General features: G+C 31.2%; 14 protein-coding genes and 2 pseudogenes across 22 annotated transcripts; 10 read left to right on the top strand and 6 right to left on the bottom strand.

Annotated features, from left to right (window-relative positions):
* Positions 1-459: 459 nt before the first annotated feature.
* Positions 460-2,091, bottom strand: LOC107908197 (GDSL esterase/lipase At5g22810). Its single transcript, XM_016835440.2, has 5 exons — positions 1,766-2,091; positions 1,538-1,668; positions 1,225-1,458; positions 889-1,144; positions 460-769 (listed from the first exon to the last, which is right to left on the bottom strand). The coding sequence occupies exons 1-5, from the start codon at positions 1,989-1,991 to the stop codon at positions 573-575; spliced, it is 1,044 nt and encodes a 347-aa protein (XP_016690929.1). The 5' UTR covers positions 1,992-2,091; the 3' UTR covers positions 460-572.
* A 7,307-nt stretch (positions 2,092-9,398) lies between these two features.
* LOC107907746 (GDSL esterase/lipase At5g22810-like) lies at positions 9,399-10,948 on the bottom strand (annotated as a pseudogene).
* A 9,343-nt stretch (positions 10,949-20,291) lies between these two features.
* LOC107909036 (dual specificity protein kinase YAK1 homolog) lies at positions 20,292-30,059 on the top strand (annotated as a pseudogene).
* A 1,037-nt stretch (positions 30,060-31,096) lies between these two features.
* Positions 31,097-35,036, top strand: LOC107909034 (RNA polymerase sigma factor sigA). Its single transcript, XM_016836399.2, has 10 exons — positions 31,097-31,422; positions 31,921-32,726; positions 32,810-33,008; positions 33,105-33,197; positions 33,371-33,499; positions 33,671-33,724; positions 33,809-33,886; positions 33,988-34,050; positions 34,459-34,571; positions 34,739-35,036. The coding sequence occupies exons 2-10, from the start codon at positions 32,065-32,067 to the stop codon at positions 34,845-34,847; spliced, it is 1,500 nt and encodes a 499-aa protein (XP_016691888.2). The 5' UTR covers positions 31,097-31,422; positions 31,921-32,064; the 3' UTR covers positions 34,848-35,036.
* Positions 35,037-37,069: 2,033 nt separating this feature from the next.
* LOC107909037 (maltose excess protein 1, chloroplastic) lies at positions 37,070-40,711 on the top strand. The gene is made up of 9 exons (XM_016836400.2): positions 37,070-37,550; positions 38,031-38,204; positions 38,768-39,058; positions 39,307-39,396; positions 39,593-39,694; positions 39,791-39,909; positions 40,088-40,150; positions 40,240-40,301; positions 40,442-40,711. The coding sequence occupies exons 1-9, from the start codon at positions 37,317-37,319 to the stop codon at positions 40,522-40,524; spliced, it is 1,218 nt and encodes a 405-aa protein (XP_016691889.2). The 5' UTR covers positions 37,070-37,316; the 3' UTR covers positions 40,525-40,711.
* Positions 40,712-42,029: 1,318 nt separating this feature from the next.
* Positions 42,030-43,795, top strand: LOC107909038 (cytochrome P450 89A2). The gene has a single exon (XM_016836401.2). The coding sequence runs from the start codon at positions 42,041-42,043 to the stop codon at positions 43,583-43,585; it is 1,545 nt and encodes a 514-aa protein (XP_016691890.1). The 5' UTR covers positions 42,030-42,040; the 3' UTR covers positions 43,586-43,795.
* Positions 43,796-51,929: 8,134 nt separating this feature from the next.
* LOC107909039 (50S ribosomal protein L17, chloroplastic) lies at positions 51,930-54,197 on the top strand. Its single transcript, XM_016836403.2, has 2 exons — positions 51,930-52,420; positions 53,653-54,197. The coding sequence occupies exons 1-2, from the start codon at positions 52,207-52,209 to the stop codon at positions 54,060-54,062; spliced, it is 624 nt and encodes a 207-aa protein (XP_016691892.1). The 5' UTR covers positions 51,930-52,206; the 3' UTR covers positions 54,063-54,197.
* A 1,181-nt stretch (positions 54,198-55,378) lies between these two features.
* LOC107909040 (uncharacterized) lies at positions 55,379-60,955 on the top strand. Of its 2 annotated transcripts, none has more exons than XM_016836404.2 (5): positions 55,379-55,642; positions 57,240-57,628; positions 57,751-57,788; positions 57,896-57,962; positions 60,365-60,955. In XM_016836404.2, exons 2-5 carry the CDS (start codon positions 57,326-57,328, stop codon positions 60,764-60,766), a joined length of 810 nt encoding a protein of 269 aa, XP_016691893.1. In that variant the 5' UTR covers positions 55,379-55,642; positions 57,240-57,325; the 3' UTR covers positions 60,767-60,955. The 2 variants fall into 2 exon arrangements, with proteins under 2 accessions (XP_016691893.1, XP_040954834.1); XM_041098900.1 differs by lacking the exon at positions 55,379-55,642 and adding an exon at positions 55,751-55,824.
* Positions 60,956-63,899: 2,944 nt separating this feature from the next.
* Positions 63,900-67,488, top strand: LOC107909041 (uncharacterized). The gene is made up of 6 exons (XM_016836405.2): positions 63,900-64,075; positions 64,387-64,768; positions 65,426-65,736; positions 65,823-65,885; positions 66,287-66,711; positions 67,010-67,488. The coding sequence occupies exons 2-6, from the start codon at positions 64,443-64,445 to the stop codon at positions 67,280-67,282; spliced, it is 1,398 nt and encodes a 465-aa protein (XP_016691894.1). The 5' UTR covers positions 63,900-64,075; positions 64,387-64,442; the 3' UTR covers positions 67,283-67,488.
* Positions 67,489-69,371: 1,883 nt separating this feature from the next.
* LOC107909042 (uncharacterized) lies at positions 69,372-72,606 on the bottom strand. Of its 2 annotated transcripts, none has more exons than XM_016836406.2 (4): positions 72,263-72,606; positions 71,126-71,359; positions 70,953-71,054; positions 69,372-70,298 (listed from the first exon to the last, which is right to left on the bottom strand). In XM_016836406.2, the coding sequence occupies exons 2-4, from the start codon at positions 71,307-71,309 to the stop codon at positions 69,562-69,564; spliced, it is 1,023 nt and encodes a 340-aa protein (XP_016691895.1). In that variant the 5' UTR covers positions 71,310-71,359; positions 72,263-72,606; the 3' UTR covers positions 69,372-69,561. The 2 variants fall into 2 exon arrangements, with proteins under 2 accessions (XP_016691895.1, XP_016691896.1); XM_016836407.2 differs by having other exon boundaries at positions 72,088-72,592.
* Positions 72,607-74,050: 1,444 nt separating this feature from the next.
* Positions 74,051-75,943, bottom strand: LOC107909043 (protein CDI). Its single transcript, XM_016836408.2, has 2 exons — positions 75,635-75,943; positions 74,051-75,132 (listed from the first exon to the last, which is right to left on the bottom strand). Exon 2 carries the CDS (start codon positions 75,096-75,098, stop codon positions 74,334-74,336), a length of 765 nt encoding a protein of 254 aa, XP_016691897.1. The 5' UTR covers positions 75,099-75,132; positions 75,635-75,943; the 3' UTR covers positions 74,051-74,333.
* A 3,668-nt stretch (positions 75,944-79,611) lies between these two features.
* LOC107907747 (F-box/kelch-repeat protein At5g60570) lies at positions 79,612-83,386 on the bottom strand. 3 transcript variants are annotated; one of them, XM_041098901.1, is made up of 2 exons: positions 82,906-83,386; positions 79,612-81,246 (listed from the first exon to the last, which is right to left on the bottom strand). In XM_041098901.1, exon 2 carries the CDS (start codon positions 81,222-81,224, stop codon positions 79,857-79,859), a length of 1,368 nt encoding a protein of 455 aa, XP_040954835.1. In that variant the 5' UTR covers positions 81,225-81,246; positions 82,906-83,386; the 3' UTR covers positions 79,612-79,856. The 3 variants fall into 3 exon arrangements, with proteins under 3 accessions (XP_040954835.1, XP_040954836.1, XP_040954837.1); XM_041098902.1 differs by having other exon boundaries at positions 79,612-81,236; positions 82,906-83,308; XM_041098903.1 differs by having other exon boundaries at positions 79,612-81,252; positions 82,906-83,292.
* Positions 83,387-89,125: 5,739 nt separating this feature from the next.
* On the top strand, positions 89,126-92,121 carry LOC107909044 (chaperone protein DnaJ 1). Of its 3 annotated transcripts, none has more exons than XM_016836411.2 (7): positions 89,126-89,538; positions 90,339-90,416; positions 90,515-90,590; positions 90,685-90,758; positions 90,835-90,905; positions 91,091-91,137; positions 91,683-92,121. In XM_016836411.2, exons 1-7 carry the CDS (start codon positions 89,509-89,511, stop codon positions 91,802-91,804), a joined length of 498 nt encoding a protein of 165 aa, XP_016691900.1. In that variant the 5' UTR covers positions 89,126-89,508; the 3' UTR covers positions 91,805-92,121. The 3 variants fall into 3 exon arrangements, with proteins under 3 accessions (XP_016691900.1, XP_016691901.1, XP_016691898.1); XM_016836412.2 differs by lacking the exon at positions 91,683-92,121 and adding an exon at positions 91,203-91,558; XM_016836409.2 differs by lacking the exon at positions 91,683-92,121 and adding an exon at positions 91,247-91,558.
* A 5,936-nt stretch (positions 92,122-98,057) lies between these two features.
* LOC107909045 (putative gamma-glutamylcyclotransferase At3g02910) lies at positions 98,058-99,062 on the bottom strand. Its single transcript, XM_016836413.2, has one exon. It carries the CDS (start codon positions 98,747-98,749, stop codon positions 98,159-98,161), a length of 591 nt encoding a protein of 196 aa, XP_016691902.2. The 5' UTR covers positions 98,750-99,062; the 3' UTR covers positions 98,058-98,158.
* A 7,227-nt stretch (positions 99,063-106,289) lies between these two features.
* LOC107909046 (F-box/LRR-repeat protein 14) lies at positions 106,290-108,595 on the top strand. Its single transcript, XM_016836414.2, has 2 exons — positions 106,290-106,486; positions 106,973-108,595. The coding sequence occupies exon 2, from the start codon at positions 107,019-107,021 to the stop codon at positions 108,420-108,422; it is 1,404 nt and encodes a 467-aa protein (XP_016691903.1). The 5' UTR covers positions 106,290-106,486; positions 106,973-107,018; the 3' UTR covers positions 108,423-108,595.
* A 1,474-nt stretch (positions 108,596-110,069) lies between these two features.
* On the top strand, positions 110,070-115,732 carry LOC107909047 (V-type proton ATPase subunit H). 3 transcript variants are annotated; one of them, XM_016836416.2, is made up of 12 exons: positions 110,070-110,291; positions 110,621-110,693; positions 111,285-111,410; positions 111,607-111,709; positions 111,796-111,868; positions 112,817-112,882; positions 112,981-113,092; positions 113,287-113,448; positions 113,561-113,686; positions 114,000-114,125; positions 114,266-114,445; positions 115,194-115,732. In XM_016836416.2, exons 2-12 carry the CDS (start codon positions 110,664-110,666, stop codon positions 115,440-115,442), a joined length of 1,353 nt encoding a protein of 450 aa, XP_016691905.1. In that variant the 5' UTR covers positions 110,070-110,291; positions 110,621-110,663; the 3' UTR covers positions 115,443-115,732. The 3 variants fall into 3 exon arrangements, with proteins under 3 accessions (XP_016691905.1, XP_016691906.1, XP_016691907.1); XM_016836417.2 differs by lacking the exon at positions 110,070-110,291 and adding an exon at positions 110,352-110,525; XM_016836418.2 differs by lacking the exon at positions 110,070-110,291 and adding an exon at positions 110,380-110,398.
* The last annotated feature ends 4,045 nt before the right edge of the window (positions 115,733-119,777 follow it).

Genomic DNA, 119,777 nt, shown 5'->3' on the forward strand with positions numbered 1-119,777 from the left:
GTAAAAAAGTTGAATTTATATAATTGTATAGGAAGTGAGGAAAATGAGTTCATTATCTGAGATCTTATGTCAATTATTGACAAGTATAAAAGTAATGGGAGGTTGTGAATTCTAAGTTTTAAACAAAATGCATCTAATTACTTAGAATATCCGTGAGACAAAGAAACCGGTGAAGAGAAAGCTTGAACAGAGATGACCTAGAAAGTTAAGTGTGATATGATCATATTTCAAGAATTGAAATTTGAAGAGCTGCCAAGTAATTCGGCTTACAAGGTATGGATGGCCAAATGACTTTGTTGACTTTTTTTTTCTCTCCTTTTGTTAGTTGTTCAGGAGAGATAATTGTTATCTTGTATAAATATTTAATCTTATACTCATTTAGAATAAATCGAGATAAATGGTTATTCGAATACAAATAAATCTGAATATTGTCCAAATTAATTCTAGATATGTATTTTATTATTTATAATTATAATTTTTATTGACTGCAATAAAATTATATAAAGGACATGCATGATAAAATAATACATTTTTTCTTTCAACCTAAGCTAAACTATAAATTATAAAATTTGCTAGGGTTGAATAAGAGAGCTTCCACTTTTAAATAGTTTATCGGCTAAAATCTGGTTTGCCGCCTCTGTCGGATGAAAGCTATCCCAGAAAACATATTGAGATGCATTGGAGCATGTTCCAATGGAGTGTTGATTACATAGTATTGACGTTTCAAGCAATCCAGTCCCACAACAAGCTCTTCTTACCTCTGCGAAACCTGTTTCCACATGCTTAAATTATTAGTGCTTTCTTGCTTAGAAGTGAAGCTTTACTCATGCTACCAGATTTTTGAAATAATATAGAGTAAGTATTTAAGATATATAATAATATCTTTACCATTCTCAGCAGGCTCTGTGATAAGGGTGTAAAGAGGATTGTAGATGTCTAAGACAACCAACTTAAGCTTAGAAAGCCTTCTTGTTAACCTTTGAGACCTGTGCCTGAGCTTGTTGTTAAATGAAATCGCATTGTTATTTAACCTAGCCACACAATGATTGTTGCCATGTCCAAAAGCTGTGATTGCTGCTGGTAAGCACCCAAGAGGTGGCAAAGTCGCGACTCCAATTCTCCTTGCTCCAAGCTCGTACAGATTCTGTGACAAACTTCATCTATTAATAGAAAACCATGAAATTGTATTGTTTTTTTATTTAAGAAAAAGATGCTAGGGAAAACCTGAATGAAATGATCATATGAGTTAAGGAGAATATCTGAGAATGTGTCTGGAGTATTGGTGGCAAATAATAAAGGATTAATGTAATAGTTTTGAAGAAAGTCACTGCTCCCAGCACTAATAAGATGGATTCCACGAGATATTCTGGAAGAAGCATTGGATTTTCCCGTAATATCCACCAACTTATTTTTGTACTCTCTGTAGTTCTCCAACTGTTGACTCAGAGAGATGGTATTCTGTAACAAGAAATAAATTTTTAAAAGCCTGTAGGGAAATAGAGAAATAAAGACAAGTTTTTGTTTCATTTTTACTTACATATAAAATTGCTGTAGCATTATAATAACCGGAAGCAGCTGATGCAAAATTGGCTCCAATCAACAACATTTCCCCGTTAGCCTTGTCACTCATGTAAGCGGGCTGATGGTTAGTGAAGCCAAGTTTCTCAGCTGTGTTTTTAAAAGCAAAAGGAAAAAGAAAAACTATTAGTTAAATAAATAAATATATATAAACAATATAAATAAATGAAAAGTTTATTGAATTAACCAATGATATCTAAAGCTAATTTCCCGTTGCTGAATCGCCCTGTTGGTTCATGGTCAACAAAATCCCTCCCATAGGGAGGGAAGTTAGCTTTTATTAGGGTGACAAGATCATTGTTGTTTCCTACGTCAACAATGGAGTCTCCAAATATGAATAAAGCAGGAACAATTTGACCCTTAGCCTCAAATAGCAGAAAGGTAAGAGAAATAAACGGAGCTAGAAACTTCATTTTTGAGGATAAGTGAGAGAGAACTAGGTTGGCTTAGAATAGCTTGGAAATGGCTCACAAACAGTAAGTGAGATATAGTTTGAATGCTTAGAAGAGTGTTTGTTTGTTGGTGGCATCTACTTTGATTTATAAATTTCTTTCACACTTATTATATTTTTCACCTACTTAAAACCATTATTTTACATGTTTCACCTAACCCAAACATGTAAATTATAATTGACATTTTGAATACTTATAATTTTAACTATAATTTATCTATAATAAAATAGATTAATTTTTTTTTAAAATATATTAATAAAATTTTATTTATAAATTGACAAGTTTTCCCCTAATTGAATAGATTTTTTTAACATCAAAATAATTTGCAACCATAATAAATTCTTAAATTTACTATAATGCTCCATTCTATATCTATAACAACGAGGTTTTAGATAGGATCAAGGTCAAAATGATTTTGTGATGTATAGATAGATGTAAAAGTTTAAGTATGTATATATTAAAAAAATTTCAATTACCTTTTGATAAAAGATAATGAAAGATATAATTATCTAATTTTGTATACTAGTAATAAATTTTATTATTAAAAAAAGAAAAAAGAAATAGCATTTTAATTGGCTAAAAATTTTTACTTCTTTTCAATAATTCAACCCCTTTTTTTCTTATCTACTGTATACCATTATTAATTTATAATTATATGAGTTGTGTAATTTATCATTTCATATTTATGGCAATATACCTTGTATAAGCTAATGTATCATTAAACACAAGTGAAAATACTTTGATTATGGCCTTCCTTATCATTTATCAACTAAATCATTGTCCATTAACTTTTTTAATTAATTACATTAAGAAGGTTACCAATATGTAATAATGAAACATTAAAGTTTAAATAAATAAAAATTCAAAATTATTAAGAAAAAATAAAATTAATAAATATTTTAATTATAATAAAAATCATTAACTAATCAGTTACAAAGGACATTATGGATGATGATAATCACCGAAATCATTTGTTAAAAAAAATTAGCATAAATCTACCGAAAATATTACAAATTAGCCGATCGTTGAGCAATCAGTAGGCTTAATCGACACCGTACGCTTCTCAGTATCATATCCAATCAAGAAATTAATCTGCGCCAAGTTTCCATAAATTGCAAAATCTTCAACAGAAGAGAAGCTGAAGCACCTAACAGTGTCTGAAAGCTTAACAAAGGCGTTCAATGGCTTCAACTTAACATGCACTGTAACATCGGGAATTTCCAAGTCGTTTCGAGAATCATAGCATAACTCCTTAAACTCAAATTAGCTAGCAGCCCCTAAATCCACTCAATCTGGTGTGTTTTTGGTACATTTTTTATAATTCAATCTTTACACTTTAAACCATTACTCCAATAATGTATCTCTAATTAAATGCACTTCATTACACTTTTAAGTTACAATTTTTTAATAATTTGATTCATCTTTTCCATATCTCAATTGGATAAGAATAAGGAAATTTAATTTGATCAATAAATTTGACAAGTCGCACTATGCATCAATCTAAATTACATCTTTCTCTCTATATTTCGAGAAAGACCTTTTCTAACAACATTTTACTCCAACAAATGATTTATTAATAAGAGAAGAATGTAAAATATAATAAAAACAATGTTTATCCATGAGCAAGTAATGCATGCATTTCTTGGGTCTATAGCCAATTGGATGAGGGTGGAAAAACTTTATGCCCTTGGTAATGGAAACTTTGGGTGAACAACATGGTTGAAATTGATAAAACAAATAATAAAGTTGTCAAAGAATTGTTCATGGTGGTCTAAAAAAAACTAAGAAAAATAAACTCTAATAAAAATTAAACTCTGATTAAAAGCTTTATTTTTTCAGTACATATCTTCAATTAAAACTAATCTCAGAAACTCTCCTTTATTTTATTTTATTTTTCATAAATTTAATTAAAACAAAATAATATGAAAATTTCAATTTAAAGCAAAAATTCATAAATCAATTTTATTAAACAAATACTAATAAGTTTTTTTTTATTCTACAAGCATAACTAAGAGTTCATATAAGATACTTTTATTGAAAATTATACCCTAATTAAAAACTAATAATAACATATAAATAGTAAAATCTAAGTTGATGGTGTTGCAGTTAATTCTTTGGAGCAATACCCCTTGAATTTGGAAGTCACATCACGCCAGGCAACAAATATGACTCCTTTAAAACAATAATCTGGAATTGCCATAAACCCAGAACAACATTTTGTTGGAATTAAAACCTTGTGGAATTTAAAAGATTTTAACATATCCTCAAAACATTTGTCATCAACATATTTATTCAGGTACTGATCGCACTTATCTTCTCTTGAATACCTCGTTGGTGACTCTTCCGACGGCGGCTCTGTATCATCTGAGGGTGGTGAGCTAAAAAATGGTGGAAAATTTAACAATGGCGTTGCAAAATTTGGTCTATTAACCATAGACAAGGGAACCGTGGCGAAAAATTATTAGGTTGTTCAGTTGAATGATAATCATTGATAGAAAACCCTTGTCCCAACAACGTGGCTGAGAAAGACAAAATAAATAACGAAGTTAACAAAACACCATTCATATCGATAAAATTGTGCAAAGATTGACAAAATTGAAAGAAATAAAATATAATATAATTTTGTAATGTATATAACTAATAGAATAAGCAGGTATTTATAGCAGGAAAATTTTATCTTGTTTTTAAAATAATTATACACTAGATATATAACAACCTTATCAATTAATTGTAAACAAAAACTACTTTTTGAAATGAAATAATTTAATGCAAATCATAACCTCTTTTATCTATTAGAAACAAAATTTGAAAAAATTTGAAAAAAATACATTTATAAATTAAATAAGTTTTTTTTTCTTACTAATTGATTAAAATTTACCAACATCAGAGGTGTGAATATAAAGGAAGAATTTGTTTGCAATTGTTTATCCTAGTTGGCTTCCTTATTATTTTCTGATGTCATTGCACTTATAACATTAGTTCCTTTGTGATTGTTAATCTATTTTAAAAATTTTATTTTTTGAAAACAAATAAAAATTTTCAAAAAATTTAAAAGGAAAAGTAAATCAACTAAGTAGATAGATAAAATGATATAATCAGGGTAATGCCAATTTTTGAATTTAATTAAATTGACGAATTTAAAAATAAATATTGTTTTCTAATTTCGAGTTTATTAAATTTAGATAATAACCATTATTAGTTATTCATTAGTATTCAATAATAATTTTGATTAAAAGTAATTTTGTATCTTTACTTCAACAAAAATTTTAAATGATTAACTTAATTTGTTCATAATTGGTGAGGATATTTAGTCAAATAATGATATTTTAAAGAGATATTGCAATCAAAGTAGTTAAAGTGAGAATTATCTCTTTTATTGGAGCAAAATTCAAGTGATTTACAATCCCCTATATATTGAAAACTTGTTTTTTTTCTTTTTAATGTGCAAAAAGGAGTATTTTTATGTAATAAACAATCATTATGAAAAAATTTAATAAAAAAGTTGAATTTAGATAATTGCACAGGAAGTGAGGAAAATGGGTTCATTATCTGAAATCTTATGTCAATTATTGACACTCAACCTTTGAAAAATTAAATAATTTCACAATGCATATAATTAAAATAATAGTCTATATAAATATAAACACAAAGATTATCTTATTTTTAATTGAAAAGTAAATAAAAACTAATTTTTGAAATAAAATAATTTAATGCAAAACATAACCTCTTTTATCTATTATCAACAAAATTTTCAAAATTTTGAAAAAAATATATATTTATAAATTAAATAAGTTTTTTTTACTAATTAAAAAAAATTATTAATATCATGTGTGAATATAAAAGAAGAATTTGTTTACCATTATTTATGCTAGTTGGCTAGTTGTAATGCTTTCTTATCATTTCTTGATGTCATTGTACTTATAATATTAGTTCATCTCATTTTTTTTCCTTAAAAAAATTTTAAAAATCATTAAAAGAGGAAAAGTAAATTTAACTCCATTGACGAATTCAAAAATAAATTTTGTTTTCTAATATTGAGTTTATTAAATTTAGATAACAACCTTTTATCAATTATTCGTTATTATTCAAAAATAATAGTAGAAAATTTATTTTGATTGAAAATAATTTTGTATCTTCACTTTAAAAATTTTAAATGATATATTAACTTATTTAGTTCATAATCGATGAATATATTTAGTCAAATAATAATATTTTAAAGAGTTCTAACATGATTTACTTAACCTCTTTAAAGAGATACATCAATCAAAGTACCACTGGAAATTAGCTCTTTTATTTTATACTATAACAAAGGTTTAATTAGAGCAAAATTCAAGTGATTTACAATCCTCTCAAAACTTGTTTCTAATTTTTAGTGTGCAATTAGAAAGTTCAATTTAGTTCATTGAAAGGAACATTCATAAGTATTTTTATATGGTAAACAATCATTGTAAAAAGACTTTGTAAAAAAGTTGAATCTAGATAATTGTATAGGAAGTGTAGAAAACAGGTTGATTATCCGAGATCTTATGTCGATTATTGATGAGTATGAAAGTAATGGGAGGTTGTGAATTTTTAATTCTAAACAAAATGCGTCTAATTACTTAGAATATTTGTAAAGTGAGGAAACTAGTGAAAAGAAGACTTGTGATAGAGATGATCTAGAAAACTAGGTGTGGTATGATCATGATTCAAGAATTGAAATTCGAATAGCTTCCTAATAATTAGGTTGAGAAGGTATGGGTGGCCAAAAGATGCTTTTGACTTAGGTTTTTTTTCTCCTTTTGTCAGTAATTCAGGAGGCATAATTGTTATCTTGGGCAAGTCAAAGTTTGGGATTACGTGGAGGGAGGGAGGTAGAAATTTTATTCTTCTTCAAGGAAAATGGTGTTGTTGTGATTTCAAGTATATGACGGCATATATTTATACACCGTGTGTCTTTGAAGAATAGAAGTGTTTACAGTGATTACCACTATGATGCATCGATAAACAGGGGCTTGGTGTGGGGGGTGGGGGGTTGTTGCTAGGGACCGAAGAAACAATAAAAACCTTTGAAGAAGAAAACTTAAAGGAAAAAAGAAGTGTAAGAACAAGCTTTGACTGTATTTTCAGTGCCTTGAGTAAAATATCTTACACATATTTATACTAGCCAACCATATTAAACCATATCCTAAGCGCTTGTTAATATCGTTATTTTTATCATTTTTATCCAAAATGTATAGTTTAGAATTGAATTAATTATAGAACAACATTTTGCTCCAACAAATGATTTATTAATCAAAGAAGACTGTAAAAAACATAAAAATAATGTTTATCTATTAAGTTTTTTTATTCCATAAGCATAATTAAGCGTTAACATCTAAGATAATTTTATTGAAAAATGTACCCTACTTAAAAACTAATAATAACATATAAATAGTAAAACTTAATTTAAGTAGATGGTGCTTCAGCTGATTCTTTAGAGCAATACCCCTTGAATTTGGAAGTCACATCACGCCAGGCAACAAATATTACTTCTTTAAAGCAATAATCTGGAACTGCCATAATTCCAGAACAACATTTTGTTGGAAATAAAACCTTGTGGAAATTAAAAGATTTTATCATATCCTCAAAACATTTGTCATCAACATATTTATCAATGTATTGATTGCACTTATCTTCTCTTGGATTCCCCGTTGGTGACTCTTCCGGCGGCGGCTCTGTATCATCTGGGGGTGGTGAGCTAAAAAATGGTGGAAAATTTAACAATGGTTGCAAAATTTGGTCTATTAACCATAGACAAGGGAACCGTGGCGAAAATTTATTAGGTTGTTCAGTTGAATGATAATCATTGATAGAAAAACCTTGTCCCAACAACGTGGCTGGGAAAGACAAAATAAATAACGAAGTTAACAAAACACCATTCATATCGAAGAAATTGTGTAAAGATTGACAAAATTGAAAGAAAGAAAATAAAATATAATTTTGTAATGCATATAACTAATAGAATAAGCAGGTATTTATAGTAAGAAAATTTTATCTTAATTTTAAAATAATTATACAGTAGATGAGATATATAACAACCTTATCAATTAATTGTAAATAAAAACTACTTTTTGAAATGAAATAATTCAATGCAAATCCTAACCTCTTTTATCTATTAGCAACAAAATTAGAAAAAAAATGAAAAAAAATACATTTATAAATTAAATAAGTTTTTTTTCTTACTAATTGAATAAATTTTATCAATATCAGATATGTGAATATAAAGAAAGAATTTGTTTGCAATTGTTTATCCTAGTTGCAACGCTTCCTTATCATTTTCTGATGTCATTGTACTTATAACATTAGTTCCTTTGTGATTGTTCATCTATTTTAACAATTTTCTTTTTTGGAAACAAATAAAAATTTTCAAAAAATTTAAAAGGAAAAGTAAATCAATTAAGTAAGTAGATAGATAAAATGATATAATCAGGGTAATGCTAATTTTTGAATTTAATTAAATTGACGAATTTAAAAATAAATATTTTTTTCTAATTTCGAGTTTATTAAATTTAGATAATAACCATTATTAGTTATTCATTATTATTCAATAATAATTTTGATTTAAAGTAATTTTGTATCTTTACTTCAACAAAAATTTTAAATGATTAACTTAATTTGTTCATAATTGGTGAGGATATTTAGTCAAATAATGATATTTTAAAGAGATATTGCAATCAAAGTAGTTAAAGTGAGAATTATCTCTTTTATTTTGTACTATAACTATAACAACGGTTTAATTGGAGCAAAATTCAAGTGATTTACAATCCCCTATATATTGAAAAACTTGTTTGTTTTTTTAGGGTGCAAATTAGAGATTTCAATTTAGTTAATTGAAAGGAACATTTATGAGGATGTTTATGTGATAAACAATCATTATGAAAAGATTTAATAAAAAAGTTGAATTTAGATAATTGTATAGGAAGTGAGGAAAATGGGTTCATTATCTGAGATCTTATGTTAATTATTGACAAGTATGAAAGTAATGGGAAGTTGTGAATTCTAAGTTTTAAACAAAATGCATCTAATTACTTAGAATATCCGTGAGACAAGAAAACCGGTGAAGAGAAAGCTTGAACGGAGATAACCTAGAAAGTTAAGTGTGGTATGATCATATTTCAAGAATTAAAATTTGAAGAGCTGCCAAGTAATTAGGTTTACAAGGTACGGATGGCCAAATAACTTTGTTGACTTTTTTTTTCTCTCCTTTTTTTAGTATTTCAGGAGAGATAATTGTTATCTTGTATAAATATTTAATCTTATACTCATTTAGAATAAATCGAGATAAATGGTTATTCGAATACAAATAAATTTGAATATTGTCCAAATTAATTCTAGTTATGTATTTTATTATTTATAATTATAATTTTTATTGACTGCAATAAAATTATATAAAGGACATGCATGATAAAATAATACATTTTTTCTTTCAACCTAAGCTAAACTATAAATTATAAAATTTGCTAGGGTTGAATAAGAGAGCTTCCACTTTTAAATAGTTTATCGGCTAAAATCTGGTTTGCCGCCTCTGTCGGATGAAAGCCATCCCAGAAAACATATTGAGATGCATTGGAGCATGTTCCAATGGAGTGTTGATTACATAGTATTGACGTTTCAAGCAATCCAGTCCCACAACAAGCTCTTCTTACCTCTGCAAAACCTGTTTCCACATGCTTAAATTATTAGTGCTTTCTTGCTTAGAAGTGAAGCTTTACTCATGCTACCAGATTTTTGAAATAATATAGAGTAAGTATTTAAGATATATAATAATATCTTTACCATTCTCAGCAGGCTCTGTGATAAGGGTGTAAAGAGGATTGTAGATGTCTAAGACAACCAACTTAAGCTTAGAAAGCCTTCTTGTTAACCTTTGAGACCTGTGCTTGAGCTTGTTGTTAAATGAAATCGCATTGTTATTTAACCTAGCCACACAATGATTGTTGCCATGCCCAAAAGCTGTGATTGCTGCTGGTAAGCACCCAATTGGTGGCAAAGTCGCGACTCCAATTCTCCTTGCTCCAAGCTCGTATAGATTCTGTGACAAACTTCATCGATTAATAGAAAACCATGAAATTGTATTGTTTTTTATTTAAGAAAAAGATGCTAGGGAAAACCTGAATGAAATGATCATATGAGTTAAGGAGAATATCTGAGAATGTGTCTGGAGTATAGGTGGTAAATAATAAAGGATTAATGTAATAGTTTTGAAGAAAGTCACTGCTCCCAGCACTAATAAGATGGATTCCACGAGATATTCTGGAAGAAGCATTGGATTTTCCCGTAATATCCACCAACTTATTTTTGTACTCTCTGTAGTTCTCCAACTGTTGACTCAGAGAGATAGTATTCTGTAACAAGAAATAAATTTTTAAAAGCCTGTAGGAAAATAGAGAAATAAAGACAAGTTTTTGTTTCATTTTTACTTACATATAAAATTGCTGTAGCATTATAATAACCGGAAGCAGCTGATGCAAAATTGGCTCCAATCAACAACATTTCCCCGTTAGCCTTGTCACTCATGTAAGCGGGCTGATGGTCAGTGAAGCCAAGTTTCTCAGCTGTGTTTTTAAAAGCAAAAGGAAAAAGAAAAACTATTAGTTAAATAAATATATATATAAACAATATAAATAAATAAATAAAAAGTTTATTGAATTAACCAATAATATCTAAAGCTAATTCCCCGTTGCTAAATCGTCCTGTTGGTTCATGGTCAACAAAATCCCTCCCATAGGGAGGGAAGTTAGCTTTTATATTAGGGTGACAAGATCATTGTTGTTTCCTACGTCAACAATGGAGTCTCCAAATATGAATAAAGCAGGAACAATTTGACCCTTAACCTCAAATAGCAGAAAGGTAAGAAAAATAAACGGAGCCAGAAACTTCATTTTTGAGGATAAGCGAGAGAGAACTAGGTTGGCTTAGAATAGCTTGGAAATGGCTCACAAACAGTAAGTGAGATATAGTTTGTGTTAGAATTGTGTGACCCAAATTCTAAGAGATTGCTTGCAAGTCAAGTTAAACAAAAATATATTTTCTTTCTAGAAGATTTAGTATTTATTAGTATAATATATTTAGCATTTATTAGTAGAGTTTATTTGACTTACTAATTTAGCCTATAAATAGGCTCCTTTACAATCTTAGAATTAAGAGACACCCATTAGATTAGAACTCATAACACATTCAGAGAATTTTGTGTTTACGTTTGAGGGTTTTTTGTTTTTTCGGGTTTTCGGGGTTTAGTTTTTATCTCCATCTTTTGTACTCTTCATTCTTTTGCCATTATAGTAAATTTATTTTTGCCCGTGGTTTTTTATCCTCTTTTGAGGGGTTTTTCCACGTTAAATTTGTGTGTTCATCTTCTCAATTTCTTCTACTATTTTTACTTGTTCGTTGCTTAATCGGGACGATCCTAACAGTTTGAATGCTTAGAAGAATGTTTGTTTGTTGGTGGCATCTACTTTGATTTATAAATTTCTTTCACACTTATTATATTTTTCACCTACTTAAAAACATTAGTTTACTACCTAACCCAAACATGTAAATTATAATTGACATTTTGAATACTTATAATTTTAACTATAATTTATCTATAATAAAATAGATTAATTTTTTTAAAAATATATTAATAAAATTTTATTTATAAATTGACAAGTTTTCCCCAAATTGAAAAGATTAATTTTCTTTAACATCAAAATAATTTGCAACCATAATAAATTCTTAAATTTACTATAACACTCCATTCTATATCTAACGACAAGGTTTTAGATAGGATCAAGGTCAAAATGAGATTGTGTGATGTATAAATGGATGTAAAAGTTTAAGTATGTATATATTAAAAAAAATTCAATTATCTTTTGATAAAAGATAATGAAAGATATAATTATCTAATTTTGTATACTAGGTGTAGATATAATTATCTAAAATAAAAAAATGCTGAGAAAAAAATACGAACAAATGACCGAAGTAAGAGTTTTTTACTAATTTTTTTAAAAATTCAAAAATAATTAATACAAATATTTCAAACAAAATGCACTGGAATAATATAAAATAATAAAATACAAAAATAAAATATTTTTATTGAAAGTAATAAAAATCGGGAAAATAATACGAGCAAAGGGCAAGGATAAGGGTTTTTTTCTTACACCAAATTAATTTAAAAAACACACTAAATTAATAAATTTCAAACATTATGCACCGAAATGATGTAAAATTATAAAATTAAAATTTATAATATTTTCTAAAATAAAAAAATGCGGAGAAAAAAATACGAACAAATGGCCGAAGTAAGAGTTTTTTACTAACTTTTTTTTTCAACTTGCAGGCATCGCAATGGCTTCATTGATTCGAACCGATAGACACATATCTATGCGGCTAATAACACGGTATGATTTATTATTTGTTAATCACGGGTTCTATTTATTTAAAAAGGATATACGTAGTATATACAAATAAATCATGTTATTGTAATATTTTTTTCTGTAATTTAACACTATCAGGACTCGTACTGATTATTAAGGGTCGTACAAGCGTTTGGAAAACGGCTCCGGATGCACGATTGATGTCGTACTTGGAGCAAGCCGAATTTGGGTCAGCAGCACTGATCCGGTCCTCCGATGTGCGCTATGATTTAATATCTGCGCTAGTGGAGCGGTGGATCCCGAAGACCCACACTTTTCATTTTCCGTGCTGGGAGTGCACGGTGACCTTGGAGGATGTTGCAATGCAGCTTGGGCTCCCAATTGACGGGAGTCCCGTAACGGAGTATCTTTATTTACCAATCCGGCTGCACTTTGTTATGAGCTCCTGGGGGACTCGCCAGGGGACGGTGAAAAAAATTTTACGGGCTTACAATTTACATTGCTGAAAGCCAAATTTGGACAATTATCAGCGACTGCCACTGAATGTGAGTTGATGTACGCTGCTCGAGCGTACATCATGCATATCGTAGGGGGAGTACTCATGCCTGATGCAAACAACGACAAGGTGCATTTGATGTACTTGCCCCTGTTAGCTGATTTGTCCACTGTTAGCTCGTACAGCTGGGGCACCGCCGTTCTAGCAGTGTTGTACCGGGAGCTTTGTCGGGCGACAAACCCGGATGTTGTAGACATGGGCGGATGCCTCCCACTGCTGCAGTCCTGGGCGCTCTATCGGATGCCATTTTTGGCATCCGTTAGTCACCAACCGTTTGTCTATCCACTACTGAACAGGTGATAAAATATAAATTGTCATTATTTGTAGTCATAATATATTGACTAATGTTACCAACCCTAAACCCTATATTTGTTTTTTGTAGGTGGAGTACTCGTCCGGGTATCGGGAGGTCGTACCTTGTCCCGATATACCGCTTCATGATCAAACAGTATGCCCGGGAAGGGGTAAGCTACTATTCTAATAGTCATGACATCTTACTTTCTATATATTACTCACACGTTATGGCTCTAACTCGTTACAATGTTATTAATCATGCAGTTTATATGGATGCCATATCGTAGGCCGGAAATTAAAAATGTGGTACCCTTATCCGTATACGTTGATTCCCACATATGGTGCACTAACGCACCAATTATCAATTTCAACATGGTTGAGTGGTATCACGGAGATCGGGTGCTACGACAGTTTGGCTGTATCCAACCTAACCCGGATCCGTCGTGCGAGGTGGGGGAAGTTCACGGTATGAATAAGAGAGGAAAATCGATGTTGGATTAGGGAATTAAGCACCGAAAATTTGTGGCGCTGTGGAACGATCGATTGCGTCGAAGGCATCAGATGGTTATGGCTACCGACTCGCAACCTCATTAGAGTATATACAATGGTACTATAGTTGCGGGAAGCCATATATACTTGGAGGCCAGTCGACTGTAGTCCCCCCGCACATGCAGCAACCTAGAGGATCGGACGCAGCAGGCCCGATAGATCCGGAACCTGTGGCATATTATTCTCCGCAACCACCAGGGCCCGAGCAGGAGCCCCAGCCAGATCCCGAACAATCACAGTCACATGTGGATTCACATGGCTATCGTCCGGATTTGACGGGCGGTGACTATTTTCCGAGCTTCGTAGGGGGCGAATACGCCTACGAGTTTGAACTCTTTGGATCCTACTCGCCGCAGTACGACATGCCCGGCTCATCCGACCCGTATCTGCAGCATCATGGGACTTATTCTGGTTCAAGTTCGTCAGTGCAGAACGAGCCACAGGATTTTTCCTCTATGTTTGCCACACCCCCACCTGCGCCGAATGATGATGTTGGTCGTCGCCCAGAATGTGATCGTCGACCTCCGAATAGGTATACCCCTAGGACAACACCATCAAACCATCAATTTTAGGGTTTAATGCACTTTTTGTATAAATTTAATATTTCTAATTTAATCTTTGCTTACTTCTGAACTTTTTTGTATAAATTTAATTATTCTATTTTTTCATTATATTAAAGCTGAATCCAATTATAAATGCCTCCATTTTTGATATAATTTTAATAATTCCAAATGCGCACATGGTATTTTATAACTTAGTTTGGATACAATTTAAGCATAAGCACAAGCTGAATAATAAAAATTATTTCAAATGAATTATACTTTTTATAACACTATACATAAAAATTTTACAGCATTAGGTCAATTCCGACCTGATCTGGACGATTGTCCAACATGAAAGTTTCGGTTAGGACATTTATTCCGACTATAACCACTTAACCTGCATATTCTACAATGCTTTCCGTCAGATTTCTCCCTAATGTCCATCTCATTACGGATTCTGCTTGACTGCAGACGACCCCTTAGATTTCTCCGTAGCCCTCTGTCTGGGAGAAGCTCGAAAGTCATCGACGGCACCTCCCACATAGATAGGTCAAGCAGGATGGGGAACTCATTCTCCCAGATTCGCAATGTGCGCTCCAGCGTGTACACATCATCGTCATATTGTTCAACATCAAGGTTGACTTTAGCACATGCTGCCACGACATGCGCACAGGGATAATGAACTGTTTTGAACCTCTTGTACTCGCACCGTCTGTTCCGGAGATCAACTCCGTAAGACCTAGTTGGTATACCAGGTCAACGACTGATGGTCTTAGTAACTCGAAACGTTTCCAGTCATCGTGAATATATTTCTATATTCATTGACCTCGCCAACCGACGGTTTGCGACCATTGCATCCCTGACATGTTCGATAAACACGTGTCCTGCCTGAATCTGGTCGACTTGCTGCTGACCCATCCTTGGCATCAAAGTAGCCAGCCTATAGAAAGTAGCAGAAAATACAGATGCAATCGGAAGATAACGTGCTTTCAACAAGACAGCGTTGATCCCTTCGACTAAGTTTGTGGTCATTTGGCCATAATGAAAGCCCTCGTCAAAACTTTGAGCTCACTGCCACGACTCCATTGTGCCCAACAATTGTGGGAAAGATGTGTTTGTCTGTCCCTCCATGTCACTCTCAAGTCGGATCATTCTTTGCCGAAAAATATGTGGCTCTAACTCGTACGCTGCATACGTATTAAGAAAAAATAAGTTCTAGTAAGTCAATAATATAAAACATTACAACTTATATTGAAAATATAAGGTTATCATTTACCCATTGCCACGACTTGTCTCTTCCAGTCTACATTCTTATAATCTTTGTGGAAGTTAGCCGCAATGTGACGGATGCAGTAAACGGATCTCCACAGCACACCGGAACGCCTAATAGCTGCAATTAAACCCTTCCCTCTATCGGAGATAATACAAATGTTATCATTGCTAATAACATACCTCTGCAGATTTGTGAGGAAAAATTCCCAAGACTCCATGTTCTCTTTATCTACGATAGCAAATACTATCAGGAGCACGTTTCTGTTGCCATATTGAGCAACCGCAAGAAGTAGGATCTGTGTATATTTTCCATACAGCCAGGTCCCATCCACCTGCACAAGTGGCTTACAGTGGGAAAATGCTCGCATACATGGATCGAACGTTTAGAACATTCAATGGAAAATCCTTTTTGCCGACTGTAACTGGTCGTCCGGGCCGTAATATGGTCTTGTCTACAACTCAATCACAGTCCCCGGTACGTACTCCCGCATAGCAGCTATCCAACCTTGAAGCTCGTTATACGACGAATTGTAATCCCCATACAGTTGCTCCATCGCCATCTGTTTAGCTATCCATGCCTTCCGATATGAGACTCGATACTGGAATCGTGCTTGCATTTCGGTAATCAGTACCGAAACTTTAATGGTCAGCATGTCCGTCACTATTGGCATGATACACATACAGATAGTTTTCGAATCAAGTTTTCCATGATCTTCTGTCATACGTGTTGATGTGAATGTATGAGGACCAACAAATTTTCGTATCTCCCACATCTGAGAACTTCTAATGAATGTAGCTCATACCCGCCAATTGCAGCCTTCAGCTGCCTTCCAACACTCCCCAACATATATTGTCGGAGTAGACACTGTGACTTTATAATCCACCGATATGTTTATGATGTACCGTTTAATGGCATATACGCACTCTTCTTTACAGCTGAATCTCTGGCCTATGAATAACTCCTCATCATCAGATGTTACGGCCAGCCCATGAGGATGAACTATTTCAGGGTACTCCGGGAACTCAGCTACATATGCTGCATCGGGTAGGGGTGTGCATAATTCGGGTAAAACTGAAAAAATTTGGTTAACCAACCGAATTCGGTTAATCGGTCGGTTAACCAAATTTTTTCAGTCGGAGGTCGGTTAATTTTTTTTATATTTTTCGGTTAACGGTTAATTCAATTTAAAACCGGTCGGTTAACCGATTTTTTTCGGTTAAACCGAAAAAATTAATAAACCCAATTACCCAACCCAATAAACTAAAGTCTACCCAAACCCAATTACCAATTACCAAGTACCAAGTACCAACCCAATAAACTAAAGTCTACCCAAACCCAATTACCATTTACCAACGCAATAAACTAAAGTCTACCCAAACCCAATTACCATTTACCAATCCAATAAAACTAAAGTCTAAAACTAAAGACTAAATCTCTAATAAATAGCTGAAAATTACTAAAACCCTAAAACTAAAACAGAACCAACTAATAGCCTGCTGCTCTGGTGCTCCCTGCTACTGCTGCCCTGCCATTCGGCAATTTCGGCTGCCATTCCATTCCATATTGTTCTTTTTTTTCTCTAATTTTTCTTGTTCTGGTGCTGCAACTTTGTCAACCCTCAACTCAACTCCTTGCAACTTTCCAAAAAGGTAATAAATCTTCATTTTCATCCTGTAAATTTTCTCTATGAATCTTTAGTTCTCCTCTGTCTTTGCCTTTTCATGTCTTTTTTGTTTCATATCTATGCTTTTACTTGTATTATGTACAGGCTTCTTTACATGTTTTTTTGGTTTTCAAGATTGATTGGTTCCCCTCATCTTGTAATATATATATTATTTCGAAATCTGAAACTACTTTTATGTTTTTTGAACATCATGCTTCAGATTTTTCTGTTTTGTCTAAAGAATCTTGTTTCCTGTACACATTTAAGTTTTGTGCTATCGTTAATATTCCCTAGTCTACTTGGAGAATATGAATTTTGGGGTGCAAATGTTAGACTTATAAAAATAAAACAACATTATATAGCAATGAAAGTCTTGTTAATCAGTTAAATATCATTATATAGCAATAAAATAACATTATATAGCAAATCGGTTAAATCAGTTAAATCGATTAATCAGTTAAATCGATTAAATCGGTTAATTTTTAACCAAAAATAAAAATCATATGATTTTCGGTTAATTCGGTTAACCGACCGGTTTAACCGAAAAATTTTCGGTTCGGTTAATATTTTTTTAAAAATTTGGTTCGGTTAACGGTTAAAAAATTTTGAAGGTCGGTTAATTCGGTTTTAGCTATTTCAGGTCGGTTAATCGGTAGGTTAACCGAAGCACACCCCTAGCGTCGGGGTCTATGAGCGACATGTGTGGCCCAGGATTATTGTGTATCAAAATACGCCGCATCTGCTCCCCGACCGAAGAAGCGTTAATGCCTTCATCGTTGTTGACATATTCACTGTCAATATCATCAGGTACATCGTCCACATCGGGATCATCGTCACTATCAACCTCTTCATCCCAGTGATCGCCACCACCTTCTTCTTCACCACCAACCATATCAAGATCGGGTGTAATATTCAGGTCGATATCGATCCCACCCATAGTCGATTCACTATCAACGTATGATATTGGAGCCACCATCCACGGTTCTTGAGCTCCGTGTTCTTCATCAGATGCATTGACATCTTCATTTTGCTCCATACCGGCTAACTCAGCAAATAAGTGAATCGGTGCATTATTGTCACTCCCATTCCCACAGTAGAGATCAATCATTGTCTCCACGTCTTCGTCGTTTACAAGTTCCATTTCGACGAATTTGACCGGATTTGTCGAAACTGGAAACTTGTAGAAAATTTTTGATATCCTTCTCCCACAACGTCTAAGAATTTTTGCATTAATCATTACCTTCATTTAATCGACCGAGACATTTCTATTAAATCTCATTGCTATTTGTTGCCGACATTCAAATACACATCCAACACTTGTTGTCAAGATGACTCCATCGAAATAAACGCATACAAAAAACTTAACATCCATCTTCAATATTTAATCTGTCAAAAAATAAATAAAATCTCATAAAAAATCTTGAACGGTAAATAAATTACTTAAAAAAATTTAATGTTTCAATATGTAATTTTGTACATGAAAACCGTTTAACCACTAATCATAATAACTAACACAATAATAATATTAATAATTTTATACTCAAAATAATACTAACTAAAATTATTAATTAGGGTTTTACTAAAAATAATAACTAACTAACTATAATAATACTAGCTTTTTACTAACTAGTTTATTTTGGTAAATAAAAATAATAACTAACCCTAATAATAATACTAGTTTTTTACTAACAATAATACTAAGTAACATCTTAATACCTTAATAACATCTTAATACTAATAATAATAATAATAATAATAATAATAATAATAATACTAACTAAAACTATCAATTTGAGTTTTATTAATCTTAATAACTAAACTAAAACAAAAAATAATACAAATTATACAAAACAATAACAACAAGATAATCAATTATTTTTTAAAAAATACCTTTTTTTCTCTTCTCTTTCTCTCTTTTTCTCTTTTTTTTTCTGCAGCACCTATTCTTCCTCTTCTTTTTCTTCTTATTTTTCTCTCTTCAACTGGACAGAGCTCGTGTTTATAACACGAGTAGTCCTGCCAATCAGTATGACACCATTGGTGCCGCCAACCTCATTGGCACCATCGGTGCCGCCACTCAGTATGGCACCTTTGGTGCCGCCAATCACAATTCCTCCACCAGTGTCCTGTAAAATCGGCGTAACTTTTTTTTCTGTTTTTTGTTTTTTTTGTATATTTTGATAAATAAAAATATATATATAATATTTTTGGAATTTTTTAATTTTTTTTATAATAATTTAGTAAAAAACCCATAAATTGGAAATTAAAAAGTAGAAATTGTACTTTTTTTCATTTTGATCATTTTCAATTTACTTTCGAAATAAGGATAATCAATAAAAAAGACGAGCAAGAAGAAAAGCTTTGATTTTCTTTATTCATCGCCAAACGAAGAGAAGAATAGGAACATACGGTGAAAAGTTGTGCAATGGAATAATAGGATTTTTGTCACTTTTTTTAAAAAAAATTAATATTTTTTTGAATAATTGTAATTTTTAAAAATGTTTTTAATAGTTGAAAAAATATTAATTTTTTAGAATTTTTTAGAATATTATGATAATTTTAGAATTTTTTATTTATCATTAAAAATTATAAAAGTATCAAATTAGTATTTTAGTTATATTTTAAGGACGAATTTAATTATTAAGTCTATGAATTAATGTATCATGTCCTCAATCCATTAGTGATTATTTTGTGATTTTTTATAATTACGTAATTAAAAGAAAATAATTGGGTGATTTGCAATATAACTTACCTAAATATATTTGAGGAATAATGACTCAATGACTCACATTGACATCCATCATCTAGTTATCATATGAGTGACTTAAATGGTCAATTTCAAATAATTGAGAGATAAAATTATAACTTTTCTATAATTAAATGATTAAAATATAAATTTATTGATAATTTACTAGTCACGGTTGTAGTTTATACTTATATTATTGTAAATTATATATTTTATTATTTTTAAATAAAATCAATTGTCAGCCGCCAATAAAAATGGAAAAAGAAAACAAATCTAGCCAAAAAAAGAAGGGAAAAAAAAACTCCCATTACCAGGAAGAAACTAGAAAGTAACACTGCCAATTTGAACTCAGACCAAAAAAACCACACTTTCTGGACCAATTAATTTGACTTTCTATCTATTTCTTCGTTTTTCGATCCTTCTTTGTTGCATTTCTTCTCTACTCTCTGAGTTTTGACTTTGGGTCGATTTATTTAAAATCCAATCTGTTTTTCTTTTGGTGGGTTCTTTTTTTGTTTTTGTTTTGTTGCATGTTTTCTGTTTATTTTTCTTTCATCTAGAATTGGGTTTTTTTTTCTCCTGTTTTCTGTTTCTTCTCTTTTCTGGACTGTGAATTTGAGAAAATCCAAAATGAACTAAAGGATTGGATCGGAGTCAGCTGGTGGATACTCTGAAAATCAATGAAGTTTCAATCTTGAATTCAGAACTTCAATTCAATTGCCGATCAGCAGAATTGGGTTATTTTATTTTGGCTTTTTTTTTGTGTTTTGAGTGATTTCTACTGTAATGGAGCTATCGGGAATAGTATTAGTTTTGGGGGCTAGAAAAGGTTGATTCTTATTTATTTATTTATTGAGGGGGGGGGGATAGTTATGGATGAAGTTGGCCCTAGTAATCAAGAAGAGTTTAAGGGGTACTCAGGATTGGGCACAGAGAAAGAATCTGCGTTGCGATGGCGACCGAGGCAACTGGTTTTTCGGCCCTATTCATCTATAAATGGTGCTGATAGAAAGCTGCGTGTTGTTGTTAGGAAGCCTGTAAGTTCGCCTTTCTAATTGATTGCCTATTCATTTTTAGTTCGAAAGTTTTGTCAGCACTTGTTTCTATGCTGAAATGTGTTGCAAATTGAGGAGCTTTTTATTTGGATCGATCTGAATTTGTATGGTTTAAGAGATGTTTAACTGGTTTTACTTTTACATGTGGTTTTATTAGTGATTGTCTTTATCTTACTCAAGGAAAGCATATATAACCCAAGTAAGCATATGAGCTAATATTGCAGAGGTTTCTAAGCTGATTCGTAGGTGGATCTGGTCTTTTTTGGGTTGCAGGTGGTATTGTTCTAAGCTGTTAAGTTGTAACCTATGGTTTGATGTTCAATCCTTTTAATAAAATCTACTTTGCTGAGCCAAAAAAAAAAAAAGGGCAGAAGAGAGAGTCCCTTACTGTCTAAATGTTCACTAGTGGCAAATAGATCATAGAAAGTTCTGAACAAGATGGGAAATGATATGCTTAATTCAGTTACTCTCCACATTACAAGAGCTCGAGAGGAGTTTCGAATATGGGGTATGTGTCTAAGTCTAACACGGGTATGCTCAATTTTTTCTTAGCTTTTTTCTCATATTTTGAGGGTCATTACACCATACCAATGTTTGAATACGTGTTGAATGTAGGTGTTGGGCGCAGGTATTCTAGGGAAAATGAAGAGTCTAGTTGACATAAGTTAGTCTTATATTCATTATTTCAGTAAGCTTAAGCGGATTAGGTGATCAAATTGGTTTCAGGTAGAAGAGCGTGATGTGTCTATACAAATATTATCTAATTGAGATTATGATATTGATTTTAGATCCCGAGTTCTATCTATCCTGATACTATCAATCAATGCAACTCATGCCAGTCTATGATTTCTATAATTTCTCTTTAAATATTTTATCATATTGAAAAATTATGTAATTGGAAATTTTATTTCTCAATACTTTGGTTGGTTAGCAAATTGCGATGTGGTACTTGCACTGAATTGTTTTTCTCATCATGCAAAAAATTTGCAATAATCTCCAGCTTAGATTCATATGAGGCAAATCTTCGTGCTGACATGCAGTTTTCACCATGCAGTTGGTGGCAAGACTGACAAAGGACGTAATAGAAACTTACCAAATATGCAATCCAAAATTTAAATATTCAGAAGAATTGAACCCAAAGTGGTTTTTGACTAGCCCATCTGTTGGTGTCCTCAATGATGGCCACGACAATGTGAACTCAGATCTGATTCTAACTGTGAACTTTGTCTTGATAAATTTAGAAACACGGCGAAGGTTTGATACTGCTTTTTATAATTTTCCTCATGATTTTGAACTATTTTCTGAATCATTTCATGATGATTTCTTTGTGAATTGACTTTACATGGGCAGCTTAGATTTTGTTAATGGTCAAGGACAATTTTCTTTTCCTCTTGCTTAATTTAATGTGTTCTGCTACTGATACATGGTTGATCCTAAACTAAAATGGACTGTTTCTTGACTTTGATGTCTCAGAAATATTAATCATCTTGAAGTGCATTGTTTCTTTTTCGTGTAACCTTTTAGCTTCTCTTAGCCACAATATATACATGTTTTGTTCTGGCTTGTAACTTTGAACCTTGGCATGCTGGAATTACTTGTATGTCAGTGTAAATATGGAGCTTTGTGTTTGCAAGCTTGGTTAAACATTCTTTTCAATTAATATACAAATTCAGGTGGCCATTCCACCATTAATCCTTCTTCTCCTTGAAGAGTTTCTGTTTTAAAGTTCTAATCTTTGTGTCTAGCTAGCAACAAAGAATACATTTTCTATTTGTCTTGTACTGAGCCCCTGCGAAAAAACACCTGGTCTTTTTGTACATAAGGCCCTTATCATTTGGTAGATTCATGGATATGACTATGCAACTCAAAAAAATATTTCTGATGATCTATTATCATCCAAAATGAAGCTTAGTGAAGTAAACGTTTACTCATGTTTCAATGATTTTTGTAGATATATTGTCAAAAATGTTCTTGGTCATGGGACTTTCGGGCAGGTTACTAAGTGCTGGGTTCCAGAAACAAGCAGTTTTGTTGCTGTGAAGATAATTAAAAACCAACCTGCTTACTATCAGCAGGCACTGGTTGAAGTTTCTGTTTTGACAACGGTAATTAAGTTTCCTTATAGCTGTCTATACCTTTTTAGAAATACCAGAAGTTAAGCATCAACCGTGTTATGTTTGCTTAATTGGTTGTCTTTTGCAGTTGAAAAAAAAGTACGATCCGGAAGACGAGCATCACATTGTCCGTATTTATGATTACTTTGTATATCAACACCATTTATGCATTTGTTTTGAACTTCTTGACACAAATCTGTAAGTTTATTGTCTTACGTTGAAGCAATATTCATTGTTTGTAAATTTCTTTTCACCCTTTACATAGACAATCTCTTATAGAATTTTTCTAGCATTTTATTGACATTTTCCCCCTGATTTAGGTATGAGCTTATCAAGATAAATCATTTTAGGGGTCTGTCATTGAGCATTATTCAGCTGTTTTCAAAACAGGTGTTTTGAGTTTTCTTGTAGCTCTATTTGATTGAACTGAATAATGATTGGAATAGCTGTATACATCTCTTTGAAAATGTCTTTAGAATTGCATCTTAACCTTTTTTACTTTATGTAGATTTTACGTGGACTGACTTTGTTAAAAGATGCTGGAATAATTCATTGTGATCTTAAGCCAGAAAATATTCTTCTCTGTACAAGGTGAGTTTCCTTTATGGATTAGTCTGGATTACAAACTTGTAATATAATTTTTTGTAATTTTTTCAGTGAAGTTTGATATGTCTCTACTGGAAATAACAGTGTCAAGCCAGCAGAAATTAAAATAATTGACTTTGGATCAGCTTGCATGGAAGATTGGACTGTTTATTCCTACATTCAGGTTTCTATACACAACTATCACTGCGTACTGTTCACTGTTATCATACTGCGGAGGGTCTTATGGCCCTTTTTCCTATTTTCTTCTGCAGAGCCGGTATTATAGGTCTCCTGAAGTTCTTCTTGGATATCAGCATCCTTTTGACATGAATTTGTAGCCTTCTTTTCTATTTATTGGTTTTGCTTACTGCCTTTGTCTTTTGGTGGATCATGCTGGTATGGACTTGAACTTCAGTGGAATAACTTCAGCAGAACATTGTTTGATCAATTGAATCCTGAGGTTTAAAATGACCTTTGGAGTTTATTCCACAGAAGTTCTAGTCCAGCACTCTATATTAGTCACATCTTCTGTGGATTAAACCTTGAAAGGTTCATCTTTGTATTTCTATATGAAGATCTCTTTGGAGCAATGACGTAGAAGATTCATATTGCTATTCTTTTTAGCATACTGCTACTACCTAAATTAGTCATGTTTCAAGCCTTTGGCAGTAATAATTAGAAAATGCCTATTTAAAATATTCAGTTCTTGTGATCCATTATTGCCTTTGATGATTATATTCCCTAATTCTGATTTTTGTCTTTGGTCTTGATCGTTAGTTCTAGTTTGAACCTTGACCACTTGATTAGATATACAACAGCTATTGACATGTGGTCCTTTGGCTGCATAGTTGCTGAACTCTTTCTTGGGCTGCCATTATTCCCAGGTGCTTCAGAATTTGATCTTCTAAGGCGAATGGTTGAAATTCTTGGGTATGCCTCTTGCTTTGATGGCCATACATATCTCTGGCTAACAATTTGTCAGTATTTCTAGACATCATTTTCTTGCGACTGATTTTAGGTATAGCTTTTCTTTGGTTGATCTTATAACTGAGCAGATCTTTTTGTGTCCAAATAGGAGAATTTCACTTATCATTAAATAAGCGCATGCAATTGTCAAATTGCATACTCACTCTGTCTCTCATTTTTTTGTCTATCTTAGAAATTCCAGGATTCAAGGCAATGTGTATCTAATGCTTTGACAAGTTTGTAGGCATTCATACTAAAAATTTCCCTTATGCTAAACAAAAATGTACAAGGAAAGAGAAACAAGAATTTGCATTGATTTTTCAGATCACTAATATTTTTTCAACATCACAAATTGAAAGTTCAGTCTACCTCTCTCTCTTCAGTTTCTTTTGTTCTACATAAAAGTATCATTATGACAAGTCAGATCCTCTAAGATGACTCCTCTATTGAATTGGCAAGATAGGCATTAATACTTATGAACGAGATCTGTGCCTTATAAGGGGTGAGTTAATGCTGCAGTTTAGGATGAACGTGAACAATTTATTTCTTGTATATAAGAACCTTGAAGGATGTGCTAGAATCTTCAATGTCCTCAAGGCTCTGATTGGTATGGAGGATGGAAAAGAGTGAGGAATGGTTAAGCTACAAAGTAAGAAAATGGTTATGAATCTTAACCATTTGATTTAACAAATTTTCTATCCTCACTCTTTTTCATCCTTCATACCAAGCAAAGGCTAAGCTCTTGGATTGTTTTATTATGGGAAGTCCAAGACCACCTGTGACTGCCACATTAGATCCCTTGGTTCGTATTGAAGTTTCAGTGTGTTTTAACAGTGACAATAGTCAAAAGATGCATGCATATTCTTTTGCACACATAATGGAGGAGCTGTTCATCTGACTGGTCTAGTAGATTAGTCCAAAATAAAATTTTTATGCTTACGAAAACAAGTAAATAGAGAAAATTCCAATGCAATATGCTTTTTACTGAAATTGCATTAGAACTTCCGCTAATATGTACTCATCTAGTTGAGTTAATTCATAAAAGTTCAAAATATCTTTAAGACCCTTCCTACTTGATTTTCTTGAACTATGTTTGATCAGTTGCCGTTTCTTAGTTGTTCTGCTATTTTCTTGCATTCAATATAAATATTATGCTGCTTATTATTTTCTTAATCTTCATGCATACTTCCTTTTGAAGGGTTTTGTACAAACTTTCATTTCCATCTTGTTTTAACTTATCCTAAACCAACCTTGTTACATTTAGATATAATTAAAATTTGTTTTTAGCACTCATTAGTCATTACTCATTCAGTTAGTCATATCTTTGCACTTGTTATGAACAGCCTTTTATATGTGGTTGTCATGTTGTAGAGGGCAGCCCCCTGATTATGTTCTAAAGGAGGCAAAAAACACAAGTAAGTTCTTCAAGTGCGTCGGGAGAATCCACAATATAGGGAATAGTGAAGTTTGTGGCAGAAGTGCTTACCAAGTATTAACAGAAGAAGAATATGAAGCTGTAAGAAATTTCCAGTGACTAGTTCTTGTTCATTTACATGTTGCATCTCTTGTCAAGTTTTTCATCTGATATAATTGTTGCTTGTTTCTGTTCAGAGGGAGTTAAAAAAACCGTTGATTGGAAAAGAGTATTTCAATCATAAGAATCTTGAAGCAATAGTTACATGCTATCCTTACCGGAAAAACTTGCCTAAAGAAGATATCATTAAAGGTTAGCATCTAACTTCAACATTGAATGTACAGCTTGGAATGGTGAGAAAATTTTTGTAGTGTGTAGTCTGTGAATAACTTACTAAAGCTGCTGCATAATAAATCTATAACAGAGAGTCAGATACGATTAGCTTTGATTGATTTCTTGAGGGGACTAGTTGAGTTTGATCCGGCAAAACGGTGGTCACCTTTCCAGGTAGTTGAAATTTCCCATGAGCACTTCTGATCATGCTATTCCAACTAAGTATGAAGAAACATAAGAGCTTTAACATCATTGTGCAGGCTTCCAAACACCCTTTTGTTACTGGGGAACCTTTCACACGCCCATATAGGCCTCCCCCTGAGACCCCTCACTTGGTAAGGGACTTACGCATGCAGCTCTGCAATTGAAGAAGATTGAACCTTATGTCATAAATCCATATTAACTATGTGGCTCTTATCTCAATGCTTGGCACCATCATACAGAAGAATTGCTTAGTCCTCTCCCGACTCCCCTATCAATTGGTTGTCTATTCTTCGTTGGTTGATCAGTAATGTATTCTTCTGAGAACTGGTATAATCTTTTGTTACAGTATAGCCACTATTCTCTTATTTTTTAATGAAGTTGTAATAAAAGTTTAAGGTTGTTGAAAATCATTTGACATATGAAATCATTATCTTAGAGTACCGTACTGGTTTGAAGCATGAAAGTTTTGGTCAATTCTTTTGATGGAACTTCAATTTCCATTTTATTATCTTTCTCTTGAAAGTTGTGTGTCTGAGCAAAAAATTCTTTGGGCCGTTGAGAAGGTTTGGCTTTATTGGTTCTCACTTTTCTCATGGATTGAGCTGTCTTTGACTTACTAATCTGTTCTTGTTGGATCACAAGCTTTATGGAAAATAGCACAAATATGTTATTTTCTGGGCAAGAAATAGCGCAAATGATACTTGCCTGATGTCTGGTGACTTTTTTGTTAGCTGGTTGCTCGAAACATTAAGGTGGACCATCACCCTGGTGGAGGGCATTGGTTTGTAGCTGGTTTTTCCCCTAATGTAAGCTTCTTAATTACACAGTATTTTTATTGCTAGAGAATTAGAGTTACTGCATTATTTTGGTATTAGTCTTATACGAATATATTTTCCAGGTGTAGGTTTCAAAGAGGAACAGAGTTACTTTTCATAACAGCCCACAGTTCCCAATGGTACCGTATGGTCATGCCAATTGCTATAGCAGTATGGGAAGTCTTAGTAGCTATAATGATAATAGTGGGCTCGGAAGCAGCTATGGGAGTTATGGAGATAGCAGTAGCATATTTGCATGTTATTCACCTGTTGGTCCGTCTGTGATGACTCTGCATATGCAGAGTGGTGCATCAATGCTTGGAGGTAGTCCCAATGCTAGATGGAGAATCATGCAGTACTCTCATGGGAATGGAGTTGGTATGAGTCCATCGGCCAAAAACTTTGCCCTGCTTCACCTTGGCACTAGTCCCTCACAGTTTACTCCTCCAAGCTCCTATGTTCAAGGTTCAGTAGGCTTTCCTGGACATTATGGTGGTCCTACTTCTGCGGCTAGAAATAGTTGTCAAGGATCACCATTAAGTAAGATGGCTGTGGTCAGCCAGTTCAATTGAAGAAAAGTCGGGGACATTCTGGAAATTCACAATCTCAAGAAAGTTTGTCATCTTCAAACAGACCAGGACAAGTTACTGATGGAAACATTTCTAACCAAGCTGAGAGAAACTCTCAGGTTGTTGATGGTCTGCCATCTCATATACAGTCAAATTCCAGCTCAGCCAATTGGAAGCAACAGCAAGGTGGCATTGGAATGGCTACAAGTTATTCAATCGTTCAGAACATACCCAAGTCCATAGGACTTGGTTCTAGTGTGCAACTGCAGTATATCACAGGAGCAACTCAAGACAAGTCGGAGGCCAGCATGCCATTGTCAGGTCCTGGATATTGGGATCCAAATTATATGTGCGTAGAGGCAATCTAAACTTATATTCATCAAATATTAATATATAGTTATGTCGTACCTGTGTTGTATGGGTTATTCATTTACGATGAAGATAATGGTCTTTTACTCTTCCTTACCCTCTGAAAGGTTATTTGGGTACCGTCTTATAATTTTAACTCACTGTGCATACAGTACTTCCTTTTCTTTTCATGCTGATTTTATTCATTTATTCCGTTTAAGATTTCTTGCTGTTATAAAATAATACAATATGGGATAGAGAGAATGGGAGCATCTTGATACACACTCTATGTTTTTAATTGGTTGAAATATAATTGTCCAATGGTAATAGGTTGCTCTGTGAATGTCTACCCTCACTGGGGAGAGTGTATTCATCATTCCTAGATAGAACGGAAAATGGTTCTTGCAAATATTCGCATAAATTATGGTAGCATTTTATGAACTTGCTTCTTTGTTTTATGTTCAAACTAAGTTGATCAAGGACCTGATTTTACAAAAATACTGCAATATTGGCTCAATATTTTACTCCTCAATATTTATTCTATGATTATTTAACTTGTTAAATTACTTGCATTTGTTGTAACCACAGTGATGAACTTCTTCTGCAAGAGGATGGATCAGATGAGAGCCACGTATCTGAGTTTGACAGAGGAATGCAGATTGGTTCGGCTGATTCATCTGTCAGAATTGGAAGGTTCAACCATGCCTCCTCGACTGCAAGCTCAAATTTGTCAACTCAAAGGTAATTGCATATCCTTCTTAGTGAATGGCTTTCAAAGGTTGAACCCTTTTGCTCATACTTGAAGAGTGGGGGATAAATTGTCGGGGGAAGGGGCTGTCCTTTCCCCTCGTTCTTAGTATCAAGACATGTATGTTAAGTTAATGCTTGTCGTACTTTTCATTTGTCCTTCAATATCAGCTCCCTTTTTTTTCTTATCAGCACCTTTTTATTTCCCCTATTGAAAGGTGTAGTTTGCAATTTGTAGATATGGATACGCACTCCATAATGGTCAAAATTTCTCAAACATACAAGACCTGAGCTTTTGTCATTTTGTTGAAGTTTTTCTTCAGGATTCTCGACTTCTATTTTGTTTGTGCAGTCCTCATTCAGCTAATGCTTCGTACGCTGGATATCCTCGTTTTGTATTCACAAATTCTCACTTCATGCTCCACAACACAAAATTCTCCGAGCCTATCTAGGCAGCAAAATGTTCAGCGGTTCAATCATGGAAAATCAGCTGGTGTTCAGGATAGAGAACGGAATCACATGAAAGTTCATGTCCCTCCTAGCTTTAGTTCCAGGAGCCCACATTCTCCCGGAAACAGTTCATTCAGTAATGACATGCCATGGGTAACCTCCGCTCGGTACTGAGAATAGTAATCAGTCCATTTTCAAATGATCCTGTAAATAATGTAGGATGAAAGGCGAAACATCCCTAATGAAACGATTGCCTAATGTTGGATTCAACTCGATTTCTTGTGGTGTTCTTGGATTACGTATTGGGTGTTTGGCAAGAAAGTTGTATGCAATAGTTCACTTTGTGATAAGCAAAATACTCATCCAGACCATGCAGTCTCTCTCACTGTGCTCTGCATAAATATAATTTGTGTTTCTTGTTTTGGTTGCATGCAAATTGCTATATCTTTGGTTATGATGCTTCAGTTTACGAAGTAATAAATATGTGCTTCATCTTTTTTAGATTTTTATATAAAATCTATAAAAATTAATTTAAGTTTAGAAAATATCTACACTTAAATTTAAAACATCTTGATTTCTGAAGATTCAACTTTACAATTTCAATTTTTTTTATTCAACGTGTATTATAATCTAATTAAAATAAAATAAAACAAAACATGTGGTCATATATTATTGAAATTTACTATTATTCCATAGTAAAAAAATATATCAATAGAAAAAATAACGAGTGAAGCACACAGGTTGTTGAAAGAAGGGTGACGTGGAAAGTCGACACATGGATTTGCTCTTCTTTTTGTAGGTAAGTGTGTGGTGGCCAACCCAGTCCCATTCACATTTTCATTTTCAGAATTAAAAACTAAAGGGTAAATTGCATTTAAGGTCATTAAACTATTAGTAAGTTTATATTTTGGTCATTTATTACAAAATGATCATTAAACTATCTCAAAGTTTTCAATTAAGTCATTGTTGCTGTGTGACTTTCTCTATTCGCACCACCTAAACCAATCGAAAGCTTTACTTCTCCCTTTTTTCTATAGTTCAATTTTTTTTTTATGAAAAAGCTTTGAACATTAAAAATCTATAAATTAAAATCCAAATAGCCTTCTCTTTTATCTTCGACAATAATTATCAAATCAACTTAGATCTAATGTGTGTTTTTCTACTTGTTGATATGTACTGACCGTTGAATAATCGCTCGGAATTCACTTGCCAGACTTAAAAAAAAAAACTTAACAACCCAATGACTTCTTAAATAAAATTTTTCGAATAGTTCAATGATTATTTTGTAACTTTTTAAAGTTGAGTGAAAAAATTATAAACTTATTATTAATTTAGTGACCTTAGGCGTAATTTATCCAAATTTAAAAATATATAATAACAAAAAAGTTTAATTAAAAAAAAGAGAGAAAAACAAAAAAAAATTAGCAAGATGAAAAGAGCTATGAACCACTCAAAGGACCCTATCTGCTACAGCCCATTGAATATCTCCTATTCTCCTCCCCAATCCCATATCCCTTCCAATTTTCCCTTTTCTTTATTAATAAATAAATAAAAATCTCAGTATATTTTGAACGTTATATATATTTTAATATTTATTTATTAAAAAAATAATGGAGAAATTTGTAAGAAAACTGTGGAAGACAGGTTTCAACTCCGACAACCTCATGTTTTGCTAAATATTCTGATTTCCACATTGGAACATTCGTCTCTTTCTTTCTTTCTTTTTTCCTTATATTTCTTCTTGGGTGTAACATTTCCTTCCTCTTTTAGCTAATGTCTACCATTTTTTTGAGGTATGCTTTTACTCATCTATTTCTTTTTAAGTTTCTTTGCATAAAATGTCCATTGTTTTCATTTTCCCTTCATTACATAGATATGGGTTATTGAATTTTAGTGTATTCTTGTCGTTCCTTGTTCATAAACAACTAAAAATTACAGAACTTAATATGGCAGAAATGGAAACTTATTCCATTTGCAGCTCTGGTTTGCCTGTATTTTTTTTTTTTGATTTACAAAGAGTCAGGCGACAACATAGGATATGGACACTATTCATCCAAGTTTGTGGAAATTTCTTAATGTTTGATGGTTTACAAGCTTGAAAATATGAGTTAATTCTTTTTATTGCTCTAGAAATTATAAATTTAGAGTAAAAAAATTGAATTAGTATTTTTGTTAGCATTTGTTTGCTTTTATTTTCGTTTAATTTCCTACTTCCATGTGTGTGTGGGTGTGGGTGTATTTCTTTTCTGTATTTTGAGAGAAATAATCCTAACATTTTTTACTCTTTTCAGTGACAGAATACCTTAAATGAGTTTATCATATCAAAGAAGTTTAGCTTAATTGCCTACTGAATATACAGTTGAAGAGTTGTATGAAATTGAAACAGCTTGTTAAAATTGTGTGATGGTAATTGTGCCATCCGGAGAAGAAGCTGTATGATGGCAACAGCTGCTATTATCGGACTTACTGTTGGAAAGCGATTCTTGAGTTCTTCGTTTTCGTATTCCGATATCATTGAGAAGCACTCGTATGCCGGTGATTATGGCGGAGCTCCACATTATCAAACTGCTCCCACTAAAAGTTTAATAGTTGCAAAGAAATCATCTAATTGTAGCCAAAGTGTTCCTTCATATGATCGGCGTAGTCGGTCGATCAAAGCTCTTAAGGAGCATGTGGATGCTGCTTCCCTTGTTTCAACTGCCGAACCTTGGTTTCAGGGATCCAATGATTTTGAAGAAGAAAGCTATGAACTTGACTACTCTGTGGAGGCTCTTCTTTTGTTTCAGAAGTCTATGCTCGAACAGCAATGGACTCTTTCATTCGAAAGGACGGTGTTCACTGAATCACCAAGTAGAAAAACTAAAAAGAAGGTACCTGTTACTTGTTCTGGGGTGTCAGCTCGGCAACGGAGATTCAATACTAGGATGCAACCTAATGCTAAGCAGCTAAGATCATTGATCAGTCCGGAGCTGCTTCGAAGTCGTTTGAAGGGTTATGTGCGAGGTGTTGTAAGTGAAGAGTTGCTCAGCCATGCGGAAGTTGTTCGATTGTCGAAGAAAATCAAAGCCGGACTTTCCTTGGAGGATCAGAGATTGAGGTAAACTATATATGATGTGTATGAATTGAATCATTCTAATTCAGTCTCGAAATTCAGTTCTAATTGTTGTAATGAAATCCTAGACTGAAGGAGAGGCTCGGGTGTGACCCGTCCGATGAACAGCTTGCAACTTCCCTGAAGATTTCTCGTGCCGAGTTGCGTTCAATGTTAATTGAATGTTCATTGGCAAGAGACAAATTGGCAATGAGCAATGTTCGTTTGGTTATGTCCATAGCTCAAAGATACGATAACATGGGTGCTGAAATGCCTGATCTTATTCAGGTAATTCATTATATCGACCATCTTTAAATACATGATAAGATATCAATTTTTCCGGTTTTACTGCTTGATTAACTTCTTTTTTTGATTTACGTGTAGGGTGGTTTGATCGGACTATTGCGCGGCATCGAAAAATTCGATTCTTCAAAGGGATATAAAATTTCAACTTACGTTTACTGGTGGATACGTCAGGTAATGTTCATCTCTGTTTGTGAAGAAACATTGTAGAGATTAAAAATAGATTTCGTAATACTCAACTCCATAAATGTAATATCATTGTTCCCAAAAGTGACAGGTCCTATTAATATGAGTGTCGCATATGGATATGTGTGACAAGATCTAACAAAGTTTGCACTTTATCTCAGGGTGTATCGAGAGCATTAGTTGATAACTCGAGAACTTTAAGGTTGCCTACTCATATGCATGAACGACTGGGATTAATCCGAAATGCAAAATATAGACTCGAAGAGAAAGGAATAACGCCAACTATTGATGTAAGTAGCATCCACTACTATCATATGGATTAAGTTTCAGTGAATTACGGTTAATCCGACTAATCATTATACTTCAAAATCAATGTTTAATATCTGTATCCGAGCCTATTTTAAGCTTATTTATTCTCTCAGTGGATTGTAACTAATTAATTGGTAATGTTATATTTCCAGAGGATTGCCGAGAGTCTGAACATGTCTCAGAAGAAAGTCCGGAATGCAACGAAGGTATAATACGCCCGAAAGTTACTTTCCAGGTTAACAAATACAATTGCATTTTCCGATCCTCACACTATAATTTCATTAATGCAGGCAGACAGTAAGGTCTTCTCACTCGACCGCGTTGCGTTCCCCTCATTGAACGGTCTTCCCGGAGAGACTCATCATAGTGTAAGTTCCGCTAATACGAACCAACTCAATAGAATCCTGATTCCCTTGATGGTTATTTCATGTTGTTTACTAGTAACCAAGTTTCGGCTTTATCTTTTCAGTACATTGCAGATAACCATGAAGAAAACAATCCTTGGCATGGAGTAGATGAAGGGGCACTCAAGGTAAATGAATACTTTAGTTCACTGATCTCTAGAAAACTATCGAATGAACGGTTTATAATCGTAATGTTTGCACCTCTTTCTCATTCGTTTGGCTCCATCACCAGAACTTTTGACTCGGGTTTAACTTTCTTTCACTCCGATAGCACTCTACTAAGCCTTTTCTAAGCTGACTATTAGTAGATTAGTAGAAATTGAAAATCGATCCTAAAATGGTCATATCTTCGTTACTTATTGTCTTGATGGCTGCTATGTTTCTCTATGCATTGTCCATGTGCTTCGTGAATTGGATTTGAACCGATCAAAGAACTTTCCAAATAAAATAGTTTTTATCCATGAGGATCCGATTAGAGCACATTTCTTTTCTGCAAGTGATGTCGTATGTAATCTTTATGAATGTTACATTTACAGGATGAAGTGAACAGACTCATCGGTATAACACTGGGAGAACGAGAAAGGGAGATCATAAAACTTTATCATGGTCTCGGTAAAGAAAGTCTTACATGGGAGGACATCAGTAAACGGTGAGTTCATTCGTATCTGCAGATTTCTAACCATATACCACCTTTATTTTTCGAAAACATTATCATTCAACAACAGTTTTCCTTTCACTTTCATATTTCTCATGCAAATGCCATTTCGTTTTTGAGTTGTGTTTGACATTTTTTTTTATCTCTTGTTAATTCTTCAGGATCGGTTTGTCGAGAGAGAGAGTCCGGCAAATCGGGCTTGTCGCGCTGGAGAAACTAAAAAACGCGGCGAGGAAGAATGGAATGGAAGCTATGCTATTGAAACAGTGATTTTCGAAATTCAGACATAAACATTGGTAAAAACGATTGTATATATATACAGAAAGCAAAATTGTATCTTCAATGTCAAGACTAAAAGGGCATGGCTGCCATGAACTTAAAACTCCCTGTAACCAGAGTTCAACAAACTGACTGTATTACGGTTCGGGAAAAAATTTTATGCATCGAATTTTTCTGTAATTATGATGATAAACATGTTGTTTGAATGCATATAGTGATTTTATATTTACAGTATTTCGAGAATCACTTCCATCATACTAGCTTAGCCAAATATCCATAATTTATGAAGTTATTCAAATTGTGATACAGGGAAGGCCGAATGAAATGGTGATCTATACAGGGTAACTTTATACTGCTTTGAAAATTTAGTTTCGCAATGTGTCCTTACACCGGACAATACATTTATAAGAGAAATTTTAATGCTGAAAATTTTACACGATAAATTCAATTTTTATGCATTTATAAGATTTTCCAAAACTTGTATGTATAAAAATAACCTGACAATACACATACAATTCAATAAAATTTAATAAATTTTCTTAAAATTTTCTAAGAGATCCTATAAAAGAAATCTCTGTGATATATTTTTAGAGAAAACTATGATTCTTAAAAACAAAAATTCCCCAATGTTTTTTAACAAAATGCAAACTTTACAAAAATTTTAACGGTTTTTTTATACACTCGAAATGAACAAAGTAAAGGCAAGAAATCATGTCTGATACCAAATGATAGCAAAGTCAAACAATTCAAAAATAAAACATCGGAAGAATGACAGATTATTATCTCCAACCGTTGTCGAAATAAAAACACTTACAAAGAAAAGAGTAACAGTATTGAGGAGAACGTTAAATTTTATAATACAAAACAAAATGGTCAAAATCTTCCAAATACTTAAAATCACTTTACTAGATTGAATAGTTTAGTTAGATGAAATTATTTTATGCTTAAGGACCTTGATTAATTTTTATACATATGTATACTAACTCTGCCGTTTTCTCCTAATTTCATGACTATAATTAAAGGTTATAGAGTACGTAAATAAAAATATAGAAAATGGTTTCTTGTTTTAGTGAATATTTCAAATGGTGTTCACAATGTCAACCACTAATTAAGGCAACTCCCACGTTGCCCAAAAAACCTACATGCACAACATAACACAAATCTAGAATTCCAGTGAAAATTGAAACAACGATGACAATACAAGATTCATTACATTTATATCAAATAATAAAGTTGAAACTTGTTGAAAGATTAATTTCACCGAATATTTTACTTAAAATAATAGAATTTACCACCATTCTCTTGGGTGGCACCGGCTGGTTTACTCTTCGCCTTTAGCTAGGTTGCAGCTCGCTTCGAAGCAGCAGCTGGTAGAGCCTCAACTCCACCTGCTAAAGCCAGGATACTCTCAAATTTCTGACCGTCTTCTAACCGGCGTAGGCTTTCCAACTGGACAGTCTTCCTCCTCATGCACTCCAATAGTTGCTTCTTGTTCCTTTGCTCACTGGCAAACATGCCCATCCTGGTCTCCATAACCATGCCACCATAGAGTTTAAACGCCTCTGCATACCTAGCATCACCTCTACGCACCAAAACCTTGTCAGTTCTTATACCTTCGACTTCATACATGACATAGCACTGAAGATTAAGCTCATCTTTACTTGGCTCTTGGAATAAAGATGCTGGACGGTACTTATCCCGCAAGGCAACTCATTCTCCTTATCGCCCTCGGTACTGGCTAGTCGAGCACAGAGCTGGGCAATTAAAGTGTCATACCTCATCCGCAGCCTGCTTTGAGCCTTGGTGAAATCATTCAGTTGTGGCACGAAGATCTGTCCTGCAACCTCCTGTACTACTTGGTCCTCCCCTAATTTGTGGAGCAACTTAGCCTGCTGCTGCTCGTAGTTGAGACATTTCTATCAAGCTTTTAACTGCATTGAAATTTTGTTAATATTTAATTAGATAAGCTAAAATAAGAAAATGTATAATTAGCAAAGTAGTTCAGCAAAACAAAGCAAATGATAAACAAGGCAAACGAGGCACTAATGCTTGTAACCTAATCTAGTTTTTAATTCGAAAAAAATTTAAATTTAAATTTCATAATATCGACTTGGAGCTATAGATTGAACTAAATCTAAAATTTTATATATCAATTTTCAAATTAAACTTTAAGTAGTCGAGTTCAAATAATATCGAACTTCAAAATTTAAATCAAAACTTGAATTTAGAATTATTCAGATTAACTCGTCTCGATTATACCTCTACTCCGATCTCGAAAATTAAATAAAATAATATGCTACTATCTTCTATAACTTTCCACGTGTCACATCTAGACTCCGTAGACTCCCATATCAATCATCCCTCCAAATCCAAAAAACAAACAGAGCTCACCTCCCTCTTTGTCTTTTCACTCACCCTCTCAAACTCATTAACAGATTTTTTTTGGTATCGAGCGGTTCAATGGCTGATTCATTGAGTTTGCCTATAGCCCCCATTGCTGCCAATTATGATCACTCTTCCTTGCTTTCTCGAAACTCCGCTTTCTCTTCACGTTTACTGCCTTCTAAGTGCTTCTCTTCCGGTAAGAACAAGTTGAATTTGTCGTCTCTGGGTCAATACTCCTTCCACTCGCTCCACCACCGAGTCGCCCCGATTCGTGCTCTCGATTCAGACGTTCCTCACCCGCTTCACAAGGTAGATTACGAACTCTTCTGAAATTCAATTCCAAAAAATATTTGAACAGTTGCAGTTATTGACAGTGACAGTTCATTGATAATCATTTTTTTATCCTTCTCTATTTATTTATTCATTTGTGATCACTATTTTGAGCAATCGAATAAGGAATTCAATTGAAGCCAGATATCTTTGAGAAAATAACAGATTAATTTTTAAGGTGGTGGTTTCTGTTCTTCAATTTTCACTGTCCACAAGTTAAAAAGATCGATTACTTTTTAATATGATTTTTCTTCTGTTTCTTAAAGAGAAAATAGTCCTTCAAAGACCCTACGTGATCGATTGGTATTGCAATTTCACGCATTCTAGGTTTAGGTAAATCTATAGAAACAAATGGAAGGGACTTGGGATTTAAAGATTAACTTAACCTATCTGAATTTGTGCATGTTAAAATGCATTCATCCTTTTTTTTTTTCTTGTGTTTGTTGTGGAATTTGAAAGGGATCAGTAGATTTTAAGAGTAAAAAGAGCTATGAGCAATGGGATTCATTGACATCAACGTTTTCAGGAGCTGCAAATATACCATTTTTATTGCTTCAATTGCCTCAGATCATCCTCAACGCACGCAATCTTCTGGCAGGAAATAAGACTGCCCTTTTGGCAGTACCATGGCTGGTAATCTAGAATTGCAGTTAGATTTTTTTCTGGTTTACTTAAGATTTATGGTCTTCTGCTTATGTATTATTGTTTTCCTGGTACTTTTATGATATCTTGAAGCCAAAAGTTAAGGGTTAAAGAACACGTGAATTATTAGAGAGGACTTCTGGCGTTTTATCAATTATAGTAGGAGCAATAAACTAAATATCAATGCCTTCTCTGTTTCGAAAATACCCACACGAACCCATGAACTTCAATTCCTTTCACGAGAGCAATGGAATGATGAATTCAACATATTTTGTGGTTTAGTGTGAACGATATGTAAATAGAAAATAGATACAAACTTGTATAGGTTTTTTTGTGGAGTCATGAGTACAACTTTCCCCGCTTTTAGTCAGCTGCAAAAACAGTTCAAGAACCTCTATTTATGACAAGGTTAATCTCTGCTGAGCAGTTGTTATGCCCTTTACTTTACGGAGCTTTTATAAACTTAAGTTTTGATGTATTTCTTGAATTTGTGCAATGGACCAAATGAAGATGTTGTTTCTAGGAACCTAAGGAAGGGGGTGTTGTACATGCAGGGAATGTTGACTGGTTTACTTGGAAACCTTTCATTGCTTTCTTACTTTGCCAAGAAAAAGGAAAAGGAGGCTGCTGTGGTGCAAACACTAGGAGTGGTATCAACATATGTGGTGATTAGTCAGCTTGCGATGGCAGAAGCTATGCCTCTCCCTCACTTTATGGCCACTTCGGTTGTTGTGGGTTCTGGACTCATTTTAAATTTGTTGAATTACTACAATATACTTAACAGAAGAATCTGGCAAATTTGGGAAGATTTTATTACTGTTGGTGGACTTTCTGTGCTTCCCCAGGTTAGCTCTTTTCCCGCTGTTCTCTGCTCGCACTTAAAAATCCCTCTGCACACACAAACTCGAACATGATATATTTACAGATCATCTGTGCTTCCCCAGGTTAGCTCTTTTCCCGCTGTTCTCTGCTCGCACTTAAAAATCCCTGTGCACGCACAAACTCGAACATGATATATTTACAGATCATCAAAATCTATGTGTGTGTATATATTTCAAGCCTCTCACCATCTTTTGTACCAATTTGAGTACAGATAATGTGGTCCACATTTGTCCCATACATACCCAATAGCATCTTGCCGGGGGCAATAGCATTTATTCTAGCTGTAGCAGCTGTAACTATGGTAAGATCTATCCGCTACTATATGATATGTTAAATTTTCTGTTTCTAGCAATGAGCTTAAACTTTTTCCTTTTATCATGAAGAATTGGCAAGCAATGAGACTCCTTGTTCCTTCTATTCGGTTGTTTTAGAAACAACTATTAAACATAGGCAGTACAATTGCACCCTTTTAAACTTGCACCTGCCAAGATTTGCAGGCACATACGGGCAAACTTTCAGAGAAAGGTGTGAAATTCGTGGGAGCTATCTCTGGATGGACAGCAACTCTTCTTTTCATGTGGATGCCGGTTTCACAAATGGTAATTCATGTTTAAAATTTTGTATCTAAGGCTATGATCAAGTAAATTTGGTTGATTCGAATGCGTACCTGATTAAGATTTGTGCTTCCTTTTCAGTGGACAAATTTTCTGAATCCTGATAATATTAAAGGCCTATCAGCGATTTCAATGTTGCTTGCTATGACTGGAAATGGACTTATGATCCCCCGTGCACTATTCATTCGTGATTTTATGTGGTAATTACTCATTAAATCTTATTTATTATTATTTTTTTATAAATGAATCCAGCTACTTGCACACGGTAGTAAAACCAAGCAGACTGAATGTTAAAGTGACATCAGACTCGACCACTTTGAGTTCTGATTGTCATTACATCGCCTATCCTTATTATTGTTGATTCTACTGACTTTCCAGGTTCACTGGTTCTACTTGGGGGACAGTCTCTTATGGTTACGCGAATATTGTATGCTTATACATGTAAGGGCCGTGCGTTTTATCGTACAGGTTAATTTTTATTTCCTGTTGCATATCATGAAAAGCGTCTCAATCATTTTCTACCATTCCAGCTTCAACTCTATCGGCCGGGAATTCTTCATTGCAGCAACAGTCGGTTTAATTTCATGGCTAGGTTGTTTCTCCACCACTATTAAACTATCCTATGTCCTTTACTCTTATCAACCAGAGACATAGAGAAGTGAAAACAAATTAAATTATTTTTTTTACCTTAGAATTTTGAGATGTATCTAATTAATCTCCCTTTACCAACAGGAATAACACTCTGGAGAGACACCGTTGTGCATGAATACGAATCGCCAGTACGAACTTTGAAAGAGTTGGTTTTTGGATCATAAGTCGAAGACAGTGCCACAAGCTGGAACGATACAAAAACGACCTGGTTGCATGATCATATATCCCTTTTGCCCGGATCTGAATCCGGTTTGCAGCTGGATACTCTGCCAACTAGAAAGCTATCCACAACTGTATTACGCTGTTATATAAATTTTGACACGTTAATATATTCTTATCGTGTTTTTGTTATCTTTTTTCCTTTTTTGTATCTAATGTTAAGTAGGTTTAAGTCTAACAAATAGAAAGATCATTTGTACTTAGTACTGGGATAGAATTAAGGATGGGGATAATACAATTCTCTAATAATAATAATAATAATAATTGTTAATGGAGAAGCTTTATTCTTGGCACACTCCAAGCAAGCTTTCTTGGTGGTTGGATATTTAGTCTTCATATTTCAAAATATGAACAGAAATTTATGCTAAATGTTAGATGCCGGACTTTAGTTTTCACCATAATAAGTCGATTCCTTTGGTTTCTAGATGCTTGTATAAAAAATAATTCATTCGGCTACTTTTATCATTTCATAATCAAATCAATCTTTTTTTTTAAAAATTTTTTAATTTTTTGATAAATTAATATTTAAATCGTTTCACATTCAAAAAGCCTATAATTGTGAACATTAAAAGTTGGCTACTTTTTTTTCAAATAATAATAAATAATATATGATAACTTTATTTATAATATTTGAGTTACAAATGAGGTAAATTTTTGAAATAAAGTGATGGGTTTTTTAATATTTTACAAATGAAAGTGTCACATTTATTAATATATATAAAATAGAATTTTAACTTCACAAATAGTATATGAAATAATTTTTCATATATATTTAATTATCAATGGATTTTAGAGTTAATTTTGGATAGATTCTAAAATTAAAGTAATTTTTTTGAGAGTTTTAAATTCATTATAAAGGTTTTTTAAGTTTTCATAACCATCCCAGAGTTTTTTTTTTTTAAATTTCTTCGATTTTATTCTTTCGCAATGAAATTTTCTTTTATAAATTTGAATTTTCCCATCTCTTAATTATTCCTTTTTATAAGGTTAAATGACAGAATTTTTGTAGAACAATTATGTATCTTAAACTGATTTAATTATAAATAAAATCATTTTTTAATATGATCTCTTTGTAAAATATTTAAAAGTATTAAATTTCTTAATTTATTTGTTAACTAGTTAATTTAATTAAAAGTCACATTAAATTTTTTTAATAAAAATAATAATATTTATATATATCTCATGTATTATAAAAAATAATAACATAATACCTCACCATTAAATTAAATAAAAAATATAAAAAATTTATAAATAGATACTAATAATTTTATTTAAATATAATTAAATAATAATTAATTATTAATTATATTTAAATAAAATTATTAATATTTATTTATCAATCCTCCGCTATTAATAAAAATAATAATAAAACAAAGAAAAAGACAGCCAAGACAGCCCTTTATAAACTGAAAACCCAAGTTTTTATTCTTCACATCATCTTTCCTCCCACGTACAGAAACAATGGGAACCTGGTTCCTTATCCTCCTCGCAGCCGCCATTGTTGCTCTGCTCAAACCTTTCATCAACCTCAATTCCCCTTCTAAAAAGCCTCCCAAAACTCTTCCTCCAGGCCCTTCCAGTTTCCCCATCATCGGCAACCTCATATGGCTCACCAAATCCTTCTTCGAAATCGAACCCATCCTCCGTACCCTCAGCTCTAAACTCGGCCCAATGGTCACTCTCCACATCGGTCCTCATCCCTCCATTTTTGTCTTCGACCGTACCCTTGCTCACCAAGCTCTTGTTCAAAACGGTTCCATCTTTTCAGACCGCCCCAAAGCCCCTCCCACCAACGAGTTCATGACTTGCCACCAACGTAACATCAGTTCCGGCACTTACGGCCCCACATGGCGGCTTTTGCGCCGGAACCTCATGTCGGAAATCCTCCATCCTTCGCGTATAAAATCCTATTCCCATGCACGTCAATGGGTTTTGGACATTCTTTTGAATAATTTAATGAAAAAGTCAAAAACCGGAGAACCAGTTGAGGTTTTGTCTCATTTCCGACATGCCATGTTTTGTTTACTGGTTTTGATGTGTTTCGGTGACAAGCTTAGCCAACAACAAATCGAAGAGATCGAATTTGTCACTCGAAAGATTCTTTTGAGTTCTGATCAGTTCAATATGCTTAATGTTTGTCCAAGTGTTACCAAGGTTTTGTTTCGACATCAATGGCGGAAGCTCTTCCAGTTACGTAAAGATCGAGAAAATGTACTGCTTCCATTGATAAGAGCAAGAAGAAAAGCTAAAGATGAATCGAAAAACAAGGAAACTGATGATTATGTGTTGGCTTACGTCGATACTTTATTGGACTTAGAGCTGCCATTGGAGAAAAGGAAGTTCAATGAAGAAGAAATCGTGACACTAACCTCTGAGTTTCTTAACGCCGGCACCGATACAACCACTACAGCTCTAGAATGGATAATGGCGAATTTGGTGAAATACCCTAAAATTCAAAACAAATTATGGCTCGAAATCAAAAGTGTAATGGGAGATAATGATGATGAAGAAATCAAAGAAGATGATTTGCAGAAGACACCGTATTTAAAAGCAGTGATATTGGAAGGGCTGAGACGTCACCCGCCAGGCCACTTCGTGTTACCTCATCGTACGACGGAAGACACCGTGTTGGGTGGTTTTTGGGTGCCGAAAAACGGAACGATCAATTTCATGGTGGCGGATATGGGGTGGGATCCGAAAGTTTGGGAAGATCCGATGGCGTTTAATCCCGAAAGGTTCTTGAAAACCAATGATTTTAATGGCGAAGTGTTTGATTTAACAGGGAGTAGAGAGATTAAAATGATGCCGTTTGGTGTGGGAAGAAGGATTTGTCCTGCACTTGGGTTAGCTCTTCTTCATTTGGAGTATTTTGTGGGGAACATGATATGGAAATATGAATGGAAAGCCATGGATGGAGATTCCATTAGCTTGGAAGAGAAGCAAGAGTTCACTGTTGTGATGAAAACGCCATTAAAGGCCCAGATTTCAGCTAGGAAGAAGATATAAGTTAGCAGACCTAACATTTCACTATGTTATAATCGTTTTAAAATATCTATATATTACCCAATACATATGTGTTTTGTTATACATACACACATATATATATATATTGTATTAAGTTGATTTAGATACATATAACCTTTTAACCTTTACTATCATGTTGTATTGTATGCACTATTAGTTTGTCATAATCATCTTTATATAAGGATTATTACTTGATGGCATTGTTATATGCATGCATGTGATTATTATTTTAGGGTTTTATCTTTTTAAAAGCTTATCAGCATAATTAAAATTATAAATTCTATTACAATTATATCAAAATTCACTACCGGTAATAGTGAATAACTCTCTCGTCGCAAGTACCCTTTGAAAAGATAAACAACTGGTCATGAAATGTGTTCCATTTCCGTAAGTAAAGATCGAACACTCGATCACGTGAAACATTTTTTCTCGCTATTAAACCAATAATATTTAATAGATGCAATTTTTTTTTGAAAGCAATAATATTTATCTATATTATTATTTAAGCCCCTATTTGAGTTTGTGTCACAAATCAAACAGGCACCAACTCCTCGGTTAGAAAAAATTATGAAAATACCCTTTCATAATTAGAATAAGTTATATTATTTGATAGTACTTCAGTATTTTTATTAAAAAAAAATTACATGTGATTAGATTTGAAGTTGTGTTATTAGCATCAATAAAATATTAACTTTACCACTTACCCAAAAATTTTATTTTAATATAATATTTATATTTTAATTGTATTATGCATAATTTATTACCTTCATTAATTGTATATATTGATAATTAGTGCATTTAGTATTCTTAATATATATTTACGTATTTAAATTTCATTTTACTTACAATTTAATTTTTTAGTTTTTATTCTAATACCGTACATATTTAATATGTTATTATTAATTAATTTCAAATATTAGTTATTAAATATTATTTTTAAACTATTTTTTATATTTTAAATACATAATTCTCTCATGCATATATTCGATAAAATTTCTAATTTTAATAATTTCATTGTCATTTGTAAATTCAATACAATAATATCTAGATGGGATCTATATTATATTAAGTTATCCTTTATATATAATATTATTTTTTGCATTTTTTTCCGATAATATGTCGTCTTCCTTGTATAATCATCTATGTGTCATCGACTGCATTTCACTGTCACCATTTGCAAATAATTTTTCCCTAATAAAGCCAAAATAAAAATAATAATTAAATAAATATTGTTTGCCGGATTTATATGAGTCAATTTAAGATGACATTTTCAAGATGATTTAAAATTTAGTGTATAAAAATAAAAATAAAAATAAAAATTTTTAATTTTCTGAACATAAAATTTATTTGAATTCAAATATGATAAAGAAAAAAAAAAGTAGGAAAATTTATTGAATCATAATGATGTCAATTTTCGCATATGAATATATTTATTTCTTACATTTAAAGATTATCAAATCTAAATATTGTGTGTTGGCTTGATGGTTAATGTGTTCATCGCCCTATATGTGACCTGGATTTAAGTCGCACTAATCTCGTTACTGTTCTTCTCTTATAATTTAATAATAATAATAATAATAAACAAAACTATCTTTTGACATTGGACTTTTCTTCATGTTTACCTATGCATGTAGTGAGGGAGGTTCCAAGTTTGACATTTGCTTGCTCGTCATTTCCTACCTTGACTTTGTCTTACAAAGTTTTTTATTTTAGCCAATAAAACATGATTTTATGGTCGCTCCATCTGCTTTCTTCATATGCATTTATATATATACATATGTACCAACATTTAAGAAATTTTCAATGCCTATAAATTAAATAATAATAAAAAATCAGCACCCAATTGTTTCATTATAGATTTTTATTATATTTGTTTTTTTTATACAATATTTAGAAATATTTATAACCCCTCAACCTTTAAATAGGAGAATAATGCGCTACAGCGCATTCGAACTCACATCCTCCTGTATTAACAACTATGCCAATACTAATCGAGTTAAAACTCAATCGGCCATTCTTCTCACTTAAGCTAACATCATTCAAGTGCTCCTATGAATTAAGCTTACATCATTCAAAATTGAGTGTGAATTTTTTTTATGTATGAATATATGTTTAATATGGGTTTATCTAATCTATATTATTATTTAAGTTTTTTATTGAGTTGGTGTTAGGAGTCAACAGGTACCAACTCGGTTAAGAAAATTACGGAAAATTTTATCTTAAATAAAAATAAATTATATTATTCAAGGATATTTTAATATTGTTTAAAAAAGTCAATAAAAAATTGCATATAGTTAAATTTGAACCTATACTATTTACATTAATAGAACATTAACTTTATCATTAAAACCAAAGCTTTATTTTAATATAATATTTACATTTTAATTATATTATGTATTTTTATCACCTTCATCAATTGTATATATTGATAATAATATTGACGACAATACCATGATAAACCATACATTTCATTATTTATTAATTAGTTTCAAATCATACGTTTCATTATTTATTGTATGTTATTTTAAAACTGATATCTGTGTTTTAAATATGTAGTTTTCCCATGCATATACGTATTACTTTTAATGGGTTTTTTCTTTGACCAACAAGCTCTTGCCATGTGGCTTTTTCCCCACAATTATAACACTTTCCTTCAATTTTTTTTGTTGTTGACGTGGTTATTCGAACCTTCCCCTTCACGAATTCTCCTTTCGCCTTAATGACCTTTAGATTTGTCATCATTTTTCTTGGACTCGCCATTGTCATATTGCTTGAATCTCCTTTCGCCTCTACTGGCATATAGAGTGCCTCTTTTTCTTTAGTGAGACTCCTCCCATTTGTTTAGTTAATGCTTCTTGACAAACTAGCAAATTTTCAAATTTGACAAGTGATGGTTGATTTTGCCATCCTTGTATAGTAGAAACAAAACTCCTATATTCTAGCTTCAACACATGGATGATGATTCGTTTCATCCTAGTATCATTGATAGGAGCTTTAGGATCCAACTCAAAATTCTCTCAACATAACATTTTTGCTTTGTGGAAATATTGTGTTATTAACATATTTTCTTGTGTCACTACCAACAATTCAGCTTCTAGAAGTTGGAGCTTCATATCATTCTTTTTAGAAAACAACTTGGAGAGCGTATCCCAAGCTTGTTCTAGATTTTGACATCACAAATATATTCTAACACATCCTCCTCGACGGTTGTCTTTAAGATGAACATTGCCTTACTAACTTTTATTTTTCATTTTCTTAGAGTGTCACTTGCATCCTTGACTTCCGGTTGCGTCACTTCATTACCACAGACAACCTCCCAAAAGTCTTGTCCTTGCATATAAGAGACATTATGCAAGTTGACCATGTATTATAGTTGTTATTAAGCTTCTTCATTCTGCCGACAACTTACATGTTTGTTATCATATAGACAAATGATTATCACAATTGAATACCTAAATAGTGGAAGTAGTTTGTGAATAATACACCAAGTCTTTCCTTAATCAGAATTTTTCCTAAACATATGCAATTTCACACCACCACACTTCCCTCCAACAACTAGACTCGAAATTTGGAATTTTCATTTCAAATAAATTTTATGGTACACATTCGAATATGCATATAAAAGTTAGATTATTTTTAAAATATATAAACTAAAATCGATGAAGTCATTGATATAATCATAAATCATTTAAGTTGACCTCAAATCTTCAATTAATATTTAAATTATGAAAAAAATGTTATACTATTGAATTTGGATAACTTAGGGCCGCAAAGAATGGACAGTTTGATAATAGCTAAATAAATGCTAACATTGAAAAACATTTGGCATTGACTTTCTGATTTTGAAAAATATTCATTTTGGTACAATGATTTTAAAAAATAAATTCAACATAAAAAAATGGCATTGACTTTCTGTTTTTGAAAAATATTCAAGGTTGATTATAATATAGGTACATAATTAAATTGGTGAAAATTTCAGTAAATTCCATGAATCAAAATGGTTGAATCTATCAGTTGCATTAAAAGGAAATAAAATATTAAATAAATATTAAACTCGGTAGATAATTAATAAAAATATGTTTAATTAAATGCTAGTCTTTGATCTAGAGTCAAAATCAAAAGGTTAAAACTTTTAAAAATCATAAAATAAAAATGTCATAGTTGAATTTGCTAATGCATAAAGTGAGGGGCGTTCAAAGTTTGACATTTGCTTGCTCTCTATTTCCCATGCAGCTTTATGATTTTTTATTTTTCAACTATGACCCCATAAAAAGAAACATGGTCAAATCAAATTTCCAATAGTTGTACTCAATTGTAATAAATTTAAATGTTCCATACATTAATAATGAAATAAGACTATTTATTTATTCCGTAATAGTGCCTTATATGGAGTAAAACAATTTAATTTGGTGATTAGGGTCCTTTTGTATGGGCAGTACGTTTATCTGCTGTCATGTAAAAATAACGATGACGGTTAGATTAAATCTTGTAGTGTGAAACAAAAAGAAAGTTAAATACACTGCATTGGAAGTAAGCGTTCATTCAAAAAAGCCCTTAATCTTATTGTATTAGCTAAATTTACTTGGACTACAACGATTATATATTAAGGATGTGTTTTACAATATTGCATGAATCTACTCGAGTGAGGTTGCAATAATCATTTCTTGCATAGAGTACTGCTTAATTAATCCAACAATTTCAACATTTATAGTGTCAAATATAAAAATTTTATATGTATATATGAAGTTACAATTACAAATACACTTGAATGTCGTAATCAATTCAACTAGTACAAAGCACGATTAAATGGATAACTATAATATATATGGACCTAGATAAGAATAAATATAGATAAAGTGCGAATATAGTAAAACTTAAATCAGAATATTTACAAATGGTCTACATAAGATTTATAGCTGCACTTTGAAATCTCTAAGCTTTTGAGATTTCCTGTATTTATATAATTAATTACTAGAATAAAAATATTAAAAGAACAAATAGCATTAAAAAAACATACACAAAATACTTCTAGTGGCTTTAGAATCAAGGAGAAGCCAAAAAAAAAAATTAGAAAGTTAAAATTTAATTATATATTTTTACGATAATAAGAATATAATTTATTTATTTTAATAGTTTATATATTTATAATTTTTAAAATATTAAACTAAATTTTTATATTTTTTAAGAAATCAAAATTTAATTTTATTATTATTAATTTAAAATTTTATAAATAATATAATATAATAAAAAATTTAAGGGTGTGGGCCCTACCAACCCCCGATTCCACCCCTGTTTAGAACATTCCATCGTAATCAGAATTTAGGTAAAAATAAAAGCATTATTGCGACTTGTTTAGAGAGTTGATATTTAGGACTCGGTCTAATAATCATAGCTGCCGCAATGGGTTAGATAAGGTAGATCGTACATTTTGTATAATATTTTATTCTACTTTTTAAATTTTAAATTCTGACCTATTAATAAATAATTTATCCCTATCTTGGTAAAAGACCAATGTTCTGGAAAAGGTGTTAGTTCTATAATAATTTCCACGGGTGGGTGGATTTTGTTTTTGAAAAGATGGAGCATTAAATAATATTATTTAAATTATTAAAAATATAAATATAAATAATAATAAACAATTATCTTGATCGGTTTAAAAAATTTTCAAAATTCATGTTTGTATACCATATATTATAAATATCTTAAAAAAGAATATGAAATTATAATTGTTGAACAATATAAAATCGATAATTGAGTGCCAATGAAGTGTGTTCTAAAATTATAAAAGTAACTATTTTGAAAATGTAATTTAATAGTAAAATTATTTGTGTTGTCGTTTTACTTACTAGGTTCATAAAGGTGTATTTAATGATGAGTGTATCAATCTTTAATGTATAAAAGTGAGGTAAATTATCAGGGGATATGTGATAAGTTAGAATCACTTTTTGTAAATATTGAAAGAGTGAGGTAAATTCTTATGTTTTGTTTGCTTACTATTTACAATTTGCCTTATCACTCCTTTCAAGCATTTAATTTGAATATAACTATTTACATGCAAATTTAAAATAATGATGATACATATTTTCATGTCTTATACGAAATAATCACACATTCATATTCAATATCAACGTTCTGAATTTAGTTGGATAAAATATATATTTATTAAAATTTTATATAAAAATTAAATAAAATTTTAATTGAAATAATGAAATTAAAAATTTTAAAACCCATGTTTTAGTTTCAAATTTTATTATATATTATATATTATTAAATTTATATAAAAATAAAAATATTTTATAGTGTAAAATATAACTTTTAATTCCAGTAATATTTAATTAACTCGTAATCCACAAATTAACATGAAGATGATAATTTAGCTTTCTAGATGACATTGATTAATCTAATAATAAGGAGTAGAAACTATAGACAGTTGATGGGACAGTGGGACACTAACCCAAAATAATAGTCAGCGGTTTGATTTTTTTCTTTTTTCTCTCCTGATCAAAATTCAAGTCAAATTAACTCGAATTCATGCATGTATCTATTTAGAAGATTTTGAGGGTGATTGGTAAATAGAATTTTAGGTTTTTTTTTAAGTTTATTTTTATATAAATGGAGTATTGAATAGTTAAATTCTTTAATTATTAATGTTTGGTGAATGGAAGTTTATAAAAATTTGATGAGTTAAAACTTCTAAAAATAAAAAAAAACGTATGGATGAATAATTTTTTTGACAGTTGATTGGGAATGAGATATGTGAAATGACATATTTGACCATGCTTGCTCGAAAATTACTCTTTTTGCCACATGCTCTCAAACCTAATATAGGTGCCAAGATACCGGTAGCCCCCATTCTAAAACGTATTCACTAATTAATTTATGTATTCTTATTTTTTTAAAAATTTATTTATGTAAAATGATTTTTTATGCAATTTAAAAAAAATTGCAAATAAGGAATTTAAGAAATTTGTTTATTTAAATTTTTAAAAATATTTACTAATTAAGTTCCATAATGTATGTTTTAATTCATTAATAATAGTGTTTTATTTCAATAATTTCACCCAATAAAAAACTAAAGTATTATAAAAGAAAAATATTTAACAATAAAATGTGTCATGCCTTTATTTGTCATTTGACACATATCAATTTTCAGTTATCAACTATCAAGACAATTACCAAACAGGGCCTTTATATTATACACGAGTTAGGGATTTAATTTTTGTATTTATTTTTTTATTTTAAAATTTTAATCTTAAACAAATTGTAGGTATTATATTTGTTAAGTTAAATTTTACTATTTAAGGTAGAGACATATCCACATTATATCATGTTTAAAGGGAATTGCCTATATAAAAGCTTACTTGTTGTCTTGAATGTTCGAATCCTAGCGAATTATTTAAGTGAATTCTATGAGTGAACAATCATAATAGTAATGGGAGTTCATGTCTTCAACTAATCTACTAATAAATACAAATTATAAACTTATTGAGTCGAGTGGTAAGAAGTTCGATATTCTTTAAATAAAATTTTAGTTTAAGTTCTGCAATAGAGAAAACAACATTGAGAAAGTTTCTCCAAATTCAAAAATCTAATTCGATTTAATTTTAAATTTAATCAAGATCAAATTTTATTAATATTTTTTTATTTTACACTAATTGTGAAATTAATTCTATATTTTAATTTGAATAAACATTTTTATTAATTAAAATAGGGTAAAAATTATTCAGAATTGAGCCTAAACTTTCATACCTAAATGATAATATTATTATTACTACGCCAAGAAATTATTAGCTTAATTTAAATAATTTTAATCATTTGAAAATATAAATATTGATATTCACCTTGATTTTCGAAAATAAATGGTTGATGGGGCATTTATCCCAAAATAAAGCCATCTCAGATGTTAAAATTGTCTTCCATTTTCCCTTCATCAGCAGGCAAATTATTTTCAATTTTGTGTATGCATTATACTAGTTTAATTTTATGCTATAATTGCTTGGATATATATTTGTATATATTCTATTTGTAATGGTAAATTTTTAAAAAAATGTATGATAAAAATTAAAAAATATATATTAATATTTTGTTTTTATTTTTGTATGGTATATATTTTATAATTAATTAAATAAAAATATTTTTATTAAATGAATTTGAAAGATTGAGCTTTAACTCGATTGATATGAACATTATTGTTAATGTAGAAATATATGGGTTCAAGTGTGCTGAAGCGCACTATTTTTCTATTTATGGGTTGAGAGGATCCACGGATAGTTCTAAACATTATGTTAAAAAATATATATAATCAGAATATATAATAAAATTGTTAAAAAAATCATTTTGCCGATGAAAAAATGCAAATTATGTTGGACATATTTTGGATTTGCTTTTGCTAATTTGAGCCCAAGGGGATGAAGTGGAGTATTTAGGAAGTCCAAGCCCAGCCTCAACATTTTCAATCTCTTTAAGATAAAAGCCCCCCAATTTATTTCACTCGGTTTTCGTTGTTCTTCAATTATCCATCCGGTCTTTTTTCTACAACAAATTCCTTATCCATTCTCAGTTTTCATCGATTCCCAAGCCTACCAAGAAAACCCAGACTCAAAATGGCAATGTCGATGGCAATTGCCACCGATTGTGGAAGTAGTAGGTGGAGTATGGCGTCTTTGAAATCTGCTCTGCCGCGGCTAACTTCCACAGCTTCTTCCATTAAGTTACCATGTCGCCGCCGTGCTCCTCCGCCTGTCAAATCGCCTCAGCTTGTTCGCTCTTTCACTGCTCTCTCCCCCGTTAACCCTCTCCATTCCCTCGGTTTCTCTGGTAATTTTGCTTACTGAATAATTGAAAGAATATGCTGAAAAATGTTGTGTTAATCTCTTAATCTTCTAAAAACTAAATGATTTGGTTGAAGATAACTGGTTTATCCATTTGTTTTTTATTCCATTTCTTGATGCAGAACAGAATTTAGGATTTTATGAGATTACTTTGCTGAATTTGCATGTGATTTTTTATGTTATTTCTAGTTTAAGGATTTGAGGGGTGTTTTCCCTTGTATTTTGCTTTACTGTTCTAGTTCTGGTTTCTTGTAGTTTTAGGACTATGAATCAATAATGAATTTACCATGAATTACTGAAATTTGGCGGTTAAAAGAACTATCCAATCCCTCTCAAATTCGTAATTGAGCAAATTGGTCCCTCTCCAAAAAAATCAGAGCAATTTAATCCGAGATAATTTCGAGTGAACAATTAAGGGCAATTAATCACGAGGTTAATATTTTCCATCAATGTACATTGTTTTGATTGGTATAATAACAAATTTAGATCTTAAAGTTTACACATTCTGTTAATTTGGTCCTAATTTAACAAATTTATCGTACAACATTTGTGTCAATGTTGAGGCTGAATTTGTTGAATTTTTTAGAATTAAGGCCAAAATAACAAAAATGTAAACAATGAAGGTTAAATTTGTTATTATACCGATCAAAATTATGTACAATTGACGCAACACATTAACGTTGTGATTAATTATCCTTGGTTGCTCACTTTTGAAGCTGACAGGAATTAAGTTGCTCCAATTTTTTTAAGAATGACTAATTTGCTCAATTTCGAAATTGATAGGGACGGGAGAGGTATTTTACCAAATTTGACTTATATATTGCTTTAAGTTTTACCATTTGATTGTTGAGATTTTGATATTAAGAGAACTAGTTGACTGAACCATAGGTAGAGTTTAAGTCTTTCATTGACATAAATTCTCGATTCGATACTTGAATAATCCTTTACCCCTTATTTTAGGTCACTTGGTTATGTATTATATTACTTGGGCCTAATCGAGAGTGTCGGATACCATAGGTATCCGATACAGAATATTCAATATTTTAAGAGCTTTGCCTTTGAGGGTTTTAGAAGCTCATATCTTTACATCTATACTTGAATATGCATCAGATACGAATATAGTACTTGAATGAAAAATGAGCATAGGAAAGTTCTAATAGATGGTTTTAGTATCTATATCTTTGTTTGTTATGTTACTAATCATACTAACATTGGCAGGCCTCACCAGCTTTGAGCAAAATTTCACCATAATTGATAACGGTGGCCGATTCTACGCAATGCGGCATGGCAGACGAGTGCCTAAGCTCAACAGGCCACCTGACCAGCGGCGTGCACTCCTGCGAGGCCTCACGACTCAGCTCCTTAAGTATGGTCGGATCAAAACCACTCGGGCTAGGGCAAGCGCTGTGAGGAAGTATGTAGACAAAATGATCACGTTGGCGAAAGATGGTTCGCTTCACAAACGAAGGCAAGCTCTTGGCTTCATTTATGAGAAACAGATCGTGCACGCGCTCTTTGCTGAGGTACCGGAGAGGTACGGTGAGAGAAATGGTGGATATACAAGAATTATTCGAACCTTGCCTAGGCGAGGAGACAATGCACCAATGGCTTACATTGAACTTGTATAGGTGAGGTTCCTTGCATGATTCTATGAACATTGTTGCCTGTTTTGATACTACATTAATGCTGCTGAACATAAGTTTGTCTTGTATGAATGCTAGATGGTGTTTTTGTTAAATTTCATACGAGTTTGATTTTTTTCATTGAATCATAGCTTAATGTATATTAGTATACACAAAAATGATAATATAAATACGATATGAATATAAAATGTGTCTAAATATTCGTATTCGTAAAATGAATTATTTACATATAAAATTATATATTATAATATGTTAAATACAAAACAAGTAATTCAAAACTTGAAATAAACAATTTTTTTCTCTTTTATTTTATAATCATGATCAATATCATTATATAAAAATTCGTGTAATATTTATTATTGTATAATATTCGTAACAAAAGTTTTTAAAATTTGCCTTATTTTCTAAATCAATAAAAAATCGTGATTGTTGAAATTGGACCGATCGTTTGAACTAAAAATTGATAGTTCAGCCAGAATCTAAAAAAAATTAGACGAAAATTGAATCGATACAAAATTATTTGAATTAAATTTAAATTAATTTAAATTTTAATTTGATTTTATAATTTATAAAGTGATTGTCTTTATTTCTATCATATTTCTTTGTATTTATTACTTTTTTTTCCTTTTTTATGATTTTTTCTAATTATTGAGTCATTAATAACTAAAATTTCAAAATTAATTTTCTTTATTAAATTCACTTTCTAGTAGTTGATTCTCGGTACATTTTGTGGTGCTTTACTATAGTTTTGCAAAATCCGACATTGAAAATTTTGGTGTTATAGTGAACTAACCATCTTTGCAATCCACTTGTCCGCGTATAACATATGTAAAACATCAAAATAAATGGCAAATTTTTAATGAATGGATTATTTTACTCGTTTAATGTACGAAAGCCAATATTCTGGATACAATACAAACATTGCTAGAATGCTTTTACCTGATTTACTAAAACCCCATTGCTCTGGTTAAAAATTGTCACTAGTGTGATTGAAACATCTCTGACTTGATCCAAACACACCTTTAATTTAATTAAGGTTAAATAAAATTTGATTTTAAATTAATCAAATTAAATTATTTAATTTTTAAAATCAACTTTAATAAAGAAATCATTTTCTTAAATTCGAATTGAATTGAATTTTTACATCAAAGAATATCTAAAAAATAAAATAAGCAAAATGACATTCTAGGTTTAAGGTATAATTTTTATTTTGGGTAAATTATAAAAATGGTCACTCATATTCGTTAAAATTCTTTTTTTTTAGCTACACGTTATATACTTGTAAATATATGATCTCCCACAATTAAAAGTTGTTATGGCCTTAACGAATAATTATAGTTAAAATATTTAATTTGATACTTTGACAATTTTTTTAACAATAATTATAAAAAAAATTCTTTAAAACTTCTGAAAATTCATTATTTATTTTTTAAAATTATAATTAAGTAAAAGAAAATTTAAAATTCATAATTTCTAAAATCCCTGTGCCAATTTCAGCCGCTCGTCTTCTCCGATACTCTTCCATTCCATTCTCTGCTGCTACGGTAACTGTCACTCCTAGCAAGGTATCTTTCCTTCTTGCTTAATTTTTTATTTCGTCTCTTTCAATAATTTTTTATTTCGTCTCTTTCAATTGATGTCATAATTGTATTGCTTTTTTGTTTATAAATTATAGTACCAAAGCTTATCTATTTTACGTACAATTGCCAAACTTCCTCTGTTCACCTTCTCTGATAAACCGCATCAAGTTAAAGCAGCTAATTTTAGCTTAATGTTTAAATGTTACCCTTTTTTTCTTTTATGTACACTTTGGGTTCTTTTTAATCTTTGCTTAATTCGAAATGGGTGTTTGACTTCCATAGCTGATAACTTCAAACATGCTATATTTAAGGACAGTTTTTTTTTTCATTTAATTGTTTGTTTTAGTTGATTTTATCTATGGGCTTTGTGAGATATAGCTTATTTTGTGCTATGAATTACATGTTTTAAGTTTTAACTAGTGGTCCGTTGCATTTGCTGGTAATACGCGTAGGATGTGTTAATGGCCAATCCTCTCCTTTTGTCATTTAATTACTAGTTTTTAATTAGCTTTGCTTTAGTTGTAATGTTGAGTTTATGAGATATTTTTAGCATCTCTTTAGTGCTTCAAATGTTTGCTAATAAGGTAGCACATTCTCATTCATATAGGGATCTTTGGAGCAGGCATAAGTGGAAAGTTTTGGTTGCTTTAGTTGTAATGTTGGGTTCATATATATGTCTGGCAAATTTCCTTAAAAGTTCACATAAAAGTGCTTTTAATAAAATTCATAATATAATTTCTTTTGTTGTAGTGGAGACATGAATCTTGTGTGTCTATTATTTCTCATGTGGGCATGTTCCTTCTCTTTGTTTTCACTTATGATTCTTGCTTGACCAGAGTCAACTGTGTCCTCCATTTCAGCTTCTGTTCTTTGTTCCAAATTAGAAGCCATTTCTCAGCTTCTTCACAAATGGAAGTTGTTTCTTGATGTTTTTCAACTCTGTTTATTTCTTTTGAGTTTGCTATCTGTTCTTTATTTCTCTTAAAGGTTGTGTCATTTGCTTGCTTTAGCTGTTCAAATGGTCTAGATTTCTACATTACTTTACTGCTGCTATTATTATTAGTATATTTTTCTCTGATTTCCAAAGATTTGATGCATTTTGTGCACTGTATGTATAGGCTTACGAATTTTCAATTATTAAGAACAATTGCTAGCTGCATTAAAGCGGCCAAAGTTAACTTATAGTTATTTGGCATAGAAACCAACAATTTTTTTCTTCTATGAACAAATGACAAAGTATAATGTTTGGGTTATGTCTATGTTTTCACTTTAGTTTTCTAACAGTAGCTTTTGATTTTTTACCATATAACTCGAAGAAATATATTCGACTTGGTTCGGAAAATTTTCAAATTGAGTACGATTGGTAAAATAGGACTTGTTAATTCGATTAAGGCGAACTCTTTTCGCTCGATTTGATTGAACCCGATCAAACACTAACCTCTAAATTTAATACCATTTCAGTGAGAGAGCATTTTGGCCTTAAATTCTAAGTGCACCGAAGGCCCTTTGATTTTCAAAGACTGAATTTTGTTTGAAAGAAAATATTTGGTAAAATTTTTATTATTAAATTTTTGTGCCTCAGTTACAGACAGCGAGAAAGAGTACAACAGAGCAGGGGCGAAGAAAGAGATTAAGATAACACTAACAGAGCGACAAGGAAAATAAAAAATGGTGTTGCACTGTGGCACATCGATACTGATTACCAAACCCTTGTTAACCTTCACTCATTGTCGCAAACCCAAACCTAAACACCAATTTTCACGAAAACCATCAAAATTCAGTTGCCTTGTAGCCAATATTGGGGTTTATGATATTGTTCAACTCGCCCATAACAAGGTGCTGGTGGCAGCTGCTGCATCAGCAGCAATTGGGCAGCTCTCAAAGCCGTTCACTTCTGTTCTTCTTTATGGAAAAGATTTTGATTTCAAAACTGCTTTTCAAGCTGGAGGCTTCCCTTCTACCCATTCCTCTGTAATGCCACTTTTGCCTTTCTTTCTCTTTGGTAACACTTCATTTCTTCAGTCACTTTGTTTTCGTAACCGTTTCAAGATTATGCCCTCATCTTTATCTTATCTTATCTTATTTACGGACAGTCTGTTGTGGCTGCTGCAACTAGTCTGGCTCTTGAAAGGTATTTGCTCTTGTCTAACCATTCAAACTTTCCTTGTATTTAGTTTTATGCCTCTAGAATTGGAATTCTTTTCAAACTCTTTATACCTATATTTATTTATATTTCAGGGGTTTCTCTGATTCAATTTTCGGGGTGACGCTGGTCTACGCAGGCCTTATCATGTATGACGCTCAGGTATGCAAATGCTCTATTGTGGTTTTTTCCTTGTTTGTATGAATGCTATCTGGGTCACCTGTTTTGCTTTGCAAAGTTTCAGTTCTGCCGCACTGGACTTTCATCTTATCCCTTTCAATGATGTTGTTTTTAGTGACGATTTGGTCTTGTATCATGTTGATTCTTGGCAATAGCAATATAATCCTCTTTCTTTATATATATGAAGCAAAGTTTTGCTACATTTCCGCACTATTCTCTATAGACAGAAACAAAAGCGTCAACCATTAGTTAAATTAATCCCCATTCTCTACTCAGTAGTTCTTGACTTGGAACATTCACAATAACTTTACAATAATACAATCTATTCCTTACCACTCATTTGATTAGCTTGAATAAGTCCTGAACTTGTCTTGGTGTACTTCTATGAAGTCTTCTGTTCCTTTCTCGACAAAGCACATAAACATAAGCATTCCATGTAAGTCGAATGAAGCTTGAATAGGTTTTCCTCTGATTTTCCAAAAATCCAAGTAATAGCATCCTGCCGTGTCTTTTGTACAAAATTCATATTGCAGGCCTGCAAGATGTTGTCCAAAAGCAGCCTAAAAAATATGATTTCTGGTCTCCAGCTCTACTCCATATAAGCTGCACTCTGGGGGAGTTTGATGACTGAACCTAGGAAATCTTCCTGCTTTTTATGGGAAATCTAGCCTGAAATGCTAACCAACAGATAAAGGAATGGCATGGTATACAAAAATTGCACTATATTAGTTTATGCCAGGGAACCTTTTCCTGTTTGTGTCTGCACAGTTCTTAAAATTCGCTTGCTTCGAAATTTGGTCCATCCCAATCCCATTGCCTAAGATCCCCTTGTTGCACCCCTAGTTGTGGAATCCAACTTCTAAGCTGACCAGTTTTTTCCACGCCCAGTTGTGCCAATGGAGTCACTGAGCTTGCATAACATTGCAACCATTTTAAGGCATATTGATTAACCCATGCAACCCATAATGAGTGAGTCAGCCTTCACTAATATCATCCACAGATTTCTCATCAAATGGCTTTATTTTAAGTCGCAAGATCTTTAATGCCAAGGCCTCTTTTGGATTTTTGGTGGCAAACCCCTTTCCAACTCACTCTAGCACCTTTAGTTGAGCCATCAATACCTTTCTAGAGGAATGAGTTGCATAACTAACGATCTTTCAGATTTCTACACCTAAAGTGTTGCAAACTAAAAATTACTGTTGAATAAGTTGTAACCTTTCATCAAAGGAAGGGCATTTAGCTGTCCAACTTCGAATTCTTTGAGTAATTTTCTCAATGAGAGGAGTGCAATCCGTATGTGTCAAATTTCTTGTTACCAATGGTACACTAAGGTACCCAATAGGAAGGGTTCCCATTTCCAGATCAGTTTGCTTCACAATCTTCTATAACTCATTCTGACATATTCTAACACTAAATAACTCACTCTTAGAGTTGTTCATTTGCAGTTCTGATATTTTATAAAAATATTCAAAATATTACTAATAGCAAGAACCGATTCGAACAATCCCTTTGTGAACACTAGCAAGTTATCTGCGAAACAGAGTATGGTGAGCTCCAATTTTTTACATTTTGGGTGATACACGGACACTCCACTTGCATCAACAGTCTTTATAAGCCTGAAAGCACATTCATCCCTATGATGAACAAGTATGGGGACAAAGGGTCCTCCTGCCTAACCCCTTTTGCTCCTAAAGTATCACCTTAACCACTGATCATTTTGGTTGAGAGGCACTTGTGATAACTACGTTATGCATTTGGAACTCAGGTTGCTAAAATCCTTGACATTGTTTCCAGTATGGGGATGCATTTGTGGCTAGTTACTTTTGCTTTAGTCCAACTGTACTATTGTAGCAATGCAAGATCCTTGCCGCTTGTATATTTGTAATATATTTGGTACATATAGTGTATATATGTTCAACATAAGCACACAAATATACATACATAATTTTCAATTATATATATGTATATATATTCAACTCGCACTGATAGGTCCTCTATGCAGCTTTTGTTTTACTATTCTATATTTTTACTTCCTGTTTGATTGACAGATTCTGCTTTATATTAGTTTAAGAGTTGTAGGAGGAGAAAAAGAATAGAATGCATATGAACTTAGTGAGTAGAAACCTCATAAGGTCTTGGTTTATTCATCATCTGTATTTATACTTCTTCTCAACATATACTTGATCAATGTTTCCAGAAGTGGGATCTTTGATTTGTTTAAAATACCATCATAACGCTGGTGATATACATGGGCATGGCTAGTTAAAGCTGTGTTATCTTCTTTGGTCTACGTGTATACAATATAACTTGGTTATCTGTTAGTAAAAAATATTAGCAGGACAGTTTGGTAGAATCTGAAGTAGTCATAGATGTCGGTTTTGTAGGGGGTGCGAAGAGAAGTAGGCAATCATGCAAGAGCACTAAATACAATGTTACCCAAGGTAGAGGTTAATTCAGTTGTCTATGAGGATCAAGATAACTTGATTGATTCCCGAGAAAAAAGTTCCGAGAGGCTTGGCCCTATATTATCCAAGAAATCAAGTTCTTCAACTTCAAAAAATGCGAATGTTCCAGTATTAATTGCTTCTGAGAAAGAAACAAGGCAAACTAAAGAGGCAGCAGCATCGTTTGAGTTTGCAGCAAATGATTATGAAGGTTTAGAAGGTGATGCCAATTATCGTCAAGTTCGACTGAAAGAATCGATCGGACACACAGAGGTTGAAGTCATAGCGGGGGCATTATTAGGTTTTGTGGTAAGCTTGGTAGTATATTCGATAATTACGTGACATTATACGTTTTATGTCATATATATATTGCACAATATTCTTTATTGAAAAGAAAAGGAATTCTTTTAGCAAAGTTGGGTGTTCCAAATTAGCAAAGAGGGAGACAGATAGGTTAGTCCGAAGTTATATTGTATACAAAACCCCCTTTGTATACTTTCTGAATTACACAATGCAGAAATCTTGTAGAAATCAGACTTTGCAAGCTCTAATATGTTATTCAGTATTTTGTGTAAAATCCCTATATATGTATGTATGTGTGTGTACATGTATATCCATTGAAGATTCGTTTGGGTCTTGGCCCTTGCTATTTCCGTTCAACCATTGTCTCTTCCAATTACGGGTCATCAAATTTCGGTTAAAACTGAATTAACCGATCGAACCAATCTAATTCGGTTAATCGGTCGGTTAACCGATCTAATTCGTTCGGAGGTCGATTAATGATTTTTTGAAAGTTCGGTTATCGATTAATTCGGTTTGAAATCAGGTAATTAATCGAATTTAATAATTAATAATACAAATTATAGTTAGTTTTAATTTGGTTAATTCAAATAATTTAGTTAAATAAATATTATCAATTTATTTATTTTTATATGTTTTATTCTTGTTAAAATAAAAAAAAACAAAATTATATAAATTTCGGTTAAGTTAATTTTTTTTAATTTAGTTCGGTTAAAGGTTAAAAGATTAAAAAATTCAAGCAATTCAATTAATATTTGTTCGATTCGATTAACCGAACGATTAACTGTTTGAACACCCATACTTCTAAGCATCTCTTCAACCATATTCATTACCACCACTCATTCTAAATTTAACTCACCAAACTCTTCATTACTCAACAATCACCTTCAACATACCCACTACTGTTCATCATCACTGCCCACCACATTGCTTAAGGTCCTGTTCAGCCACTAATATCTCCATACGCCTGAACCCGATAAAAATACTTCTCGTATTAAATATTAAATGCAAATTGGTATTTTTTTTGTTAAAAAATTTATTTATTTATATTATTATAAATGATATGGCTGATAGAATAACCAAATAATAACATGTAGTACGACATATAAAGACTAATTTTTAATTATTAAAGTGGATAAACATTTTAATAGAAAGATTAATTTGCTTTTTATCTAACATATAAAAACTAATTTACAAAAGGGACAAAATGCAATTCAACTCTTAATACAAGAGTTTTCATAATATTTTTACCACTTATGCTCAACCAGCAACCAATAAACAAAGCAACAAATATTAACCAAAAAAAAAACAGAGGCCTAAAAGTAGAACTTATAAAAAAAAAAAAGTCGGAATACAAGAAAGAAAATAAGTGGGAAAAAGAACAAGAAAAGAGGAGGCAACACCTTAATATATAATTAAATTAAATTAAATATAAATTAAAAATATTTAATTCTAATTTATCTTAAATATATTTTTTTATAAAAAGTCAAATATATTTAATATTATAACAATTTATTATGTAATTAAGTTTTCATTATTTTGTAATTAAAAATAGATAAATGAATAAAATAAATACAAAATAAATAAATAATATGATTATTCAAAATTTCCTTAATAAATAAATATAAAGGGGGTTTACAAGATTTGTTTTTCTAACAAAAGGAATGAACTCATAAAAAAAAAGTATATTTTACAATAACCCGAGAGATTAAATCTCTTTTAACCAACTATTTTAGACATAGTTACTTTATTAAAAATAGTTAAATTTTTAAATAAATTTTATAGAAAAATATTAGAAGGACGAGGTTTTAAAAGTAAAACTGAGGGGTTTAAAGTCTTTTCCCGCACTTCTTTAAGTATGGAAACCGACTCCTTTTTAAATATCAAGCGTAAATTACACTAATGGTTTCTATATTTTGTTTACAATTACGTTTTAGTTATCTAATTTTCAAAAATTACATAATAGTCACTAATGTTATCAAATTGTTATATTTTAATAACTTATTTATTAACTTTCTTTTTTAAGAGAATGGTATCACACATTAACTCAAAAGGCAAATAATTAATTTGGTTTTGGAATTATAATTAAAATATGATTTTGATATTTTTAAACTTATTCTTCACTGTAATTTAAAAGATTAAAAATCTTTAAAAAAATATAAATATATAAATTATTTAAAATTATAAATATATTATAAATATTCTTCAAAATATTTGTCTCTAACAATGGACTTTGTAAATGGAGAATATTAAGTAGAAAATTTGCTTAATATAACATATAGTATATGAACTTGACATTTTTTCTAATTTAGTACCTAATTTTTTTTGGGTCCAATTTGGTACTCGAACTTGACACATTTTCCTAATTTGATACCTAAACTTGACACTTTTTCTTAAGCTGGTACTTAAACTTTTTGGGGGTCTGATTTGATACCTGAACTTGACTCTTTTTTTCTAAATTGGTACCTGGTAATTTTTTGTTTGATTTGGTACTTGTCAAACATTTTACAAATTACTCCAATATACTAACAATGTTATTTTTTTATGAGGTAGCAAAAATAATCAAGTATGACTGACATGTGACAGATGATATGATAATTTTTTGTATTTTATACGATCAATTACTTTTAGTTTTATTTATTTAATCAATTGGTTTATTAATTGAAAATAATGAATTTCTTTTAATTTGGGGTTTTAAAAATATTTTTTTCTTATTTAATATCAATTCGTTAAGCATAGCTCAATACCTATTTTTAACATGAATTTCCTCTAATACTTACAATATTTTTGTAGCATAGCAAAAAAAAAACTGTCAGTGTTTTGCGAAATTTGTATAATATTCAATAAATTTAAGTACCAAATTGAACCTAAAAAGAAGCTGAGGTACCAAATTAGGAAAAAATGCTAAGTTCAAGTACCAAATTAGGCCCAAAAAAGTTTAGGTACCAAACTAAGAAAAAAGTGTCAAGTTCAGGTACCAAATATTATATTAAGCCTAGAAAATTCTACAAATAATGAGCCAGTGATCCTTTCAATAATGTTAGTTAACTTATATCAAAATAATAATAATGTTAGCTATCAAGACGTAATTTTAGACAAAGTTTAGGGACCATTGATGCAATCTAAAAAGTAAAAATGGGGGGTTTTAAGTCTTTTCCAACAGTTGTATATAAGTATAGAAATTGATTTCCTCTTAAATGCCAAATATCAGAAGAACTTGATTTTCTTTAAAAAATCCCGACCCACTTTCACTTACCACCTCCCCGCCGCCAAACAAGCCTCTCCGCCGCCTCCTCCGCCAGTCCTTCACTCATGCCTTCAAGTTTCCCGCATGCCAGGAAACTAAATAAGGTAATTTTTAACCCCTAAACTTAACTTGAAACGTTGATTTCTACTTGAGATTTTGAGTTTTTTGGCGTCAATTTTGTTCACACCGCTATTGACGTCTTTAGCGGTGGCGCCACCGCTATTTGAAACCCTTGACTTCTTTTTTGGTGACTGCTAATTTTGAATTTCTCTTTTACAATCTTGATCAATGGGTTTGGTTTATTTTGAAAAAAATTAAACGTTTGAATGATTAAAAAAGATATATATTTTGTTTACAGGTTGAGTTTTATTATATTAGTGATATGATTTAATTTGTTAATTTTGAATCTTGACAGGGTTTAGGTGACTAGTTTTGACTGAGGATTTAAGTTAAGGTTTTGGGTGTCTTTATATGGGTCCTGACTTGAATCTGACCGAGAAAGCCACTTCGATAGTGGTTTCGACTGACAAGGAAAGCTCGGCCCGAAATAAAGGAAACAAGGGGATGCAAGGAAACATCGGTTTAGAGGTTGATCTTATTGAATGCATGGATTCTGTTGAGTCTGAGATGGTTGATGTTGAATGCCAGGATGCTACTGAGTTTTCGAGTTCTTTCGGTGACACAATTTCTGGGGATGAGGATGGTTCGATTGTGAATGATGAAGTTGAATCACCTTTGCCGCCCCTGAGGTTGTTTGGATCGTTATCTGATGGTTGGAATGGACAGTTTCAGATGGGGTACTCTTTTGCTTTGAATTCTTCTTTCCCGTTTCTATTGATTTTTGATAATGCACTACTCTGGGAGTGTAAACGAGAAACTTGTGCTTGCAAGTTTCTCAGGTTTTAATCACTGTTGAGTTGCTTGACTTGAGTAGTTCAGGAGCTTACTCAAGCTTTTGAAGTTGATCTTGGGAATCGAGCTTATCTTCTACTAGTAAAGGTGAGCTAATCGAACAAGCTTGAGCTGTTGGAGTTTTACCTCAAATCAAGCTCGAGGCATGATTTTGAGTCTCAATTTCAAGCCAGGAATGAGTTTCTTACAGCTTGAACTTGACTCAGTTCAATTACACCCCTATATAGTCTCCCTTTCATGGTAACATTCATTTCGAATGACCTAATATTGACCCTCCTAGGACTTCCAAATTACCGAAACTGTGTAAAAAGAACAATTGATATCAAGAAGTTATCTCCTTTAACTTGTTACAATGAACTGGTGCTCTCAAGAATATTTCCATATGTGGATCATTGACCATCATATTTGATGCTTTTTTTTTTCTTCTTTCCTTCAGCTTAATAGTCCAAGTAATTGCAAACAAATAAAATTTTTCATCTTTGTGAAGTGCATTTTTTCCACAGTTAGATGTCAAATAATAATTACCTTTTCTTCTTAACCAGGAAGAGAAGGTTAACGGATCACTGGAGGAGGTTTATTCATCCTATTGAGTGGCGCTGCAAATGGTTGGAAATTAAACTTTGTGAACTTAAGTCTCAGGCACTCAAGTATGAGAGAGAGCTTGCGGAATATGATAAAAGCAAGCAGTTTGAGTTTGGAAAGGTTACCTCTGAAGGTTTTGATGCAAAGTGGCGAGCTTTTCCTTCAAAAGCTCAAAGAAAAGAAGTAATGAAGAGGAGGAAGAGAAAACGAGTAGAAGATACCACAGATGTGGCAACATATATGTCACATCATAATATATTCTCATATTACGGTATGGAGCTTGTTATTATTCTTTATATGGTGTTTATTATTTAAAAAAAAGAACAAATCTAACTAAGTTTCTCTGGTGCCAATTAGAAAGTAAGAAATCCATTGATGCTGCCGCTGCTTTTGCTTTGGTTGATGATTGGGGCGATTTTGGTAAGAAGTAAAAATTATTTTTCTCCACGAGTGCATATTATAGCTTACATGTTAAGGCTGTGAATGATTAATAAAACATTGTGTGCCATAAGTGTTCCTTTTTAGTTTCGTATACAATTAAGTTTAGCTTATTTAACCCTATAAGATCTAACTCTTTCAACTAGGGATGGCTGTGATATTATATTTATTATATTCGGTTTTATATATTAATGCGTGTTTAGCTTAGAAGTTGATGTTGCTGGAACTTTTGAAGTTCCGAAACTTTATTTGTTTTTTTTTTAATATAGCAAAAAATGATTTCAGTAGAATTAAATATGAAATTTTGGCCGCAGAGATTATCCTCAATATTATAATTTTATACTGAGGTGATAATAGAACAATCCATCTCGTGATTTCTACAGATAATAAAACGATTGTTGGCTATGATGAAAATGGATGCAATGATGGATGGCCTTATCAATCTAGAGATGGTGATGATTTGATGGAGCAGATCCTTCGGAAGATTGAACGCCTACAGTCAAGAGTTCGGATACTAAAGACAAGAATGGACAAAGTTGTGAGCGAAAGCCCTCAAAAGTTCTCATCTATCAACATGTTGAGTTCTGTTGTACAGTCTGATGCATTGAACAATTCTGAAAGTCATCATTATGCTGAGAAAGATGATCGGAATAGTTTGCAATGTACCACATCCCGGCATGCATCTGAGTGTCTTATGTGGGATGATTTTATGCCTGAAAGCTCACTTTCAGGTCAGGCAGAGTTGGCCACTCTCCCAGATATGATCAGGAACATGAGTCAGTGTCTGCTCGCTTTTTCGTCGGAAAATGTAAGGTTTTATGTTCTAACATAATTTTGCTGCATTTTAAATCTGAGTTTTATTATTGAAATATCCATGTTTACTTTCATGTCCAACACTCATGTGGACACGGGGTATTGGGATATGACCTTAAAGGACCTTCCAATCAACAAGAAAGACAAAAAAAAAAACTTAGTATACCTATGCCGGATATATACTCATATCTAACACTCACACTTGAGTTCCTTATTGTTAATACTGTCTTGTACGAGCTATGCTACCATTGTTTCTTTCATGACTGAACTTATATTTGGTCCTATATGTACAGATCGAGGCAGATATTCTAATACCTAACCAGGCAGCTGAGGAGGAGTTGCGTAGTTTCGGAAGTTGTATAACCCAACAGGCAGAGAAGCCTCACGTATTGATAGACAACTCGAAGTCGAAAACTGTTCCTGGAGACAACTTGCAGATTAACATCACCTCTCTTCAACCAAATATGCAGCCACCATTTTTGAATTCAAAGCAAGCTGATAATGAAATGGCCGGTGGGGTTAAAAAGTCGGACCTAAGTGGATGGAGCCGGAGATCCTCGGGTTAACTGGATTTATGGAAGTCGACTCACATTTCAGATAGTTGAAATGGAGAAAAAGAGGTTTTTAAAGTTTTTCAGTTTTGATGATAAATATATGTAAATGGCAAGTGTGCATTCTGCTTTCCTCTCCCATTTCTTCCGCAACTTATATTACCTGTACATGCTACTTCTCACTCTACCTATAATATAACATCATACATGTTCAGTTCTTATATATATGTATATATATCCAGCAATTCTGTGTTCGTAATCATATTGGCTTTAGTCGGGTCGGGGTAAGGTGAAGGTTTCGTGCAGTTATGTTACTCAAATTCAAGTGCCTCTGAATTCAAATATGACATGACGACATGAGGATATTTTATTTTAAAGATAAATATCAAAACTGTATGTGAATTTATATTTAATATAATTTTTATAAATTATTAACGACATTATTGAATTGACATAAATTGTTTATGTAAATAATTGTATTAATTCGATAATTGCGTACAATTGGATTAAAATTAAATTGTTAATTTGATTTTTTTTTTCAATTATATTTAACTTTTAACATTTTAAAATGGGTTACATTTGATCATTAAATTTTTTTATTTTTTAATTAACTTTTTATGCATTACAGCTTGGATGTAATTTTCATTTTTACTTTTAAGTAGGTGATTTCCATTTTTATTTTTATTATCATAATTATTTTCAAAAAATTAAAAATTGTTAATCCACATTAGATAAAATTTTCATTTAAAACTTCATTCAAGTGAAACTTTGGATTATTTTAAAAAATTTTCATTTAAAAATTTTCAAAATTATTAAATACATTTTAATTTATAAACATAAAATCAACTCGCGCAACATACCGATTAAAAACTAGTGTATATATGAATGTAAGATTATGATTAAAATCCACATTAAGTCCATTATAAATGATAGATATAAAGACAAACAAAAAAAAATCGCTTGACGTTAAATATTTGAAAATGTTTTCAACAATTCATCACCAAAGTGTTTTTTTTTTTCACTTAAATACTCATTGAGTCTCTAAATTTGTCACTTTCCTTTAAATTGGTATATATATATTGTCTTAAATTGATGCCCAAATTTCATTCTATCAAGACATGGGCAATGGCAATGTTTTCTTCTCAAAACCCAGACATAAAGACATTTTGGCAATGCTTTTTAGCATTTACAAATTTCTGGGTTCTCCCATCATTTCTCTCTCAAAAAGAGTAAAATGGAAAAATCGAAACCTTTATGCTTACTTTCCCTAGTCGTTCTGTGCCTCATTTCCATTTCAGCCGCCGAGACGACCTACATCTCGCTGGATTGAACTTTTCGGTGGTGCATGCAACAAAGTTGATAAGGGAGTTGAATCTGTTTCTTGAGAAATCAACATCGTTGATGAAGATCCAGTTTCATTGCCACTGGTGGAGAAGCAATTTAAGTTCCCACATTTGACAGTGCTTAGTGAAACTTTGGTCCAGTATTTGGGTTTGCTTCTGGGAAATACCCACATTGAGGCTGGTTGTTTAGTTTGAGATTGATCTTTTTCCTTTTCTGTATGATAAGTGGGTGTGCCAATTTCAAAGATTTTAACTTTATTGCTGGGAAGGTGAAGTTGAAATGTTTCTTTTCTTTTCTTTTCTTTTCTTTTCTCCAAAATATATTTCCTGTTGACAACTTTGCAAGGATTTTAAAAAAAAAAGTTTAAAATTCTCAAGAAAAACGACTGATCAGCAATGGTGAAATATCAAACAATTTAGAAAACTTTAGTCATTAGTCACTAAAATCAACTAAGATTTTAATATATGAACTACTATTGGTAAAATTTGATGACGATGAAGATTGGATTCCAGAATTAGTGTTTAAATAAATTTTATTTTATTTTTAGTTTCTCATGTATTTTTATTTTTATTTTTTTAAAAAAGATAAAAAAAAGTAATATAAAATAATATTTTTGCTTAATTTTTTGTAATTTCTAAAAAAAAATATTTTTTTATTTATAAATTATTTATGATTATTTACATATTTTTATACCGAATGAAAATTCGGGTATCAACTTGGAAAAATAAAAGGAGAAGGCAAAAGAACAAGTAGAAAAAAGTGCAACACAGAAAACTTGGTTTCTAATTTCTATATACAAAAAAGAAGACACTTGCAAAGCAATGAACATATCATCTAACACTAAACTTTTAAGGCAAATGATAGTGGGAAAGAATAAGAAAATAGGCATTTTTTTTCAAAACAGGGGAAAACAAGTAAGAATGCACAAAATGTTTAGAAAAAAACAATACCTACAATATACTGGGGAGCTGGAAATCCAATCTTTGCTGCAACTCTTTGATTTTCATGGAAAGCTCCATTTTTTGCTCCTTGTAGCTCTGCAACAAGTATTGTTTTCCTTCTATCACCTCTTTTAACTCTTCAACTTCATTTCTCAGCATTCCGATTCTCTCCTCATCTCCCCTTCTCTTCTCGGGGGAGTCCAAGTTAGTCTCGATACCAAGATACCCGTTTGCATGGCCGTTTTTTATGTCAGGTGCCAAAGCTGTAACTGTTGAAGTCTTGTCGTTTGTGTTGACGCGTACTACGCAATGACCGGCAATCACCTTCCTCAGCCTTTGGATTTCTCTCTCGGAGTCGAACAAGTCACGATTTGCAACATCCAGCTGTGATTGTAAATGACTCGAGTGTGAAATTTGAGCATTTAGTGAATTCTGAAGCTCTGTAATCTGATCCTGCATCTCCAGAATCATATCGTCCCTTCTCTTCAACTGTTGCCTTAGCTTTTGTATCACTTCCCGCTTGCTATATATATCGGAGCCTGATTCTGAGACACGTGGTGAATCAGAGCAGTTGGAATGATGGAATGGCTTTGGAGGCAACTCAAGGCGATCAGGAGATGATGCCCACATAATGCCATTATCCTTGTTGAAATCAGATGTGGGAACTGTCACCAGAGGGAGAGCAACTTCAGATGAAGGCGGCATGTGGCCATTAGGCGGGTGCTTACCCCCTATGCTTTCAGCTCCTGTTTTCAACCAGAAACTTGAATAAGAGACCAAGAGGTAGAATTAAATTTATAAAATTACATGCACCAACACCTTAACTTTCACTATTAAAAAAGGTAAAGCATTAGAGAGCTATGTAGCTCCAACTCTTCGATTTTTTTCTGAAGTACCTATGTCAGTCACATTTTCGAACATAGGTATAGCATATGACCTCCAAATACATGAGAAAATGTTAAAATTTTGAGCATACCCATATCATACACCCAACAATCACAACTGAGTCCAAGTAACATAGTGAGTAAATCAATCTATGACTAACCAAATTAAGAATGGCAAAGAACAGGACTGTCATTGAGAACTCCAAAAGGACCTTGTCTCCCAATATGAAGAGCAACATGTTACAGCAAAGGCCAAAGGGAAATATTGTCATTTATTATTACTTTAAGGTAAGAGATTCCAGATTAGGACGTTGATCCAAAAGGAAAGTGAGACTTTGCTTTTTCTATTTCAAGCCAATACGTGACTATTTACGCTTTAAAAAAAAAGTGGCTTTGGAATATATCGGGATTCTCAACAAGCTTTTCTTCCCTTTTGTCACCCCACTCCAAAGATCCAAACTAAAGCATTGAAAGGTGAAAGGTAACAAAATTGTTTATTTATTAGCAGCCTCACACCTGAAATGCAGTTGAAGCACCAATCATCTTCTTGAGTAAATGAATACATGTTTGAGTGTAAACGGCAACCTGATGATCTCCTCCTGTCAGAAGATCCAATTCCTGTAACAAGCTAAATTCAGAAGCAGGCATATATTCAATAGAAACTATTGCCGAAAAAGATGCTAGCTTACCTTTCGATCTAGTAGAAGAATCATGCTGTTGCTTGGTATCAAGTGCCTGCTTCAGCTTGTAACCAAGGCGGATTGATAAGGTACTCAGCAAGGCACCACCAGCAATAAGAATCCAATTTAGCCCCTCACCCTGAAAACTTCTTGACTTCTGACCCCTAGATACCTGGCCACCTCTTGTATTCATTTTAAGAGTGAGGGGTCAGAGGAGAAAATTCTGAATCATCCAAGTATGACCTATAGTCAGAGTGCACCAAACTGCCATTACTCCTCATTTAAAACAAAATTTAGGTGAAATAGCATTAAGAAATACATAAGTTTAACAAAGGCCACCTATCTTCTCAAGAAACAAAAGGGTCTAATGAATTGCAAGTGAACCAAATACACTAATGAAAAAACAGTGCTTAAACTGCATGATTTCAATTTTGAGAGCAATTTGAATAACAAGAAATGCAATTAAGCTGTTCAACTAACAAAAGAGCAGGTTTGGCCTCTCTAAGAAGAAATCATCATCCATGGTTAGAATGTTTAAAACAACGATATAAACACGATCAACATCCCAAGCATTAAAGGGAATATACAAACACTAGATAACATCATAAAAACAGATGAGCCACAGATCAAGTTGGTAACTTCATCAATTAAAAAAAGCACCTTTCAAGTTCTATCCTTTCGAATTGGATATCAAGTTCAACAATAAATCTAAACAGTGTTGATCTACCAATCATAACAAAAGTAAACAATATTAACTAACTTATCCGTTACACAGCATTGTAAGGGATGCAGCATCAGTCATCAAATAAGTTTGAAAGATTCAATATAAATCAACAAAACAGTGTATGTCCAAATACTAGCACAAACGAGAGAAATAACATTCAATCTTCTAAACAAACTCCATTAAAATCAACTACAATAAAATCAACTACACAAAGCTTCGATTCAATTCGTCGCATTAAAATCAATACCTTACTACTGCAATGAGAATACAAACTCCATTTCTTCTAATATAAAAAAACGTTATAATTAACGTTTCGCAATACTGGAAACTTTATTCAAAGTAGTCGGAATCAGCAGAAAGAAAAAAGAGATTATCGATCAAAATTTTTTGAAATTCGATGAGAAAAAATGAAAAAAGCAAACCTCATTCAAGAATGGAAAAAAATTAGGGTTTGCTTGGAGCGGGGTTTATGCTGAAACACTGACACGGCGTCGTTTCCAAGAAGTACTTCCCCTCTGTCACTGTTCACTCTCTCGCTTTTTCTCACTCTCTAGCAATAGAAATGGCAGGAAACTAAAGAGAGGGTTTTTCAAATGGCGGCTTTTGGCTGATGGATGATTTTTATTTTTATTTTTCTATTGGATTAGAAAATAAAATTGTAAAATCTGGAGAGTATTACAATGTGAGCACGAAACGTGTGGGATTTTGCCTCGAATTTTCCGTTTGTTTCTGTTGAAGTTGTTATACCTTTTGGCTATTCATTCTTCATATGTTTTTCATTTATAAAAAAAAAGGAAAATAATAATAACAAAAAATAATAATAATTACTACTGCTAAGAAATAATCACAATCACTTGCTGTCGATAAGATTTGGAGCATTTGGATGTTATGCTTTATTCCAATATAAAAATTCAGAAAAATTAGTGGATCCATAAAATTAAATTAATTTATATTTTTGACTTCTATATTATTTGTATTTATTTATTTTTTAAATTAACAATTAAATTCTTAAGGCATGCTCTCAAAGAGACAGAACAACCTTTTTTTTTATGAAAATTGAAAACAACAATTAAAATAACAATGAAATATAAAAAAGTTATTATGCTATTAGGGTTATATCCAACTAAACTTGTCCATGAATCGGGTTACTCGTATAGACTCGAAAGCCTGCTCAAAATTTAAGAATGTTTGAGTAAAAATATTAAGCCTGATAAATGGGCTTGAGTAAAAAAATTAGACCCATTTAAAATATGAGTTTAAAGATTTAAGGCTCGAGTCCAACCCAAACTGTTTTTAAATTTATAATACTTTATATTACGTTGCTTTTACATATAATGTAATTTTAAACACATTAAAAAAATAAATCTATAAGAAATATATAATATTATTCTAACGTAAATATTAAAATAATGTTAAAATAATTATATAAAAATTGTATAAAATTATTAAATATTAAATATTAAAATAATATAATATAAATATTTAAAAAATATATATATGTGGACAATCCTAAATTGAGCTTAGATTAATCTTTTACAAATTTGAATAAAATTTTAAACCCATATATAAATTATTAAAAGATTATAAATTTTTTATTTTAAAAAATTATAAACCCTATTCAACTTATTTTTGTTTCAATTTAATCAATTTATATTGATTCGTTCTTTCCTTTACTTTACCCTGATTAGTTCAGGATCTGACCGTTCCGACCGACCTTATTTCAAGAACCTTGGCTATAAGGTAAACCGAAATTACTATTCATAAAATATTAAAAATATATATACTATCATTTATATATTTTATAGTTAAATTAAAATTTAAAATTATTAGTCGATTGAGTTTTAATTCGACTGGCATGGACATTATTATTAATACAAGAAGACATAAGTTCGAGTGCACTGAAACACGATAATTTTAGGTATTATATGATGCAAAGACATTAATGCCTGCCATCCCGTGAGCGCTATTCAAAGCAACCGAAACCCGGCAAAGAAAATGTTTGCAGCAACCAAGCAAGCATAATTCGCTTGCATCAGACTCAAATAAACAAAGTTTTCATCCATAAATCGAACATCGGTCTTAAAATCCGATCATTTTGGATACGGTATGATTATATGATGCAAACTCGCTAATGAATGCCATCCCGAGACCGCTATTTGAAGCAATTAAAACGCGAAATAGAAATATTTGCAGCAACCAACCAAGCATAATTCACAAACAAATGAAAGACCTTTCATTAATCAACTAAAGATACTGCCCAACATTCCAAGGATCATATATTCCCATATGTAGTCACTGAAACAAATGAAAAAAATTGAAAAACTACATACACGAGGCATCGATATCGATATATAGCCGTCCTGATATACTCTAAAGCATAATTGGAACTAGGATACACAAAGATAGATTCAATATATGAATATAACATAAAAATGGAGCATGAATAAATTGACATGTAATTAGGAAATTACCAATGCACCATGCCGATTCTGATTAACTTGCATTCAACTTCGTTTCTTCGATGTAGTCATGCATCTCATTCAGCCAAAGATCGGCAAACTCACAATTCTTCCATGCCTCAAACCATGGCCCTCCACGAGTATAATGTATGGCTTTAGGAAACGTTTTTGAGTCATTCTCGACAACCTTGTTATGCCCTTCAAGGAAATTCCAAATAGACGGGATCGATCCGATTTCATCATCTTCGAGCCACTGGAACCTATGAAGAAAAGCGCCCGTTTGATTGTTTACAACTTCTGGAGTCAGACCCTTGTTCTTCGGATGACCGCAATTGTACAACACCATCGAGGACCAATTCTTTCGAGGATACAAAGTCTGCACTGCACCATCCATTTTCGTGGTCTCTTTCGGGGTATAATCATGATGAACGCACATGATCGCATATTTATCATCAATCAACTCCATTAATTCCTTTATATCAGCTAAGTAAAGGAAATCACAGTCAATGAACAGCGCCCAACCATTGTAATTCGCCAAGTAGGGAGTCAGGAACCGGGAAAACGAGAACTCGGTACTCTCGAGCTTGTTCCGCTCGCGCCAGTAAAGGCCTTTTTCCCGGAGATCTGATTGAACAATGGGAGTGATCTCGACAGGAACCGATGAACGTTTCAAGATAGAATGGCGGCAGACCTCATAGGCTAGATCTTCACGCGGATCGTAACCGACAAAGATTTTGAAGGGTTTGCTTAAATCGCCATTGTTAGTCACTTGATGAGCTTCGCCATTAGCCAAAGTCATTGTTAGCAGCAGTTTTTTCTTCTATAACAAAGATCTGCACAGTTTTTAAAATTCAGTAAAAATAATAAAATAAACCCCAAAAAAAGGGGAAATTTTCTAGGATCAGTTAGTTAAGAATGGCACAGTGAAATATCACTCTTTTTTTTTTCTTTTACTTGTTTTTTTTCTCTTGTGGATTCTTGGAAGCCAAACAAAACCAAGAAAGGGAAACTTTAAGATTTCTCTTATTATTGAATTAACATTGCATCCATTAATGTAAAAAGGAACCAAGAAAAGCATAGAAAAACGTAAATCTAAAACAATAGAAACAGAGATTCAAATTCAGTCAACACAATGCTACACATCCATCAAACAAACAAATAAATAAAAACCCAACTTAGCAGAAAATTCCATAAATTCAAAGAAAACATGGCACCATTAACGAAAAAAAATCAGATCAGCAAAAATATACGCTTAAAACCCAGAAAAGAAAAACAATAATTAAACTAAAAAGAGAGAGAGAGAGAGAGGACCCAAAAACCAAAACAAAGAGATACCTGAGAAAATGAAGAAAACGCGGGATCTCGAAATTCTTGACAGTGAAGAAAGAAGAAAGAGAACTAAAAGTTTCTTAAGAATAAAGGGGAAGAGGTAGACTCTTGGAAGACTACTTATAGAAATGGGAACTCAAAGAACAGAAAATTAATCTCTAAAATTTCGAAATTATCCAATTTTTATTTTAGATTCAATAGAAATTTTTGTATGAATGTGTTGTGGCGAGGATTTAGCGGTGAAATGAAACGAGGGAAAGGGAGCCAGTTATTCGCTTTTTCCTGTTGACGGGAAGTGACATAATTTCACCGTACAACCCGATGGTCATTATCATACACGTGGTTTAGTGAGTTGGATATTTTATTAATTACTGAATATGTGCTCCAACTCCTCAATACTTTTCATTAATTGAAATTTAGTCCCTCTATTTTTATTTCAAAGACTTTAGTCTCTCGGATTTAAAAATATAATTTCAATTATTAACACCATTAAAATTTTTCTGATAAATCTAAATTTATTATAATATTTTTTTGTTACATGGTTGTCAATAAATATTGTTTTATTTAAAAATGTTAAATCGGTGAATTTGATAAAAGAATTTAGAGTACTTACATAGTGAAACTTGAATTTAGAATCAACTGGGTTGTGGAGGGTGTATGGAGGCCAACATAGCGGTGAGGGAAGCGCTTTCATGGTTGAAGGAGAGGAGGGTTGCTGCTGTCGTTATGGAAACGGATGGCAGTGTGTAATGATTCAGCTCATGATGGCTGAGTTTCAATCCAAGACAATTTTCTGATTCGCGTACGATAGCAAATAGAGCAGCTCATAATCTCGTTCAAGTAGCTCTATTAAGTGCTAATTATTCTGTGTCGAAAGAGGATCTTAATTGTATTTTGGACATTATTATTTTGGATAATCTTTTAATAATTTAAAACGAAATAAATTGACATAAAAATTAAGTGTATGGAATAAACCTGTCGGGTTAGTGGTCTCCGGCTCTTGATTGATCCATTTAATTTTCATGTGTTTGATTTTTATCTTTTAAATCTTATAAATCCTTCTTTAAAAAAAAATCTTAATATGTTAATCTGTCAATGCCGAGCAGAGTTAATGCATTTTTTATTCTCAACTTAATAATTATTTTCACATTGAAAAATTTGAACTTTTTTTTGTCTAAATTAATCCTTTAATTTGGTAAAAAAAATTTCTAAGTTAGTCTTTAAATTAGACAATTATTCCCATAGTGGAGTCTGATTTTTTTGTGCAAGTTAGTCATTAATATTTTCTTAAAGAAAGTTAGAACATAAAAAGTTTGAGTCTCAGTATGGGTACAATTACCTAATTTAGGCCCGGTATAAGAACAGTTGCCACGTTTAGTCTCAAAAAGTGCATTAACTCGAATTTTATGGTTAAAATATGTTATAAGTCTATATACTATTCATAAATTTAAAATTTAGTCTATATGCTTTTAGTTCTAGAAATTTAGTCTCTCTACTATTTAGATTTCAAATTTTGGGCCCAACTATTAACACTGATAAAATTATTTTGTTAAATCCAAGGTTATTACAATGTTATATTTTTAGTTATATGGCTATCAGGTAAGTATTTTTTTTTCTAATTTCAAAATATTACACTAATAAATTTAATAAAAAAGATAACAGTGTCAAGAATTTGACCTAAATTTTAGAATCTGAAAAATAGAAAGACTAAATTCCTAAAAATAAAAAATTCTAAATTTTGTAAAGAGTAAAAAAACTTATTACATATTTTAACCAAAATTTATTTATAATCAAACTATGGCTGTATTTGCGCTTTACTTAGCTGGTGACTCTGCTTTGCTTTAGATAGATACTTGGATTCGCTTATTATTATTATTGATTGGAGTCCTTTGACATCATAACAGATCAACGTCAGATATTAGCGAGTATACTATTTTTCGTACACTAGCGCGTGAATATTTTTGCCATTAACATGACGTGCACCGACACAATGAATTCACGGGTTTCCACATGTACACCAAATGCTATACACGCTTTACATGTTTGAAAACGGTACCATTGTTTAAAAAGGTAAACTACCGTTTCATACTTAAAATTAGTATTATTTTACATTTTGGTCCCTGAATTTTCTTGTCCACTTTCGTCTTGAAAATTGAAAACTTTTCTTAATTTAATTCTTAGACTTGGATTTTTTTAATGTATAATTGTATGACACTCTAAGATTTGATATTGTGCAACATTATCACTTGAATTTTTATTTAAAAATTAAAAATTTATAATTTCTTTCAATTTTTCTAGATTTTAATATAAAATGTTTTTAAATTTTTTAAAATATTATCAAGTTTCGAGACTAATGTAGACAAAAAAATCAAAAATCAAGTTTAAAAAATTAAGAAATTTAAAGACTAAATTATGTTTAATTCCTTGTTTAAATATATTTTATATTTATATTTAAGGTTAAAGGTCCAAGTAACTCCAAAACGTTTAAAAAAATGCATTTACTTGAACTCTCGAATGTTAAAATTTTATCAACTAAACATTTTGGCCATTAACTTTAATGGTTAATCGTTAAAGAGTAACGATTGTCTTTTTTTTTCTTTTTTTTTTGGTTAATTTTCATCACTTGTCACGTTGAGACTATGCCACTTGGCAAAAACTGATATTTTCTATTTAAAATACTTAAAAAATCATAAATATATATTTTTTAAAAAGTGCAAAACATTATAAAATAATTTACAGAAAATTTAAACATTATTTAAAAATAATAATAAATTATATGAAGTTAAAAAAAATTAAATATATACCTATAATTTAAACCTTAATTTGCATATCAAAAAATTATTTTGTCATAGACGATATTCACAGCGATTAATGGAGACGAACGACAACGGGAGGCAGAACACCGGTGAACGATGTGAAGACGAACAAGGGGTTGAAAGCTCTAAAAAAATTCGTGGTGGATGAGCACAAAAGATAGTTTTAGAGATCAATTATTTTTTTATAATTTTTAAAGGGTGTTGTAATGTTAACTATAGGTAGTGTGAAAATGGAAAATTTTTGGTTTTGTATTATTTTCTATATATTTTTATTTATGTTTTATGATTTTTATACTTTTTTATAATATATTTGCAATTTTTTAAATAATTTTTTTATATTTCCTATTGTTTTTAAATATTTTTTGTAATTTATATATTTTTTTAGAATTTAGAATTGTTATTTTAAATAAATTTTAATATTTTACTTGTAATTTTCCATATTTTTAATAGTTTTATATTTTTTAATGATTTTAAACAAAAGAACATCGGCACATGGCAACAAGAACCTTAGAGAATAGAAGAAAATACAACAATTATTGCTATTTAACAGTCAACTTTAACAATTAAAGGTAAAGGATTTAATTGATAAAAATTTTAACATTTGAGAAGTTAAATTTTTTTTTTTTTTGGCAGGGACTTATTATTATTCTTTTTGGAAAAGTTGAAGGCATGGTTATCAAAACCAGATCCGACCAGCCAACACACTGTCCGGAATAAGCTAAAGAGTCGGTTGACCCACGAACTAACGAAAACCGCAAACCGGAAACCAAATGAATTGAAAAAAATCGGTTCGACTAGTTTCTGTATTTTGGGCTAAATTATCCTGACCCAAAATTGAAAACAATTCGGCCCAAACCTTTTTAAAGTTGACCCAGCCCAAAAAACCACTCACCCAACCAAAAATATAAAAAATAGTTAGCTGTTGTCCGCACCTAAACATCTCCATCCTAACCCACAACTCGAGCCTAACTCCATTGAGGTTGAAGCAGCATGGGTTTGATCAAACCATAATTCATGATGTTAAAACATCAAATTAACCTTTATTAGTGGCATTAATGACTTCCCATTTATTCTTCTCTTTCACATTAGCATATATATATATACTAGTTTGGAAGATACTGTAACTTCTCAAAGAAATGAATTCAATGCCAAAGCACAGGAGAGAAATGGCAAACAGTCAATTACTTGGTAAGAGGTTAAAAGCTTTCAGTAATGGCTTTCTACACAATTTTCAGGTCAATTATTCATCTGAAGAACCATAAATGGAAAAAAAAAAGAAAAAAGAAAAAAAAAGAAAGAAAATACAAGACAAGTAACAACTTAATGATAGTAAGAACATATAACTCATTAACTGGTTAGGCTTACCGATCTTTCGACTGCTGATGTTTGTACCAAAGATGTGTGTCGAATCGTTAACAACCCATCACTGCACAATTGTAAACAAAAGCACCCGCTCTTTCCTTGACCGCAAGCACACTCCAGTCCGCTCCATTACTGCTTCCATCCTCCGGATTCCATGAATGCAGAACAATTACTCCGTTATCACCACTTCCACGTCCTCCAGCTCCTATTACGAGTAAACTGTTACCACAGGCTTTAAATGCCAGTCCCCAACCGTTGTTCCAGTCAGCCCTAACAGGTAGTGTCTTCACAACGCTCCATGAGTTATTAACCTTGTCGTATTTTTTGACTTCGTTTGTTGCTTGATCAGCAGAGTAGAGTTGATTATTTACGACTGCAACTAAAGGAGGCGAACGCATTGCGGGATGAAATGTACCCCCTGCATTGCAACCAGGGTACATATTTTCAATCCTCCTCCATGATCTTGTCTGCATATTGTACTCTTCACCACAAGACAAACAGTCTGTATGACTCGACATGCCCCCAATGACATAAAATTTCCCATCCATAAAGAAACCGGAACACAGTTTACGTGGGAAGTTCATATCCGGCAAGGTTTGCCAAGTACCCAATTCAGAATTGTAAAGCTCAGCGGATTTTAGAACGTTCCCATTCTTATCACTGCCCCCAGCTACAATAGCAATCTCCCCAAGGCTGCTAGATCCAAACAAACATCGAGGCAAATTCATTACGGGGCATCTAGACCAATCGTGAGTAATCAAACTATACATCCAAATAGCAAATCCGGACAACTCACGACCAAATACGAGTAATTCAGTCCCCACTGCCAGAGACTCTTTATCAGCACAAGTAAAACAATCATCACAGGGAATCCTTGGTAGCCTCATCCATTTCTGTCTCATAGGATCAAAAGCTTTCCAAGGCATCATATTACAGGCTAGATAAACCCAGTCTTCTCTTATACCAAGCTGACGTCTCAGTTTATATAAATAACCACTGCCGATCAGTGACCTAAATTTCTTGTTTAAACAGGAAATATTTGGGTAGTCAGATCTGCTGCTCCGAGCCAGAATGTTCAGTGCCATGTCATCATTAAGACCAGGTAGTAGACTGTTATCCGATGCTTGTCCATCATGATTTTCTCCAGATCTTGCTACAATTATAGGTTTCTTTCCGTTCAGTCCTATATAGCCAAAAGTTAAAGTACGCACTTCTGGGTCCAGCAAACCTTGCCCAACATGTTTCGTATTAGTTTTATTAGCCAAGAGAATGTATGCCAATAGATCCCAATCATCTTGCGAAACTCTCAAATTGTGTTTGTATGATGCTGGAGGTTGCAAACCAGCCACCACTGGTGAGTCATATTCTGACCCATCGACTTTCGTCTTTGACTTCTTAAGTGAATCTCTGAACACCATTTAGAATGTGCCCTACACGAAACTATTCCTTGAGAATGTAAGAAAAATAGGATTAAGAAAGCAAAGTGACGATACCAAAAGGCAGAAGGAAAGGAAACCAAAATGCGAACAGTGTTTAACACCCTATGTACTGTTAAATCTTGCTGGCCAAGAGTAATTTATGCAAACGAGATTATTTTCTCAAAAGCACATTATAGTTCAACAATTTAACAATGCATCACTTCAAGTATCATCTTCCTACTGTCAAATTAACAACACTGAACCATACAAGGATCAAGCCATAACTCAGACTCTCATTAATACGAGAATGATTATAACCTAAGAAAAACAAAAACGGATAAGTTACAATAAGATATGCAAAAAAACAGTACTTATGATCCCATGCAATGCAACATTGCTCAAGACAGACCCAAACCAAGGCTTCAGCATTTTTTTCATGTTAGCAAGAGAAAACATGTGAATAACAACTTCAAAATCAACTCCTTATTCCGAAAGTAATCATCTTTCCATCTAGACATAATGGTTATTAATCATTTCCAGCTTCCGAACCTAATCAGTACTTCGGTCCCGAGATGAACCAATCCTATGAACAACTTTTTGGGCAAAACTCATACTCCAATAGAAAAGAATCTTTTAGTTTAATTAAAAAATCTAATCTGAAAGGCAAGTGGATTCCCAAAAAGGCGATCGACAGCATTCTAGCCAAATTAACGCCACATTGCCACTCGAGCCAACTTGCCCTACATATCACATGACTAGAAGCAAATGATAACCATCCAAAAAGAATTCAATCATCTAAACAACTTTCTACAATTAAGGAAAAATAACTATGCATTTAAACGGTTTGAAGGGTTCCGACGATGTTGGATGCACAATAGTTTCTAATAATCCCCCCCTCCCCACCCTGTAAACTGTTACTAAGTAACCAAAATGAACTTGAAGTACACGTGTTTTACGCATTTCCAAACACGGGCACGAGGATATAATCTCCAACGACTCTCCGAATACAACAAAAAACATAAGCTGAATCCGAACAACACAAACCGACAGATAACGAACCTTTAACACCATTGGTAGAGATTTTAAACTTCTATTCAACAGATAGAGTATGTGTTTTATTCCTATCATTACTTTCTGCTAAAATCATGTAAAGTCATGAAAAAATTTGGTAAAGTGGTAGTTACAAGCAGAACTTTCCATTTTGTTCATATCTTCTACACTATTATCTCAATTAATATATACTATTTACAGTAATAACATTGAATTTAATGTTAGCAAACAATTTTATTTGTTATTTTCAATGAAGTAAATCAAAATATCACTGTATATATATCTAGATATAGTAATCTTGAAGAATAATTTTACAACAAAAATTAGCAAAATACAAAGTTAATTTTTAACTTGATTTGTCAAATAATCCAACATGCAATTGCAATTACAACAAACTGATGATATCTAATATCTTTCTGTAATTTGATTCTAGAAAATGAAACAAAAAATAGAAACAAACAAACAGGACCGAGGAAATTCTCAAATAAAATGAAAAAAAAAAAAAGGAAACAACAATTTAAAGCAAAATTAAATTAATTCGACAATTGAAGCTTCAAAAAAGAGCAAATCTTAACATGCAACAAAATTCAGCTTTAAAAAAAAAAAAAACAAAGTCATCGTCAGTCGTCACCTTCAGTGAATAAAAAATCCAACCCGATTCTTTCGCTACCTGGAAATTTCGATGAAATCCGATCACTGACAAGAAGTTTCAAAACCAAAAAAAAAGAGGGAGAAAAAAAAAGGAAAAAAAAACCCTAATTCACATTACTCTTAAAGCTTTGATCACCCCCCAAATTTCCCAGTATCTTTTTTTTTTCTCTACCTTTTATCTTTCTCCGATAGTAATCTCATTCTCATCCATATATATATAAATAATTAATATTTATAATTATTTATTAATATGATTATTTTATTGCATAAAAAATCATCTTTCCTCTCACTTTCTCTAAAAACCCAGAGAGAAAACAAAAAAGAAAAGAGAGAGAGAGAGAGAGAGAGAGAGAGACAGACAGACAGACAGACATACAGAGATTAAATTAATTGTATAATTTTTATGTTTCAATTTTAATAGTAATTTTCCGTTTTTTTATTTAAAAGGCGATGAAAACAGAGATTCGATTCTATCAACAATTTTCTAACGCTTGTTTTAGCTTTATTTTTTCCCCCCTTTTTTTTGTTTTTTTCTCCCTTTTTTAGTTTTCATATTTTCTTTTGCAGTCCGTAAAAATTAGTTCTTCTTCTTACTTTAATAACTTTTTTTACTTTTTTTTAATTAAAAAGGAAAAATAACTGGGTTGACTAGTCAACTTTTTTTTATACTATTCTCCTTTAGTTTTTTTTCTTTTTAACTCACCAATTGCTCAGTGCTAGTGTTTGCCTCTGCACGTGCTTCTTGCTTTTCTTCCGTTTTTTCTTTCTTCTACAACCAGATGATTAGCTTTCACACATGCTAACGGTTTCTCTATTTTCTTTTCATTTATTGATTTATAGTTAGAGGGTTAACACTTACGTTCACGTCATGAACTTATCCATACCACACCTGTAAAATTTGAAAGTTAGTACTTCCCCAAAGCTCAAACTTCGATAAATTTTATCATTCGTCATCTCTTTAATCACTAGATCAAATAATATCCCATTTTTAGTATATAATGGTCATGAGTATAGACACATTAATAATATGAATATAGACCCAGAACCAGAAGATTCATACTATGTTTTCTTGTAGAATTTATGAAAGGAAAAGTGATCGAAACTTTAGAAGGTTATGAGTGATAAAACACATTGAATATTATTATTGGAGACTTAATTACCTTCTTACGTCACGATTTTTTACAAATATAGAATGGTTGGAGGAGAAAAACGACAAATACGATTTATAAGATATTTTACAAATATAGATTGACATAAAGTAAAGGATTTCAAAGTCAATTGACATAAAGTAAAACTTTCAAAGGTCAATGTAACATGTGTCTCTATTTAATTTGGCATTCAATTATTTAATCTATCATTCCTTTTTTTTTCTTTTATACTGATAAAAAGGGTCTTGTGCTTCTTTCGGATCAAGGTTTGTCTCCATATATGTCTGCATTATATGGTGATTTTTTTTATCACATTTTCATAATTATCATACCAAGATAGTTTTGGAACCATTCTTTTGGGGATTAATTATAAAATTAGTCATTAAACTATACAACTTTTTTACTTAGATACCTAATAATTTTTTGGGTCAAAAATGATACATAAACTATCAATTCTATCCCATTTTACTCAAAAAGTGTACGGCATCCAATAAGATTATGCCTTGCATGTGTTTCTTACTTTTCTTTCGGGTTTTAATTTTTTTACAATTAGATGTTTAGCATTCACACATGCTATTTATTTTATAATAATTAGAGGGTTAATGCTCCCCCAAAACTCGAATTTTGGTAAATTTTATGAGTGAACATATCTTAACCACTAGACCAAACAATGTTGCACCCTCAATATATAATGTTATATTCTAAATTTATATAATGGAAAAATAACTATATTAATTTAAATATATTTACTTGTTTTCCACTAATAATATGAATACTTTCAAGGAAACTTACAATCCATAGTATGTTTTCTCATAGAATTCATAAAAGGAAAAGTGATCAAAACTTTAAAAGGTCATGAGTGACAAAACACATAAAATTTTATTATTAGAGACTTAGTTGCCTTCTTACATCACACTTCTATCAATACAGAATGATTGGAGAAGAAAAACGACAAATACTGTGTACAAGATATATATTTTGCATATATAGATCGACATAAAGTAAAGGGATTTCAAAGTCAATTGACATAAAGTAAGACTTTCAAATATCACTGTAATCTATGTCTCCATCTAATGTGACATTCAATTATTTAATCAGTCATTCCATTTTTTTTCTTTTATAATGATAAATGCAATCTTGTATTTCTTTAGGATCAAGGTTTGTCTCCATATATGTCTGCACTATCAGGTGATTTTTTTTATCACATTTTCATAACTATCATACCAAGGATAGTTTTGGGACCGTTCTTTTGGGGCTTAATTATAAAATTAGTCATTAAACCATACAACTTTTTTATTTAAGCACCTAATAATTTTTGGGGTCAAAAATGGTATCTAGACTATCAATTCCGTCTCATTTTATCGAAAAAGTGTACTGCATCCAATAAGATTATGTCTTGCATGTGTTTCTTGCTTCTTCTTTTTTACAATTAGATTATTAGCATTCACACATGCTAGGGTTTTTTTTTCCTAATTTTTTTTTATTTTACTCTGGTAAATTTTATGAGTAAACATCTCTTATTAACTAGACCAAAAAATATCGCACTCTCAATGTATAATATTATATTCTAAATTTATATAATGGAAAAATAACTATAATAATTTAAATATATTTAACTTGTTTTCCATTAATAGTATGAATATAGAGTATACTTTCAAGAAAACTCACAAAAGATCCATAATATATTTTCTCGTAGAATTCGCAAAAGGAAAAGTGATTGAAACTTCAAAAGGTTATGAGTGACAAAACACATCGAATTTTATTATTGGAGACTTAGTTTATTTTTTACATCAAGCTTCTCTCTATATAGAATGATTGGAGATGAAAAACGACAAATACTGTGTATAAGATATTGCACAGATATAGATTGACATAAAGTAAAGGGATTTCAAAGTCAATTAACACAAAGTAAAACTTTATAAGGTCACTGTAATCTATGTCTCCATCCGATGTGACGTGAGTTATTTAATCTATCATTTCTTTTTTTTTATATTAATAAATACTATCTTGTATTTATTTAAGATCAAGGTTTGTCTCCATATATGTATGCACTATTGGGTAATTTTGTTTATCACATTTTCATAATTATCATACCAATAGCATACTTATAGGTCCAATTTTGATAATGTGATAATTGAGACGAAATGTATTTTTTGTGTTTAATACATTTATTTATAAATAAATATAAATATAGTTTCTTTAAATATATATAAATTAATTGTGAAAAATAAAAATAATAAAATAATAAAATTGTATTAAATAATGTAACAAATAATTTAATTATATAATTTTAAACACAGTCTAGTACTTTTAGGTAATCATTCATTGTTTCTAATAAAAAACTATTTATGCTTATGGCATTTATTTTTAATGCATTTATTATTTGTAGTGAATTACAAAAAAGAGAATAAAACCCTAATAATAATATGATTAGTGTGACTCATATTCCCGAACCACAAGGACAGTGAACTAATAAGTCATATAGATCACCTTTTAGTTCGCGGTCAAATGTTCTATCACTAAGCTATAAACCCTATTAAGGGCATATTAATGAGAAATCATTTTATATGTAAAGTTAATTGAAAAAGACCTAATAAAACAAGAAAATCACAACTTTTTGAAGAATTCCAAAGATAAAGACTGCCGGCTAACGAAAAAAGAAGATAATCTCAATTGTGGTCTGAATAAGCTAGCAGTAACCTAAACTGTCTTGAAAAATATGAAATTTAGAAGCGAGAAATTGGACGAGATTTTTACTATTGGTAGACATGAATCATGATATTAAGATATTGAATCTGTTGATACCGGTAAGAAAAGTATTGTTGGTGTTGTGTTTGTTAAAGCAGAAGTATTGAGAGTTTTGCAACTCTTCCACCTTGTTCTCTAGGTCGGTATCTTGGTGAGGTATTGCTTGGGGCATGTACTTTCAACCTCTGTGCTGGCGAGCTTGTCTATTGGTTGATTGCTGGAAATATTCATTACCTGACCTTTGGTTCATCTGGCCATGTTGTTCTTGTTCCTGGCTAGACACTAATGAAGTATCATCATCCTTGCCTGCTCGTTGACGTCAATGGCAGCTTACAGAGCCACCATCAACTCTTCTATGCACTATTGAAGGAATGCATGTTGTTGGCTGTCAAGCTCGTGTTGTTGGTGATGGAATGTTTGCTACTATTGCAAGTTTGGAAGTTGTGCCTAGAGCTTTGTGAATTGTTTTGAATTAGAGTTCTGGTTCCGAACATGATGTCCTAAAGCTGGTGAAGGAATCCTAGGTAATGATTATAATATCATGGAGAATGATTGTATTGGGGACATTATTGTTTGATTAAACAAGTTGTAGGAATCATGGCATTTTTGGTCAAAGTTTATGTTTTCCTAGAGAGCTTAGGCAAGCTTTGTTTTCCAAAGTCTCAGCTTAGCCTTCCTCATCAAAGGCCTTCCCTTAGCTTGCTTATAGGTTACGAGTAATCTGGTGGATAAATATCCACGTCACATATATATATAATAATAATAATAATAAAATTTACATGTTATTATTTACTTATCATAAAATATTAAATCAAATTAAAAGTATTCTAATTTGGTCAAGATTTATTGGACTTCGGTTATTAAATAAAGCATGGGCTAAATATGTATAAATACTCTAATAATTAAATTTTAATTGACGATGAGCTGGTTAAAAATTTAAGTTGATATGCAAAAGCGGTATAAGGTTATGTCCTCAAATTACTAATACGCAATTTTTTTTATATTGCATATGCAGAATAGAGAGAGTCACCTCCTTTAAAATACTTGTGTATTAATTTAAAAGATCAAAATCACGATATTTAAAGGTTTCAAGATATTGACGGATTCAGGTCCACTTCTACATTTAATTTTTGTTATTGATTATTTGCCATGACAAATTTTAATTTATAATTTTAAATTTATATTAAAATTTTACGGTATCAACATGATCAACTACCAAGAATTTAGCCTTTACTATCAGTGTGTGTTTTCCATCACCCATGGTTATAGGCAATTTGATGGATTCAAGTACTATAATTGGTTAGTTTGCGAACCCGCTCTTCTCAACTTAGACTTAAGGGTTCCCAATTGTTTGACAGCTTGATAATGCTACAGCTTCACTTATGCTACCACTATGCATTAAGATCGTTTATCTTGGTCATAACCATGAGCCGCTTTATTTAAAATTATTTGGTATTAATTGGCTGTGTACGTTAATTTTGAAAGCCGCTTATTTTTTAGGTTTTGATTAACGGAGTAATTCAACGAGTTAATTACGAATCTTTGCCGATAATCTACTTCTTTTGTAGGAAATATGATTATGTTAAAGAGATGTGCCCTAAACTGATGCTAAATCTAAAATAGACAGAAGTAAATAACTGTGGACAATCTAATTATATCAAAAGAAAATATAACAATCCTTTCTTTATAATAAAAGAAATAAATAAAAAAAAGAAATTTATTTATTCCTAAGCATAATACTTTTTGAAATATATATAAAAAAATCTTTTACTTTTAAACATAAGCGGCTAAAAAAAAGCCTAATCAATAAAATTAAAAAAATGATAAGAGCCTAATTAGACCTGTTCATGGGCCGGGCGGCCCGGCCCGACGGGCCGCCGAAATATGGGAGGGTTCGGGTAAAAATATAGGCCCGAAATATTGGCTTGGGCAAAAAAAGAGACCCGTTTAAAAAACGAGACCCAAATATAATAAATATATATTTTTATTTTTATTTTTTAATTTTAAAATACTTTAAAAATATTTTTATTTTTTTTTATTTTTATTTTTAAAATATTTTTTTTGTGTTTATTAAAAATCGGGCTGGGCCGGGCCAGACTCAGACTTATTATTTTTCCCGGGCCGGGCCTAGGCAAAATTTTGAACTCATATTTCAGGCCGGGCCGGGCCCGAGCCTAAGAGGCGGGCCAAAATTTTTCCGGGCCCGGCCCGACCCATGGACAGGTCTAAGCCCAACCAGCAAAGGCCTAACAAAAGAAACCCAAATCAAATAAAATTATAAAATGGTAAAAACCCAACCGGGTTCGAACGGGTAACCGCTTGATCCGCAGTCACATGCTCTACCACCGAGCTATGGACTCAATTGGCTGCAAGACGATACGAAATTTTATTTACCATGAAAATTTTGATTTCCATCAATTTAAGCAATTCCTTCGTGAAAAATATTTTCTATGTAAAGTTTAAACATCCGGAAAATGACAATATTTATTAGATAAGACCCAACACCAAATCTGCATTCAACATTTTGTGGCATTTCATAAAATTTAAAAAAAAAAAAACCCAAATTATTGTTTTCCTCCAAAAATTTATTGATTTTTTTTGTTTTGTTTTTAAAATAGTGGGAAATCTGTATGAAATGAAGTATGTGAAGAGCAAACTTCAGCTTACCAACTTCATTACATTCGCAGATGGAAGGCAATCATAATTCCACCCCTAAGGTATTCTTTATTTCCTTCTGCCTTTTTCTTCTTAAAAAAAATAGTTGGGAAGAACTCTGTTTTACTTTGTTTTCCTTTGCTACTTATTTGAGTTTTATTTTATTTTTTGTTATGGTTTTAATTGACTTTGGTAGAAATTACTGGTATTTTACAAATTACGAGTTAGAAGTTTACTTCTGGAACTGTTTGTTGTGGCCATTGGAATTGTTAAAAACAAAGTTTAAAAGCTCAAGGGATTTACAAAATGGAAGAACTGAAGATTTAAAAGGGAAAAAATTATTTGGGCTTAGTTTCTTGCTGGAAAATTATTATTTTTCAATTCTTTTTTCTAAACAATTGTCTAAGTTGCCATATTTTTCTCTAAGAAATTAGAAAACCCTTTTTTTAATTTTTTATTGGTTATTTGATTATTATGGTTGAGATTCACTTTCTTATAGAAATGCTAACAAGTAAGAAATTCCACTATTTCATGGTATGTTTTGGGTTTTTGGATTTCATAATTCCAGTATTTAAAGACATTGTTAAAATTATAATGTTACTAAGTGAGTAGTTTTAGCAATGGAATCTGTAGGTTACTTTGTTATGCAATATACTATTGTATGATTCCTTGCTATGTTATTCAGACTCGAGTGCGAGTATCAAACATGGGTATATTGCGACACCGTACTTAAAGCCAAATGAAGAGTTTAAGCAATTTCCGATCTTAAATAGTTATATGATGTTGTAATTTCGATTCGTATCTTCACTGTATATACTTACCTCGGCATGTATCTGATACATAGTTGTAATTTGGATTCAAGGATTACTACAAAATATTGGAAGTTGAGTATGATGCAACTGATGAGAAGATCAGGTTAAATTACCGAAAGCTTGCACTTGTTAGTGGTCTCTCTCTCGCTCTCGTTTTCCTTCGAACTCTTTCTTTTATTGAAATACGATCAAGTTAACCAGAGAAGGTCTTATGATGTTGTTACAGAAGTGGCACCCTGATAAGCACAAGGGTGACAGCTCCGTCACCGCAAAGTTCCAAGAGATAAACGAAGCTTACAACGGTATTTCTTCTGCTCATATGGAACATGATCTTTGCATTCTCTTTGCCATATGATTTCCTTACAGTCTTCTCTTTATCATCATACTCTTTTGCAGTGTTAATCGACCCTGATAAACGGTTCGAGTATGATATTACTGGAATATACGAGATCGATAAGTATACCTTACGAGTAAGAATTCATGTTAACCCTATGATATTTTGGTCTAGAATTGTTATGTTATAGGAACTCTGCAATTGTGATGCAGGAATATCTTGCCAGATTTAAAGGGATGATTCTTACTTGCAACGGGCTCGGAATCCCTCATACATCAATATGGTAATTCCCTTCTCTGTTTGCAAATCTGGAAAACTTAGCTCGATTCATTCTTGGGTTCGAAAACTATTTATTGGCACATTGGGTGATGATGCATTACTCGTTCCTAAACGAAAAGCCGATAGTAGTTTTACCGACTTTATATTACAATCGGTCATGGTATTAACATACCTTATATGTTAATGCAGGACACAACAACTAAGAGAAACAAATGAATATGCAGATGATGAAAAAGGTTAGTTATTATCATTCATTGAGGTTTACAAGGATTGCCTCCTGTTTATTTTCTTAGTGGCTCAGGATGTATCTGTTTACTCAACATGTTGATGCCATATGATCGGCAGGGCCACTATATGAATCGAAAAGCCGTAATTTTATCGGTATCGATCATTTCATACTCATTGAACCTGAATTTGTAAGTTATCTTCTTTGTATTATTATATCTCCGGGTAGACGAACATTGGGTAAAAGAAACTTTTTTCGTGCTGATACGAGATGTGTTTGACGAGGCTTGGCTTTAGATTGTATGAGTTCAATAGAATAACTGAATGTCACGTATATATGTAATTTAGACATTGCCATGGCATTGCTGATGCTGCAATCTTAGCTTATCTAAATTTGTGGAGAAATAAAGATTTGTTTTCCATTGAGCTTCATTTCTTGTTGTTTGTTTCTTCAAGTGACAATATCTTGATGATTTTACAAAATAATGTTGGCCTTAGGGTATATATATAATTATCACATAAGGTTGGGTTTTTATTGAATTCAATTTGGTTTTAGTTCAATTATTCGAACCTTTCTGGAAAAGTGTCATCCATCGGGAGTCAACGGACCCCTCAACCGGTCAATATTATCTCCAGTTGGGATTGCCTCTCGATTCTAGAAAGAGCTCGAGTGCCTGAGGTGACAAGTTCAACATAGCGAGGATCAGGCCAGGTCGTGCATGGCGCTCAATCACCTACCAGGAGAATGTGAGCACCCTCGTTTGGTAGGATCTGAACTCTAGCACTTTGAATGGCAATGATGGGCAAATATGTTACCACCTGATCACTTGAGCTCTTCGTAGAGTTGGTCCAAAGAATCTTCACACCCACCGTGCTTTTTTTTTTTCTTTTTTTTTTTAAATTTTATAAAAGTGGTTAATTTCCGTTTTGGCCCTTCTAATATGCTTAAAATTAATATTTAATCTTTATAATAATTTCTAACATAATTTAGTCTTTATATTTTTAAATGTTATTAATTTAATGTAATTAATTAGTTCAAATAATTAATATTTGAAACTATTGAATTAAAATGTTATGTGATTATATATGATTTGCAAGTAGAATTTTAAATTAAAAAAGTAGAAGGATTAAATTCTTGAAAAATAACAAACTAATGCTTTGGTTGAGTGATAAATTTAAGATTTTACTAGTCCAATTGGTGTGGAATCAAATATCACCATATGCATATTGGTTTTTGTTAAAATAAAAATATTTGAAGTACCCACAAATAATAAAACATAATTTAATTACAAAATGATATTTTCATAATTTTCCTAACCGAGTACGTACCCAGTTGACTCGTGACACTAACTCAATTAGGAACTTAAATAATAACTAGAAACTCTATCACATGCATGCGCGCATGGAAACCACATATTTTGAATACAGATTTGTGTTTAAAAATAATATACAATAAATAATGTAATGTATGATTTGAAACTAGTTAATAGTAAATATGAAATATGTACGTTATTAAAAAAATAAAAATTAGATTAAATTGTAAATAAAACAAAACTTAAACACATAAATACATCAAATTGAGATTAATAAGAAGGTGTTTGAGTTAATTTGTGACACCATCTCAATTAGCAATATTATTGATAAAACTTTGGTTGAGTGGTAATTTTAAGGTTCATATGTATATTTTTATTATTTTTTAAATAAGAAGATTAAAGTGCTATCAAATAATATAATTTATTTTAAATGTGAAGGGACATTAAAGTAATTTCTCTAACTGAGTCGAGACTTGGTTGATGGGTGACATCAACTCGATAAAGGACTTTATAAATAACATAGAAGATATACAATTGATAGAGGTAAGAAAGTGTACATAATAAAATTAAAATGTACAAAAGTATTAAAATAAAACCTTGGTTAAGTGGTAAATTTATAGTTTTATTAACCTAATTTGCATGCGTTCAAATCCAATCACATACATATTTTTATTGTATTTTTAAAAAATAAAAAGATTAAAGTACCCTCAAATAATATAATTTATTGGTTAAAATGTGACTATAGTCCCCAAACTTGTACTTTTAGGAATTTAATCCCTTTACTTTTTTGATTTCAAAATTCAAGTCCAATTGTTAACCCCATTTTTTTTGTTAAATTTGTTGTTATGACATTTTGAAATTGACCTGAAATTAACAAAAAAAAACAGTATTAATGGTTTAACCTGAATTTTAAAATTTCAAAAGTAGAATGATTAAATTATTAGAAATACAAGTATAGGAATTAAATTCCTAATTTTTAAAAAGTATAAAAATTACGGACATATTTTAACCTAATTTATTTTAAATGTAAAGAAACATTAAATTAATTTCTTTAATTAAAGTGACACTTTAAAAGATTTTATAAATAACACAAAAGATATTGATAAATAAATAAATATTTTAATAAAAATAAAGTAGACATATGATCGTATTAGAGGTGCTCATGGGCCGGGCGGCCCGGTCCGGCCCGACCGAAATATGGGAGGATTTGGGTAAATATATAGGCTCGAAATATGGGTTTAGGCAAAAAACGAGGCCCGTTTATAAAACGGGCCGGGCCTCGGGGACCACTTTTTTGGCCTGGGCCTGGCCCGACCCGAATATAATAAATATATTTTTAAAAAATTTAAAATATTTTTTTAAATTTTTTATTTTTAAAATAAATTTTTAGTGTTTTATTTAAAAAAATAGACCGGACCAGGCCTAGACAAATTTTCAGGCCCATATTTTGGGCCGGGCTAGCCCAGAATACGGGCCAAAAATTTTTAGGCCTGGCCCGGCCCGACTCATGAGCACCTCTACATCGTATTAACAAAAAGTAATTATTTACATTTTGCAAATAAAAAAACTACACGTGACACCACAGTTTGACATGTGAAAGAAAACGCGAATAATATAGAAAAAATTAAGCAATAATCTTTTTTAATTAATTAAGTGCAGAAGAGATTTCGTAGTTTGTAGTCCCAGGAAATTCAATTTCTTGTTTGGTAGTAATTTTGTTTGTTTATGATTTAAAGGTTTGCTTATTTCATACGTCTTTTCATCTTATCATTCGCCTGTTTCAGTTTTGGATTTTTTATTTATTATAATTTGTTTTTTTTTTCATATGATGCATGTCGCTTGTGATTTATGCTAGAAATTCGTAATTATTTTACTCAATTTTAATTATTTAAAATATTTTAGAAAAATAATAATTTCGAGTAAATAAAAAAATAACCAATAATTTTTATGTTACTTACATCATTTTAAATATAGAAAATTTATTTTTATTATTAAGATTAATTACAAATTATAATTTAATTCAATTTTAAATAATCAAAATATTTTAATAAACTATCTAAATAAATCAATTCGATTTGAATCTTCGATTTTTCTTATTCATCCCTAATATCAGCCACACACTTGTTTTCTTATCCTTTTTGGTTTAGGTATCTTCCAAATACTGAAATTTTTACGTGGAAGCATATCATCCACTCGCGAAAACAAATATTTAATGCTAAAATAATTATTTTTTGCAAAAATACATTTTAAAACGAAATTTCCTTTTTTTTCCCCTTTCCTTCTATAAAAAACATAATGAAAAAACACACACCATTTGCCTTTTTTGTCATTTTATTTTATTTTTTTAGATTATTTCTGCATTTAATTTTCAAAACTTTTATCAAATTAAATCATCAAAATTAAATGATATTATATAACAATTCACGTGTACCTTATAAAAATTCAAAATAAATTATTATTAATAATTTAAAAATCAATAAATTAAAAAAAATTTATACAAGTTTTAAAAATTTACCTACATAAGCAATAAGATACGTATAAACTATCACACGAGCTTATCACATGAGTATAATTGAAAAGCTTTATCAGTTTATTCATCCGAAAAAATAATTTGATTAAAATTTAAAAGTTGAAAGTAATAAAATAAGTAAATTTTAGGAACTAAATTTACATTGTGCGTAAAAAAATTGTCCACCGATCAATTTTTTTGTCAATATATTTTTAAATTTTCCACCTAAGATCATGCTCGGTTTTTTATTAAAAAAAATCTAGTTTATCAATATAGCAATATTTTATATTTACACGAATAATTATATTTATTTAATACAAAATAAATTGATGTATTTATTTAAATATGTGTTATTAAATCAAAATAAAAGTTATATATATATATTTGAGTCACAAATAAATTTTCATGTGTATAATTGCACCGAGTCAACATTCATGTATCAAATTGCATAATAAATCAAAGTTCGTAAATAGTTTTGAAATTTATCCTTATCTCATAAATAGAGTATTTGGAACTTGAAAAAACAATGATAAATTTAATTCTCAACGTTTACATTTTTTTACTTTCGAAAAGAGTCCGATTGTTTTTAGAAACAAAAATGCTATTTACAATATTAAATTTTTAAAGATGTCGGTCTGACAACTCATATGATAATCTATATGTATTTTGTATAACACATGACATTGTTTGTATTGTACGCATATAAAAAATAATTTAAATTTTATAATAAAAATAAAAAATCTTATTTGGGTTTATATAAAATAAATGGGATATTAATTTAAGCAGAGATTTTAATGAAAATAATTTTTATCTCGAAAAATAGTAATTTACATAAATCATGGCAATATAATAGTTTGAAAAATGTGCAACTAAAATAAAATAAAATAAATTTTAAATTCAGGGTTTCCGATCAGTATCGAGATATGGGAGTTATCAATCGAGGCAATCGCTTGTCGTTTCATTTGACGACAACGAAATGAGATAGCCCATCATATAATTTTGTCTACTTATCAATTCATATTTCTCTCTCTTTTTTCTTAAGATAAATATATATGGACTCATCTATTCTATAGATATATACAAGTAATTGAATGAGAATATAGTTATTAGGGTAATAATTATGTTTTTTTATAATTATTATTAATTATATTTTTTTAAAATATGCTTAATTAATAAAGTATAATTTAAAAAGATTAAGAGATGCCTATATTCCTTTTACTAAATTGCCATTACACATGGTTTTTTAATAAATATAATTTAATTACACGAAAAATAGAAAAATAATAGTTGAACATTATCGTTACTCATTTAACGGAAATAAATGGAGAGCAATCAGAATGTTTAATTTCGAAAAGTTAAGTGATTAAAAAAATTTTTAATAGTTGAGTGATCAAAACAAAATGAATTTGATAGTTTGGTGAATAGTTTTGTACTTTGCCCTATAAATTACATAATATATAAAAATAATGTAATATAAAGTATTATAAACTTAAAAACGAGCTTGAGTCTTGAATATTCAAGCTCGAGACTGCTCCATGTTTTAAATAGGCTTAAATTTTTTGTCCAAATATTTTTAAATTTTAGACGAATCTTAGGGTTTAGGCGGGTAACTGCACCCATTAATAGATCTAGTACTTTAATCTTTTCATTTTCAAAAAACCAATAAAAATATTTGTATGGTGGGATTTTAACCCAAACAATTTACATAAAATATTTAATTTATTACTCAACTCAATTTTTATTTTAATACTTTTTTTTGTACATATTTTAGTCCTTCCATTAATTGTATATAAATTTATACTTACTATTATTTAAGTGTTTTACTAAATTGGTGTCACTAACTCGGTTAGAGAAATTATGGAAATATTTTTCATAATCAAAATAAATCATATTATTCGATAATACTTTAATTTTTTCATTTAAAAAAACTGATAAAAATATAGCATAAATAAAACATTTAATTTACCACACAACTACAATTTTATTTTAATAGTTTTATACATTTTAATTTTATTATCCACACTTTATTACTTCCATCAATTGTGTGTATATATACTATTATTATTATTACCCATATTGTTTATTAAACCTCTGATTGAGTTGATATCACAGGTTAATCAGATATCAACTTGGTTATGAAATGACTGATATTCCTTTTTACTAAATGATTAATAATATTTTTGTGATGATATTTTTGTCTTTTCAAACTTTTACATAGTTTTTAAATAAAATAACTAAAATTAATATGTTTAGGATTGAACTCACGTTTAATGGATTTATACCATTAATAATAATTGAGTGAAATTTTTTAAAAAATAACTTTTAACACAATGTTTTTTCTTAACAAATTTGTTTCACAGGTTAACCAGGCATCAACTCGATTAGGAAATTACTAATATATCATTTTATTAAGGGATAAACCTCAAAATTATACACATGAAAATCTAATTGTGGTTTAAATGTATACTTAAAACTTTAAATTTGATTTATTTATACACATTTAAAGAAATAAATATATCAATTTATTTTTATATTGAATAAATATAATTATTAATGCATGTAATATATAAACATAAAATGACGTTATATTAATAATTGTGTTAATAATTAGATAAAATCAAAATTTCATGTATAAAATTATACAAAACCAAAGTTTATGATTATAATTACACATTAAACCATGGTTCATGCATAATTTGAGAATTGTTTCCTTTTATTAAGTGACTAGTATTATTATTTTGATACTTTTTTTATTTTTTCATATTTTTACATAGTTTTAAAATAAATGAATAAAATTAACATATTAAAGGATTGAGCACATGTTTAATGATTTTATAAATAAATTTTGCATAAAAAATACTAAAAGAAATAATAAAACTATTGATTGGGTTGATGTCTTTTTATATTTTTATAAAATTTTAAAATAAAAAAAATAAAATTAACATGTCATGAGCGGTGTTTAATAGATTTATAAATAATAATAATTATTATACCATTAATAATTTAACAACGACTCAATATTGATAAAATTTATAAACAATTAAAAAATATTATTGAATAAAGTCTATCTGCAATGCTTTTTTTTTAATAATCTTTCTGGCAAAGCAACTTTTTCTCAATTTGAATTTCTTCGATATTCCAAATTAAACAAAAAGAAAATTCATAACAAAATACAAAAATTTATAAACACCCAGTTTTCCTTTTCCTGAATTAATCGGAAGGAGATGAAATAAAAATCCTAACATGATCCAGAAAACTGAGATCTTGAGGCCTATCTTTCCTTTTCACATACCCTTTGGCTTCTTTGTCTGAATATATCCCAAACCCTTTCCCCCCGTTCTTCATCCACATCTCCTTCTCGAAACTCTTGTGCGCGTAATACGCCTCCGCCGCGCACGTTATTCCCCCCGCAGCGGCTCGGGTTAACACCGCCTGATCTTCCTCGTTTTCTTTGTTATTCCCGCTTTCGTACCCGTAGCCGGCGGGAATCAGCAGGATCGGCAGCCGCTCGTAATGACCGCGACTCGTGCCTTCCAACTCATCGACGCGGGCGAGTCCACGTGACGACACGGCGTACAACTCGCCCGTGACTCGGTGTCCTGAACCAGGCATGTTGAGGAGGAAAGGGACGCGGTAAGGCCCGCAAACGAGAGGGTATTTCTCCACCGTTTGGTAACTGCCTTTGAACACGGCATCTCCGGTTCGCGTCAGATCTTGAAGAAGCACGTGATTGGAGAACCCTCGTTTCAAGGTTCCGTACGTGAATATAAGGCTCGTACAGCTACTGTTTTCGGAGACCATTTTTCTCTTTTCTTTTTGACGAGTAGCTGTGGTGATTGGCCCACGAGAAAGTGAGGGAAAACTCAAGGAGAAAAAAATGATTTGCTGATGCTTATATAATTAGACCGTGTATGGAATAGAGTTCTATTTATAGGAGGATTCCACTTTTGGTTGGTTGGTAATTTTAACTATAAAAAACTGTCCTTGAAATTTACTGAGGGCAAATCAGAGAAAAAGCATATGGTAAAATATATTCGGTTAAAATATGCATCGTGTTATAAATATCTTATTAAGTGAATATTCATTAAGATCAATATAAGTTTCGATGAACTTTAAATTATAATAGTCATCAATATTATATCTCTACTTCATTTACACTTTTTATGCTTATAAATATAGACTTTAAAAAAGTTTTATAAATATTTTTATTGATCAGTAAAAATACGCTCTCTCTTTCCTCTTTCATTCTCTTTGTTTTTTACTCTCTATCTATTTATTTTATAACATTTAGAAATTTATTCCATGTATTTCTATTTTTAAGAATTTAATTAATTTATTTTTAGATTCTAAAGTTTAAATCCAGTTGTAGATATTGTTATTTTTTTTGTTAAGTTCAAATTAATTATAATTTTTTTAATTACATGATTATTAAGAGAGTTGTTATTTTTTTATTTTAAAATGTCACGATAATAAATTTAATCAAAAAAATTAATAATATCAACAATTAAACCTAATTTTTAAAATCTAAAAAATAGAGAGATTAAATTTCTAAAAATATAAATACATGAACTAAATTCTTAATTTTTGAAAAGTGCAGAGACTATAAAGACACCTTAATCAACTTGTTTTGCTGACAAATATTTTATTTTATTTTATAACCCTCACAATATTTGTGAAAAAACTTAAATATATTTATTTAAAAAGTTTTGAAATTTTATTAAAAACATATTACAAAACAAATAAATATTAAAATAATGGAATCTTGTCAGATATTTTTATAAATTTCTTAAATTTTATAATTTCTTAATAATTTTCAATTACTTTAAAAATATTTAAATAAAAAAATTATTTTATGTTTTGTTTTCCCTCACATGTAGCTCTATATTATAACTTAGTGCATCATTTTTTACTTCATTTGTATCACCTTCAATTAATCAAAATCATTACTCCTTACTCAGTGTCTTCACCTACTCATCTCATTATCGCTCGAACCACTCTCTTAGCACCCCATGCTACCATCATACTTCAAACTCTTTTTATTACCAAAACCAAGATTCCAAGTAGAGTTTTTCGTGAGTCGAGCTAAGGCCTATTCCTATTTCTAAAAAACTTCTCAAGCTTCGCACGAACAACCAACCCCAAAAAGACCATATTATTGTTTAAAATAATAAAATATCAAAGATATAATTTTATATTAATATTTATATATTTTATAATTAAATTTAAATAAAAATATTTAAAAAATTATTTAATTTAAATTCAAGTTGAATCAAGTAAACCCAAATACAAAAAATCATTATTCAAGCCTTTTTAAATTGAACTGAACAAGTTAAACCGATCGACAATTCAATCCATGGACAAGTCTAACTCTAAACCTCCAAAATAACAAAATTTTTCTATAAGATTTCTTATAACTTTTCATAATTTAAAAAATAATAATAATTATGTATAACTTATTTTATATTGTATATATTTTTTAAATAAATTTCTTTTTTGTAATTTCTAACATTTTTTATAATTCTCTATTTTTTTCAATATATAAACAATATCTATGAAATTTAATCATAACTATTTTTATTATTTTTCTTTTTTTTGTAATTTTTCATAATATATCATAAATATTACAGTTTTCCTATATATTTTATAGTTTGTAATTTTCTAAATTCCTTGCAATATAATTAAAAATATTAATCCATCCACATCAACATTTTCCCACGTCAAACGCTCCATCATCATTTTTCTATGCCAGTTATTATTCATGAACGACCTATTAGGGGCTTTAATAGAAAATTATATTTTAGGGACTGCATTGATTACTAAATATCAATTAGGGACACAATTGATTGTAATTTTCGATTAAAGGCTCAATTGATTTTATAATTATTTTATGAGAACTTTGTTGATATTTAAGCCTTAATATTTTAACAATCCAACTTTCACATTTCGTATTCCATTTATGTAGATCATGCATGTTAAGTACGCTTGATTTTTTAAAATTTTTTTTTTCATCCAAAAAAAAATCTTTCAACCATCCAATCTATATAAACATAGACAAAATTTTAGATCGATATAATAAAGATACTAGATTAATTTAAAATTTTATATGCATGACAATTACAAGTACATTGATAAATTCATTGGTTGAATTGTTAAAAATATTAATTGTACAAAAAGTTTTGAAATTTGTATAAGCTTCAAATGTGCTCCAAGTCCTATACTTTTTGTACATTTGGAATTTAGTCCCATTACTTTTTGGATTTAAAAATCAAGGTCTAATTGTTAATACCTTTAAAATTATTCTATTAAATTTGTTGGTGTAATATTTTGAGATTAAGCTAGTGGCGAGAAAAAAAACGTTTGTAATAGACTTAAATTTAACAAAAAATTATAACAGTTTCGATAATTAAATTTACATTTTTAAATTTGAAGAATAAAGAAACTAAATTCTTCAAAATTAAAGTAGAGCCACTAAATTTTAAATATGTGAAAATGATTTCCTCCCCATATGAAAAAATAAAATACAACAAACATAGGTGGCATGCTTAACTATTTGAAAAGTGGGTGCTCTATATGATTGGCACCTCATCAAATTCAATAATAACAGCAAACTTTTAACGGTTTTGTAAATTTGTATATTCCTATATTTTAATTATTTAATTTAAATATTATATTTAGAGTATTTTAAATCATTTATAGTTTCAAATAATTTATACATACAATAATTTCATGCATTGTACGGGTAATTAAACTAGTTATTATATCTATACTATTTATTAATTGTTTTATTGAGCTAGTGTCACCTATAATTGAGTCACCAAATCGGTTAAAAAATTTATGAAAATGTCATTTTATAATTAAAATAAGTTAGATTATTTCAGGGTAATTTAGTTTTTTTATTAAAAGATACGTATATGATGAGATTTGAACCTATACTAATTGAATTAGTAAAACCTTGAATTTACTACTCATTACTCAACCAAAGCTTTATTTTAATATATTTTATAGATTTTTTTTAATATGCAGAATCTATTTATACTTACTATTAATAAAGTCTCTAATTCAGTTGACATCACGAGTCAATCGGGTACCAACTCAGTTAGGAAATTACACTAATATGCTTATGTAATTAAAATAAATAACATTATTAAGGGTACTTTAATATTTTCATTTATTATTATTTTTTGTTGCATATAATAGGATTCAAACCCATACAAATTGCATTATTAAAACATTTAATTTACTACTCAACTAAAACTGTATTTTACTATTTTATACATTTTAATTTTATTAGGTACACTTTATTACCTCCATCAGTTGCATATTTATACTTATTGTTATTTAAGTTGCTAACCGAGCTGGTGTCACCAGTCAATGGATACCAACTCAGTTACAGAAATTATGAAAATGTGCTTCCATAATTAAAATAAGTTATATTATTCAATGGCATTTTAATATTTTCATTTTAACAAAAACCAATAAAAATATGCATATAGTCTGATTTGAACCCAGAACAATTTTATTTGTAAAATCTTAAATTTTTCACTCAACCAAAATTCATCTGAATATATTTATACATTTTTATTTTAATATGCCCAATTTATTATCTCTATTGTCTGTATATCTATACTTCTAATAGAATCTCTGATTGGGTTGGGGTTACAAGACAATTGAGGATCAACTTGGTTAGGAAAATTACAAAAAATGTTATTCCATATTTAAAATAATTTATATTATTCAAGGGTATTTTAGTCTTTTTAAAATTTGATAAAATTTTTGCACATGGTTGGATTTGAGCTTGTGTTATTTACAGCAATAAAAATCCACTTTACCCCTAAATTAAAGCTTTATTGTAAATACGAAATGACCTTTTTGTAATTTTTCTAACTGACTTGGTTCTTTTATTTTATTTTTTATTGTATGTTAATTTCAAATACAAATTTATGTTCAAAATACGGATTTTCACGTGCATACATGCATAATAGAATTTCTAGTACCATTTATAAAGCTCTTTACTTAGTTGGTGTCACTCGTCAATCGGGTCCTAACTCAGTTAGAGGAATTACTCACATTTAAAATAATTTATATTATTTGAGAGTACTTGTACCAATCCAATAGTCACAGGTGTCGAAAAATGCATTTTCGAGACTCCGTTTTCGTATTGTGTGATTAATTAGGTTTTGTTTAGGTGAATTCGTATGAATTAAGAGTAATTAGGTATAAGGACTAAAATGCATAAAGGATGAAAGTTAAATTATAGATTAAAGAAAAACAAAAAGGAGTAAAGAAACAATTATGCCAATGGTCATAATTGAGGCTGAAATTATTATAAAATTTAAAGTAAAAAAATATTATAATATTATATAATATTAAAATTTAATGTTTAAGTGTATATTATATTATAAAACAAAGAAATAAAAGAAACGGAAATAGAAAAGAAAGAAAGAAAACGAAACAGAAGGGAAAAAGAAAGAAAAAGGAAAGAAAGAAGGAGAAAGACAAGCTAGGGTTTTCAATTTTTCAAACTTCAATTGGTTAGTCAATTTAGTTTTTTTCTTATAGTTTTATGTTTTGGAATTTCGGTATTAAATACTATCCAACTTATGTCAAAATTTTAGAAATTATTGAGTTTTTAAAAGTTGTCTATATTGAATAATTTAAGTATTAGGGATTAAATTGATAAATTTTCAAGTTAGAAATGAAAAATGATTGAATCGTAGAACAAATTATAATTTTTTAGTATTATGGACTTAATTGTGAAAATTTCAAAATTTAGGGATTTAAGTGAAATTAAAGAGTTAAATCTAGTTTAAAGTGGAAATTGAATGAAAATATAGACTTAATTGAGTGGAAAATATAGCCTCGGTTTAGGGACTAAATTAGAATTTAGGTAAATATTGAATAAAAATTGAAAATATTTAATGTGAAAATGAATTGTATTGTATTAATGAATCTTAATTATTTTAATTCCGTAGCTAACGTTGTGACGGAAATCTCGACTAATAAGGGAAAAGATAAAGCCAACAAGGAATAGCTCGAAAATTACGGTTTGTATTTCTATAATCCGAAACTAGTTATTAGTTGTTATAGTTTTGATTTAATGTATATGGTAAGTGTTGAGGGAAGTAATTGATATTTTGATAATTGATAAATGAATTGAATTGGTAGACATATATATTGAATGGGTTATTTTTGAATTGAAATGATTATATGTGTAATTATGTGATTATATGAAAAATCAGTATTGGATCTGAAATGCGAAATTAAACCCTATTAACTGTATCGGGCTGAGTCAGATATAGATGGCAAGCCATAGGATTGAAAGAGTTCAGGGATTTCTTCGACTTCGAGTCGATGAGACACTGGGTGTCAATTTACTACTTCGAATTAATTCGATGAGGCACTGGGTGCCAATTTACTTCAATTTAGCCGATGAGACATTGGGTGTCAATTTATTTGTTCAAATTATCCGATAAGGTGCTGGGTATCAAACTGGTGTGTTTTGGTTGGATCCGTGTATTCGTCAGAGTCCGAGTCGTGTTAATAGGGGTAATTAAATGAAATGATATTATGATTGGTATTGGAAAACATTGAATGTGAAATGAAAATGAGACATATGAATTGTGTATTACATTGTGAAAAGCTAATTGAATAGCAAATATGAGATTTGAAGTAGCAAGTGATGAGAATTGAATATGTTATGAATGGTGTGTTTATGAAATTGATTAATTGAATGATTAATGTTATGGTGTGATTAAATGTATATATTGTAATATCTTGCCTTTAAATTATTTGGATTATAGAAATACCACTGAGTTTATACTTAGCGTACGGTTTTGTTTTCCGTGTGCAAGTTAGGTACTTAAGTTTGATTACCGATTCAGCATCCATCAACGATCCCGAACTCAAAATGTGGTGATGTATACCTCTTTTTGTGTCGGCATGTACCTAGGGCGTCTAAATGTTAAATATTTTGTGGATTGATTGTAAATAAGATTATAAGTTAATATTGGTTGGTTATATACATATGAGTATGTGTTATGTTAAGGCTATAATATGACATGTTTTAAATTAGTGCATAAATGAATATGACATAGGCAAATTAGAATGAATTTGGTATCTTTACAATTTTGATTTGAATGATGTTTAAATTAATATGTTTTGATAATATAACTGTGGTACCTATGAGGGTACATTGGTTAGACATCTAGGTTGATTATTTTGACATGTTTTGAAGGTATTTGATCGTATTTTGAATTGGTTAAATAAATGATTTTAAAGTTGCTTGGTGTTCAATATTGCAGGGAATTGGTAAACTTGATGTCTAAGGTTCATTTTAAGTCCACACGGCTAACACATGGGCTTGTGGTTTGGCTGTGTATCCCCTGCAGCTTAAAAATTTCAAAATAGGATGCTCAGGTATTTTCACACGGGCAGAGATACGGGTGTGTGTCTCAGTCGTGTGTGGCACACGTCCTAGCGTACGGGCGCGTGACTTGACCGTGTGAACCCTGCACCTTAATATTGTAAGTCAGTATGCTCACACGACCTAACACACGGGCATGTGGTTTGGCCGTGCCCGTGTGACATAAGTCAGTGAGCATCCAATTTTGGACACGGCCTAAGACATGGGTGTGTCTCTTGACCGTGTGAGCCACATGGCCTGGCCACACGGGCGTGTGCCCCTATTCCTTTGAAAAATTTTAATGTTTTTTCGGAAAAATTTTCTAAGTACCCGATTTAGTCTCGATTTGTTTCTAACACATATTTTGTGCCTCGAAGACTCATTAAATAGACAATATGATTAATTTATGGTATGTATGTTAAATGATATATATAATGTCCGTATTTGATCTGAAAAGTCAGGTAATGCTCCGTAACCCTATTTCGGCGACGGATAAGGGTTAGGGGGTGTTACAATACTTTAATCTTTTTATCTAAAAAAAACCAATAAAAATATGCATATAATGATATTTAAACCCATGCCAAATAGATTAGTAAAACCTTAAACTTACCACTCAACCAAATTTTTATTTTAATCTTTTTTATACATTTTTATTTTAATATGTACAATTTATTATTAATAATGTTGTTGACTGAGTTGGTGTGACAAGTCATCTCGATATTAACTCACAATTAATGATAAAACCATGATAAATTATTGTAGTCTATTTAGTATTGTTTATCTAATTATTTATTTGTTTAAATTTTATTTTACTTAAAATTAATTTTTTTAATTTTAATATGATGAATATTCCATGTGTCTATGATTAATTAATTTTAAATAAGAGGAGAAATCGGCAAACTTTTCAAAAATATAAATTTTTTCGTATATCTATGTTTCTCTAAAGACAGATACGTAATATCGTAACATTAATTGCTGCCACCAACCGGCGACCGATAAAGCCGCCGCAAAGGCAAATAAGAACTTTGCTATTACACCAAAACTGAAACAGAAAGAAACGTTCCTTTTAACAAAAGCTTAGTTTCCAAATTTTTAATTCTAGGGGATTTCTCATTTTCATCAAATTTCCTTTTCAGGTAACACTTAAAAATCATTTAATTCTTTTTTGTATCTATTGTTCCTTGTCAGTATAATCCAAATCCTTATCTCTCTTTTTTTTTTTTAAGATTTGTTTGTGACTCATAATTCATTAGTTTCATGTGTAGATTTTTCTGCTTTTTCATATCAAATTTTGATTTAGATTTATGTTCTGGGAAACGATTGGAACAATGGACTGTCTTTGTTTTTGTCTTAGTTCATCAGATCCTGTGTTTTTCTCCTTTGATTGTTTGCATTGGAAGCGGTATGACAAAAACAATAGAAAAATAAACTATTTGCCTTCGAAATTATTAAGAACAGTTTATTTACGTTAGGTTCATCCGGTTTTTTATGGGTTTTAGTCAAATTTTAATTGTACATAAATTTTGTTCCGTTCCTTGTAGTCTGCAAATTGTTGGGTTTTAGAATTTCCGTTTAAATTTTGTGTTATTAGATGGAAAATTTTGATCTTTTCTTTGCTGCAGGAAATCTTAGGGTTCTGTTGTTGAAGTAAATGATATCTGGTTTACAATGGATGAGTTACCAGAGAACTTGGTTTGGGAAATTTTAGGCAGGATTAGGAAAACTGGGGACCGAAACTCAGTTTCGTTAGCGTGTAAACGTCTTTATGAACTTGATAACGAACAGAGAATTTCTCTTCGAGTTGGGTGCGGGTTAGATCCTGCGAATGATGCTTTGGCTTCCCTCTGCAATAGGTTTCCCAACTTAACAAGAGTAGAAATCACTTACTCCGGTTGGATGTCCAAACTCGGCAAACAAATGGATGACCAGGGGCTCTCGATTCTTTCCGGTTACTGCCCTTTACTGAGTGATCTCACTCTAAGTTATTGCACATTTATCACTGATATGGGCCTTCGTTACTTGGCTTCTTGCTCCAAGCTTTCAGCATTGAAGCTGAACTTCACCCCGAGAATTACCGGGTGTGGCATACTATCCCTTGTTGTAGGCTGCAGAAGCCTCACGATTCTTCACCTAAGCCGCTGCTTGAATGTTAACAGTGTTGAGTGGTTAGAATATCTTGGCAAGCTTGAAACACTCGAAGATCTGTCTATTAAAAATTGTAGAGCAATCGGGGAAGGTGATTTGATAAAGCTAGGACCAAGTTGGCGAAAGCTAAAACGGTTGCAATTTGAGGTGGATGCTAATTACCGTTATATGAAAGTTTATGATCGGTTGGCTGTAGATCGATGGCAAAGACAGTGGATTCCATGTGAAAATATGCAGGAGCTTAGCTTGGTCAATTGCATCATCAGCCCTGGAAGAGGGCTGGCTTGTGTATTAGGGAAGTGCAGGAACTTGGAGAAAATTCACTTGGACATGTGCGTTGGAGTACGAGACTCTGATATTGTAAGCTTAGCACAAAAATCTAGTAATCTTCGGTCGATATCCCTCCGAGTTCCTTCTGATTTCTCACTGCCTTTACTGATGAACAATCCATTGAGATTAACCGACGAGAGTCTAAAAGCCATTGCTCAAAACTGTTTGATGCTTGAAACACTGAGGATATCTTTCTCCGATGGAGAGTTCCCTTCGTTTTCATCGTTCACATTAAATGGAATCCTTAGTGTGATCCAAAATTGCCCTGTCCGGGAACTCGCACTGGACCATGTCTATTCCTTTACTGATGTTGGGATGGAAGCTCTATGCATGGCTCAGCATTTAGAAACCCTGGAGCTCATGAGATGCCAAGAAATAAGTGATGAAGGGTTGCAGCTCGTAAGCCAGTTTCCCCGTCTCCATGTTTTGCGGCTGAGCAAATGTTTGGGGATTACAAATGGCGGGTTCAGAACTCTCATCGGTTCATACAAACTCGAATTGTTGGCCGTTGAGGATTGTCCTCAAATTTCGGAAAGAGCAATCTGCGGTGCGGCTAGATCGATATCATTCCGGCAAGATTTATCGTGGATGTATTGAAACATCTTTTACAGGTTTGAGTCAATGATTATGTGGGGGTTTTCTTTTGATTGTTTGTATCCTTTCAAATTTCAATGAACATTCACAGATGTTGTTGCATCATCTTTACATGTAACAGTTGATAATAACAATGTAACTTGTATATGCCAAATTGTATTATTGATTGTTGAAAATGCTCTCCTAATTTATTTTCTGTGATCTATATCCATGTAACAGGTTGAGTTTAAGATGAGTACAACAATGGCTGCCTCCATTCTTTTTATTTGTTTATTTTATTTTAATTTTTAAAGAATGAATCTGTAGTTGTCCCCCATGTCTCTAATATTTACCAGACGTGAGTTAGGTTGAGTTTGATTAGATTTTTAAAAATTTTTTTATAATAATTTAGTTCAATTTTTTTTTATTTTTTATATTATTTGGTAAAATTCTAAAGTTTTTCATAAATATTTTTTAAAATTTAATTTTTCAAAGTAAATAAAAATAATTAACAAAAATTGATTTTTTCATAAAAATTATCAATAAAAATTGACTTAGGGATGCTTTGCTGCAATTTAATGTTTAATATAAATTTGTACAATTTTAAGAATATGATTATATGTTTGTTTTTAACCAAAAATATAATTATATGTTCAAAAATTATCGTTATCTTTTATAATTGGTACAATAAATAATTTGTCTCGTCCTTCTAGTATATGAAAATATAGTTCACGTGGCATTATTTAATTAGCTGAATTTTTTTAAAAATCTTAATGAAGAATATTTTAATTACCAAATCTAGGCAAAAAAAAAAAAGAAAAAGATAGCTAAATAAGAAAATAAGTATATTTTACGAGTATCATGAATTAATTCTTTTCATAATGAAGCTAAGTGCAAATAATCCTTTTTATAACGAAGCTAAGTGCAAATTTATTATAGGTAATATTGAAATTTACCAATATATTATATTTTGTTTTTATTGATATTTGTCATTATATTTTAAAAATATTTAGAAATTTACTATTCAACTCGGTTAAATATTATATGGTTATAATATTTGATTTTTTTAAAATTGAATTTTACCACTCAATATTAATTTAGGTAATTTAGAAATAGAATATAAAAAGAAAAATTATTTTAAATATTATGTTTTAATAATTAACAATAATTTAACATATAAAAATTAATAAATTAATAAATTAAATTAGAATTTCTATTTAATGAAATAAAAACTTGAAAAAATAAATATATATATCAAAAGAAAAATAAATTTATTTTTATAAATAATAATTTTTATTTAAATTTAAATTATATTAATTAACTTATTATTTTTAAATGTTAAATTAAAAAATATAAAATATTTTTATTAAATATTATCTTTAAATTAAATAAAAATATAACTTTAATCAACCATATTTAATATAGTATTAAAATTATAGTGATAAATTATCTTTAGATGACAATGATAATAGTAAATACATTGTAAGGACAAATTTCAATTTACACCTAAAATATAGTGACAAATTTCAACATTAATCACTCTAAAGAAAGTCCAGATAGCCACGCGTCGAGCTTATAGAGCAAAACCAGCGAGAAAGAAGTCTACTCACGGGAGCACCAGATCCAGCCTCTTCAATCAAAATCCTCTTTACGGACCTGGCCAGAAGAACAGGGCCACACCAGATTAAAGAAGAAAAAAACAAAAAATCTTATAAACAATCCGACACCGTTTCCGATCTTATTAGTTTTTTTGTATTATTATCTAAATTATCGTCCACTTTTTCTCGATTTTCCTCCAAATTTCCTTTCCATCCAAACAACAGACTATCTTTCCCGTCTCTGCATTTACGTTCTATTTTTTTTTAGATTTATTTTTTTAAAAAAAAACTAAAGGTGATTGAGATGATTTATTCTCCTAATTATTTTTTTTCTTTTAAATTGTTTTAATGTTCACGTAATCTGAAAAGTTCCACTTGCTTTCTCTCTGACTCAATTATTTTGTACTCTCCTGTTTTTTTTTTAGATTTATTTTAATGTATGCAATTTTAACTGAGAAGTGAATTGAAGTATAAGTTAGATTAATCAGATTGGATCTGTTAATTTGGTTCTTCAGATTTGAAATTATAGGTTTTTGTTGTGTTTAGTTAAAATCGGAGTTCGATTTTAAATTTATTAAATTAGTTATTTACTCTCTCTCTTTTTTTTTTTGTGAAATTCTGTAGGGATTTGAGTTCGTGTGGATTTGAAGTACTTTCTTGAGCATATATGGACCGTGCTGAACTATCCACTGAACAGGTTGGTGATCTATCACTACATTAGCTTTATTTGTTACGAATTTATAGAAAAAAGTGAAGAATTCATTTGCGATTAAGTTGCGATTTCTATTTAGCTTTAGAATCATTTGATCATTGCTGTTGTTCTTTCTCTTTGGCTTTGGAAGCAAAATGGAAGTGCGATCGGCTATAAAAGCAAATGATAAATTTGAAGAATTCATCAATAATTTTGTAAAGAAACATATTTCCTGCATGAATCAGGCATTACATTTTCGTCTGTTGCGGTAGATTTGGTGGAATTCGATGGATGATTCTTTTCATTTTCAGTTACTGACTGCGAAAACCAGTCTATTGTAGTTGAATTTGTGTTTTATATTTTGACACCCTGAAAAGCATGGATCTTATAGAAAAATAGGTTAGGCGTTCTCCTAATGTTCTATTTTGATGGGATAAAGAGGTTTTGGGATTCTTTTAAATGCTTCAAATTGTTTGTTTGTATATTTGATAGGAAATCTCTGTTTCAAACAATTCTAGTCTTAAATCGTATTCGAAGATATAGTGACGGTTACATGTTAATGGTGATTCCGTTTTGATGTCTTTTTCTCCTTTGAAGGTTCTGAAGAGGGACATCCCATGGGAAACATACATGACAACTAAGCTGATTTCAGGAACAGGCCTGCAGCTGTTAAGGCGTTATGATAATAGAGCTGAAAGTGTCAGGGCACAGTTGTTGGATGATGTAATGTTTTATAGCTCTTCTTAACATACGAGCTGGATATTATTTTGTGGATATGTTCTTTTTCCCCCTCCAATTGATTCACTAGTTATATTAATTTCTCTTCCACAGTAAATTGAATCACATTTCTTAAAGGAAAATCTTATAGAAACAAGGATAGTCTTTGCAGTGATATTGATTGGTAAAATGACTGTGACAGGATGGTCCAGCCTATGTTCAAGTGTTTGTTAACATCTTACGTGATATCTTTAAAGAAGAAACAGTGGAATATGTTCTGGCTTTAATTGATGAAATGCTTACAGGTATTTGAACTTTGAAGAATATTGATCTTTTGACAATGTCATCATTCATCATAAACAAATTTACTTAATGATATTTTCTATTGCAGCCAATCTGAAACGAGCCAGATTATTTCATGACAGGTCTCTTGCTAATGAAGATACTTATGAACCTTTCCTAAGTTAAGTTTTTACCAAAGATTGCTTTCATTGTCAATTTGTGCCTTTTCTTTTTGGGTGTCTGTGCGAGTGGATAAGTAAGGTGGCTGATACTCTTTGATTTTTCAACTAGATATTCTTTAATCTTTCAGTTATGACCAGTGGTACCCTAAAATAGTCTATAGTGTTTGCTTGATGACTGCTACACAGTTAGAATTATCTTTCTAAATGTTATATGTATATATATTGGCTTCACTTCTCCTTTATTGCATTATTTTAACTCTAAACTGAGCTGGTTCCTCTGCACTGAATCTGCTTACTGAAGAAACTGTCTTTTATTGTTAGTGATGGCTATTGACTTTTTAGGAATTTTTCATTGAAAAGTGGGTGCTGGCCCCTTCAAGTTAATATAGTTTTCTCTTCTCTAGCATTCTCTTGCTTGAAATCCGAGTTAATTCGGTAGGTTTTATCTCCATCTGCATAATGAACATGTGCAAGCATCAGGAGTCTTGATATCTTGCACATAACAGACTCTTAAGCGATTGTTCGTTGCAAGTTGTCTCGCTAGTTGTAAAATAAATAGTTGCATGTTTTGCAAGTATATTTGATATTATGCTGAAAATATGCACGTATGCAACAGGTTGTGATCTTAGCTCAAAGGTTCTAGTTACCATGTGGTCAGCAGACATGGTATTTATGAGGAGCTTCTGCTTTTTGTTGCTAGGTTCAAGAGTTTTTAGATGGAAATAATTTGTATCTTGTAGGTCGCCAAGCATGAGTTTATATATGGCTGTCAGTGTCATATATTCTTTTTTAATCTTTATTCTGCTCTCATCTGTGTTACCTTATATATTTGGAAGAATAGAAATGTTTCTTCGTTAAATTTGAAAATGTTCATCCATGTACACTTGATTTCCTATCTTGTACTAAATTAACTGAACTAAAACTATCCAAAATTTGGTCTACTTTCAGGTTGCTCTGGAAAGGCAACTGGTTCATACAAGAAAAGAGCTGCAAGATACTTGCCTTGATAGTAAGGTACAAAATATGTAATCCATATAAGCAATGAAGTTGGCATAGTGTCTTGCATCCATTATCTAATGATTCTTTACATTCTTTCTTCTATTAATTTATAGTGCAAGGCCAAAAACCCAGGATGGCGTTGTTGCAAATGGAGAAAATTCAAAGAAGAAGGGCACTACCATTAATGATGTACTAAAGGAATTGGTTGAATGGCTGTGCACACAGGTTAGCATTCTGCTTTGCATTCTCCCCATGATTTTAGATGCCTTCTGGAAGTTCCCACATCCGTTTTGCAGTCTCTGGTTGTGTCAATTCTCACTTATGGCCTTGTTGCAGCATGATTTCTTGTGAAGAATATTCTATTTTTGTTGACTTGGATTACAGTTGTCCTTACTTCTTGATGCTTAATGTCTTCGCAGCTGAAGAAGCCTTCCCATCCTACTTGTGGTATTCCAACTGCTATTAACTGCCTTGCATCATTACTGAAGGGACCTGTTGTCAGATCTTCCTTTGTTCAAGCAGATGGGGTGAAGTTACTGATTCCTTTAATTACTCCGGCATCTACCCAGCAATCTATCCAGGTATTTTTTATTTACATATTTTGAGGTGGTTAAGTTTTAAAGAGGTGATAGTTTTCCTTATAAGCCATTTGAGTGGCCTAATTCTGAAATTGACAACTAATCTTTGTGACAGCTTCTCTATGAAACATGCCTCTGCGTGTGGCTGTTATCTTATTATGAGCCAGCAATCGAGTATTTAGCAACATCTAGGGCTCTTCCAAGACTGGTTGATGTTGTTAGGAGTTCCACAAAGGAGAAGGTGAGCTCTTTTAATGTGCCCATTATCCAAGTTCTGCCTTGTAATGTCGATGTTACTGGAATAAAATGTATGCATGAGCAAGCATCCCTTAATGTGGTACATGAGCAGAATTCTGTTATTTTTTGAGCTTTCCTTTCCCCTTTTAACTTTTTCTGCAATTCTGTACTAGCTTTATGAATTTTTATTATTACCAGGGATGAATTGCATGCTTTTAGATGCAGGCTGATTAATCTATTTGTATGTCAATTTTATCATTTGAAACATGTCTTTGATTTGTGTAATTATTTATTTGGGTATGACCAATTGCGGCCAGGTTGTCAGGGTTGTTGTATTGACCTTTAGGAACTTGTTATCCAAAGGCACATTCGGTGCTCAGATGGTTGACCTTGGACTGCCGCAGATTGTTCAGAGTTTGAAAGCACAAGCCTGGAGTGATGAGGTAAGAAAACAGAATTAATGCTTATGTTAAATCTTATTTTTCCTTCAGCTTAATTGTTAGATTCAATGCAGCTGTGCTGAATTTTATGTACTCTTTACATACTGATTCTTGCATACGGATTTGATTTGGATATCTCATAGGATCTATTGGAGGCTCTCAATCACCTGGAAGATGGGTTGAAGGATAACATTAAGAAACTGAGTTCCTTCGATAAATATAAGCAAGAAGTTCTCCTTGGTCATCTTGATTGGTCACCCATGCATAAAGATCCATTGTTTTGGCGGGATAATGTTTCATGCTTTGAAGAGAATGATTTCCAGGTATAATTTTTTCTTTTGTTTCTCGTGGCTTTCAATTTTTCATGCTGTTTGCTTGCTTCTGGGTAACTTTACGAAGAGCAATTCAAATATAAAAATGTTAGGGTTGTCCAATTGGTCTGTTCAAAAATTACGGACCACCCAAATCTTCTTAGCCTAGTATTGAGAAACACCAACTTACCACCACACACACTCACACATGTAAAATGCTAATTTGTGCTGTGTTTTGGCCTTTTATTATGTCTATCACTCTTAGAAGGAAAGTACTGCCTGGATTAGACAATATGTAACTCCCTGATGATTGCTTGCCTATCAGTAACATACATTCATACGCAAGTATAGATATGTAAATTTTTTAAAAAGAATGTGTTCCATGAAGAAAGAAAGAATCTTGTCTGATAATGTGCTAAAGTTAAATTTCCAATGTGATGTTCAATGTTGTCAAGGGAGTCAGGTGCACTCTAGGTGTTACAATCCTTATATATACACATTCATATGTGCACAAGTATATGCATGTTTTCGTATGTCTGTGTCTATGGAAAATGGGCAAAAGATATATAATCATAACAAATGAGTGTTGCTGCTGCATTTGTCCTCGAAACGAGTTATTGTCATAACAATTTGTTCACATCTGCTATTTTTTGTTGCGTAATGACAATATCTGGGATCAGTTAAAACAAGCATATTTATGTAGATTGAGAATATCCAAGTAGAAAACCGTGTGGTAATTAGTTATCATGTACTTTCCCAGGTTCTAAGGGTCCTCATTACAATTATGGAGACATCCAGTGACCCAAGAGCTCTGGCTGTTGCTTGCTTCGATCTCTCACAATTTATTCAGCACCATCCTGCTGGCCGGGTGATAGTAAACGACCTCAAGGCAAAGGAGCGGGTGATGAAGTTGATGAACCACGACAGTGCGGAGGTTACCAAGAATGCCTTGCTCTGCATCCAGAGGCTTTTCCTAGGTGCCAAATATGCTAGCTTTTTGCAGGCGTAGTTTTGCTTCATTGTGCTCGGTCATGTCTCATCGGATGGTAAGTAAATTATGCTTTGTAGGAGTTTTATATTCTCGTTCAAGTTCAGTCGGGATGGCTGATATTTCTATTGGATACTTCATTTCGAACATGTCTAAGGAAGAATTGTTTTGATTCTTTTGTCAAAAAAAACCTTCAAAATTAGTGTCTTTAAAATTTTGAGTTGTGGTGGGTGTAGAATAAAATGTATGCAGTCCTTGCCCTATTTTTAAAATAAACTGCATTACAATGAACGACTTATTTTTAGCTTGAATATTTTGAACTTTCATGACTCTTTGTTTTTTTTTTTACTCTTTGGTATCTAGTAAATACAAATACATATGGGCAGTGGTGGGGCCAGAAACTTTATTTGGGGGCCGGAATTAAATTGTATATTTTTACTATATTAAAAATATAATTTCATCATTTTAATAGCCTATCTTTATAATTTTTAAAGAGTTAAATTAAATTTTTATCATTTTGAGGGTCAAAGTGTAATTTTACTATTATTAATTTAAAATGTTACAAATTATAAATAGTCTAAATTAAAAATTAACTATTTTAGGGGGTCATGGCACTTGAGTTTCTACTAAATTCCGCCACCGCTACTACAAATAAGGAGAGATTCATTTAAACCAATACATAAATTAAAAGTTCTATACCTTTTTTAACCATAGGTTATAATTAAATCTACTGTTAAGATTAAAACATTATTCTGGTTAAAACATGCCTTAATCCAACAATTAACTTTGAGATCAACATTAAAATTTGTTTGGTGCGTACCAAAAAAAAAAACTCACCTGTTTCTTCCAAAACAAGGGAAAACCTATATTTAAAATTTATTTATCTTCTTTTACCATTCAAACCAATGTTTTTTCTACATAAATTATTTAATTCTCGCTGTTAAACTTCCTCTTAATTCATGATTTATTTTTTTGAATTTTCACTTGAAAATTTTTAAACATTGAATATGAAATCTAGCCTAAAAATAATCATAAGAAGGGAAACAAAATCGTTTTACTACTAATCATTATGGAAATAAGCAATTAAAACTTTTAACTTGTAATTAGTTTGAAATGGTAGGACAATTTTTTTTTCAATTTTTATTTTTTTCATAAATATTTTTGTCGTCTTTGAAGTAACTTTGCTATTATTAACTTTCTTTTTACCTTTTTACATTTTATTTGAAAAAAAATGCAAAAAAATTAAGAATAATATTAAATATAAAGAAAACCACTGAACTTAAATATAGTAATTTCTATATATATATATATTTGTAAATAAGGTGACATAAAGACAACTGATAGTCACTGATTACCCCTTTGAATTGATACAAAGGTATTGAATAGGTACCTGAGGATCCACCGTATACTGCCAACACTGCTGTGGGGGCTTTTAGGCTTCCCCGAACTTTCCTGTGTTTAACACGGCCAAATTTTATATAACTTTTTTCAATTTATATATTGTGAAAGAAGTATACTTTTAAATGCTGAAATTGTACTTAATATATCAATATATGTATGAGGAGAGAAATAGGTGTGAAATCCAATTCCAGAACATCCAAAAATGTGGGGTTGGTATGGTTTGAAGTTTAGCTCAATGAAATTGAAGCATACGTGAATCTTCCCCTATAATGTATAGTATGCAATTAATAGAAAGCAAAAGAGACTAAAAGGCCCACAAGCAAACCCAGCTCTTACCATTCCAGGCACGTACTACACATTTGCTTACATCCCACCCACGTGGCTTTGGTTTGATTCGATTTTATTAATTTTTTAAAATTTTATTATAATTTTATTTTGGTTTAATTTTACTTTTTATATTAATTTTATATTTTATATTTTTGGGTTTACTTAGAATTTGTGATTATTTTTTTTAATACTGTTGTTTTTAAAATTCGGATTTACGTTTTATTTTTTAGAGTGCAATATATTTTATCAAATATTTATTTTTGTATTATAACTTTTGACATTATTTGTAAGTTTATATTGAATTTTAAAGTCATCTTTTAAATATAAAAATTCAACAAAAAATTAAATAAGAATAAATTTTCTTTTTTAACTTTCACTTTAAAACCCTTTCACAATTCTAAATGGTTTTCGATTTTTTCTCACCCCTAATCTTTTTCTATTATTACTCATATCACTTTTTATTCACTATTATTTAATATAAATTTAATCACGTTTCATAAATAAAATTTAGATAATTTATTTATATACTTATCATAGAAATTATGGAAAAGTAATATAAGAGGATCTGACTTTTGTTTTATAACTTAATTTACACTGTGGTTACTTAAAATTCATCATATTCAAATATAATTATAAATATTGGGATGAGTATTTTAAATTTGAATCATTTAAATTTTATTTATTTAGATTATTTTAGTGTTAAATTATTGATATTTTATGATTAAATTTTAGTTAAATCGATTTTAAATTTAAAAATTAAAATTTAGATAAAATTCTAACAAAACATACATTTTATTCAGGGTAAACTATCAAAATAGTCACTTTTGTTTGCCTTAAGTCACATTTTAGTCACTTATGTTTGAAATGTTACGTTTTAGTTACTTATGTTATCATGTTGTAACATTAGTCACTGAGCCGTTAATTGCCGTTAATATTGTAACAGTAAGCTGCTGTAGCACGTTAAATCATCATTTCAAACAAAAAAAATAGGTTAAATTATACATTTGGTCCCTATATTTTTTTCATTTTGAGCAATTTAATTCTTTTATTTTATGTTCTTTTAACTTTTTTTTTGTTTATTTTCCATTCTCTTCTGTTTCTCCCTTTGTTTTCCTCCCTTTTCTATTTTTTTAATGTAGTTTTTCTATGTTTTTCATTTGTTAAAACTAATCCCTATGCTTTCATTTTGATGAACAATTTAATTTTTATTTTTATTTCTTTATTTGTTAAAGCCAAATATCTTTGATTACATATTCTGTGTGTAAACCCAGAGACTGTTTTCAATCGCTGCAAGATAAATAAAATTGATCATATTGAATTAATCAATATCGATTCTTCTTCAATTTATAATAGAACACCAAGCTAAATTCTATCAAAGACATTGATTTGCTTACCAAATTGATGCCAAGAACTAAAAACCAAGCTAACCCTAATGAGATAAGAAGGATTAACCAGATTCATGAGAATCTTCATTAAAATATTAGGTCCAAACAATTCTATAAAATCACTATCATAATCTATTTTTGGATCCTTTGTATAGCTTCAGCAATAACTCTAAAATATCAGAAACCCCATTTCACAATTGAAGATCAATACAAAATTGCTACCCTAAGCTAAAAACATATTAAAAACTAATCAAAAGGAGGATTAAACAGAACGTACATGAAATACCTAATACCAAAATAAAAGTATAGGGACTAATTTTAACAAATAGAAAACATAGAAAAACTATGTTAAAAGAAACGGAGAAAGGAGGAAAATAGAGGGATGGAGAAGCAAAAGAAAATTAAAAATAAACAAAAAAAAGGAAAGTTAAAAAACATAAAAGAAAATTAAATTTCTCAAAACGAAAAAACATAGGGACCAATTATATAATTTAACCTAAACATTTCGTTTAAAATGATGATTTAACGTGCCACATCAGCTTACCGTTACACTGTTAATGGTAATTAACGGCTCAGTGACTACAATGTTACAACATGATAACGTAAGTGACTAAAACATAACATTTCAAACATAAATGATTAAAATGTAATTTGAGACAAACAAAAGTGACTATTTTGGAATTTACCCTTTTACTTAAAAAAAATAAATTCCTTTATTTTTTCTTGGAATGAAATATTAGAATATTCTCGAAGACAAACCTCTGACACATTGAAACAGATTTAATCTCTCTTTTTCTAAATTAAATATAAAAAGTAAAATATATTCCTCATCTGAACAAGCACAGCTGTCAACTCTTGAGCTTTAGCTACAAAAATAATCTTCCTCTAAAATTAAATAAAAATAAAAATAAAAATAAAATAAACCTGAAATATTATTCATTATCTGGCTGGCTGGTGGATTAGGTACATCTCTATATCCTGCCAACTTAACACAACAACTTAGATTCGAATTTTTGCGCATCAATTATATATAAATTTTAATTTTTATAATTTTTTTTATTATTTATGGGTTTTATTAGATTATATTTAATTTTTTGTTCGATTAAATTTTATATTGATTTAATTCTATTTTGTAATTATTTTAATAGGAAAGTACGCGTTTAAACATGATTGGACCTATATTCTCTTGATTGTTGTTATAATAATAACAACGCCAATTGAATTAAGGTTTTATTTTGGTCAA

The sequence above is a fragment of the Gossypium hirsutum genome, chromosome D08, assembly GCF_007990345.1.
Source record: "Gossypium hirsutum isolate 1008001.06 chromosome D08, Gossypium_hirsutum_v2.1, whole genome shotgun sequence".
Taxonomy (NCBI): Eukaryota; Viridiplantae; Streptophyta; class Magnoliopsida; order Malvales; family Malvaceae; genus Gossypium; species Gossypium hirsutum.

Coding starts and splice junctions, on each gene's coding strand:
- LOC107909046 (XM_016836414.2), top strand. CDS start 107,019: ATGGATGAGTTACCAGAGAACTTGGTTTGGGAAATTTTAGGCAGGATT.
- LOC107909047 (XM_016836416.2), top strand. CDS start 110,664: ATGGACCGTGCTGAACTATCCACTGAACAG. Junction 111,411..111,606: donor GGGCACAGTTGTTGGATGAT/GTAATGTTTTAT, acceptor TGACTGTGACAG/GATGGTCCAGCCTATGTTCA. Junction 112,883..112,980: donor ATACTTGCCTTGATAGTAAG/GTACAAAATATG, acceptor ATTAATTTATAG/TGCAAGGCCAAAAACCCAGG.
- LOC107909044 (XM_016836409.2), top strand. CDS start 89,509: ATGGAAGGCAATCATAATTCCACCCCTAAG. Junction 89,539..90,338: donor ATCATAATTCCACCCCTAAG/GTATTCTTTATT, acceptor TTTGGATTCAAG/GATTACTACAAAATATTGGA. Junction 90,759..90,834: donor TCGATAAGTATACCTTACGA/GTAAGAATTCAT, acceptor ATTGTGATGCAG/GAATATCTTGCCAGATTTAA.
- LOC107907747 (XM_041098901.1), bottom strand. CDS start 81,224: ATGGTGTTCAGAGATTCACTTAAGAAGTCAAAGACGAAAGTCGATGGG.
- LOC107909045 (XM_016836413.2), bottom strand. CDS start 98,749: ATGGTCTCCGAAAACAGTAGCTGTACGAGCCTTATATTCACGTACGGA.
- LOC107909034 (XM_016836399.2), top strand. CDS start 32,065: ATGATGGCAACAGCTGCTATTATCGGACTTACTGTTGGAAAGCGATTC. Junction 33,009..33,104: donor AAATGCCTGATCTTATTCAG/GTAATTCATTAT, acceptor ATTTACGTGTAG/GGTGGTTTGATCGGACTATT. Junction 34,572..34,738: donor TGGGAGGACATCAGTAAACG/GTGAGTTCATTC, acceptor TTAATTCTTCAG/GATCGGTTTGTCGAGAGAGA.
- LOC107909041 (XM_016836405.2), top strand. CDS start 64,443: ATGGGTCCTGACTTGAATCTGACCGAGAAAGCCACTTCGATAGTGGTT. Junction 64,769..65,425: donor AATGGACAGTTTCAGATGGG/GTACTCTTTTGC, acceptor CTTCTTAACCAG/GAAGAGAAGGTTAACGGATC. Junction 65,886..66,286: donor TGATGATTGGGGCGATTTTG/GTAAGAAGTAAA, acceptor TGATTTCTACAG/ATAATAAAACGATTGTTGGC.
- LOC107909040 (XM_016836404.2), top strand. CDS start 57,326: ATGGTGTTGCACTGTGGCACATCGATACTGATTACCAAACCCTTGTTA. Junction 57,789..57,895: donor ACTAGTCTGGCTCTTGAAAG/GTATTTGCTCTT, acceptor TTTATATTTCAG/GGGTTTCTCTGATTCAATTT. Junction 57,963..60,364: donor TTATCATGTATGACGCTCAG/GTATGCAAATGC, acceptor TCGGTTTTGTAG/GGGGTGCGAAGAGAAGTAGG.
- LOC107909037 (XM_016836400.2), top strand. CDS start 37,317: ATGGCTGATTCATTGAGTTTGCCTATAGCCCCCATTGCTGCCAATTAT. Junction 37,551..38,030: donor TTCCTCACCCGCTTCACAAG/GTAGATTACGAA, acceptor GGAATTTGAAAG/GGATCAGTAGATTTTAAGAG. Junction 40,151..40,239: donor AATATTGTATGCTTATACAT/GTAAGGGCCGTG, acceptor CTACCATTCCAG/CTTCAACTCTATCGGCCGGG.
- LOC107909043 (XM_016836408.2), bottom strand. CDS start 75,098: ATGACTTTGGCTAATGGCGAAGCTCATCAAGTGACTAACAATGGCGAT.
- LOC107908197 (XM_016835440.2), bottom strand. CDS start 1,991: ATGAAGTTTCTAGCTCCGTTTATTTCTCTTACCTTTCTGCTATTTGAG. Junction 1,669..1,765: donor ATTAGCTTTAGATATCATTG/GTTAATTCAATA, acceptor TTAAAAACACAG/CTGAGAAACTTGGCTTCACT. Junction 770..888: donor CACAGAGCCTGCTGAGAATG/GTAAAGATATTA, acceptor ATGTGGAAACAG/GTTTCGCAGAGGTAAGAAGA.
- LOC107909039 (XM_016836403.2), top strand. CDS start 52,207: ATGGCAATGTCGATGGCAATTGCCACCGATTGTGGAAGTAGTAGGTGG. Junction 52,421..53,652: donor CCATTCCCTCGGTTTCTCTG/GTAATTTTGCTT, acceptor TAACATTGGCAG/GCCTCACCAGCTTTGAGCAA.
- LOC107909038 (XM_016836401.2), top strand. CDS start 42,041: ATGGGAACCTGGTTCCTTATCCTCCTCGCAGCCGCCATTGTTGCTCTG.
- LOC107909042 (XM_016836406.2), bottom strand. CDS start 71,309: ATGAATACAAGAGGTGGCCAGGTATCTAGGGGTCAGAAGTCAAGAAGT. Junction 71,055..71,125: donor TTCTTCTACTAGATCGAAAG/GTAAGCTAGCAT, acceptor AGCTTGTTACAG/GAATTGGATCTTCTGACAGG. Junction 70,299..70,952: donor GTGCTTCAACTGCATTTCAG/GTGTGAGGCTGC, acceptor GGTTGAAAACAG/GAGCTGAAAGCATAGGGGGT.